The sequence below is a fragment of the Somniosus microcephalus genome, chromosome 4 (genome assembly GCF_052327205.1).
Source record: "Somniosus microcephalus isolate GS21.2 chromosome 4, FLI_Smic_1.0, whole genome shotgun sequence".
NCBI classification, from domain to species: domain Eukaryota; kingdom Metazoa; phylum Chordata; class Chondrichthyes; order Squaliformes; family Somniosidae; genus Somniosus; species Somniosus microcephalus.
In genome coordinates this window covers 34,645,767-34,789,945 of record NC_140990.1, presented here as the reverse complement: position 1 = coordinate 34,789,945, position 144,179 = coordinate 34,645,767, and the positions used below count along the sequence as shown (strand labels likewise).

Here is a 144,179-nt window from a genome sequence, read left to right as displayed (position 1 = left end):
CCAGGTAAAGAGGGCAAGTGTCCTCATTGGAGGGGAACCAGGCAAAGAGGGCGAGTGTCCTCCTTGGAGGGGAACCAGGTAAAGAGGGCGAGTGTCCTCCTTGGAGAGGAACCAGGTAAAGAGGGTGTGTGTCCTCCTTGGAGGGGAACCAGGCAATGAGGGCGAGTGTCCTCCTTGGAGGGGAACCAGGCAAAGAGAGCGATTGTCTTCCTTGGAGGGGAACCAGGTAAAGAGGGCGAGTGTCCTCATTGGAGGGGAACCAGGCAAAGAGGGCGAGTGTCCTCCTTGGAGGGGAACCAGGTAAAGAGGGCAAGTGTCCTCATTGGAGGGGAACCAGGTAAAGAGGGCGAGTGTCCTCCTTGGAGGGGAACCAGGTAAAGCGGGCGAGTGTCCTCCTTGGAGGGGAACCAGGTAAAGAGGGCAAGTGTCCTCATTGGAGGGGAACCAGGTAAAGAGGTCGAGCGTCCTCCTTGGAGGGGAACCAGGTAAAGCGGGCGAGTGTCCTCCTTGGAGGGGAACCAGGTAAAGAGGGCGAGTGTCCTCCTTGGCGGGGAACCAGGTAAAGAGGGCAAGTGTCCTCCTTGGAGGGGAACCAGGTAAAGAGGGCGAGTGTCCTCCTTGGAGGGGAACCAGGCAAAGAGGGTGTGTGTCCTCCTTGGAGGGAAACCTACCCTCAAAAAAGTGAAATATCTTGGAGTAGGGAATTGGAGGAGGATGAGTGGTGTGGCACAGAGCTGGAGAATCTACTTAACAGAGTGGCTTGCTAAACAGAGTGGTAAGGGGAATTTGGTGAGAATGGGAATTGGATGCTGAGGGGGAAGGAGGTGCTCAGTAATTTAAACCATGGAGCAACAGTAAATAATAAATAATCACACCGGAGGACACTGAAAATGTGACGTTATAATCAACACACAGCAGAGCAAATTAACATAAGTATATCGGTAAGAATATCAATAGCCCTTTGTGTGTTTAGTCTCTTTAGTGGTTAGTGGTTAAGCTTGACTTGGTAAGGATTTATTAGTGCAAGTAAGTGTACTCTTTTTCATGCACACTTAAACAATAAACTGTAACTAATAAAACTTTAAAATGAAACTTAACAAATTAAATTAAAATGTGGTTGTCGGGGGTGATGATGCGCTCCAGTCCCCGCGGCGTCCACCGGTCTCGGAAGGCCTCGAGTGTGCCGGCGGACACCGCGTGCTCCATCTCCAGGGCCACCCGGGCGCGAACGTGGCCGCGGTGCAAGTGTAAGTGTAAGTCAAAGGAAACAGTGTAAGTGATTCAATTCTAACTACTTTTAAAGATGCTCATAACTGATAAATAGCGAAGTAATTGATCACAGTTCAAGAAATAAATGACAGATAACAAAAAATGAATGAATTCATTCATTAATAAAGACCAGGCAGTGTGTGGGGATTGTAGTATGTGGGAGTTTGTGAACAACGAGACTGTCCCAGACGGCCACATCTGCAACAAATGTCTCTGCCTCATGACATTCCAGCTCAGAGTCAGTGAGCTGGAGTCCGAGCTAGAGACACTCAGACATATAAGGGAGGAGCAGGAATTACTGGATAATTTACTCGAGTACAGTCACACACCAGAAGAAAGCACAGGTGCAGGAAGGGGAGAGTGTGACTGTCAGTCAGCCGGGTAAGGGGAATGTAGGAGAAGTAGTGAAGGAAGTCCAGCAGACACGGCTCCTGTCCAACAGGTACAAAGTACTCAATACCTGTGAGGATAAGGAGAAAGACTGGGAAGGACAGCTAGAATGCTGCCCAAGGCACCATGAAACAGGAGGCTGTCCAAGGGGTGAAGGAGCAGAGTGGAAACATTGTAGTATAGGGGATCCTATAATTAGAAGGACAGATAGTAGTCTTTACAGTCAGGATCGAGAGTCCCGAAGGGTGTGTTGCCTTTCTGGCGTCAGGGTAAGGGATATCTCAAAATGGCTGGAAAAGAATCTGGACACCAAATCCAGGGACCACTTACATTGTGACACCAAATCCAAGGACCACTTACATTGTGACACCAAATCCAGGGACCACTTACACTGAGACGATAAATGGAAATCAGAGAGCCTCAGTGTGGAGTATGGAGAATGGTCATGGTGGTGAAACCTGCTTTAATGAGGGCAAAATGCGGGTAATGGATGAAGATATGACGGTGGAATCAGATGGTGACAGGTTATTTTCAGAAGCCCTTTTCAGGCAGTCTGATGATTGGATGTAACCAGCCCAACACCTGGATCCGCCTGTTCTTGTCCCCAAATCCCAAAGTCTAATGTCCCTGATGTCTTTTTCTGTGAGAACTGACGAGATGTGAAAGAAGAGAAAAAATCAGGCTCCAGCCAGAAAGAATGTTCCTTGAATGAACAATTCATGAGGCTGTTCCGTGACTCGTCTGTGTGAGGTTAAAAGAAATGAAATGAAAAAAGATGCATCCAGTGACACTGGTGTTGTTAATAATGTTTTCTAACCCTAATCACTAAATCCTAAATCTAACCTCCAATTGACTACCCCCAACCACTAACCCCAATCATAACCAAAAACCACGAACCCCAACCACTAACCCCAATCCTAACCAATAACCACTAACCCCAACCACTAACCCCAATCCTAACTAATAACCACTAGGCCCAACCACTAACCCCAATCATAACCAATAACCACGAGCCCCAACCACTAACCCCAATCCTAACCAATAACCACTAGGCCCAACCACTAACCCCAATCCTAACCAATAACCACGAGCCCCAACCACTAACCCCAATCCTAACTAATAACCACTAGGCCCAACCACTAACCCCAATCCTAACTAATAACCACTAGGCCCAACCACTAACCCCATCCTAACCAATAACCACTAGCCCCAACCACTAACCCCAATCCTAACTAATAACCACTAGCCCCAACCACTAACCCCAATCCTAACTAATAACCACTAGGCCCAACCACTAACCCCAATCCTAACCAATAACCACTAGCCCCAACCACTAACCCCAATCCTAACTAATAACCACTAGCCCCAACCACTAACCCCAATCCTAACCAATAACCCCAACCACTAACCCCAATCCTAACCAATAACCAATAACCCCAACCACTAACCCCAATCCTAACTAATAACCACTGGCCCCAACCACTAACCCCTAAGCCTACACCCTAACCCCAGCCCTAACAAGGATCATTGACAGGGATCAATGGAGCAGAAAGACCTGATAATGCAAGTATTTGAAACAATTATCTCGATTAAAGAAATAGTACAAGGTATGTTAGTAACAAGAGATTAAATCAACAAGATCATCAAACTCAGAAATTAATATTCCAAAGTTTTCAAAGGTTATCACGTGCAGTACATGTGGAGGAGTTTTACTAAATCAAATCCACAAAGGGTAATACTGATACAGATGATAACACATTTCAAATCTTAAGCATGATAGTTCTATAAAGCTATGGTTCAAAGGAATTGCAGCTGAGTGTACTCTTTTGTGCTAACAAATAAACTGTAACTTAACTTAAAACATTAAAGGAAACTTAATAATTAAATTAACATTTCATTACCTGTGGTGATAATGCACTCCAGTCCCTGTGGTGTGCAGATGAGTGTACAGTGAGACACTACAGTTCAGTCTGTGACACCCACAAGTCATGTACTCTAACAGAACAAGCTTGGGGTTTGATGTGGTAGAAGGTGAATTAGATGAAACATAGAAACATAGAAGATAGGAGCAGGAGTAGGCCATTCGGCCCCTCGAGCCTGCTCAGCCATTCAATGAGATCATGGCTGATCATCCAAACTCAGTACCCTGTCCCTGCCTTCTCTCCATATCCCTTGATCCCTTTAGCCTTAAGAAATATATCCAACTCCTTCTTGAATATATTTAATGAATTGGCCTCTACTGCCTTCTTTGGTAGAGAATTCCACAGGTTCACCACTCTCTGGGTGAAGAAATTCCTCCTCATCTCTGTCCTAAATGGCTTACCCCTTATCCTTAGACTGTGACCCCTGGTTCATCCATTTTCAGCTGCTTCACCAACGACCTTCCCTCCAACATAATGTCAGAAGTGGGGATGTTCACTGATGACTGCACAGTGTTCAGTGCCATTCACAATTCCTCAGATAATGAACCAGTCCATGCCTACATGCAGAGACCTGAACGACATTCAGGCTTAGTCTGATAAGCGGCAAGTAACATTTGTGCCACACAAGTGCCAGGCAATGACCATCTCCAACAAGAGAAAGTCTAACCACTGGCCCTTGACATTCAATGGCATTACCATTGTTGAATCCCTTATCAACAACAAGCTGGGTGGTCACCATTGACCAGAAACTTAACTGGACCAGCCACATAGATGCTGTGGCTACAAGAGCAGGTCAGAGGCTAGGTATTCTGCAGCGAGTGTCTCACCTCCTGACTCCCAAAAGCCTTTCCACCATCTACAAGGCACAAGTAAGGAGTGTGATGGAATACTCTCCACTTGCCTGGGTGAGTGCAGCTCCAGCAACACTCAAGAAGCTCAACACCATTCAGGACAAAGCAGCCCGCTTGATTGGTACCCAATCCACCACCTTAAACATTCACTCCCTCCACCACCGGCGTACCGTGGCTGCAGTGTGTACCATCTACAAGGTGCACTGCAGCAACTCGCCAAGGCTTCTTCGACAACACAGGGCTCAGTGCTAGGTCCCTTGCTTTTTCTGGTATATATCGGTGATCTAGACTTGAATATAGGGGGTATGATACAGAAGTTTGCAGATGATACTAAAATCGACTGTGTGGTTGATACTGAAGAAGGAAGCTGTAGACTGCAGGAAGATATCAATAAATTGGTCAGGTGGGCAGAACAGTGGCAAATGGAATTCAATCCGGAGAAGTGTGAGGTAATGCATTTGGGGAGGGCTAACAAGGAAAGGGAATACACATTAAATGGTAGGACACTGAGTAGTGTAGAGGAACAAAGGGACCTTGGAGTGCCTGTCCACAGATCCCTGAAGGTAGCAGGCCAGGTAGATAAGGTGGTTAAGAAGGCATACGGAATGCATGCCTTTATTAGCCGTGGCATAGAATACAAGAGCAGGAGGTTATGCTTCAACTGTATAAAACACTAGTTAGGCCTGAGCTAGAGTATTGCATGCAGTTCTGGTCACCACATTACAGGAAAGATGTGATTGCACTGGAGAGGGTACAGAGGAGATTTACAAGGATGTTGCCAGGAGTAGAGAATCTTAGCTATGAGGAAAGACTGGATAGGCTGGGTCTGTTTTCCTTGGAACAGAGGAGGCTGAGGGGAGACCTTATTGAGGTGTATAAAATTATGAGGGGCATAGACAAAGTGGATAGAAAGGACCTATTTCCCTTAGCAGAGGGGTCAAAAACCAGGGGGCACAGATTTAAAGTAATTGGTGGAAGGTTTAGAGGGGATTTGAGGGGAAATGTCTTCACCCAGGTTGTGGGGGTGTGGAACTCACTGCCTGAAAGGGTGGTAGAGGCAGGAACCCTAACCACATTTAAAAAGTACTTGGATGTGCACTTGGGATGCTCTAACCTGCAGGGCTACGGACCAAGAGCTGGGAAGTGGGGTTAGGCTGGATAGCTCTTTGTTGGCCAGCGCGGACAGGATGGGCCGAAATGGCCTCCTTCCGTGCTGTAACTTTCTATGATTCTACACTGTCCCATCAAACACTCCCAGGGCAGGTACAGCACGGGTTACATACAGAGTAAAGCTCCCTCTACACTGTCACATCAAACACTCCCAGGGCAGGTACAGCACGGGTTACATACAGAGTAAAGCTCCCTCTACACTGTCCCATCAAACACTCCCAGGGCAGGTACAGCACGGGTTAGATACAGAGTAAAGCTCCCTCTACACTGTCCCATCAAACACTCCCAGGGCAGGTACAGCACGGGTTAGATACAGAGTAAACCCATCAGCCGCTCCCCGACACAGATACCGAGGGACAGGGAGTGTCCGGGACAATGACATTTCTCACTCAATAAGGTATAAATTGATCCTGTACCTCTCCCCATTAATCCTGGGCTCCACACGGGGCGAATCCTGCTCCTGTTTCCCTTCCTCTAACAGCACTGAGCTAAACCCAGCCCATAATGAGCAGGGCTCAGGGAGGCTGGTTGCTAGGTGCTGCAGTGATGTCATAAAGCAGGGCCATTCAGCCCAGCTGGTCGTCTCCTTGTCCCTTTAAAGGTGGAGAGCCGGGACACCCTGTCTCCAAACACATCCCACCTGTTCATACTGAGAATCCCCGGGGAAGGCCCAAGGCCCAGAGTGTGGAACACAACTAAGGGGAAAGAGGAGGAGAGATGGTGCAGTGTGGGAGGTGAGGGAGGTGTCTGCTCATTCCCGGGGCAGATCAGACAAAGTGCTTTGAGTGGTGGGTCCAGCAGTGAAACTGAAACCAAACCAAACCAAAGTTAGGCCTCAGCTGGAATACTGCGTGCAGTTCTGGTCACCACATTACAGGAAAGATGTGATTGCACTAGAGAGGGTACAGAGGAGATTTACAAGGATGTTGCCAGGAGTAGAGAATCTTAGCTATGAGGAAAGACTGGATAGGCTGGGTCTGTTTTCCTTGGAACAGAGAAGGCTGAGGGGAGACCTATTGTGGTGTATAAAATTATGAGGGGCATAGATAAAGTGGATAGAAAGGACCTATTTCCCTTAGCAGAGGGGTCAAAAACCAGGGGGCACAGATTTAAAATAATTGGGGGAAGGTTTAGAGGGGATTTGAGGGGAAATGTCTTCACCCAGAGGGTTGTGGGGGTCTGGAACTCACTGCCTGAAAGGGTGGTAGAGGCAGGAACCCTAACCACACTTAAAAAGTACTTGGATGTGCACTTGGGATGCTCTAACCTGCAGGGCTACGGACCAAGAGCTGGGAAGTGGGGTTAGGCTGGCTAGCTCGTTGTTGGCCGGCGCGGACACGATGGGCCGAAATGGCCTCCTTCCGTGCTGTAACTTTCTATGATTCTACGATTCTATGACCTCCAAAACCCGCGACCTCCACCACCTAGAGGGACGAGGGCAGCAGGCGCAGGGGAACACCACCACCTCCAAGCTCCCCTCCAAGTCACACAACATCCTGACTTGGAAATATAGCGCCGATCCTTCATCGTCGCTGGGTCATAATCCTGGAACTCCCTCCCTAACAGCACTGTGGGAGCACCTTCACCACACGGACTGCAGCGGTTCAAGAAGGCGGTTCACCACCCCCTTCTCAAGGGCAACTAGGGATGGGGAATAAATGTTGCCGATGCCCATGTCCCATAAAGAATAAATCAATTGAAAAAAAAAGCACATTAATCTGATGGGAGATCACTTACACACGAGCAGCCAGCGGTGTGGAGCATCCCGAGAGTCCGGCCCCTTTACAGCCAGTATTTACAGGAGCTGGGACACAGAAAGTGTCTCATTAAAATCACTGATATATTTGATCACACAAACCAACTCCCAAAAACACAGACAGATCATCAGCCCAGGCTGAGGCATTTCAGGCTGGAGTATGCCCGGAATACTGACTGTATCTCTACTGATGTTAATCCAGCTCCCTCACACTGTCACTCAGTAACCCCTCCCCCAGCACCCTGTGTTACTGACTGTATCTCGACTGATGTTAATCCAGCTCCCTCACACTGTCACTTGTTGTGTATGTACCTTTAAGGGAATAACTGGTCTTAGACTGCAGTACCGGCAGTGACCACCCCTGTATAAAAGGCCCTAGCAGGCTTCTGTAGTTTCAGTTTCAAGCTGCCTCTTGTTCAGTAAAGTACCTGTTAAACTGTTCTCCCGAAGTCCGTGTATTATTGAGGCGCGGACTTTGCAGTGGCGACGAGTAAGTTCGAACTCACCTGCAGTGTGGCATCATCTCACGGGGATCTCGCCTGAAAGGAAGGTCCTGGAAGGTCGTAGTCTGAGCAACGGGCGTCGACCGAGGGCAACCGCCCAAAGAATCCATCGGTGTTCGGAGAATTGCGGGAGAGACTGTGGTTCCAGCGAATCCTGCTGGTAGCAGGTAGCGCACTGACACTTCCGGACTGCGGCGGGCTCAAGCTCGATCGAGCGGCTCTACAAATCGGGCCGCACAGCGTCGCCGGGAAAAGAAAACGAGAGAGGGTGAAGCGCACAGGGCGCGGTCGGTGCTCGAGAACAGGACAGTGGAGAGAAACTAAACGGGGGGGGGGAAGGAAAGCGAGACGCGCCGAAGCTGCGGGTCGCCGCCATTACCCCGTAGAACGCTAGGAGCAGCGTGGCAGTAAGGGGAAGAAGCAAAAGCGCGGGAGGCGCCATTTTATCCCATTGGGGAAGAAGCAAAAGCGCGGGAGGCGCCATTTTATTCCATTGGGGAAGAAGCAAAAGCACGGGAGGCACCATTTTAAATCGCCCAAGATGCCGAAAAGCGGCAGTATCACTGCTTTCGACAACGAGGTAGAAGACTGGACCACGTATGTGGAAAGAATTGAAGTGTACTGCAAGGCAAATGAGGTGGCTGATGGAAAGAGGGCGTCGGTATTATTAAATCTGATGGGTGCGAGTACGTACGGCCTATTGCGGAATTTAATTACCCCAGCTAAACCAATGGAGAAAAGTTTTGAGGAGATTGTTCATATCTTACAGGAACACCTAAGCCCTACACCACTGCTGATAGCACAAAGATTCAAGTTCCATAAAAGAAACCAGCACAAAGATGAGAGCAATGCTGACTATCTTATGGAACTACGCAAGTTATCGAAGCACTGCCAGTTCGGAGCAGGACTGGCAGACACCTTACGGGATAAGTTTGTCTGCGGGCTCCAGAGTGAAGGAACCCAGAAACGACTACTTTCAAAAAAGGACCTGACGCTAGAACAGGTTTTCAGCGTGGCAGAAATTCACCCTACTGACTGATCATCAACCCCTGGTCTCAATTTTTAACCCAAAGAAGGGCGTTCCGGTGATGACGGCGCAACGGCTGCAAAGATGGTCACTTTTTCTAGGGGCACATCAGTATGACATACAGTACAAAGGTACGAAACAACATGGAAACGCTGATGGGCTGTCGCGCCTACCGTTGCCTACGGCGGAAGAAGCACCTGCAGTGGACCCTGTGGAGATATTCCATGCGACCATAGTCGAATGTTTGCCTGTTACAAACGCAAGTATTGAGAAGGAAACCCGAAATGACCCAACACTCTCTCGGGTCTATGATTTGACGGTGAAGGGATGGCCAGCATATGGCGACTCACTGTTGCCAGCATTCTCGCCAAGGAGGGAACAGCTGTCAGTGTGCCGGGGAACCTTGATGTGTGGATCCCGAGTGGTAATTCCACCCAAGTTGAGATATAGAGTACTCAATGAGCTTCATGAGGGTCATCTGGGAGGGGTAAAAATGAAGAGCCTAGCCAGGGCGTTTGTGTGGTGGCCGGGAATCGATAAAGAAATCGAGGATATGACCAAGAGATGCACAGGATGCCAGAAGGTCCAAAACGCTCCACCACAGGCCCCGCTACATCCCTGGGAGTGACCCTCATCTCCATGGCAACGGGTACACATTGATTTCGCTGGTCCATTTATGGACTCAATGTTTCTAATCGCTGTGGACGCCCATTCGAAATGGCCAGAGGTCATTAAAATGTCCTCCACCACCACGGAGAAAACTATTGCAGTCCTAAGGACCATCTTCGCCAGGAATGGGTTGCCAGAACAGATCTGTTCCGAGAATGGCCCACAGTTTGTGTTTGAGGATTTCCGGAGGTTCCTGAAGAATAATGGGGTGAAACATTACACATCTGCCCCATATCATCCAGCCACAAATGGATTGGCTGAGAGGTTTGTTCAGACCTTTAAAAAGGCCATAAAGGCAATGTATAATGACGACATACCACTGCAACACAAGGTGGATAACTTCCTGTTTGCTTACCGGAATGCGACACATGCAGTAACCAACCAAACTCCAGCCATACTGCTTTTCAACCAGAGACTAAGATGTCACTTGGATTTGCTCAAACCAAACATAAGACGAGATGTTGAGGATAAGCAGTTCCAGCACATAAATGAGAAGCCAACCAGGAGCTTCAGGATAGGGCAACCAGTCTTGGCCCGCGACTACCGAACAGAAAAATTGCAGCCAGGCACAATATGCACACAGCAGGGACCACTAATGCACACAGTGGACGTTGGAGAGAGCATCGTGAGACGCCATGCTGACCAGATTCCAGAGTCACAGGAACAAGCCAAACCTGTACCACAAGCATGTGCACCTGGTAATGAGCCCGAAGTACAGATTGCGTCTACCTCAGAAGCAGGCGTATTGGAAGCTGACGAACCAACCAATGACAATGAGCCAGAATTGACTCCACCGCCAGAACAGGACACTCGAGAAAGGCGCTATCCAGTCCGGATCAGGAAGCCTCCTCAAAGACTGAACTTATAAATGACTATTTCAGTTGATGTATATATTATGAGAAAATTGTAATTGTAATTAGTTATTATTTAGTTGTTAAATGATTGTAAAAGTTTTTATAGATATGTGAAGAGAAAAATATTGGTGAAGTCAAGCGTAGGTCCCTTACAGTCAGAATCAGGGGAATTTATAATGGGAAACAAGGAAATGGCAGACCAACTAAATACATACTTCGGTTCTGTCTTCACAAAGGAGGACACAAATAACCTCCCAGAGATGCCGGGGAACATAGGGTCTGATGAAAGAGAGGAACTGAAAGAAATCAGTATTTGTAGGAAAATGGTGTTAGGAAAATTGATGGGACTGAAGACCGATAAATCCCCAGGGCCTGATGGTCTACATCCCAGGGTACTTAAGGAAGTGGCCCTGGAAATAGTAGATGCATTACTGGTCATCTTCCAGAACTCGATAGACTCTGGAACAGTACCCATGGATTGGAGGGTAGCTAATGTTACCCCACTATTCAAAAAAGGTGGTAGAGAAAAAGCGGGGAATTATAGACCGGTAAGCCTGACATCGGTAGTGGGGAAAATGCTAGAGTCTATTATAAAAGATGTAATAGCAGAGCACTTGGAAAGCAGTGACAGGATCGGACAAAGTCAACATGGATTTACAAAAGGTAAATCATGCTTGACTAATCTACTGGAATTTTTTGAGGATGTAACTGGTAAAATAGATAAGGGAGAACCAGTGGATGTGGTGCATTTGGACTTTCAGAAGGCTTTCGATAAGGTCCCACATAAGAGATTAGCGTGCAAAATTAAGGCACATGGGATTGGGGGCAAGGTATTGACTTGGATAGAGAACTGGTTGGCGGACAGAAAGCAAAGAGTTGGAATAAACGGGTCGTTTTCCGAGTGGCAGGCAGTGACTAGTGGGGTACCGCAAGGATCGGTCCTAGGACCCCAGCTGTTCACAATATATATTAATGATCTGGACGAGGGAATTGGATGTAATATCTCCAAATTTGCAGACGACACAAAGCTGGGCAGGAGGGTAAGCTGCGAGGAGGATGTCGGGAAACTCCAGTACGATTTGGACAGGTTGGGTGATTGGGCAGAAACATGGCAAATGCACTATAATGTGCATAAATGTGAGGTTATCCACTTTGGTGGCAAAAACAGGAAGGCAGATTATTATTTGAATGGCAATAGATTGGGAGAAGGGGAAGTGCAACGAGACCTGGGTGTCCTTGTGCACCAGTCGCTGAAGGTAAGCATGCAGGTGCAGCAGGCGGTTAAGAAGGCAAATGGTATGTTGGCCTTCATAGCAAGAGGGTTCGAGTACAGGAACAAGGATGTCTTGCTACAGTTGTACAGGGCCTTGGTGAGACCCCACCTTGAGTATTGTGTGCAGTTTTGGTCACCTTACCTGAGGAAGGACGTTCTTGCCATGGAGGGAGTGCAGCGAAGATTCACCAGGCTGATACCTGGGATGGCAGGAATGACGTATGAGGATTGTGTCGATTGGGCTTATACTCACTGGAGTTTAGAAGATTGAGAGGGGATCTCATCGAAACCTATAAAATTCTGTCAGGTCTGGACAGACTAGATGCAGGAAGGATGTTTCTGATGGCCGGGGAGTCCAGAACCAGGGGTCATAGTCTAAGGATAAGGGGTAAGCCATTTAGGACTGAAATGAGGAGGAATTTCTTCACCCAGAGAGTGGTGAACCTGTGGAATTCTCTGCCACAGAGGGTGGTGGAGGCCAGTTCATTAAATATATTCAAGAAAGAGTTGGATATATTTCTTGAGGCTAAAGGGATCAAAGGATATGGGGAAAAGGCAGGGACAGGGTACTGAATTTGGATGATCAGCCATGATCACATTGAATGGCGGAGCAGGCTCGAAGGGCCGAATGGCCTACTCCTGCTCCTATCTTCTATGTTTCTATGAATGTTATGTACTGTTTATCTAAAAGGGGAGGAATTGTTGTGTGTGTACCTTTAAGGGAATAACTGGTCTTAGACTGCAGTACCGGCAGTGACCACCCCTGCATAAAAGGCCCTAGCAGGCTTCTGTAGTTTCAGTTTCAAGCTGCCTCTTGTTCAGTAAAGTACCTGTTAAACTGTTCTCCCGAAGTCCGTGTATTATTGAGGCGCGAACTTTACATCACTCAGTAACCCTCCCCCAGTGTCCTGTGTTACTGACTGTATCTCTACTGATGTTAATCCATCTCCCTCACACTGTCACTCAGTAACCCCTCCCCCAGCACCCTGTGTTACTGACTGTATCTCTACTGATGTTAATCCAGCTCCCTCACACTGTCCCTCAGTAACCCCTCCACCAGCACCCTGTGTTACTGACTGTATCTCTACTGATGTTAATCCAGCTCCCTCACACTGTCACTCAGTAACCTCTCCCCCAGCACCGTGTTACTGACTGTATCTCTACTGATGTTAATCCAGCTCTCTCACAGTCACTCAGTAACCCATCCCCCAGCACCCTGTGTTACTGACTGTATCTCTACTGATGTTAATCCATCTCCCTCACACTGTCACTCAGTAACCCCCCCTCCAGCACCCTGTGTTACTGACTGTATCTCTACTGATGTTAATCCAGCTCCCTCACACTGTCCCTCAGTAACCCCTCCACCAGCGCCCTGTGTTACTGACTGTATCTCTACTGATGTTAATCCAGCTCCCTCACACTGTCACTCAGTAACCCCTCCCCCAGCACCCTGTGTTACTGACTGTATCTCTACTGATCTTAATCCAGCTCCCTCACACTGTCACTCAGTAACCCCTCCCCCAGCACCCTGTGTAACTGACCGTATTTCTTCTGTTTACGTTTCACAACGAGGGATGGACAATAAATGACGACCTTGCCAGCGAGAATGAATAACAAAACAAAGTTTGGTTGTTCGACGAATGCGGCCTGGAATTCACCGCAGAATCAGAGGCTGAATTCCGGCTGTGAAACATAATCAGAAAATATTTTACTGATAGAATCATCGAGGACAGAAGGCGGCCATTCGGCCCATCGTGCCTGTGCTGCCTCTTTGGTCGAGCTCTCCAATTAGTCCCCCTCCCCCGCTCTCTCCCCACAGCCCGGTAAACCTCTCCTTTTCAAGTATTTCTCCAGTTCCCTTTTGAATGTTACTATTGAATCTGCTGCCACCACCTTCCAGATCAGAATCATTCTGTGCATTAAAACATTCTCCTCATCTCCCCCCTAGTTCTTTTATCCATTATCTGAAATCTGTGCACTTTTGTTACCAGCCCTCCTGGCAGTGTTACCATTCCCCTAAATCTCCTCTGCACCCTCTCCAAGGCCTGGATATCCTTTCTAAAGCCTGGTGCCCAGAATTGGACACAATACTCCAGCTGAGGCCTAACCAGTGATTCATTAATGTTTAGCCTAACTTCCTTGCTTTCTGTGCCTGTTTATAAAGCCCAGGATCCCGAGTGCTTTTTATAACAGCCTTATAATCTTGTCCTGCTGCCTTCAAAGACAAAGTGCTTTGAGTGGTGGGTCCAGCAGTGAAACTGAAACCAAACCAAAGGGAACAAATAAAGATCCAATCCAAGGGAACAAGCAACGGGACAATGGGAAGAAACCACAACCGGCCCAAAGGCGGGATAATCTCCCCCAAAGGTCGGTGCGGACAGTTAGAAACTCCTCCTGGTGACTGTGTGCCTGCAGGACTCGGCTTCACTCCAGTGTTTAAAGGCACAGAGTGCTGGCCTCACACCCAGGGGGCAATGTGTGGGAATTCCAGGGGCAGCGAGGACATGCCCGGAAATACCCCGGAGCAGTGAAAGCCCACTGGGCTCCAGGACAAGCTCATCGGAAAACCCGGGCAAGGGCAAACCCAGCGTGCCCACTCTGAACCCGGTGTGCTGCTCCCTCTGTGCCCAGCACTGCCTGCACCCCCAGCACACGGCAGTGGAATTTCAGCCTCAGTGTTACAGGTTTCATCGGTTACAGGCCGGAGAGAGGAATAATTCAAACTGACCCAGAGCTGTGTCATTGGTTCAGTCTGTAGAGGACTGACGGGCCCTTTTAAATTTGAGTGGTCAGATATTCAAATTCCCGTAAACTCTTAATCCCGGATATAAAAGAGGGGAGAGCTGTGTTTAAATCAAAGAGTCTCCTTGGAGTTTCTCTGAGTGAAGGACCTCGTCAGCTTGAAACACCTGAAAGAGAAAAATCAGTTAAAAATTTCCAATTTGTAGTTTTTGACCAATATCGACTCCCACAGGGATGGGGAATTCTAGAATAAGGAAGGAACTGGTCAGGATTTGAAAGGTATTTAGAATAGAGTAATGGAATTCTTACATTTGGGATCTTTCTTGATCTTGTCCACTTGAGGAGTTAGATAACAGTCTTTCTCTTGTGAATACAGAGCTGAATTATTGGGCCGTGATGTGTTTCCTTGTTCAGCTTCTGTTAAATACACTTCCTGAGTGGACAATTAAAGCTGATTTATTTGACATTTATCCAGAATATTAAACTCCAGCCCAGTTACAGGGTTATTAACATCAGCAGAAACAAACCCCAACTGTCAGAATGAACATGGTTCAGTCCTGGATGTCATTAACAGCAGCAATAACAGCAGAATCGAACCCCTGCAGTCACTTGTGAACTTGCTGGTGTGACAGTAGATGGAAGGACTGAGAGAATCCCTTCCCACACACAGAGCAGGTGAACGGCCTCTCCCCACTGTGAATTTGCTGGTGTTTCAACAAGTTGGATGATTCTTTGAAAGTCTTCAGGCAGTGAGAGCAAATGAACGGCCTCTCCCCAGTGTGACAGCGTCGATGAATTTTCAGCTAGAAAGGGTAACTGAATCCCTTCCCACAGTCCCCACATTTACACGGTTTCTCCATGCTGCAGGTGTCCTTGTGTCTCTCCAGGTTGGACGATCAGTGGAAGCCTCGTCCACACACACAACACGTGTACGGTTTCTCCCCGCTGTGAATGGTGCGATGATTTTTCAGGCTGTGTAACTGGTTAAAGGTCTTTCCACAGTCAGTGCACTGGAACACTCTCACTCAGGTGTGTCTGTCTCGCTGCTTTTCAAGTCACACTGATGACTGAAATCTTTTTCCACAGATAGAACAGACACTCATTCCTCCTTCCACATTCAAAGGCCGATGATATTCAGGTTCTGATGAATCGAGTGACTCTGTCAGATCTTGACATGATGTTTGGTTTGAGCTTCCTGTCTGTAAATCTTCCTCTTCTAACCTATAAAAGTAGTTTACAAAAGTCATCACTGTAAGTACAGGCTAGAAATTCAGAACAGACAATTCTAGTTTTTATGGAACATTCTTTCCTCTCTTGTTCCCCCAAAGCTGTAAATCCCCGTCCCACACACTCTCCCTCCTCCCTGTGCTGAAATCCAAACCCATCGCACCATCTTCAACATTTCTTTCCTCCACTCCCAGTTTTCCCCCTCTCTCTACTCTGGTTGGGTTCAGTTCTACACCCGCTGTGTGCAGAGTGAGAATAAAATCAATGAGCTGCTGATTTTCTCTGCTGGTCACTGGGCCTTTTTGGATGGACCAATAGGGTGAGACTGGGTTGCCCCAAGGTCACCAAACAAGAATCAGCCCAACAAAGGCTCCTTTTCAGGGGCCACTAATATGGGAGTAACATGTGGACCAATCAAACTGACAGAGACCCTGAAGCCCCGCCCACTCTTTGTTCCTGCCCAAAGTACTGCGCATGCGCCGTGAGACCCGCCCTGTCCAAAATGGCGGCCGGTGACCCGGATCACCCGGGCGGTCACTGACCGGGCCTGTAACCGGGGAAACACGGGGCCTGTGGGCTCTTATTCGGGGCCTCAGGACTACACCAGGTGTTTATAAAGTTTTTAAACCCACCCGCGGGTCCAATCCATCCCCTGCGTCCAGAATCTCTTCCCGGCGCTGACCCGCTTGTTCCGCTCAATCCATCACCGACTCTCAGACTGCGCATGCGCAATGTACATGTACACCCGCGCCGGCGCACTGGGCTCCTGCCGTCATTGATAGGGCGCGGTGGATTCTGGGTGAACTGCACTGCCATTGAAATCCCCAATTGGTGGACAGAACATTCATTTTTTTCTCATCCGATTGAGATGGGCCTTTTTTGACTACCGGTAGGGGCGACACTAAGTAGTCCCACTGTCATCAGACGGGAACAAAAACCGTTTAGGCAAGAGCCCTAGTGCACCACAAATATGAAACAAACAATAATAGCTATGTAGTGCACAGCGACACACACAAATACGATGGAAAGATGGCTGCAAACTTCCCTTAACTCCAACCCTCTGATTTCTATCTTGTAGCTATCTTTCAATCCATTCTGCTGCCCGGCCCTTCACTTCACACCTTACTCATCTTCTAGATCTTACATATTGTTATGGATGGATAGCAAGCTGGTTACAAAACAGGAAACAGAGAGTTGGGGTCAGGAGTAGCTGCTCAGACTGGCAAAAGGTGAAAAGTGGTGTTCCACATGGATTGGTGCTGGGACCATTGTTGTTCACATTTACATAAATGATTTGGACTCGGGAATCGGAAGTACAATTTCAAAATTTGTCGATGATACCAAATTGGGATGTGTAGATAATACTGAGGAAGACTGAGAAAATGCACGAAGACATGAATAAATTTGCAGAATGGATGTGTAATTAGCAAATGAATTTCAATGTAGATAAGTGTGAGGTAGTGTATTTTGGTAGGAAGAATAAGGAGGCCACACACTACTTGGAAATTATTTGGACTCAATGGGGTAGAGCAGGAAAGGGCTGTAGGGGTACAGATACACAAATCACTAAAAGTAGGGATGCAGATTAAGGCCATAAAAGAAGCAATCCAAGCACTGGGGTTCATTTCTAGAGGGATAGAATTGAAAAGCAGAAAAGTTATGTTAAACTTGTATAGAACCTTGCTTGGACTACACTTGGAGTCCTCTGAACAGTTCTGGTCTCCATATTATAAAAAGGATATAGAGGCACTGGAGAAAGTGCAAAAAGTATTTGCAAGGATGATCCAAGAACTGAGAGGATATATTTATCAGGAAAGGCTGAACAGGCTGGGGCTCTTTTCTCTAGAATAAAGAGGCCAATGGGTGACCTGATAGAGGTCTTTAAAGTTATGAAAAGGTTATATAGGGTGGACCTGGAGAAAATGTTTCCACTGCAGGAGTCCAAAACTAGAAGTCATAATTATAAGATAGTCACTAATAAATCCAATAAGGAATTCAGGGGAAACTTCTTTACCCAAAGAGAGGTAAGAATGTGGAACGTGCTACCACAAGGAGTAGTTGAGGCGAATAGCACAGATGCAAGGAATAGAAGGTTATGCTAATAGGTTTAGATGAAGAGGGTGAGAGGAGACTCGTGTGGAGCATACACCACCAGAGACCAGTTGGGCCGAATGGCCTGTTCCTGTGCTGTAGACTCTCTGTAACTCTGTGTAACTATGTCTTCAGACTCCTAACGTAGCTGGAAAAGCTTTTGCTATTCTTACCACAATTCTGCACCATTTTCTTTTCCAAAGACCTCTGAGCTTCTCTAATGGCTGCTTTTATCTCCCTCAATTGTGGGTGATATTTGTTCCTATTCTTCTGTAAACTGAATTCGTCTTGTTACAAACTGGGTTCAAATTTCGGCAAGTCAGGCATCATCCACCCCGAGACCTACGCAGGCAGGTAACAGCCCAGATGGTTCCTTAGTAAGGATTCCTCTGGTTCCTTGGCATATATTTGTCAGGATACCGAAACCCAGCTTTCTTAAAAGTCCACTCCAGGAGGCCCCACTCCCTGAGCCTACAACCGTCAGCAGGGTCAGTGGTGGAGTTCCACAGCGGGAGTGATCCCAGAGTAACTGTTGGGATCGCTCCCCCGTGGATGTTATGGGTACGTCAATAAAACAGGGAATTCCTGGAAACACACTGCAGGTCCTTCTTTATCTGGAGATCAAATGTCTGTTGTATAATTGTACCAGCAGTTAACAGGCTCCTGTGAACTCTTCCATCTGCTATTTTAATGCAGACGTCAACCAATTTATTTTAAATGTGTTTATTTTAAATGAGTTAATGCCTGCCTTAAAATGGTAGACTCAGGACTGTCCCACAAACACGTTAAATCTTCGTGGAATAATTACCAGTCATTTTTAGACTGGAAATTTAAACCTGTTTCACTTTCAGTCAGGAACAGATCGCAGTTTGACACCAATCTCTGATTTGACAGCACGTTTCCAGCATTCACTGTTGTTCTTCCTGACTCTAAACACAGCTGTAAAGGAGCCTTCTGTTCCATGCCTAGGAGCTCTGAACCATGGAAGAGAGCGGCTGGGACACATTTCTTACAGGCCTCAAGATTAACCCACACGGCGACTTTGCTGTTAGTGAAGAGAGACGAGAAAGACCAAAGTGCCGTTTGCCCCTCTCAGTGTGGCCCTGAAGGACTGTGTCCAGGCTGAAGTTCTGTTCCATCCATACCATCCTTCCCCCAGATTGTCCTTTCTGAGCTCCAGCCAGGTGATGCTAAACACTCAGGTGGGAAAGAAAAAATCTACAACAATGTGTTTAAAACAAAGCTGATTTATTTGACAGGTATCCGGAATATTGAACACCAGCCCAGTTATAGGGTTATTAACATCAGCAGAAACAAATCCCAACTGTCAGAATGAACATGGTTCAGTCCTGGATCTGATTAACAGCAGCAATAATAGCAGAATCCAACCTCTGCAGTCACTTGTGAACTCGCTGGTGTGTCAGAAGATGGGATGACTGAGTGAATCCCTTCCCACACATGGAGCAGATGAATGGCCTCTCCCCAGTGTGAACTCGCTGGTGTCTCAGCAGGTGAGATGAACAGGTGAATCCCTTCCCACACACGGAGCAGGTGAACGGCCTCTCCCCAGTGTGAGTATGTTGGTGTTTCAGCAGATTGGATGAATCAGTGAATCCCTTCCCACACACGGAGCAGGTGAACGGCCTCTCCCAAGAATGAACTCGCTGGTGTCTCAGCAGATCCTTTTCACTTTTAAATCTGTTCTCAGTCAGAACATGTAAAAGGTCTCTTAACTGTGTGAACAAGTTGGTGTGCCAGTAGGTGGGATGACCGAGTGAATCTCTTGTCACACACAGGGCAGGTGCATGGCCTCTCCCCAGTGTGAATTTGCTGGTGTGTCAGCAGGTAGGATAACTGAGTGAATCCCTTCCCACACTCAGAGCAGGTGAACGGTCTCTCCCCAGTGTGAACTCGCTGGTGTGTCAGCAGGTCATTTCTGCTTTTAAAGCTCTTCTCACAGTCAGAACATTGAAAAGGTCTGTTATTGGTGTGAACAAGTTGGTGAGTAGTGAGGTAAGATGAACAAGTGAATCCCTTCCCACACACGGAGCAGGTGAAAGATCTCTCCCCAGTGTGAGTTCAGATGATCGCCTGAACCCAGTCCCGCAGTGAGAGCACCTGAACGGTCTCTCCCCAGTGTGAACACGTTGATGGCATGTCAGTTCCCCAGAACTTTTATAGCACTTCCCACAGTCCGGGCATTTAAAAGGTCTCTTGTCAGTGTGAACTCGCCCATGCTTCAGCAGATTGGATGAATTAATAAATCCTTTCCCACACTCGGAGCAGGTGAACGGCCTCTCCCCAGTGTGAACTCGCTGGTGTCTCAGCAGATCCTTTTTGCTTTTAAATCTCTTCTCACAGTCAGAACATGTAAAAAGCCTCATATCAGTGTGAACTCGCTGGTGTGTCAGTAGGTGGGATGACTGAATGAATCCCTTCCCACACTCAGAGCAGGTAAACGGCCTCTCCCCGGTGTGAACTCACTGGTGTGTCAGCAGGTGGGACGACTGAGTGAATCCCTTCCCACACTCGGAGCAGGTAAACTGCCTCTCCCCGGTGTGAACTCGCTGGTGTGTCAGCAAGTGAGATGATCTCCTGAACCTCTTCCCGCAGAGAGAGCAGCTGAACGGTGTGTAACCGGTGTGAATGTGCTGGTGCTCCATCAGTGCCTCAGGGCATTTAAAACACTTTTCGCAGTCGGAGCATTTGAACTCTCTCTCATCAGTGTGAACTTGCTGGTGTCTCAGCAGGGCAGATGGCTGAGTGAATCTCTTCTCACACACAGGACAGGTGAACGGCCTCTCCCCGGTGTGACTGCGCCTATGAATTTCCAGAACAAACAGGTAATTGAATGGTGCTTTTTGCTTCCACATTCAGAGGCCGATGATATTCAGGTCCCAATTAATCAAGTCGCTCTGTCAGATCTTGGAAGTGATGTTTGGTTTGAGCTTCCCCTCTGCAAATCCTCCCCTTCTAACATCCTGTAAAATGAATTTAAAACAGGAAAAGAGCGTGAGATGAATCTGGTCATTTGCAGGGCCGGCACTAGAAAAACGTGACTATGAAAGCTGCCGAATTATCGTAAACATCCAACTGGCTCGCTAATATCCTTCACAAGACTCTGGCCTCTACAGCAGGAGAGGAGAGATAGAGGTGGGCGGGGGCCTTTGTACATCTGCAACTCGACAATAACTTTGACAAAACCTCCCAAACCCGCGACCTCCACCACCGAGAAGGACCAGGGCGACAGGTGCATGGGAAAACCATCAACCCCAGGTTCCCCTCCCGACTTGTTTCTTCATCGTCGCTGGGGCAACATCCTGGAACTCCTTACCTAACAGCACTGTGGAAGTGCCTTCACCACACGGACTGCAGCGGTTCAAGAGGTGGCGACTCACCACTCCTTCTCAGGGGCAATTAGGGATGGACAATATATGCTGGACTTCCCAGCGACAGCCACATCCCAAGAATGAAGTTAAAAAATCTGTATATGTAAAATAGATTAAACTCCTCTACAGAAATACTTGTTCCTAAAACAATAGTCTTTTACATTGTAGGGACAGTGTCTGTTTAACAACCTAATCTCCCCCAGAATCCACCTCCCTTGACAGTCTCACATTGGAAATTGTTGGGTTCTCCTGGGCTCAGAAGTACTGGGGGTTAAACCCAGCAGCTTCTCCTCCATCTCCACTCCGGCTCAAACTGAAGCAACAAAAAGACCTACACAGGCGGCCAGGGACTGACCTCCTCATCCAGCGCTCACCCTGATACAACCCGGCTCTGGATTGGTCGGTCTGAGTTTCCAGACTCGGTTCTGTGAGAAACGCGAGCAATAAAACAAAAACAAAATACTGCGGATGCTGGAAATCTGAAATAAAGAGAGAAAATGCTGGAAATCCTCAGCAGGTCAGGCGGCATCTGTGGAGAGAGAAAGAGGGTTAACGGTTCAGGGCGCTGACCTTCCATCAGCCTGCAATAAACTTCCCCACAGCCACTGACTAATACAAAAAGAAAATACTGCAGATGCTGGAAATCTGAAATAAAAACAGAAAATGATGGAGATACTCAGCAGGTCAGGCAGCATCTGTGAAGAGAGAAACAGAGTTAATGTTTCAGGTCGATGAACTGGAAAAAAGAGGAAATGGAACAGATTTTTAAGTAACTGTAGGGGCTGGGAAAGTGGGGAGGGGATGAAAGAACAAAAGGGAAGGTCTGTGATAGGATAGAAGGCAGGGAGTTTACGAGACAAAGGATGGCTGACTAATGGTGGCCACAGCACCCACAATCCCCCGCACCCCAGAAACCGCTCTATCCAAGGCGCTGATTTCCCCGCTGAGAGTGCTCATGCTCCCCGGGGCCATTCTGGGAGCCTGGCTCCTGTCCTTTGCCCCGAGTCGGACTCGGTGGAAACGGCAGAAGAAACCAGGAAGCGGCGGCTTGGATGGGGGAGGCGCTGCACCCTGGGTTTCCTGGTGCTGGGGCCCTGGCTGCAAGTCCTGTCCTTTGTCCCGAGTAGGACTCAGTGGAAAATGGTGAAGATTCCCCTCTCTCTCCTCCCCTAAAGGTGCTAACGCTGGCTTCACCCCACAATACTCTGTCCTTTCCTACAAGCTTTCCCTCTGTAATATCTCCCAATTCTGGTGAGGGGCTCTCCCTGACCAGTCCCCATTTCTCCTCCATTTATAGACGCTCCCTGACCAGTCACCATTCCTCCTTCATTTACAGACGCTCCCTGACCAGTCACCATTTCTCCTCCATTTACAGACGCTCCCCGACCAGTCACCATTTCTCCTCCATTTACAGATGCTCCCTGATCAGTCACCATTCCTCCTTCATTTACAGACGCTCCCTGACCAGTCACCATTTCTCCTCCATTTACAGACGCTCCCTGACCAGTCTCCACTCCTCCTTCATTTACAGACGCTCCCTGACCAGTCTCCATTCCTCCTTCATTTACAGACGCTCCCTGACCAGTCACCATTTCTCCTCCATTTACAGACGCTCCCTGACTCACTTCCTGTCTGTCCCGGAGTTTGGCGCTTTGTTGAGATTTGAGCCGGAGTGAAACGGGAACCCGCGGGTGGGGGTGGATAATGTTCACTGCTCTTATAATCGGGCCTGGGGCCGCACTCGGGGTGTGTGAAGCCCGCGTCCCCCCGGGGTTCATTAACCCGCCTCCCTCTGACCTGCTGCAGCCTCGCCACCCGCGCATGCTCAGCTCACACTGCCCAACAATCTGCCTCTGCCGCGCATGCTCAGTTCAAACTGCCCAACAAACAGCTTCTACTGCGCATGCTCAGCTCACACTGCCCAACAATCAGCCTCTCCCGCGCATGCGCAGCTCAAACTGCTGAATCATCCCTTTGTCATTTAATCTGGTATCATTCTGCTAAATCTTTTTTGCACTTTTGCCAGCGCCTCTACATCCATTAATAATAGAGAGTAGAACAGTTCACAGTAGTCCAAGTGTGGTCTAACAGGGGTTCTGTACAAGTTTTACATAACTGCTGTGCTTTTCAACTCTAATTGTTGCTTGCAATTCCTGCGCCATGTGGGAACTTCCGGACACTTCACGTGTCTTGGGGGACCATGTGTGTCGGAAGTGTTTCCAGCTGCTTGAGCTCGAGCTCAGGGTTTCCGAGCTTGAGGGGTAGCTGGAGTCACTGCGGAGCATCGGGGGGCTGAGAGTTTCCTGGACCGTACATTCCAGGAGGTGGCCACCCCACAGGCAGAGAGAGTTCAGGATAGTAAATGGGTGACCATCCAGAAGAGTAGGAAGAGGCAGGAAGTGCAGGAGTCTTCAGGGGGGTCACTCTCAAACCGGTACGCAGCATTGGGGGCTGCTGGGAGTGACGACACCTTGAAGGAGTGCAGTCCAGACCATGGCACCAATGGGCAAGGGATGGCACAGGGGGAACAGCAAAGAGTAGAAATAGTCATTATAGGAGTCATAGAGTCATAACGGCACAGAAGGAGGCCATTCAGCTCGAGTCCGTGCCGGCTCTCTGTAAAGCAATCCAGTCAGTCCCATTCCCCCGCTCTATCCCCGTAGCCCTGCAAGTTTATTTCCCTCAAGTGCCTATCCAGTCTCCCCTTGAAAACATTGAGTGTCTCCGCTTCCAACACTTCAGTCGGCAGCGAGTTCCAGATCATCACCACTCGCTGTGTAAAAATGTTTTTCCTCACACCCCCCTCTATCTCTTGCCCAAAAGCTTAAATCTGTGTTCCCTAGTCCTTGTGCCATCAACTAGTGGGAACAGCCTTTCCCCAGCTAGCCTATCCAAACCCATCATAATCTTGTACACCTCTATCAAATCACCCCTCAACCTCCTTTGCTGTAATGTAAACAAATCCAGCTTCTCCAACCTGTCCTTGTAGCTAAGATCCCCCATCCCCGGAACCATTCTGGTAAATCTCCTCTGCACCCTCTCAAGGGCCTTCACATCCTTCCTAAAGTGTGACCAGAACTGGAGGCAATACTCCAGTTGTGGCCTAACCAGCACTTTATAAAGGTTCATAACTTCTTCATAGCTAGCATAACTTCTCTACTTTTGTACTCAATACCTCTATTTATGAAGCCCAAGATCCCATATGCTTTGTTAACCACTCTCTCAATATGTCCTGCCACCTTCAGGGACCTATGCACATTAACTCCCAGGTCCCTCTGTCTCTACACACTCTTTAAAACTGTGCCATTAAGTGTTTACTGCCTCTCCCTGTTCCTTCTGCCAAAATGCATCACCTCACACTTATTAAATTCCATCTGCCACTTGTCTGCCCATTCTGCTAGCCTTTCTATGCCCTGTTGCAGTCGATTGATATCATCATCACTGTTTGCCACACCTCAAAGTTTGGTGTCATTGAGTATTCTAGCCTTGCCCTGCGCCTCTAAGCATATATCACCTTCTTTGTCTCTAATAGGCCCCACCCTGCCTCTTACTACCCGCTACTGTTTACATGCCGGTAGAAGATTTTTGGGTTCCCTTTTATGTTAACTGCCATTCTACTCTCATATTTTCTCTTTGCCAATCTTATTTTCATCTTCACATCCCCTCTCAACTTATTGTATTTGGTCTGGTTCTCCCTTGAAGAATTCACCTGACATGCATCATACACCCTCTTTTTTTGTTTCATCATCTTCTCTATCTCCCTCATTATCCAAGGAGCCCTTGCTTTGGTTCCCTAACCCTTCCCTCTTGTTGGAATGTACCTAGCCTGTACTTGGAACATCTCCTCCTTAAAGATCACCCATTGTTCCGTTACAGTTTTTCCTGTCAGTCTTTGGTTCCATTTTACCCTGGCTAGATCCTTTTGCATCCCATTGAAATGAGCCCTATTCCAGTTTAGAAGTTCCACTCTAGATTGTTCCTTGCTCCTCTCCATTGCTAATCTAAATCTTATGATACGATGATCACTTGTACCCAAGTGTTCTTCCACAGACACTTGGTCGACCTGGCCCACCTCATTCCCCAGCACCAGATCCAGCAATGCCTCCTTCCTAGTTGGGTCAAGAACATATTGGTCAAGGAAATTCTCCTGAACACATTCCAGAAATTCCTCCCCCTCCTTTCCCTTTACCCTAGCATTATTCCAATCAATATTTGGGTAATTAAAGTCTCCCAATATCACCACTCTATAGCTCTAGCATATCGCTGCGATTTCCCTGCAGATTAGCTCTGCTACCTCCCTCTCACTATTTGGAGGCCTATAGAATACCCCCAATAGCATGATCATACCCTTTTTGCTCCTCAACTCTAACCAAATGGATTCTGTCTTTGTTCCCTTTCCAACACTACAATGTCTTCCTTAATCAGCACTGCCACCCCACCTCCCTTTCTTCCTTCCCTATGTTTTCTGAACACCCTGTACCCTTGAATATGAAGTGCCCAGTCCTCACCGTTTTCAAGCCATGTTTTTGTTATTGCCAAAACATCATATTGCCACATGGCTAATGGTGCTTGTAACTCACCAACCTTATTCACCACACTTTGTGCATTTACGTACATGCATTCTAAACCCAGGTTGGAATTTTTCATAGCCTTTCTTAGTCTGCTCCTATCTAATATACTACTACTGCCTCTGGTACCATCTGTCAGTTGTGGGGAAATTACTGGAATCTATCAGAGACAAAATGATTGAGCACTTGATGTGTCATGGGTTGTTCCTGGGGGTCTGTACTGGAGCCTCAGCTTTTCACCATATTCACCATTGACTGGGAAGAACATAGAAACATAGAAGATAGGAGCAGGAGTAGGCCATTTGGCCCATCAAGCCTGCTCCAGCATTCTACATGGATTCTATTTCTGTCTTCCTACTGCCGGTTCACGGGGCCTTGCTGTGCCAGCAGCGGCGCAAGTTAAGGTGGAGGTGCGGGGTGGCCACCAGCACCTCTGTCCCCGGCCTCTTGACCCCCCCCCCCACGGCATTGCCGGCTGTTTCCTGAGAGCCCGGCACTTCTCCTTGGTGCCGGGCTCATTTGCCGGCACTCGCGAGCAGGGATCGCGCTGTTGCAGGCCCCTCCCACTTAACAATGGGAGGAAGGCCTGCAGTACCGCAGCGTGCCGTGCCACAGCGTGTGGCGCTGCGGCATGTTGCGCTGCGATAGTCAGTTTCAGTGCCCTAAGAGGGACGCGGAGCGCCTCGAGCCTCGCCGCATCTCCCTCTAGGGGCAATGGAACTGAATATCTGATGATCGCTAAAGCCTCAAACGCTGCGCTAAATCCTGTGCTCAGGTGACTTTGGCGCCCCAACCCAATTTCTAGGCCACTGTGTTTAAAAGAAAGCTGATATAATTGACATTTATCCAGAATATCAAACTGTCGCCCAGTTATGGATGTTATTAACATCAGCAGAAACAAACCCCAACTATCAGAATGAACATGGTTCAGTCCTGGTTGTGATTAACAGCAGCAAAAACTGCAGAATCCAACCCTTGCAGTCATTTGTGAACTCGCTGGTGTCTCAGCAGGTGGGATGAATAAGTGAATCTCATCCCACACACGGAGCATGTGAATGGCCTCTCCCCAGTGTGAACTCGCTGGTGAATCTGCAGGTTGGATGACCGAGTGAATCTCTTCCCACACACAGCGCAGGTGAACAGCCTTTCCCCAGTGTGAATGCGCTGGTGTGTCAGCAGTTCCCTTCTGCATTTAAAGCTCTTCTCACAGTTAGAACATTGAAAAGGTCTCTTATCAGAGTGAACCCGTTGGTGGTCAATCAGGGTGGATGAATTAAAGAATCCCTTCCCACACACAGAGCAGGTGAACAGTCTCTCCCCAGTGTGAGTGCATTCGTGTCTCAGCAGATCACTTCTGCTTTTAAAGCTCTTCTCACAGTCAGAACATTGAAAAGGTCTCTTATCAGAGTGACCACGTTGGTGTTCAATGAGGTGAGATGACTGAGTGAATCCCTTCCCACACACGGAGCAGGTGAACGGCATCTCCCCAGTGTGACTGCGTTGATGAGTTTCCAGCTCACATGGGTAATTGAATCTCTTCCCACAGTCCCCACATTTCCACGGTTTCTCCGTGGTGCGGGTGTCCTTGAGTCCCTCGGTTGAAGCCTCGGTCACACACAGAACACGTGTACAGTTTCTCCCCGCTGTGAACGGTGTGATGTTTTTTCAGGCTGTGTAACTGGTTAAAGCTCTTTCCACAGTCAGTGCACTGGAACACTCTCACTCGGGTGTGTGTGTCTCAGTGCTTTTCCAGTCACACTGATGTTTGAAATCTTTTCCCACAGACAGAACAGACAAACATTTCTCCTTCCACATTCAGAGGCCGATGATATTCGGGTCCTGATGAATGGAGTGACTGTCAGATCTCGATGTGATATTTGGTTTGAGTTTGCGGTGTGTAAATGCTGCCCTTCTCACAGCCTGTAAAAGGAGTTTACAAAAGCCATCACTGTGAGTCCAGGATAGAAATTGACAAGATTCTCTCCTCCTGGTTCCTGGCCAAGGGGGCCACGCATGCGCCCTGCTGCCCCCTGAGCCTCTCAAGATGGCGGCCGTTACCCCGGGCCTGTCACCGCGAGAAAGCCCCGCAGCTGCCGCCCCACTCGGGGCAAACGCCCGGCCCGGAGGCTCTTGTTCGGGCCTGAGGCCCACCCCGGGTGTGTGTGAAGCGGATAATGTTGAGTGTTTTAATAACGGAGCCTGGGGCCGCACTCGGGGTGTGTGCAGCCCTCGTCACCCCGGGGTTCATGAACCCGCTCCCTGAGCTCTCTCACCTGATGTGTCAGCGGCTGCTGCCAAGGCCCGCGCATGTTCAGCTCACACCGCCCGGGTGATTGACGGAGCTCCGGACCAATAGGAAGAGCGGGGTGGGGCGGGAGGAGCAAACGGGTGGCGGGTCCTCCAACCAATGGTGGCGCAGCAAGGGGGCGGGACCCGGTGAGTAGCTCAGGTGCGCTGGGGCCGATTGTGACGCGCTGTCCCCAGGTGAGAGCAGCTCATTCAGCACAGAGCTGGGGCTGGAATCTGGGAGAGGGACCCCAGTCAGCACAGAGCTGGGGCTGGAATCTGGGAGAGGGGCCGCAGTCAGCACAGAGCTGGGGCTGGAATCTGGGAGAGGGGCCGCAGTCAGCACAGAGCTGGGGCTGGAATCTGGGAGAGGGGCCACAGTCAGCACAGAGCTGGGGCTGGAATCTGGGAGAGGGGCCACAGTCGGCACAGAGCTGGGGCTGGAATCTGGGAGAGGAGCCGCAGTCAGCACAGAGCTGGGGCTGGAATCTGGGAGAGGAGCCGCAGTCAGCACAGAGCTGGGGCTGGAATCTGGGAGAGGAGCCGCAGTCAGCACAGAGCTGGGGCTGGAATCTGGGAGAGGAGCCACAGTCAGCACAGAGCTGGGGCTGGAATCTGGGAGAGGGGCCCCAGTCGGCACAGAGCTGGGGCTGGAATCTGGGAGAGGGGCCACAGTCGGCACAGAGCTGGGGCTGGAATCTGGGAGAGGAGCCGCAGTCAGCACAGAGCTGGGGCTGGAATCTGGGAGAGGGGCCACAGTCGGCACAGAGCTGGGGCTGGAATCTGGGAGAGGAGCCACAGTCAGCACAGAGCTGGGGCTGGAATCTGGGAGAGGGGTCGCAGTCAGCACAGAGCTGGGGCTGGAATCTGGGAGAGGGGCCCCAGTCGGCACAGAGCTGGGGCTGGAATCTGGGAGAGGGGCCACAGTCGGCACAGAGCTGGGGCTGGAATCTGGGAGAGGAGCCACAGTCAGCACAGAGCTGGGGCTGGAATCTGGGAGAGGGGCCACAGTCGGCACAGAGCTGGGGCTGGAATCTGGGAGAGGGGCCCCAGTCGGCACAGAGCTGGGGCTGGAATCTGGGAGAGGAGCCGCAGTCAGCACAGAGCTGGGGCTGGAATCTGGGAGAGGAGCCACAGTCGGCACAGAGCTGGGGCTGGAATCTGGGAGAGGGGCCACAGTCGGCACAGAGCTGGGGCTGGAATCTGGGAGAGGGGCCACAGTCAGCACAGAGCTGGGGCTGGAATCTGGGAGAGGGGTCACAGTCAGCACAGAGCTGGGGCTGGAATCTGGGAGAGGGGCCGCAGTCAGCACAGAGCTGGGGCTGGAATCTGGGAGAGGGGCCACAGTCAGCGGGCCTGGCAAATGGCCAGAGCCACAGCAGCTTCACTAAAGAAGGTTATTTAAAGACAAATTTCCTGCAGTTTCACAGACAGCCTTGGTCACTCTGCAAAAACTGACATGTTTAATAATGAAATAAGGGAGTGAAAACCATCAGGTGAGTCAGTTTAAAAAGACAGTCCCTGACCAGAGATTGCTGGATGCTGACACTCGGTGCTCACAAGGATAGAATGTCCCATTCCCCGGGCACTGACATCCAGCACCTCGATGACAGCAAATATTCACAAAACAATGCAATATAACTTGGAGCAGAGATGGTTAAGTGGAGATGTGATAAAGATGTTAAAATTACGAGGGTTTTTTAAGAGCAAAGAAGGAGAAACTGTTGTCACTGGCAGGAGGGTTGGAAACGAGGGGACATGGATTTCAGATAATTGGCAAAAGAATCCAGAGGGGGAATGAGGAGACATTTTTTTACGCAGCGAGTTGTTATGATCTGGATTGCACTGCCTGAATGGGTAGTTGTGATATCCGAGTGGTAAGGTCAGGAACTGAGATAAGCCAGACTTCAGGAACCAAAACTTTAACTTTTTAATTACACGGTTTAGGAGAGAAACATCTCTTACAGGCTGCAAAGCAAAGCACTTCCAATTCTTACTGCACGAGCAAGATGGAGGATCAACCTCTGAGTCATACCCAGAATGCAATGCCACTACCTTAATAAGTGGTGTGCCAGGACATTACCTTAAAACACTGGTAATTGTGATCCCTTACTATTTGTCTCCATCTGGTGGATAACTTAAGCATTACATCCCAGATTACTATATCAGTGGAAGCAGATTCAATAGTGACTTTCAAAAGGGAATTGGATAGATACTTGAAAGCAGAATTTTGCAGGGCTGTGGGGAAAGAGCAGGGCAGTGGGACTAATCGCATCGCTCTTTCAGAGAGCCGGCACCAGCACAATGGGCGAAAAGCATCCTACTGTGCTCTATGATTCTATAACATCAGCTTCTCTCTGCTCACTAGTACTGAGAGAACAGGGAATAATCTTTAAATCCAGCCCAGTTATTGGGGGCTCTTAACATTAACAAGCCCCAGTTGCCTGAATTAACATGGTTCAGTCCTGGATGTGATTAAAGGCATCGGAATCAGTCAAATCGAACCACCACAGTCACAATGTGGACACTCTGGTGTGTCAGCGGGTGGGATACACCAGGGAATCCCTTTCCACACAGAGGCTTACTCCAATGATCGGGAGTCACAGGGTTTCAGATACCAGATAATCAAGCTCACAAGAACACAAATTGTCTCTGCAGGCTTTATAAGGGTGCTGCATAACACAGCTCTGGTGATAATTTCCTCAATCTGGAGAACAGAAGTACAGTGGATTCACGCACAATTTTCTCCAGTCTGTTCCAACTGACAACATGGCCTGTTCTTATACACAAGCTTGGTTACCACTCCGGAAATGGGATTGTTTGGAGCTGTCCGTTGACCACCTCCTGAACTCCTACTAATTGGAGGAATTTAGTTCATCTGTGACCAGACTATAACCACAAACATGTCTGGTTATCACACCTATACAGTCCATGAGCTTATTATTAGATTAACACCCAGACATTGTGCCTTTACTTGTCTGGCACTTCATCCCATAACAGGGGTACAGGGGCTCAGCAATGTTTCATTCATCAGAAAAAGACAAAGTACAGCAGCGTACTGGTCAGCTTAACAGAATCTCATCATATTTATGGGGCCGTAAATATAAGATGGTCACTAATAAATCCAGTAGGGAATTCAGGATAAATTTCTTTACCCACACCTCCATCCCCCACCAGGACGGCCTTCGGGTGATCCGTTTCTTCCTTGAACAGAGGCCCAACCAGTCCCCATCCACCACCACCCTCCTCCGCCTGGCTGAACTTGTTCTCACATTGAACAACTTCTCCTTTGACTCCACTCACTTCCTCCAAATTAAAGGTGTTGCTATGGGAACCCGCATGGGCCCTAGCTATGCCTGCCTGTTCATGGGATATGTGGAACATTCTTTGTTCCAGTCCTACTCAGGTCCCCTCCCTCACCTCTTTTTCCGGTACATCGATGACTGTATTGGTGCTGTTTCCTGCTCTCGCCCTGAACTAGATAAGTTCATTCACTTTACTTCCAATTTCCACCCTTCCCTCACCTTCACATGGTCCATCTCCGACACTTCCCTTCCCTTCCTTGACTTCTCCGTCTCCATTTCTGGCGATCGGCTTTCGACAAACATCCACTACAAGCCCACCAACTCCCACAGCTAGCTGGACTACATTTCCTCCCACCCCGCTTCCTGTAAGGACTCTATTCCATTCTTCCAGTTTCTCCGTCTCCGCTGCATCTGCTCCGACGATGCCACCTTCCATACCAGTGCTTCCGACATGTCTTCCTTTTTCCTCAACCGAGGATTCCCCTCTACTGTGGTTGACACAGCCCTTGACTGTGTCCGTTCTATTTCCTGCACTTCTGCACTCACCTCTTCCCCTCCCTCCCAGAACCACGATAGGGTTCCCCTTGTCCTCACCTTTCACCCCACCAGCCTCCACATTCAACGGATCATCCTCCGCCATTTCCGCCACCTCCAACGTGATCCCACCACCAAACACATCTTCCCCTCACCTCCCCTTTCAGCATTCCGAAGGGACCGCTCCCTCCGCAACAACCTGGTCCACTCCTGTATCACCCCCAACAGCCCTTCTCCTTCACCTGGCACCTTCCCGTGCAAGCGCAGGAGATACATAGAAACATAGAAAACACAGAAGTTAGGAGCAGGAGTAGGCCATTCGGCCCCTCGAGCCTGCTCCGCCATTCAATGCGATCATGGCTGATCATCCAAATTTAGTACCCGGTCCCTGCTTTCTCCCCATATCCCTTGATCCCTTTAGCCTTGAGAAATATATCCAACTCCTTCTTGAATATATTTAATGTATTGGCCTTTACTGCCTTATGTGGTAGAGAATTCTACAGGTTCACCACTCTCTGGGTGAAGAATTTCCTCCTCATTTCTGTCCTAAATGGCCTACCCCTTATCCTTAGACTGTGACCCCTGGTTCTGGACTCCCCGACCATCGGGAACATCCTTCCTGCATCTAGTCTGTCCAGTCCTGTCAGAATTTTATAAGTTTCAATGAGATCCCCTCTCATTCTTCTAAACTCCAGCGAGTACAAGCCCAATCGATCTAATCTCTCCTCATACGTCATTCCTGCCATCCCAGGTATCAGCCTGGTGAATCTTTGCTGAACTCCTTCCATGGCAAGAACATCCTTCGCCATAAGGCGACCAAAACTGCACACAATACTCAAGATGTGGTCTCACCAAGGCACTGTACAACTGCAGCAAGACATCCTTGTTCCTGTACTCAAACCCTCTCGCTACGAAGGCCAACATACCATTTGACTTCTTAACCGCCTGCTGCACCTGCATGCTTACCTTCAGCGACTGGTGCACAAGGACACCCAGGTCTCGTTGCACTTCCCCTTCTCCCAATCTATTGCCATTCAGATAATAATCTGCCTTCCTGTTTTTGCTACCAAAGTGGATAACCTCACATTTATCCACGTTATATTGCATCTGCCATGCTTCTGCCCAATCACCCAACCTGTCCAAATCACCCTGGAGTTTCTCGGCATCCTCCTCACAGCACACACGCCCACCCAGCTTTGTGTCGTCTGCAAATTTGGAGATATTACATCTAGTTCCCTTGTCTAGATCATTAATATATATTGTGAATAGCTGGGGTCCAAGGACCAATTCCTGCGGTACCCCACTAGTCACTGCCTACCACTCGGAAAAAGACCCGTTTATTCCAACTCTTTGCTTTCTGTCTGCCAACCAGTTCTCTATCCAAGTCAGTACCTTGCCCCCAATCCCATGTGCCTTAACTTTACACGCTAATCTCTTATGCGGGACCTTATCGAAAGCCTTTTGAAAGTCCAAATACACCACATCCACTGGTTCTCCCTTATCTATTTTACCAGTTACATCCCCAAAAAATTCCAGTAGATTAGTCAAGCACGATTTACCCTTTGTAAATCCATGTTGACTTTGTCCGATCCTGTCACTGTTTTCCAAGTGCTCTGCTATTGCATCCTTTATAATAGACTCTAGCATTTTCCCCACTACCGATGTCAGGCTTACCGGTCTGTAATTCCGTTTTCTCTCTACCACCTTTTTTGAATAGTGGGGTAACATTAGCTACCCTCCAATCCATGGGTACTGTTCCAGATTCCATCGAATGTTGGAAGATGATCAGCAATGCATCTACTATTTCTAGGGCCACTTCCTTAAGTACCCCTGGACAGTGGGGAGGAGGTAAAAGGGCATGTGTTGCACCTTAAGTGTAAGATGCAACACATGCCCTTTTACCTCCTCCCTTCCCACTGTCCAGGGCCCCAAACTACCCTTCCAGGTGAAACAGCGATTTACTTGTACTTCTTGCAATTTAATATACTGTATTCGCTGCTCACGATGCGGTCTCCTCTACATTGGGGAGATCAAACGCAGATTGGGCGACCGCTTTGCGGAACACCTCCGTTCAGTCCGTAAGGGTGACCCTGAGCTTTCGGTCGCTTGTCACTTTAATTCACCGCTTCACTCCCACTCTGATCTCTCTGTCCTCGGGCTATTGCATTGTTCCAATGAAGCTCAACGTAAGCTCGAGGAACAGCATCTCATCTTTCGATTGGGCACTTTGCAGCCTGCCGGACTCAACATTGAGTTCAACAATTTCAGATAATTATCTCTGCCCCCATTTTCCATGCAGTATGATTTTTGCCACTCCCATTTGCAACATTTTATCTTTCCTGCCTCTTACAAAAGTACAGGATGTTCTTTCAAGTCCTTCCTCCCCTCCTAACCCCCGCCCCCCTCCCCCCCGTCTCTGCACCTGCTTAATATCTGTTACATCTCCAGCTTTTTCCAGTTCTGATGAAGGGTCCCAGACCTGAAACGTTAACTCTGTTCCTCTCTCCACGGATGCTGCCTGGCCTGCTGAGTATTTCCAGCATTTTCTGTTGTTATTTCAGATTTCCAGCATCCGCAGTATTTTTGCTATTATATTATTATAACAGAGATAATACAGTGGATTCAGAGCTCTCTTCTCCCCAGGTTTGTTCTAACAAGCTGCGACTACACTGGCGATATTTATACATAACTTGTTTACTACATTATTGACCTGGCCCTGTTCAAACCATAACCACAAGGATATCTATGCATTGTTCTGACTGTGACCACAAGGCTGTGTCACTATCACACACACACACCGTTTCCTTCTTTCACATCTCCATACACAGACCATCTCTTTACACATCCCCTTTCTACACAATTGCAGCCGACATGAGCAAGGACGTGAGGCTCATTAAAAGACACACTTATTCAATGACTGCAAAGGCTACACTGGGACAAATCTTCAGTTATTTTCCATTACAGGCACAATGCAGAGCGGTCCAGCAGCACATGGCACCTTAACAGAGTCTCATCGGCCTACAATACAGAGCTGGAGGATTGGGCCATGATCTGTTTACTTGTTCATCTCTTGTTCAATACATTTACTGAGTGCATTTAAATTTAAAACCAGGTTTGCAGTAATAGTCATGATCGCACCCGCGTGGATGTTCCGGGTTGTGTATTTTTAGTTATCCTGGTGTCTAACACACACACATCCATAAAACAGGGAATTCCTAGAAACACGCTGCAGGTCCTTCTTTATCTGGAGATCAAATGTCTGTTGTATAATTGTACCAGCAGTTAACAGGCTCCTGTGAACTCCTCCCTCTGCTATTTTAATGCCAACTTTAACCAACTTATTTTAAATGGGTTTATTTTAAATGAATTAATGCCTGCCTTAAAATGTTGGTCTCGGGACTGTCCCACAAACTCGTTAAATGTTCATGGAATAATTACCACAGTCATTTTTAGACTGGAAACTTAAACCTGCCGTTCCACGTTCAGTCAGGAACAGATCGCAGTTTGACACCAATCTCTGATTTGACAGCACGTTTCCAGCATTCACCGTTGTTCTTCCTGACTCTAAACACAGTTGTAAAGGAGCCTTCTGTTCCATGCCTAGGAGCACTGAATCATGGAAGAGAGCGGCTGGAACACATTTCTCACACACCTTGAGATTAACCCGCACGGTGACTTTGCTTTCAGTGAAGAGAGACGAGAAAGACCAAAGTGCCGTTTGCCCCTCTCAGTGAGGCCCTGAAGGACTGTGTCCAGGCTGAAGTTCTGCTCCCGCCGTACGATCCTCCCCCAGATTGTCCTTTCTGAGCTCCAGCCAGGTGATGCTAAACACTCAGGTGGGAAAGAAGAAAATCTACAAAAATGTGTTTAAAACAAAGCTGATTTATTTGACATCTATCCAGAATATTAAACTCCAGCCCAGTTATAGGGGTTATTAACATCAGCAGAAACAAACCCCAACTGTCAGAATGAAAATGGTTCGGTCCTGGATGTGATTAACAGCAGCAATAACAACAGAATCCAACCCCTGCAGTCACTTGTGAACTCGTTGGTGTCTCAACATGCTGGATAAATGAGTGAATCCCTTCCCACACACGGAGCAGGTGAATGCCCTCTTCCTAGAGTGAATTCGCTGGTGTATCAGCAGGCTGGATGACACAGTAAATCCTTTCCTACACACGGAGCAGGTGAACGGCCTCTCCCCAGTGTGAAGTCGATGGTGTATCACCAAATCCTTTTTGTATTTAAAGCTCTTCTCACAATCAGAGCATTGAAAAGCTCGATCACCAGTGTGAACAAGTTGGTGTTCAGTGAGGTGGGATGGCCGAGCGAATCCCTTCCCACACACGGAGCAGGTGAATGGCCTCTCTCCAGTGTGAACTCGCTGGTGTGCTAGCAAATCCCTTTTGCTTTTAAAGCTCTTCTCACAGTCAGAGCATTGAAAAGGTCTGTCATCAGAGTGAACAAGTCGGTGTTCAGTGAGGTGGGATGACCGAGTGAATCCCTTCCCACACTCAGAGCAGGTGAACGGCCTCTCCCCAGTGTGAGTGCTTTGATGTGCCTGCAGATCCTTTTTGCATTTAAATCTCTTATCACAGTAAGAACATTTCAAAGGTCTCTTATTGGTGTGAACAAGTTTGTGTTTAGTGAGGTTAGATGACTCAGAGAATCCCTTCCCACACTCAGGGCAGGTGAACGGCCTCTCCCCAGTGTGAACTCGCTGGTGTGCCACCAGGTGGAATGAACGAGTGAATCTCTTCCCACAGACGGAGCAGGTGAACGGCCTCTTCCTGGAGTGAGTGCGTTGGTGTACAGTGAGTTCAGATGATCGCCTGAACCCAGTCCCGCACTGAGAGCACCTGAACGGTCTCTTGTCAGTGTGAACTCGCTGATGAGATGTCAGGTCCTGGGATCTTTTATAACACTTCCCGCAGTCCGAGCATTTAAAAGATCTCTCGTCAGTGTGAACTCGCTGATGACACGTCAGGTCCTCAGAACTTTTATAACACTTCCCACAGTCCGAGCATTTAAAAGATCTCTTGTTAGTGTGAACTCGCTGATGGCACGTCAGATCCTTGGATCTTTTATAACACTTCCCACAGTCCGAGCATTTAAAAGAGCTCTTGTTAGTGTGAACACACTGATGACACGTCAGACCCTTGGATCTTTTATAACACTTCCCACAGTCCGAGCATTTAAAAGGTCTCTCGTCAGTGTGAACTCGCTGATGGCACATCAGGTCCTTGGATCTTTTATAACACTTCCCACAGTCCGAGCATTTAAAAGAGCTCTTGTTAGTGTGAACTCGCTGATGACATGTCAGATCCTTGGATCTTTTATAACACTTCCCGCAGTCCGAGCATTTAAAAGAGCTCTTGTTAGTGTGAACTCGCTGATGACACGTCAGATCATTGGATCTTTTATAACACTTCCCACAGTCCGAGCATTTAAAAGAGCTCTTGTTAGTGTGAACTCGCTGATGACACGTCAGATCATTGGATCTTTTATAACACTTCCCGCAGTCCGAGCATTTAAAAGATCTCTTGTTAGTGTGAACTCGCTGATGACACATCAGATCCTTGGATCTTTTATAACATTTCCCACAGTCTGAGCATTTAAAAGAGCTCTTGTTAGTGTGAAGTCGCTGATGGCACGTCAGATCCTTGGATCTTTTATAACACTTCCCGCAGTCCGAGCATTTAAAAGATCTCTTGTTAGTGTGCACTCGCTGATGACACGTCAGATCCTTGGATCTTTTATAACATTTCCCACAGTCCGAGCATTTAAAAGATCTCTTGTTAGTGTGAACTCGCTGATGGCACGTCAGATCATTGGATCTTTTATAACACTTCCCGCAGTCCGAGCATTTAAAAGATTTCTCATCAGTGTGAACACACTGATGACATGTCAGGTCCTCGGAACTTTTATAACACTTCCCACAATCCGAGCATTTAAAAGATCTCTCGTCAGTGTAAACACATTGATGACATGTCAGGTCCTCGGAACTTTTATAACACTTCCCACAGTCCGAGCATTTAAAAGATCTCTCGTCAGTGTGAACACACTGATGGCATGTCAGGTCCTCAGAACTTTTATAACACTTCCCACAGTCCGAGCATTTAAAAGATCTCTTGTCAGTGTGAACACACTGATGACACGTCAGGTCCTCAGAACTTTTATAACACTTCCCACAGTCCGAGCATTTAAAAGATCTCTCGTCAGTGTAAACACACCGATGAGACGTCAGGTCCTCGTTATTTTTATAACACGTCCCACAGTCCGAGCATTGAAAAGGTCTCTCATCAGTGTGAACACACTGATGGCACGTCAGGTCCTCAGAACTTTTATAACACTTCCCACAGTCCGAGCATTTAAAAGATCTCTCGTCAGTGTGAAACTGATGACATGTCAGGTCCCCAGAACTTTTATAACACTTCCCACAATCCGAGCATTTAAAAGATCTCTCGTCAGTGTGAAAATATTGATGACACGTCAGGTCCTCAGAACTTTTATAACACTTCCCACAGTCCGAGCATTTAAAAGATCTCTCATCATTGTGAACACCCTGATGGCACGTCAGGTCCTCAGAACTTTTATAACACTTCCCACAGTCCGAGCATTTAAAAGATCTCTCGTCAGTGTGAACACACTGATGGCATGTCAGGTCCTCAGAACTTTTATAACACTTCCCACAGTCCGAGCATTTAAAAGATCTCTTGTCAGTGTGAACACACTGATGACACGTCAGGTCCTCAGAACTTTTATAACACTTCCCACAGTCCGAGCATTTAAAAGATCTCTCGTCAGTGTAAACACACCGATGAGACGTCAGGTCCTCGTTATTTTTATAACACGTCCCACAGTCCGAGCATTGAAAAGGTCTCTCATCAGTGTGAACACACTGATGGCACGTCAGGTCCTCAGAACTTTTATAACACTTCCCACAGTCCGAGCATTTAAAAGATCTCTCGTCAGTGTGAAACTGATGACATGTCAGGTCCCCAGAACTTTTATAACACTTCCCACAATCCGAGCATTTAAAAGATCTCTCGTCAGTGTGAAAATATTGATGACACGTCAGGTCCTCAGAACTTTTATAACACTTCCCACAGTCCGAGCATTTAAAAGATCTCTCATCATTGTGAACACCCTGATGGCACGTCAGGTCCTCAGAACTTTTATAACACTTCCCACAGTCCGAGCATTTAAAAGATCTCTCGTCAGTGTGAACACATTGATGACACGTCAGGTCCTCGGAACTTTTATAACACTTCCCACAGTCCGAGCATTTAAAAGGTCTCTCGTCAGTGTGAACACATTGATGACACGTCAGGTCCTCGGAACTTTTATAACACTTCCCACAGTCCGAGCATTGAAAAGGTCTCTCGTCAGTGTGAACACATTGATGGCACGTCAGGTCCTCGGAAGTTTTATGACACGTCCCACAGTCCGAGCATTTAAAAGGTCTCTCGTCAGTGTGAACACATTGATGGCACGTCAGGTCCTCGGAACTTTTATAACACATCCCACAGTCCGAGCATTTAAAAGATCTCTCATCAGTGTGAACTTGCTGATGGCACATCAGGTCCTCAGAACTTTTATAGCACTTCCCACAGTCCGAGCATTTAAAAGATCTCTCGTCAGTGTGAACACGTTGATGGCACGTCAGGTCCTCGGAACTTTTATAACACATCCCACAGTCCGAGCATTTAAAAGATCTCTCATCAGTGTGAACACGCTGATGGCACGTCAGGCCCTCGGAACTTTTATAACACGTCCCACAGTCCGAGCATTTAAAAGATCTCTCGTCAGTGTGAACACATTGATGACACCTCAGGTCCTCAGAACTTTTATAACAATTCCCACAGTCCGAGCATTTAAAAGATCTCTCGTCAGTGTGAACACACTGATGGGATGTCAGGTCCTCGGAACTTTTATAACACTTCTCACAGTCCGAGCATTTAAAAGATCTCTCGTCAGTGTAAACACACCGATGAGACGTCAGGTCCTCGTTATTTTTATAACACGTCCCACAGTCCGAGCATTGAAAAGGTCTCTCGTCAGTGTGAACACACTGATGGCACGTCAGGTCCTCAGAACTTTTATAACACATCCCACAGTCCGAGCATTTAAAAGATCTCTCGTCAGTGTGAAACTGATGACATGTCAGGTCCTCAGAACTTTTATAACACTTCCCACAGTCCGAGCATTTAAAAGATCTCTCGTCAGTGTAAACACACCGATGAGACGTCAGGTCCTCGTTATTTTTATAACACGTCCCACAGTCCGAGCATTTAAAAGATCTCCCGTCAGTGTGAACACACTGATGGGATGTCAGGTCCTCAGAACTTTTATAACACTTCCCACAGTCCGAGCATTTAAAAGATCTCTCATCAGTGTGAACACATTGATGGCACATCAGGTCCTCGGAACTTTTATAACACCTCCCACAGTCTGAGCATTTAAAAGACCTCTCGTCAGTGTAAACACATTGATGGCACGTCAGGTCCTCAGAACTTTTATAACACCTCCCACAGTCCGAGCATTTAAAAGATCTCTCGTCAGTGTGAACACATTGATGGCACGTCAGGTCCTCAGAACTTTTATAACACCTCCCACAGTCCGAGCATTTAAAAGATCTCTCGTCAGTGTGAACACACTGATGACACGTCAGGTCCTCGGGACTTTTATAACACTTCCCACAGTCCGAGCATTTAAAAGATCTCTCGTCAGTGTGAACACATTGATGACACGTCAGGTCCTCAGAACCTTTATAACACTTCCCACAGTCCGAGCATTTAAAAGATCTCTCGTCAGTGTGAACACATTCATGACACGTCAGGTCCTCAGAACTTTTATAACACTTTCCACAGTCCAAGCATTTAAAAGATCTCTCGTCAGTGTGAACACACTGATGGCACGACAGGTCCTCAGAACTTTTATAACACTTCCCGCAGTCCGAGCATTTAAAAGATCTCTCGTCAGTGTGAACACGCTGATGGCACATCAGGTCCTCAGAACTTTTATAACACTTCCCACAGTCCGAGCATTGAAAAGATCTCTCGTCAGTGTGAACACGTTGATGGCACGACAGGTCCTCAGAACTTTTATAACACTTCCCGCAGTCCGAGCATTTAAAAGATCTCTCGTCAGTGTGAACACACTGATGGCACATCAGGTCCTCGGAACATTTATAACACGTCCCACAGTCCGAGCATTTAAAAGATCTCTCATCTGTGTGAACACACTGATGGCACATCAGGTCCTCGGAACTTTTATAACACGTCCCACAGTCCGAGCATTTAAAAGATCTCTCGTCAGTGTGAACACACTGATGACACGTCAGGTCCTTGGAACTTTTATAACAATTCCCACAGTCCGAGCATTTAAAAGATCTCTCATCTGTGTGAACACACTGATGGCACATCAGGTCCTCGTTACTTTTATAGCACTTCCCACAGTCTGGGCATTTCAAAGGTCTCTTGTCAGTATGAAGTCGCTGGTGTCTCAACAGGTGAGATGATGTCCTGAACCACTTCCTGCAGTGAGAACAGCTGAACGGTGTGTAACCAGTGTGAATATACTGGTGCTCTGTCAGTGCCTCAGGGCGTTTAAAGCTTTTCTTGCAGTCGGAGCATTTAAAATTTCTCTTTTCAGTGTGAACTCGGTGGTGTCTCAGCAGGGCAGATGACTGAGTGAATCCCTTCCCACACACGGAGCAGGTGAACGGTCTCTCCCCGGTGTGACTGCGCCGATGAATTTCCAGCTCAAACGAGTAATTGAATCTCCTCCCACAGTCCCCACATTTCCATGGTTTCTCTCCGGTGTGACTGCGCTTGTGTCTCAACAGCTCAGATTCTTGGCTGAATCCTCGTCCACACACAGAACATATGTACGTTTCCTCCCCACCGTGAACGGTGCTTTTTGCTTCCATGTTCAAAGGCCGATGATATTCAGGTGCCAATGTAAGAGTGACTCTGTCAGATCTTGATGTGGTGTTTGGTTTAAGTTTCCCGTCTACAAATCCTCCCCTTCTTGGTACCCTGTAACATGGATTTAATACAGCAAAAAGGGAGCGTGAGAGCGAGACCCCACAAAAAAGCAGGTTGTGAAATTGAGCTTAATGATTCTGGTCATTAGTGGGGCCGGTATCAGAACAAAGTGACCGTGAAAGCTGCTGGATTGTTGTAAAAACACAAGTGGTTCACTAATGTCCTTCAGGCAAGGGAACCGACCACCCCATCTGTCCCACGACTGTCTAGAAGGAAAAAGGCAGAAGGCGCATGGGAACACCATCACCTCCAAGTTCTGCTCCAAGTCACACACCATCCTGACTTGGACATATATCACCATTCCTTCATCGGCGCTGGGTCAAAATCCTGGAACTCTAACGGCACGGTGGGAGCCCTTCACCACACGGACTGCAGCGGTTCAAGTAGGCGGCTCACCACCACCTTCTCAACGGGCAACTAGGGATGGGCAATAAATGCTGGCCTTGCCAGTGGCGCCCACATCGCAAAAATTAATTTAAAAAACTTGTATACGTAAACTGGATTAAAAGCCTCTACACAAATACTTGCTCCTAAAACAATACTTTTTTACATTGTATGGACAGTGTCTATTTAACAACCTAATCTCCCGCAGAATCCACCTCCCTTGACAGTCTCACATTGGAAATTGTTGGGCCCTCCTGGGCTCAAAGTACTGGGGGTTAAACCCAGCAGCTTCTCCTCCATCTCCACTCCAGCTCAAACTGAAGCAACAAAAAAACCTACACAGGCGGCCAGGGACCTACCTTCCGTAACCCTGCAATAAAACTCTTCCCGACAGCCACTGACTAATGGCGGCCGCAGCACCCACAATTCCCCGCGCCCCAGAAACCGCTCTATCCAAGGTGCTGATTTCCCCGCTGTGAGTGCGCATGCTCCCCGGGGCCGCGGGCCATTCTGGGAGCCTGGCTCCTGTCCTTTGTCCTGAGTCGGACTCGGTGGAACCAGCTGAAGAAACTGGGAAGTGGCGGCTCGGATGGGGGAGGCGCTGCACCCTGGGATTCCTGGTGCCAGGGCCCTGGCCGCACGTCTGCTGGGCCCAGCCACTCTGATTCTGATTGAGTTTTTTGATGAGGTAACAGAGAGGGTTGATGAGGGCATTGCGGTTAACGTGGTGTACCTGGATTTCCAAAAGGTGTTCGACAAAGTGCCACATAATAGGCTTGCCAGCAAAGTTGAAGCCCATGGAATAAAAGGGACAATGGCAGCATGGATAGGAAATTGGCTAAGTGACAGAAAACAGAGAGTAGTGGTGAACGGTTGTTTCTCAGACTGGAGGAAGGTACACAGTGGTGTTCCCCAGGGGTCGGTACTAGGACCACTGCTTTACTCGATATATATTAATGACTTAGACTTGGGTGTACAGGGCACAGTTTCAAAATTTGTAGATGACACAAAACTTGGAAATATAGTGAACAGTGGGGAGAATAGTGATAGACTTCAAGAGGACAGAGACAGGCTGGTGGAATGGGCGGACACGTGGCAGATGAAATTTAACGGAGAAAAGTGCGAAGTGATACATTTTGGTAGGAAGAACGAGGAGAGGTAATATAAACTTAAGGGTACAATTCTAAAGTGGGTGCATGAACAGAGAGACCTGGGGGTATGTGTGCACAAATCATTGAAGGTGGCAGGGCAGGTTGAGAAAGCGGTTAAAAAAGCATACGGGATCCTGGGCGTTATAAATCGAGGCATAGAGTCCAAAAGCAAGGAAGTTATGATGAACCTTTATAAAACACTGGTTCGGCCTCAACTGGAGTATTGTGTCCAATTCTGGGCACCATACTTGATGAAGGATGTGAAGGCCTTAGAGAGGGTGCAGAAAAGATTTACAAGAATGGTTCCAGGGATAAGGGATGAGGGACTTCAGATACGTGGATAGACTGGAGAAGCTGGGGTTGTTCTCCTTAGAGCAGAGAAGGTTGGGAGGAGATTTGATGGAGGTTTTCAAAATCACGAGGGGTCTGGACAGAGTAGATAGAGAGAAACTGTTCCCATTGGCGGAAGGGTCGAGAACCAGAGGACACAGGTTTAAGGGGATTGGTAGAAGAACCAAAGGCGACATGAGGAAAAACTTTTTTATGCAGCGAGTGGTTAGGATCTGGAATGCACTGCCTGAAAGGGTGGTGGAGGCAGATTCAATCATCGCTTTCAAAAGGGAATTGGATAAGTACCTGAAGTAAAGAAATTTGCAGGGTTACGGGGAAAGGGCGGGGAGTGGGACTCGCTGAAGTGGTCTTGCAGAGAGCCGGCACGGGGCTCGACGGGCTGAATGGCCTCCTTCTGTGCTGTAACCATTCTATGATTCTATAAAATATTAGAAAGTTTGTTCCACAGAAGCACGGGGTTTATCTGCTTTTATTGATGAATTTAAAAAGTCTCTATTAAAACCTGAGCCAGTGTGTTGTGAGACAAAGAGCCTTGTGTCCAATAAGGGGAATAAAGGCCCACAGCCTCCCCTGGCCCCGGGCCCTGAACAAGGGACTGGAGAAACTCGCTGCCCTGCGGATCAGACAATCAGCCGGCGCTAGTCCCGCCCCTCGGGCTCCCCGATTGCTTGGAGGACCCGCCGGCTCGCTCCTCCAGCCCCGCCCCGCTCGCTCCCTATTGGTCGGAAGCTCCCGTCAATCAGGCAGTGGGCCCGGATCACGTGTCCCCGAGGAGATCAGGTCTTCCGTCCAACTGACGCCGCCCGGTCCGGGGCCTCGCGGACTCTCAGGTTTTTCTATTTCTCTTTATTCTCTCCCGATCCACCCCTCCCCCCAACCCCGCGCAATTCTCCACCCAATCGGAGCGGAGAAAACTCACTTTGCGTCACCGATCGCGACTCTAACCGACACCAAAGCCTTTCCCCGGAATTCCCCTCGCCGACTCCGTCCGACAGGATCCGAGTGCGCAGGCGCAGCTCTGAGTGGGGGGAGGGGGTTGGTGTCCTCTGGGCATGCGCTGTTATTACCCTTGGTGACCGGGAGGCGTCGCTGTGCCGGACTCGGCCCAAACCGCCGTCCCGCGTACGCATGCGCGGACTCTCGGCTGTCAATCAACCAACAGCCAGAAGAGGTCGCTGGTGAGGCCAGTGAAGAAAGAAAGATTTGCATTTATATAGCGCCTTTCACCACCACCGGACGTCCCAAAGCCTTTACAGTCAATGAAGTACTTTTGAAATGTAGTCACTGTTGTAATGTAGGAAACGCGGAAGTCAATAATCGGACAGCAAGCTCCCACAAACAGCAATGTGATAATGACCAGATAATCTATGTTTTTGTTATGTTAATTGAGGGACAACCATTGGCTAGGACACTGGGGATAATTCCCCTGCTCTTTCCCACATTATAACAGTGACTACACTCCAAAAGTACCTCGTTGGTTACTTTAATCTACATATAGATTGGGCCAACCAAATTAGTAACTACTGTGGAGGAGGAATTCCTGGAGTGTTTACGGGATGGTTTCCTGGACCAATATGTCGAGGAACCAACCAGAGATCAGGCCATCTTAGACTGTGTATTATGTAACGAGAAAGGATTAGTTAGCAATCTTGTTGTATGAGGCCCCTTGGGTCGGAGCGATGATAATATGATCGAATTCTTCATTAAGATGGAGAATGAAGTAGTTGACTCAGAAACTAGGGTCCTCAATTTAAATAAAGGAAACTACGATGGTCTGAGGAGCGAGTTGGGTAGGATTGATTGGGGAATGGCACTCAAAGGGTTGACGGTGGATAGGCAATGGCAAACATTCAAAGACCGAATGGATGAACCACAGAAGTTGTTCATCCCAGTTTGGCATAAAAACAAAACAAAAAAGGTGACTCAACCGTGGCTAACAAGGGAAATTAGGGATAGCATAAGATCCAAGCAGAGGACATACAAATTGGCCAGAAAAAGCAATAATCCTGAGGATTGGGAGCAGTTTAGGATTCAACAAAGGAGGACAAAGGGATTAATTAAGAAAGGGAAAATAGAATATGAGAGTAAGCTTGCAGGGAACATAAAAACTGACTGTAAAAGCTTTTATAGATATGTAAAGAGGAAAAGATTGGTGAAGTTAAGCGTAGGTCCCTTGCAGTCAGAATCGGGGGAATTTATAATGGGGAGCAAAGAAATACATATTTTGGTTCTGTCTTCACAAAGGAGGACATAAATAACCTCCCAGAAATACCGTGGAACATAGGGTCTGATGAAAGGGTGGAACTGAAAGAAATCAGTATTTGTAGGGAAATGGTGTTAGGAAAATTGATGGGACTGAAGGCCGATAAATCCCCAGGGCCTGATAATCTACATCCTAGGGTACTTAAGGAAGTGGCCCTAGAAATAGTAGATGCATTGCTGGTCATCTTCCAGAACTCGATAGACTCTGGAACAGTACCCATGGATTGGAGGGTAGCTAATGTTACCCCACTATTCAAAAAAGGTGGCAGAGAAAAAGCGGGGAATTATAGACTGGTAAGCCTGACATCGGTAGTGGGGAAAATGCTAGAGTCCATTATAAAAGACGTAATAGCAGAGCACTTGGAAAGCAGTGACAGGATCGGACAAAGTCAACATGGATTTACAAAAGGTAGATCATGCTTGACTAATCTACTGGAATTTTTTGAGGATGTAACTGGTAAAATAGATAAGGGAGAACCAGTGCATGTGGTGTATTTGGACTTTCAGAAGGCTTTCGATAAGGTCCCGCATAAGAGGTTAACGTGCAAAATTAAGGCACATGTGATTGGGGGCAAGGTATTGACTTGGATAGAGAACTGGTTGGCGGACAGAAAGCAAAGAGTTGGAATAAACGGGTCGTTTTCCGAGTGGCAGGCAGTGACTAATGGGGTACCGCAAGGATCGGTCCTAGGACCCCAGCTGTTCACAATATATATTAATGATCTGGACGAGGGAATTGGATGTAATATCTCCAAATTTGCAGATGACACAAAGCTGGGTGGGAGGGTATGCTGTGAGGAGGATATCATGAAACTCCAGTACGATTTGGACAGGTTGGGTGATTGGGCAGAAACATGGCAAATGCACTATAATGTGGATAAATGTGAGGTTATCCACTTTGGTGGCAAAAACAGGAAGGCAGATTATTATTTGAATGGCAATAGATTGGGAGAAGGGGAAGTGCAAAGAGACCTGGGTGTTCTTGTGCACCAGTCGCTGAAGGTAAGCATGCAGGTGCAGCAGGCGGTTAAGAAGGCAAATGGTATGTTGGCCTTCGTAGCAAGAGGGTTCAAGTACAAGAACAAGGATGTCTTGCTGCAGTTGTACAGGGCCTGGGTGAGACCGCACCTTGAGTATTGTGTGCAGTTTTGGTCACCTTACCTGAGGAAGGACGTTCTTGCCATGGAGGGAGTGCAGCGAAGATTCACCAGGCTGATACCTGGGATGGCAGGAATGACGTACGAGGAGAGATTGTGTCAATTGGGCATATACTCACTGGAGTTTAGAAGATTGAGAGGGGATCTCATCGAAACCTATAAAATTCTGTCAGGTCTGGACAGACTAGATGCAGAAAGGATGTTTCTGATGGCCGGGGAGTCCAGAACCAGGGGTCATAGTCTAAGGATAAGGGGTAAGCCATTTAGGACTGAAATGAGGAGGAATTTCTTCACCCAGAGAGTGGTGAACCTGTGGAATTCTCTGCCACAGAGGGCGGTGGAGGCCAGTTCATTAAATATATTCAAGAAAGAGTTGGATATATTTCTTGAGGCTAAAGGGATCAAGGGACATAGGGAGAAGGCAGGGACAGGGTACTGAATTTGGATGATCAGCCATGAGCTCACTGAATGGCGGAGCAGGCTCGAAGGGCCGAATGGCCTACTCCTGCTCCTATCTTCTATGTTTCTATGTTTCTAAAGCACATCAAGACGTCTGCTGGTCATGAAAGCACTGTATAAATGCAAGCCTATCTTTCTTGAAATAGTGCCATGGGATCTTTTACATCCACCTGAGAGAGCAGACAGGGCCTCAGTTTAATGTCTCATCCGAAAGACAGCACCTCTGACAATGCAGCATTCCCTCAGCACTGCACTGGTGTGTCAGCCTAGATTTCTATGTTCAAGTTTCTGGAGTGGAACTTGAACCCACAACTTTCTGCCTCAGAGGCGAGAGTGCTATCCACTGAGTCACTGGCTGACACTAAAGAACAAGCAGTTCTGACGAAAGGTCATTGACCTGAAACGTTAACTCTGTTTCTCTCCCCACAGATGCTGCCTGACCTGCTGAGTATTTCCAGCATTTTCTGTTTTTGTTAAAGAAACGAGTGAGTGATTGCTGACAGGAAGAATGTTGGGTCGCCCTGCACATGTGCACCTCCCCGGCGGCTGAGGCGAAACACCGACTTGCCCCCACCTGAGCCGCGCACGCGTACCAGATGTTGCGGCTCCGCATGTGCGCCCGATGTTCTAACCGTGGGGTTTTGTGCGCTGAGCATGTGCGTTGCGGACTGATTGGGACGGGCGATTGTGGAGCAGGAGGGAGAGCGTGGGGGCCATGAGCACATGCGCGGGACTCAGAGTCAACAGAGCGCTTTCTGGAGCGCCGGGGCTTGTGGGTATTACAGCCGCCATTACTGCTGATCCTTTCAACCAACCTGTGCAGCAGCTGGAGCCTGAAAATCAGCTTCACTGCCCCTGGGTTCAGAAAGGGGAAAATTGAACAACAGTTTGCCTCTGATCCTTTTCTGATCTCAATTTACAGGGTTATAGAAGTGGAGCAGTTACAGGCGGGAAGCTCAGACCAAACATCACGTCAAGATCTGGCAGAGTTGCTGGATTCATCAGGACCTGAATATCATCAGCCTTTGCACATGGAAGGAGAAAGCAGCGATCGTAGCGATGACAAACCGCACACGTGTTCGGTGTGTGGACGTGGTTTCAGCCGATTGCCTGACTTGTTGAGACACGTGCACCGTCACACCAGGGAGAAACCGGGTAAAGGTGGGGACGGCGGGAAGGGATTCAGTTCCCCGTCTGCATTGGAAGTTCAACGGCGCAGTCGCACCAGGGACAGTCCGCTCACCTGCTCCCTGTGTGGAAAGGGATTTGTTTGTTCATCCCATCTGCAAACACACCAGCGAGTTCACACTGGGGAGAGACCATTTCAGTGTTCTGACTGTGGGAAGAGCTTTAAAATCCCCGGGGATCTGAAGAAACACCAGCGAGTTCACACTGATGAGAGACCATTTCAATGTTCTGACTGTGGGAAGGGATTCACTCAGTCATCCAACCTGCAAACACACCAGCTTGTTCACACTGATGAGAGACCATTTCAATGTTCTGACTGTGGGAAGAGCTTTAAAAGCCCCAGGGAACTGAAGGAACACCAGCTTGTTCACACTGATGAGAGACCATTTAAATGTTCTGACTGTGGGAAGAGATTTAAAAGCCCCAGGGAACTGAAGGAACACCAGCTTGTTCACACTGACGAGAGACCATTTCAGTGTTCTGACTGTGGGAAGAGCTTTAAAAGCCCCGGGCATCTGAAGGGACACCAGCGAGCTCACACTGATGAGAGACCATTTCAGTGTCCTGACTGTGGGAAGAGCTTTAAAAGCCCCGGGGAACTGAAGAAACACCAGCGAGCTCACACTGATGAGAGGCCGTTTAACTGTCCTGACTGTGGGAAGAGCTTTAAAATCCCTGGGGAACTCAAGCAACACCAGCAAGTTCACACTGGGGAGAGACTGTTCACCTGCTCTGTGTGTGGGAAGGGATTCGCTCGATCCTCCACCCTCCTGACACACCAGCTTGTTCACACTGACGAGAGACCCTTTAAATGTTCTGACTGTGGGAAGAGCTTTAAAAGTTTGAAGAGCCTTAAGAGTCACCAGCGTGTTCACACTGATCATCGAATCTAACAGCACAGAAGGAGGTGATTCGGCCCATCGTGTCTGTGCCGGCTCTTTGAAAGATCTGTCCAATTTAGTCCCAAACCCCAGCTTTATCCCCAGAACTCTGCAAATTAGTCCTCTTTAAGTACGTGTCCAGTTACCGTTTGAAAGTTCCTGTGGAACCTGATTCCAGCATCCTTTAAGATGGTGCGTTCCAGATCTTAACAACCCTCTGTGTGAAAACAATTCTCCTCATTCCCCTCTAGTTCTTTTAGCAACTATTTTAAATCTGTGACCTTTGGTTACTGACCCACTTGCCAGGGTGAACAGTTTCTCCCTACTTGCTCGATCAAAACCTCTCATCATTTTGAACACCTCTATTAGGTCTCCTCTTAACCTTCTCTGCTCTAAGGGGAACAATCCCAGCTTCTCCAATCTCTCCACATAACTGAAGTCCCTCATCCCTGGTACCATCCTGGTCAACCTCCTCTGTACCCTCTCCAAGGCCTTGACATCTTTCCTAAAGTGTGGTGCCCAGAACTGTACACAAGACTCCAGCTGAGGCCAAAACCCTGCAGCTGTACAAAACCCTGGTTAGACCACACCTGGAGTACTGAGAGCAGTTCTGGGCACCACACCTTAGGAAGGATATATTGGCCTTGGAGGGAGTGCAGCGTAGGTTTACCAGAATGATACCCGGACTTCAAGGGTTAAGTTACGAGGAGAGATTACACAAATTAGGGTTGTATTCCCTGGAATTTAGAAGGTTAAGGTGTGATCTGATCGAAGTTTTCAGGATATTAAGGGGAACAGATAGGGTAGATAGAGAGAAACTATTTCCGTTGGTTGGGGATTCTAGGACTGAGGGCATAGTCTAAAAATTAGAGCCAGACCTTTCAGGAGTGAAATTAGGAAACACTTCTACACACAAAGGGTGGTAGAAGTTTGGAACTCTCTTCCGCAAATGGTCATTGATGCGAGATCAATTGTTAATTTTAAATCTGAGATTGATAGGTTTTTGTTACCCAAAGGTATTAAGGAATATGGGCCAAAGGCGGGTGTATGGAGTTAGGTCACAGATCAGCCACGATCTCACTGAATGGCGGAACAGGCTCGAGGGGCTGAATGGCCTCCTCCTGTCCTATGTTCCTAACTAGTGATTTGTAAAGGTTTAGTGTAACTTCCTTGTTTTTGTATTCAATGGCCCTATTTACAAAGCCAAGTATCCCATACGCTTTCTGAACCGCCTCACCAACTTGCCGTGGCACTTTCAAAGATTTGCGAATATGGACCCCCAGGTCCCTCTGTTCTTGCACCCCCTCAAAATAGTCCCATTTAGATTATACGGCCTCTCCCTGTTGTTTCTCCCAAAGTGCATCACTTCACACTTATCCTCATTTAATTTCATCTGCCTTGTGTCTGCTCATTTCACAGTCTGTCTGTCCTCCTGAAGTCTGCTACTACTATGCTCACTATTTACTACGTTGCCAAGTTTTGTATCATCCGTAAACTTTGAAATTGTACACCTATACCCAAGTCCAGGTCAGTTATCAATAACAAGAAAAGCAATGGTCCTAATCCCGACCCCTGGGGGAACCCACTGTATACTTCCCTCCAGTCAGAAAAACATCCCTCAGCACTGCTCACTGTCTCCTCTCCCTTAGCCAATTATATACCCAAATTACCATCAGCCCTTTAATTCCCTGTGCTTCTATTTTCCGAGTAAGTCTCTTATGTGGTACTTTATCAAATGCCTTTTGAAAGTCCATATAAACAACATCTACTGCACTACCATCATCAACTCTCTGTTACTTCATCAAAGAACTCAATCAGGTTAGTCAGACACGATTTACCTTTAACAAATCCATACTGGCTGCCCCTTATTAACCCATGCTTCTCCAAGTGAGAATTAATTTTGTCCTTGACAATTGTCTCTAGTCGTTCACCCATCACTGACATTAGACTGATTGGCCTGTAGTTACCAGGTTTATCCCTCTCCCCTTTTTTAAACAGGGTGTAACATTTGCAATCCTCCAGTCCTCTGGCACCACTCCCATATATCTGAGGGAGATTGAAAGATTGTGGTCAGAGCTTCTGCTATCTCCACCCTAGCTTCCCTCAGCAATCTAGGATGCATCCCATCTGGACCGGGTGACTTGTTAACTTTGAGTGATGACAACCTATTTAGCACCTCCTTTCTATCTATTTTTATCCAATTTCTCTACTCCCCCTCCTCTACTGCAACATTAACTTCATCCTCTTTTGTGAAGACAGATGCTAAGTACTCATTCAGTACCTCAGCCACGCCCTCTGCCTCCGTATGATGAGCTCCTATTTGGTCCCTAATCGGCCCCACCATTCCTTTAACGATCCTTTTACTTTTCATATGTTTATGGAAGATTTTTGGGTTCTCTTTTTTGTTACCTGCTAATCTTTTCTCATATTCTCTCTTTGCCCTTCTTATATCCTGTTTCAATTTCCCCCGCACTCTCTGTATTCTCCTGGCTTTTGACTGTTTTCTGTACCTGACATTTGTCGTAAACCTCCTTTTTCTGTTTTATTCTAACTTCGATATCCTTTGTCATCGGGAGCTCGAGCTTTGGATGCCCCATCTTTCCTCCTTATGGGAATATGTTTGGTTTGTACCCGAACTATCTCAGCCTTGAAGGCCTGCCATTGGTCAATCACTGTTTTTCTGGACAATCTTTGTTTCCAGTCCACCTGTGCTCGATCCCTTCTCAAATCACTGAAATTGGCTCTCTTCCAGCTGGGTATTTTCACCGTTGATTTTTCTTTGTCTCTTTCCATAACTACTTTAAACCTAATGATATTGTGATCACTGTTAACCAGATCCCTCCTGCCCCAGAACCGATGAGAGACCCTTTAAATGTTCTGACTGTGTAAAGAGGTTTCAGAGTTCATCCAACCTGCTGACTCACCAGCGAGTTCACACAGATCCTCAAAGAAAGGAAGATGTTTTAGAAAGGCTGGCGGCACTAAAAGTTCACAGCCATCTCAGAGCAGTGACCCTTTAATTACAATCTCGCAAAACAGGAAGAATTCACCAGACTGATACCTAGGATGGCAGGAATGACGTATGAGGAGAGATTGGGTCGACTGGGCTTATACTCGCTGGAGTTTAGAAGAATGAGAGTGGATCTCATTGAAACTTATTAAAATTCTAACAGGACTAGACAGACTAGATGCAGGAAGGATGTTCCTGATGGTCGGGGAATCCAGAACCAGGGGTCACAGTCTAAGGATAAGGGGTAAGCCATTTAGGACAGAGATGAGGAGGAATTTCTTCACCCAGAGATTGGTGAACCTGTGGAATTCTCTACCACAGAAGGCAGTTGAGGCCAATTCATTAAATATAGTCAAGAAGGAGTTAGATATATTTCTTAAGGCTAAAGGGATCAAGGGGTATGGGGAGAAGGCAGGGGCAGGGTACTAAGTTTGGATGATCAGCCATGATTTCATTGAATGGCGGAGCAGGCTCGAGGGGCCGAATGGCCTACTCCTGCTCCTATCTTCTATGTTTCTATGTAATCACTGTCCCTTTAACTACCACAAATCCCTGTGTGGAGGAGAGGGGGAGATACAGTCTGTCCCAGTAACTGTCACAGAACAGAATGAGCGACCCTGTCCCATAAGGGCTTGACCCTCCCCCACTCCCTGCTTTTCCTCAAGTGTCTCATCCTTAAAATTCTCATTCTTGTTTTCAAATCCCTCCGTGGCCTCGCCCCTCTCTATCTCTGTAATCTCTTTCAGCCCCTACAACCCCCCGAGATATCTGCGCTCCTCTAATTCTGGCCTCTTGAGCATCCCCGATTTTAATCGCTCCACCACTGGTGGCCGTGCCTTCAGCTGCCTGGGCCCTAAGCTCTGGAATTCCTTCCCTAAACCTCTCCATCTCTCTACCTCTTTCTCCTTCTTTAAGATGCTCCTTAAAACCTACTTCTTTAAACAAGCTTTTGGTCATCTGCCCGAGTATCTCCTTACGTGGCTCGGTGTCAAATTTTGTTTTATAACGATCCTGTGAAGAGCCTTGGGGTGTTTCACTACATTAAAGGTGCTTTATAAATACAAGTGGTTGTTGTTGTTTCCTGAAACTAATAATAAATTCCCCAGACGAAAAAAACTTGTACTTTTACTCCCAAATATTAAAAAGTTTGTTTTACAGAAGCACGAGGTCTTTCTGCATTTATTAATCAATTTAAAAAGTCTCTATTAAAATCTGAGCCAGTGTGTTGTGAGACAAAGAGCCTTGTGTCCAATAAGGGGAATAAAGGCCCACAGCCTCCCCTGGCCCCGGGCCCTGAACAAGGGACTGGAGAAACTCGCTGCCCTGCGGATCAGACAATCAGCCGGCGCTAGTCCCGCCCCTCGGGCTCCCCGATTGGTTGGAGGACCCGCCGCCAGCTCGCTCCTCCAGTCCCGCCCCGCTCGCTCCCTATTGGTCGGAAGCTCCCGTCAATCAGGCCGTGGGGCCGGGTCACGTGTCCCTCACCGACTTTACAAAGAAACGTCGACTCTAATTTCTCTCCACGGATGTTGCCTGGCCTGCTGAGTTTTTCCAGCATTTTCTGTTGTTATTACAAAGAAAGCCTCGCGTGGTCGCCGGGCGGAGCTGCAGGTCGGCGGGAGCGGGGTCGGGAGATTAATAAACTGCGGGTAGGCCGCGCCGCAGGGTTTATAAAGTTGGAGAACGGCCTCAGGCCCGAATGAGATCCAGCGGCCCGGTCTGTGATCCACCGGACAGCAGCGGTGAGGCTTTTTCTCGGTGACTGGCCCGGGTTAGGCGCCGCCATCTTCATGGAGGAAAGACAGACCGGTTCCACCTGCAGCACAGCGCATGCGTGGCCATCTTGGTACAGGAACAGTGAGTGGGTGGGGTTTCAGGGTCCCAGTGACCAGGAGAGAGAATCATTGACTCATTGATTTTATTCTCACACTGAACACAGCGGGTGTAGAACTGAACCCAACCAGAGTAGAGGGAGGTGGAAAACTAGGAGTGGAGGAAAGAAATGTTGGAGATGGTGCGATGGGTTTGGATTTCAGCACAGGGAGGAGGGAGAGTGTGTGGGACGGGCATTTACAGCTTTGGGGGAACAAGAGAGACAAGAATGTTCCACAGAAACTAGAATTGTCTGTTCTGAATTTCTATCCTGTACTTACAGTGATGGCCTTTGTAAACTCCTTTTACAGGGTATTAGAAGGGGAGGATTTACAGACGGGAAACTCAAACCAAACATCACATCAAGATCTGACAGAGACACTCGATTCATCAGGGCCTGAATATCATCAGCCTTTGCATGTGGAAGGAGGAATGTTTGTTCTGTCTGTGGGGAAAGATTTCAAACATCAGTGTGACTGGAAAAGCGCTTTAACCAGTTACGCAGCCTGAAAAAACATCGCACCGTTCACAGGGGAAGAGAAAGGGAGCGAGAGAGAAAGGGAGCGAGAGAGAGAGAGGGAGAGAAAGGGAGCGAGAAAGAGTGATAGAGAGAAAGGGATAGAGAGAGAGAGAGAGAAAGGGAGCCAGAGAGAGAGAGAGAGTGTTCCATGTGTGGACGAAGCTTCAACTGATCATCCAACCTGGAGAGAAACAAGGACACCCGCACCACGTAGAAACCCTGGAAATGTGGGGACTGTGGGAAGGGATTCAATTATCCATCCAAGCTGGAAACTCATCGGCGCACTCACACCGGGGAGAAGCCGTTCACCTGCTCCATGTGTGGGAAGGGATTTGCAGAGTTATCCAAGCTCCAGATACACCAGCGAGTTCACACTGGGGAGAGGCCATTCACGTGTATTGAATGTGGGAAGGGATTCACTCAGTCATCCAGCCTCCATAGACACAGCCTCCATAGACACCAGCAAGTTCACACTGGGGAGAAACCGTTCCCCTACTCCGTGTGTGGGAAGGGATTTGCAGAGTTATCCAAGCACCTGATACACCAGAGAGTTCACTCTGGCGAGAGGCCGTTCACATGTATTGAATGTGGAAAGGGATTCACTCAGTTATACCATCTCCAGATACATCAGCGAGTTCACACTGGGGAAAGGCCATTCATCTGCTCTATGTGTAGGAAGGGATTCACTCATCCCATCTTCTGACACACCAACTTGTTCACACTGTTAAAAGACCATTTATATGTTCTGACTGTGAGAAGAGCTTTAAAAGCACAAGCGACCTGCTGACCCACCAATGCACTCACACTGGGGAGAGGCCGTTCACCTGCTCCGTGTGTGGGAAGGGATTCACTCAGTCATGCACTCTGCTGAGACACCAGCGAGTTCACACTGAGGAGAGATCTTTCACCTGCTCTTATTGTGGGAAGATTTTCACTTGGAAGTCTAACCTGCTTAATCACCAGCGAGTTCACACTGGGGAGAGGCCGTTCACCTGCTCCATGTGTGGGAAGGGATTCACCCGTTCATCCCATCTGCTGAGACACCAGCTAGTTCACCAGTGACTGCAGGGGTTTGATTCTGCTGTTATTGCTGCTGTTAATCAAATCCAGGACTGAACCATGTTCACTCTGACAATTGGGCTTTGTTTCTGCTGATGTTAATAACCAGATTAACTGGGGTTGAAATTAATATTCTGGACAAATCAAATGTTATGGCCCTGAAAGACTCATTTTAATTTTGTGGACTGTTAAATTTCTCCATTATGATAACAATTACAATTTTTTAGAAACTTAAAAAAATGTTTTAAAATATTTTTTAAAAGTTTGTTCATCTTTATTTCACGTTTACCTTTTCCCCATGTGAGAGCCCCAACCTTTGTTCTGCTCTCTGTAACATTTTTAAAAAGTCAGAATAAAAGCAGTTTCTCTGTCTGTGAGAATTCTGCAATGTGACTGGCTGCTTAGACAGCTTGTCTATATCTATAAAGCAGCTCTTCTGTCTGTCCCGATGTCTGTCCGTTCTCTATATGTTTGAAAGTTACAGAGCGTACCGACGCGCACGTCACCTCAAAAGAAAGCTTGCGATTCCGGACCGGTCATAGGCATATTTACGTTTCGGCCGGACAAAACTCCTGCCCGCGGTATCCCAAAAACGTTCAGCGTTCTGCTCATTAGCATCTCATTAGCGACCGTGTGAGGTCGAGGCCCACCAATCGGACGGCGGGTTCCTTCCTACAGTTGAGTGTCGAGTGACCAGACGATTGACCAATCCTACGCTTCAGTGACCTGACCGGTTGACCAATCGGTGCGTGTGTGGGCGGGCCTTATCCTTCTGAATCGAGGTGTGTGGCCGCCATCTTGATTTTTCACAATTTTTTCCCCCACACTTTCTGTGTGTTAGGGAACTAAGGTAAATATTTTAATGATGTGTTAGGGAATTAAATAACAATTTAATAGGGGGGGGGGAGAGCCTCGGGAAATCGCGGGGGGGGGAGAGCCTCGGGAAATCGCGGGGGGGGGAGAGCCTTGGGAAATCGCGGGGGGAGGGGGAGAGCCTCTGGAAATCGCGGGGGGGAGAGCCTCGGGAAATCGCGGGGGGGGGAGAGCCTCGGGAAATCGCGGGGGGGAGAGCCTCGGGAAATCGCGGTGGGGGGGGCGAGCCTCGGGAAATCGCGGGGGGCTCGCGCCGCCCGCACTGACCGCGCATGCGCCGACCGCGAGAGCCCGCTCCCGGCACCAGCCGCCGCTCAGCATTCCCGCTATCGGAACGGCACCGGACCTCAGGCGCTAGGCAGGGGGAGGGGCCGGAGAGAGGGACAGAGGGGAGTGGGGGAGGGAGACAGGGGAGGGGAGGGAGGGAGAGGAGGGGAGGGGAGGTAGAGGAGGGGAGGGAGGGATAGGACAGGGAGAGGACATGACAGGGAGAGGGGGGACACACAGGGGCAGGGAGACCAAGCGCCCCAAAATTGCCCTCGCAACGCGGGGCTCCCCAGCTTATTAAATAAATCAGCTTTGTTTCAAACACACAGTGTGTCTAACATTTGATTTCTCCATGATAAGAGGAGACTAATTGGTGTTCTGTTACTGACTGTTTCTTACTCTGGATTATTTCAGTTCTCATCTAACTCGCCTTCTACCACATCAAATCCCAAGCTTGTTCCAATTTGTGTACACGGTCTGTGGGTGTCATAGACTGAATTGTAGTGTCTCGCTTTACTCTCATCTGAAATTCCTTTGGACCACCCCTTTACAGAACTAACTTGTATAAGATTTGAAATCTGTTATTTTCTGTATCATTTAACCTCTTTAGGATCCGATTAAAAAAAAACTCCACACACACTGCATGTGACAGCCTTAGAAATGTTCTGATCTTTGTAATTGTCATTGCTGATTTTGATGGTCCCGTCAATTAATCTCGTTACTTACATATCTTGCACTATTTCTTTAATCAAGATAATTGTTTCAAATACTTCTTTATCAGGACTTTAGCTCCTCCATTGATCCCTGTCAATAATCCTTGGTCAGGATTGGGGTTAGTGGTTGGGGTTAGTGTTAAATCCGTGATTCTGAGGGTATGCTGTTATTCAATAACCACACGGATGCTGTAACTTAACAATAAACAGGTCTTTACTGGAGGAGGGTAGTCTCAAGACTGGGGGTACAGAGGCATGCGCAAAGCTTATATACAGGTGTGGTCACTGCCGGTACTACGGTATACAGGAGCTGTAAAAGTAGTTCTGTCTTAAAGGCACATACACTACAATTCCTCCCCTGTTAGATTAGTAGTACCCCTAATATTCAAATAACAATTAACACTTTAACATGTACATTAAACAACAATAGTCCATTTATAGATTCAGTCTTTGGGGCGGCTTCCTGACCCTTTCGGGATAGCGCCTTTCCAGAGGTTCTTGTTCTTGGTGCAGAGGCGATTCTGACCCCTTTTCATCGGGTAGTTCATCGGGTTCCACTGCTACTGGTTCTGAGGTAGATGCTACCGGTATGTCGGGTTCATCCCCAGGTACTCGAGACATGGGGTTGACGCGTTCCTGTGACACTAAGATCTGATCGATGTGGCGTCTCACAATGTTCTCCCCAACATCCACTGTGTACATTAATGGCCCCTGCCTTGTGCATATCGTTCCGGGTTGCCATTTCTCTGTTCGATAGTCACGGGCCAAGACCGGTTGCCCTCCATTGAAGCTCCTTGTCGGCTTCTCATTGATGTGCTGGAATTGTTTGTCCTCAACATTTCTTCACACATTTGGTCTGAGCAAGTCCAGACGAGATCTCAACCTTCGGTTAAAGAACATCATGGCCGGGGTCTGGTTGGTAACTGCATGTGTTGCGTTTCGGTAGGCTAATAAGAAATTGTCCATCTTATGCTGTAGTGGAATTTCATTGTCGCACATGATCTTTATCGCCTTCTTAAAGGTTTGTACAAAACTCTCAGCCAATCCATTTGTGGCTGGATGATACGGGGCGGATGTGTAATGCCTTACCCCATTCCTTCTCATAAATTTTTGAAACTCGTCGGACACAAACTGTGGTCCATTATCAGAGCAAATCTGCTCTGGCAAACCGTTTCTGGCAAATATGGTCCATAGGACTGCAATCGTTTTCTCTGTAGTGGTTGAAGACATTTTTATCACCTCAGGCCACTTTGAATGGGCATCCACTGATATTAAGAACATTGAGTCCATGAATGGACCAGCGAAATCAATATGCACCCATTGCCATGGAGAGGAGGGCCACTCCCATGGGTGTAGAGGGGCATGTGGTGGTGCATTTTGGACCTTCTGGCATCCTAAGCAGCTCTTAGTTAGGTCTTCAATTTGTTGATCGATTCCCGGCCACCACACATAAGCCCTAGCAAGGCTTTTCATTTTCACTCCCCCCAGATGACCTTCATGTAGCTCATTTAGCACTCTCTCCCTTAACTTGGGTGGAATCACCACTCTGGATCCACACATCACTGTCCCCTGGCATACTGACAGCTGTTCTCTTCTGGATGAGAATGCTGGCAACAGTGAGTCGCCATGTGTTGGCCATCCCCTCACTGTCAAATCATATACCCGAGACAGCGTTGGATCATTGCGGGTCTCCTTCTCTATATCCGCGTTCGTTACTGGCAATCGTTCAATTATTGACGAATAAAATATCTCGATAGGGTCCACTGCTAGTGCTTCCTCCACAGTAGAAAGTGGCAGGCACGATAGCCCATCAGCGTTCCCATGCTGTTTCGTGCCTTTATATTCTATTTCATATTGATTCGCCCCTAGAAACAGGGACCATCTTTGTAACCGCTGTGCAGTCATCACTGGAACGCCCTTCTTAGGATTAAAGATGGAGACAAGTGGTTGGTGGTCAGTCAGCAAGGTGAACTTCTGCCCATGCAGATAGTGGTTGAATTTTTTTACTCCCCATACTAGGCTGAGGGCCTCCCTGTCAATCTGGGCGTAGTTGCGCTCGGCTGAGGTTAGTGACCGAGATGCAAAGGCTACTGGCCTCTCCAACCCATCTGGGAATTTGTGCGACAGCACCGCTCCAATACCATAGGGTGATGCATCACATGCCAAATGAATTGGTAGTGCTGGGTTGAAATGGGCCAACACCTCTTTTGATGTGATCAATTCTTTACACTTCTGGAAAGCTCGTCTATGTTCATCATCCCACTTCCATGGTACCCCTGTTTGCAGTAGGGTGTTCAGTGGGTGTAATACCGTGGACAAATTTGGTAAGAACTTGTGGTAGTAGTTTACCAGCCCGAGGAACGACCTCAGTTGTGACACATTTTCCGGTGCTGGAGCCTTGACTACTGCCTCAATCTTGTCAGGGGACTTATGTAACCCCTCTTCATCGATGACGTGCCCACAATATGAGATCTGTTTCTGGAAAAACTCGCACTTGTGGCGATTAGCTCGTAGCCCATACTCCTTTAATCTGGTGAGCACCTTCTCCAAGTTGGCGAGGTGATCACTGTCATTTTCGCCCATGACCAAGATGTTGTCCAAATAACACTGGGTCCCTGGAATCCCTTGCAGGACCTGATCCATCGCCCTTTGCCAGATAGCCGGAGCCGAGGCTACTCCAAACACCAGCCGGTTGTATTGATAGAGACCTTTGTGAGTGTTAATCATAAGGTATTTCGAAGCTTCTTCTACCTCCATTTGCAAGTACGCCTGGGCTAGATCAATTTTGGTGAAGTGTTTACCTCCAGATAGCGAGGCGAAAATATCCTCAATTCGTGGAAGCGGATATTGTACCGTGTGAAGGACTGGGTTCACTGTCACCTTAAAATCCCCACAGATGCGGACCTTCTTTGGTTCCCCAGGCGTATTACTCAATGACCTCTTCATTACAGGAACGATGGGTGTAGCCCACTCGCTCCAGTCCACTTTGGACAGTACTCCTGAACATTCCAACCCTTCCAGCTCTGCTTCAACAGCTGGTCTGATCGCATAAGGCACTGGTCTGGCCTTAAGAAACTTTGGGCTTGCATTTTCCTCTATTTTAATCATTGCTGTTATGCCTTTTAGTGTTCCTAGTCCCTCCTGGAACACTTCTTTTGCGTCAGTTAGCATTTTTGACAGTCATCCAGGTGTGACGTCGTCATCCTTTTTGGCCTCAACCTTCAGTGCCTGTATGGAATGCCAATCTAATTGTATCTTCCGGATCCATTCACGACCTAGCAGTGGTGGTCCTCCATCTGGCAATACATATATATCCATTTTAGGTATTTCCTGGCCTTTATATATCACTTTCACCCTTATTTTTCCTTTGGGGTAGACTTTTTTGCCCCGTATACGTCTTCAAGACAATCTCTGTAGCTTTCAAGGGTATATGTGAAAATAGCCGCTTGTAGTCCCTTTGATTTATGACTGTTAGGGCTGATCCTGTGTCCAATTCCATTTTCACTTGGACTCCGTCTATCTTGAGTGTAACCCAGATAGTTTGGTGATCCTCCATTTCGGTTACCTTATGTAGTTTCAGACAACCCAGCTCCTTGCTTCCGGAGTCTGTGTCACTTTTCTGTTCATCTGAACCACTGTCCATCACCTGGTATACCTTTTTGTACTTCTCCTGTGGAGATTTCTTACTGTTGGTTTTCTTCCCAGACCTGCAGACTCTTGCTATGTGTCCTGCTTTCCCACACTGTCTGCACACTTGGTCCTTGAACCAACAATCCTTCTGGTCATGTGTTGTTCTGCCGCAGCGATAGCACTTCCCTGTTCCATCAGACATTTCATTGGTGCCATATTCTTGTGGTCTCCGTTGTATCTCTGCAGCGCCCCTTGTGGCTGCTTCGTGTAATACTGCCATACTGAAAGCTTTGTCCAGCGTAAGATCCTTTTCTGATAGAAGCCATTTCTGGGTTCCTTCACTTTGTAGCCCACACACAAACTTGTCCCATAATGTATCTGCTAGTCCCGCTCCAAACTGGCAGTGTTTCGATAGCTTGCGCAGTTCCGTTAGGTACTCAGCATTGCTTTCGTCTTCGTGTTGGTTCCTTTTATGGAACTTAAATCGTTCTGCTATCAGCAGCGGTGTGGGGTTTAAGTGGCCCTGTAGGATTTCTACTATGCTTTCGAAATTCTTGTTCACCGGCTTCTCTGGGGTTATTAGATTTCACAGTAACCCATAAGTTTTTGCACCCATGGAATTTAACAAAACCAGTGCTTTATTAGCATCTGGCACTTCATTCGCCCTGCAGTACACCTCAATACGTTCCACATATGTCGCCCAATCTTCGACTTCATTGTCGAACGTAGAGATACTGCCACTCTTCGGCATCCCTGGGTGTGAGTTAACTGTCAAAAATGGCATCTCCCGTGCTTCCCCTTCTTCTCCACTGGCACAAAATGGCGTCTCCCACACTTTCCTTCCTTCCCGCGCTCGCCCTTGTTCTCCGCTGCGGCTTCTAAAAATGGCGTCTCCCGTGCTCTCCCTTCTTCTCCCCACGGACCCTGTTCAGTCCGTGAGCCCTGGCTGTGCTCTGCGCGTTCTTTTTATTTTTTATTTATTTATTTATTTTTATTCGACGCCGCTCGGTCTTGAACCCGGCTGTTTCTTTACCCTCTCTTTCTCTGGTTTGGTTTCTTTTTCTCAATGCCGCTCGGTGTTCAACCCCCGGCTGCGCCCTGCATGCTTCACCCTCTGTCTTACCCCGTCGACGCTGCTCGGCTTTCTCTCCGCCGTCGGTCGGCTCCAGCCGCCGCTGCTCGGGAAGGGTCTGCGCTGGACCTGTCGTCAGTCTCTTGCTGATCGTCGTGGCTGGGGAACCAAGCCCGGCTCTCCACAGCCTCCCCTGCGATGTTCACTCTCTGCCTGATGACTGGGCGGTTGCTCGTGGTCGACGCCCGTGTTCCTGGCCTCGACTTTTTTTTTGTTGCAGGTAGATTCGAATCGACACTCGTCGCCACTGTTAGATCCGTGATTCTGAGGGTATGCTGTTATTCAATAACCACACGGATGCTGTAACTTAACAATAATCAGGTCTTCACTGGAGGAGGGTAGTCTCAAGACTGGGGGTACAGAGGCATGCGCAAAGCTTATATACAGGTGTGGTCACTGCCGGTACTACAGTATACAGGAGCTGTAAAAGTAGTTCTGTCTTAAAGGCACATACATTACAATTAGTGGTTATTGGTTAGGATTGGGGTCAGTGCTTGCGGGTAGCCGATAGGATATTAGGCTTAGGAGATTGTGATTAAGGTTAGAAACCACTATTGACAACGCCAGTGTCACTGGACGCGTCCGTTTCCATTTCATGTTTTTTAACCTCACGCAGACGAGTCACAAAACAGCCTCATGAATTGTTCATTCAAGGAACATTCTTTCTGGCTGGAGCTGGATACTTTCCCTTCTTTCACATCTCTACAATTCTCACAGAAAAAGACATCAGGGACATTAGACTTTGGGATTTGGGGACAAGAACAGGTGGATCCAGGTATTGTACAGATTACATCCAGTCATCAGCCTGCCTGAAAAGTGTTTCTGACAATAACCTGTCACCAGGCCCCACCAGTCCCCATCTGATTCCACCATCATATCTTCATCCATTACCCGCCTTTCACCCTCACTAGAGCTGGTTTCACCACCATGACCATTCTCCACACTGAGGCTCTCTGATTCCCATTTATAATCACCTGGATTTGGTGTCTCAGTGTAAGTGGTCCCTGGATTTGGTACCACAGTGTAAGTCGTCCCTGGATTTGGTGTCTCTGTGTAAGTGGTCCCTGGATTTGGTACCACAGTGTAAGTGGTCCCTGGATTTGGTGTCTCAGTGTAAGTGGTCCCTGGATTTGGTGTCTCTGTGTAAGTGGTCCCTGGATTTGGTGTCTCTGTGTAAGTGGTCCCTGGATTTGGTGTCTCTGTGTAAGTGGTCCCTGGATTTGGTGCCACAGTGTAAGTGGTCCCTGGATTTGGTGTCTCAGTGTAAGTGGTCCCTGGATTTGGTGTCTCAGTGTAAGTGGTCCCTGGATTTGGTGTCACAGTGTAAGTGGTCCCTGGATTTGGTGTCTCAGTGTAAGTGGTCCCTGGATTTGGTGCCACAGTGTAAATGGTACCTCGATTTGGTCTCAAAGTGTAAATGGTCACAGGATTTGGTGTCACAGGCAACAACAATAACTTGCATTTATATAGTGCCTCTAACTAATAAAACATCCCATGTTGCTTCACAGGAACGTTTTCAAACAAAATTTGACAGTGAGTCATATAAGGAGATACAGGAAACTCTCGTTTAAACGGCACCTAAATATCCGGAATTTGCTATTAACCGGCAAAATTCACACTCCGAAAACAACGCCTCAATAACCGGAAATGTTGCCGAGTCCGAGTCTCCCGCGGTGGCCGAGTTAGTCAGTGGGGGTAGTTCTCCAAACTGCCACTACTCAGCCTCTTGACGCTATCGGAAGTCGGAACACCTCAATAACAGGAGTCTGACTCTCCCACGCTGCCGGTAGTCTCTTCCGATCTGCCATTTTTCTGTTTACTGTATAAGTTTTGTTTTAATGTTAAGTAATTAAAGAGTTATGGATTACCCTCAACTGGCAGTACTGTACTAAATCAAGCATCTTCTACCATCCATTTAACACAACATTCTGTAGGTGAGTACCCAATTACTGTATACTGCACATTTCTTGATTTTTTAAAATTTTTGTTTGTTAAAAGTAGCCTTGGTAGATAACTCTCTCCGTCATCCGGAATTTTTAATCAACCGGCACCATCCCGGTCCCGTCGGTGCCGGATACCAAAGAGTTTCCTGTATTAGGGCAGGTAACCAAAATCCTGGTCAAAGAGGTAGATTTTAAGGGGCATCTTAAAGTAGGAAAGAGAGATGGAGAGGTTTAGGGAGGGAATTCCAGAGCTTGGCAATATAGGAACAGGATGTTAATAACACCATTCAGCCCCTCGAGCCTGCCCACCATTCAATGAGATCTTACTCCATATACCCGCCTTTACCCCATAGTCCTTAATACCTTTGGTTAACACAAATCTATCAATCCCAGATTTAAAATTAACAATTGACCGAGCATCAACTGCTGTTTGTGGGAGAGAGTTCCAAACTTCTAACACCTTTTGTGTGTAGAAGTATTTCCTAACTTCACTCCTGAAAGGTCTGGCTCTAATTTTTACATTCTGCCCCCTAGTCCTAGAATCCCCAACCAGCAGAAATAGTTTCTCTCTATCAGTTCCCCTTAGTATCTTGAAAACTTCAATCAAATCAACCATAATAACAACAGAAAATGCTGGAAAAACTCAGCAGGTCAGGCAATATCCGTGGAGAGAAATTTGAGTTGACGTTTCGGGTTGGACCCTTCCCGGTCGCCTGTCATTTTAATTCACCGCTCCATTCCCACTCGGACCTCACCGTCCTTGGCCTCTTGTATTGTTCCACGGAAGCTCAACGTAAACTCGAGGAACAGCACCTCATCTTCCGATTAGGCAGTCTGCAGCCTTCCGGACTCAATATCGAGTTCAACAATTTCAGATCATAAGCTCGGCCCCCATTTCATTTTCTCTTGTAATTGTTCCATTCCTTTCCCCCCCCCCCCATTTCCTTTTGTTTCTCTCTCACACCTGGCAGCTATCTTTTGCCCTGCCAGTACACTTTACACCTAATCCCAGCCTATTACCATCTCGTCTAGCTTCTAATCTCTTTTACTTCTTTTGTTTCTTTTATTCTTTTGTCCGATCGCAGCCCTGCCTCCGATCTAGTTTCTTTTCTTTCCAGTTTTGAAGAAGGGTCCAACCCGAAACGTCAACTCAAATTTCTCTCCACGGATGTTGCCTGACCTGCTGAGTTTTTCCAGCATTTTCTGTTGTTATTTCGGATTTCCAACATCTGCAGTATTTTGCTACCAATCAAATCAACCCTTAACCTTCTAAATTCCAGGAAATACAACCCTAAATTGTTAATCTCTCCTTGTAATTTAACCCCTGAAGTCCGGGTATCATTCTGGTAAATCTATGCTGCACTCCTCCCAAGGCCAGCATATCCTTCCCAAGGTGTGGTGCCCAGAACTGCTCTCAGTACCCCAGGTGTGGTCTAACCAGGGCTTTGTATAGCTGTAGTGTAACTTCTACCCACTTGTATTCTAGTCCTCGAGATATAAAGGCCAGCATTCCATTAGCCTTTTTGATTATTTTTGTAGTGTATGTACCTTTAAGAGCCCCTGTGTACTGTAATACCGGTAGTGACCACTCGGGTATATAAGCCTGTATAGCGTCTTGTATCTTTTAGTTCACCTCCAGACTTTGTTCAGTAAACACCTGTTAAACCAACACCTGCATTCCGTGTCTCCATTAACACATGGATACAACAGTGGCGACGAATTGGAAACGGACTTACCTGCAATTCGGCAGCGCCTCAAGGAGATTGATTCCTCAGACGAAGGTCGAAGAAAAAAAAAACTGTGGTTTCACCAGCTAGCTGGGCTGGTGGCAGGTACTGCACTAATCCTTCCTGGGCGGCGGGCTGGGGCTCGATCGGGTGGCTCTGCAGCGGGGCCGAGCAGCGAGTCGGAAGGCGGAGGCAAACAGAGACGGAGGGTGGAGCACTCGGGAGACGGCCGGCGCTGCAAAGCAGGTCGGCGTTCGGACCAAGCAGAGGGAGGGAAAAGTCCCAGAGAGTCCGGCGGGACCGAGCCTCCAACTATTAAAAATATCTGTGTAAATAAAAACTGCGGAGAACAGCGTCGTCAACAGCGGCAGTGGCGGGACAGCGCGGGAGGCACCATTTTTTCTCGGCAGGGAAGAAAGGAAAGCGCGGGAGGCGCCATTTTTGATTTTCAGGATGCCTAAGACTGGCAATATTACTGCTTTCGATAGTAATATAGAGGATTGGACCACATATGTGGAAAGAGTGGAGGTATATTGCACAGCGAATGAAGTAGAGGATGATAAAAAGGCATTGGTACTTCTAAATCTGATGGGCGCAAGGACATACAGGCTGTTACGAAACTTATTCACTCCAGCCAAACCGATGGACAAGAATTTTAAGGAGATTGTTGATACCCTACAGGAGCACTTAAACCCAACACCGCTGCTGATAGCGGAACGATTCAAATTCTTCAGGAGGAATCAGCACAAGAATGAAAGTAATGCTAATTACCTCACTGAATTAAGAAAGCTGTCAAAGCACTGCCAATTCGGGGCAGGACTGGCAGATTCTCTACGAGAAAAATTCGTCTGCGGTCTCCTAAGTGAAGGAACACAGAAAAGGCTACTTTCTGAGAAAGATTTGACACTGGACAAGGCTTTCAGTGTGGCTGTATCATACGAAGCAGCAGCAAGAGGAGCTGCAGAGATACAGCAAAAGCCACAGGACTTCGGCACCCATGAAATGACACAGGGTTTCAAGAGATGTTATTGCTGCGGCAGATCCACCCATGACCAGAGGGACTGCTGGTTCAAGGACAAAGCATGCAGGCAATGCGGAAAGATGGGACACATTGCACGTGTATGCCGATCTGGAAACAAAAAATCCACTGACAGAAAAAAAATCAATAAGGAAAAGTACAGAAAGGTACAAATGATGACGGATAGTAGCTCCGAAGGCCAGAAGAGCGATAGCGACTCCGGAAACAAGAGACTAAGCTGTCTCAAATTACATAATGTCATTGCCAAAGAAGATTACCAGACCATTTGGGTTACCCTCACGATAGCGGGGTCCCCAGTTAAAATGGAGCTAGATACAGGATCAGCTCTGAACGTCATAAGTCGACGGGATTACGAGCGGCTATTTCCGCATATACCTTTGAACGACACATCCATTATCTTGAAGACATATACGGGGCAGAAAGTATACCCCAGAGGGAAAATAAGGGTGCCTGTTGTATACAACGGCAAGGAAATACGGAAGTTGTATTTATACGTTCTGCAAGATGGTGGTCCACCGCTGTTGGGACGTGAATGGATCAGGAAGATACGTTTAGACTGGCACTCCATTCAGGCACTGATGGTGACCAGTAAGAAAAAAAATGATGATGACGTCATACCTGAACGATTAAAAGACATCTTGGCCAACGCCAAAGAAGTGTTTCAACAGGAACTAGGAACCTTGAAAGGCGTCACCGCCTCAATAAAAGTGGAAGATGCGGCAATTCCCAAGTTTTTTAAGGCAAGGCCGGTGCCATACGCAATTCGTCCAGCAGTCGAGGCAGAGCTGGAGAATTTGGAAAAGGCAGGCGTGTTATCCAAGGTAGATTGGAGCGAGTGGGCAACACCCATCATCCCGGTCATGAAGAAAACGTTGAATAATAATAAATCTGAAGAACAGAGAAAAATTCGCATCTGTGGGGACTTCAAGGTGACTGTAAACCCGGTCCTTCACATGGTACAGTATCCTCTTCCGAGGATAGAAGATATTTTCGCCTCACTATCCGGAGGGAAACGTTTCACCAAAATTGACTTGGCACAGGCATATCTACAGATGGAGGTTGAGGAGGCCTCTAAAAAGTATCTCACGATAAACACACACAAAGGCCTGTACCAGTACAATCGACTGGTTTTCGGAGTAGCATCAGCTCCAGCTATCTGGCAAAGAGCTATGGAGCAAGTCCTGCAAGGGATTCCGGGGACTCAATGCTACCTAGATGACATCCTTGTAACAGGAGAAAACGACAACGAGCACCTTGCCAATTTGGAGCAGGTGCTCACTAGGCTGAGAGAACGGGGCCTACGAGCAAATTGCCCCAAGTGCGAATTTTTCCAGAAACAAATATCATATTGTGGCCATATAATTAACGAAGAAGCGTTGCATAAGTCACCTGAAAAAATTGAAGCGGTCATAAAAGCCCCAGCACCTGAAAATGTCTCACAATTAAGGTCGTTCCTGGGATTGATAAATTACTATCATAAATTTTTACCGAACTTGTCAACTGTTCTGCACCCTCTTAATGCACTGCTACAAAGGGGAGTAATTTGGAAATGGAGCGAAGACTGTAAACGTGCCTTCCATAAATGCAAAGGCTTGATCACGTCCAAGGAAGTGTTGGCTCATTACAACCCATCACTGCCAATCAGACTGGCGTGCGATGCATCCCCTTATGGCGTAGGAGTGGTATTATCGCATAGATTCCCTGATGGCTCGGAGCGGTCGATAGCTTTTGCGTCACGCTCATTGAACTCAGCTGAGCGTAACTATGCCCAGATCGACAGGGAAGTACTCAGCCTGGTGTGGGGAGTGAAGAAATTCAACCATTACCTACACGGACAAAAATTTACCTTGTTGACTGACCATCAACCCCTCGTCTCCACATTCAACCCTAAAAAGGGCGTTCCCATTATGACAGCGCAAAGGCTACAGAGGTGGTCCCTTTTCCTAGGGGCACACCAATATGACATAGAATACAAAGGATCAAAACAGCATGGGAATGCTGACGGTTTATTGCGCCTACCGTTGCCAACGGTAGAAGAGGCACCTACAGTGGACCCAGTGGAGATGTTCCACTTAACCATAGTGGAATGTCTACCAGTAACAAATTCTACCATTGAAAGGGAAACGAGAAATGACCCGACTCTCTCATGAGTCTACGATTTAACGGTGAAGGGATGGCCAGCACATGGCGAACCACTGTTGCCAGCATTCTCGCAAAGAAGAGAACAGCTGTCAGTGTGCCGAGGAACCTTGATGTGTGGATCCAGAGTGGCGATTCCACCCAAACTCCAGGATAAAGTGCTAAAGGAGCTTCATGAGGGGCATCTGGGTGGAGTGAAAATGAAGAACCTAGCCAGAGCGTTTGTGTGGTGGCCAGGTATCGATGGAGACACCGAAGAAATGACCAAGAGCTGTCTAGGATGCCAGAAGGTCCAAAACGCCCCACCACAAGCCCCTCTACATCCATGGGAGTGGCCCTCATCTCCATGGCAAAGGGTACATATCGACTTTGCTGGTCCATTTATGGACTCAATGTTCTTAATCGCAGTGGATGCACACTCCAAGTGGCCGGAGGTAATAAAGATGTCCTCCACCACCACGGAAAAAACCATCACAGTATTAAGGACCATATTTGCCAGGAATGGGCTGCCTGAACAGATCTGTTCTGATAATGGACTGCAATTTGTGTCCGAAGAATTCAGGAAGTTCTTAAAAAACAATGGGGTTAAGCATTACACGTCCGCCCCATACCATCCCGCCACCAATGGATTAGCTGAAAGGTTTGTCCAGACCTTCAAGAAGGCCATAAAGGCCATGGGTAATGAAGACATAAATCTACAACATAAGGTAGATAACTTCTTGTTTGCGTACAGGAATGCAACACATGTGGTTACAAACCAAACTCCCGCCATGATGTTTTTCAATAGAAGACTAAGGTGCCGGCTGGATTTGATCAAGCCAAACATCAGAAGGGACGTAGAGAACCGGCAATTTCAAGGCATGAATGAAAGGCCAACTAGAACCTTCCAGATAGGTCAACAAGTTTTGGCCCGGGACTACCGTACCGAGAAATGGCAGCCTGGAACTATTTGCACATGACTAGGACCGCTGATGTATACCGTGGACATTGGAGAAAGCATAATAAGGCGCCATGCTGACCAGATCATAGAGTCATCCGAAAAGGGACAACCTACACCACAACTCTATACGCCTAATGATGAAGCAGAGATACCCATAGTATCTACCTCCGATCCGGTGATACTGGAGCCAGATGAACCCGACACTGGCATTCAAGCCGAATCGACCTTGCCAAAAGAACCTACTACACCACCGAAAACTACTACACCACCGAGGCATTATCCGGACCGAGTCAGGAAGCCTCCAGAGAGACTGACTTATAATTGATTAACTGCAGCAAATGTGTAGATTATTGTTCTTGTAAACATGTTAATTAATGATTACTTAAAATGTTATGTACTAATTATCTAAAAGGGGAGGAATTGTAGTGTATGTACCTTTAAGAGCCCCTGTGTACTGTAATACCGGTAGTGACCACTTGGGTATATAAGCCTGTATAGCGTCTTGTATCTTTTAGTTCACCTCCAGACTTTGTTCAGTAAACACCTGTTAAACCAACTCCTGCATTCCGTGTCTCCATTAATACACGGATACAAAATTTTCTGTACCTGTTCATGACATTTAAATGATCTATGCACCTGGATCCCCAAGTCTCTTTGGACCTCCACTGTTTCTAGCTTTTCACCATTTAGAAAGTACTCTGTTCTATCCTTTTTAGGTCCAAAGTGGATGACCTCACATTTGCCTACATTGAAATCCATTTGCCACAGTTTTGCCCATTCGCTTAATCAATTAATATCTCTTTGTAATTTTATGCTTCCATCTACACTGCTTACAATGCCACCTATCTTTGTGTCATCAGCAACTTGGATATGTGGCTTTCTATCCCATCATCTAAGTCATTAATAAATAGGGTGATTAGTTGAGGCCCCAACACAGCTCCTTGCTGGACATGCCCTCATATGCTTCGGTGAAGGTGTTAACGATGGTTTGGAGTTCGACCTCCGAGTGAGCGCAGACGCAAGCATTGTCTGCATACTGTAATTCGATGAGAGAGGAAGGGACGACCTTGGATCTGGACTGGAGGCGACGGAGGTTGAACAGTTTCCCATTGTTTTGTAAATTAGCTCCACTCCAGCGAGGAGCTTACTGAGGGTGAGATGGAGCATTGCCACAAGGAAGATTGAGAAGAGCATTGGTGCAATGACACAGCCTTGCTTGACCCCGGTCCGTACATGAATTGGGTCTGTGGCTGAACCATTGGTCAGGATCATGGCTTGCATGTCATCATGAAGCAGGCGGAGGATGGTGACAAACTTTTGAGGGCAGCCGAATTGGAGGACACTCCATAATCCCTCATGGTTGACAGTGTCGAAGGCCTTTGTGAGATCAAAGAAGGCCATGTACAGCGGTTGGTGCTGTTCCCTGTATTTCTCTTGTAATTGGCGCGCGGTGAAGATCATGTCCATTGTGCCCCTTAGTGGATGGAATCCGCATGGTGACTCTGGGAGGAGCTCTTCAGCCACTGGGAGAAGGCGATTGAGGAGGATTCTTGCGATGACTTTCCCTGTGGAAGACAGCAGAGAAACTCCTCTGTAATTACCGCAATCGGACTTGTCACCTTTCTTGAAGATGGTCACAGTTACGACATCTCTGAGATCCCCTGTCATGCTCTCCTCCTTCCAGATAAGAGAAATGAGTTCATGACTTCGCACCAGTAGTGCTTCTCCACCATGCTTTAGTGCCTCGGCAGGGATTCCATCTGCTCCTGAGGTCTTGTTGTTCTTCAGTTGTCAGATGGTCTTTTCAACCTCATGCCGGGCTGGGTTGTGCTGAGATGGTGGCGGGTAGCATGCTGCGGGATGGAGTTGAAGACACTCTCGTCGAAGACAGAGTCTCGGTTATGGAGATCTTCGAAGTGCTCCTTCCAGCGGGCACTGACTGCGCACCCTGTCCTTGATGTGTACCTCTCCATTCTTGGCCCGCAGTGGGGTAGGACCTTGGGTGCTTGGGCCATAGGCAGCCTTGACTGTGCTAAAGAATCCACACACACCGTGGTTGTCGGCTGGCTGCTGGATCTCCTGCGCTTTCTCCACCCACCACCTGTTCTTTAGGTCGCGAGTTTTTTGTTGGACCTCGGCCTTCAGGCATCTGTAGAGCTGCTTTCTTACTCTTGAGTTGTGTTGCTGTTTCCAGATCAGGAATGCCTTGTGCTTGCGGCTTATTAGCTCCTGGATCTCCTGGTCATTCTTGTCAAACCAGTCTTGGTGTTTCCTGGTTGAGTGACCGAGCGTCTCTTCACAGGTGCTGATTATGGAGGCCTTGAGTGCAGACCAGGTGCTGTGGACACTGTGTCTCTGCATCACTGGGAGTCGTCAGGTTGGGTGTGAGGCTCAGACTGAATAGGGCTTTCTTAGCAGGGTCTTTGAGTGCTCCAGCATTGATTTTCCTGCGGCACTGTTTCTGTTGCCGCTGCTGTTTTGGGGCTACATTGATGGAGATGACAGAGCGGATTAGGTGGTGGTCTGTCCAGCAGTCGTCAGCTCCTGTCATGGCGCGGGTGATGCGGATGTCCTTGCGGTCCCGCGCTCGGACGATGACGTAGTCCAGCAGATGCCACTGCTTGGAGTGAGGGTGCTGCCATGAAGCCTTGTACTTGTCTCTCTGACAGAACAAGGTGTTGGTTATGACAAGGCCATGTTCTGAGCATTTCGTCAGGAGGAGGGTACCGTTGGAGTTGGCTTTTCCTACCCCCTCTCTGCCGGTCACACCTCCCAGAGGTCTGTGTACTTTCCAACTCTGATGTTAAAGTCACCAAGGAGGATCAGCTTGTCGCCTGTTGGGACTCGGGACAGGGATTGTTCGAGGCTGGAGTAGAATTCCTCTTTGGTCTCGTCTGTGGCTTCCAGTGTTGGGGCGTATGCACTGATGACCGTAGTGCACTGGTTCCGGGCTAGGGTGTCAGTGTTGGGGTGTACGCACTGATGACCATAGCACAGTGGTTCCGGGCTAGGGTGTCAGTGTTGAGGCGTACGCACTGATGACCGTAGCACACTGGTTCCGGGCTAGGGTGTCAGTGTTGGGGTGTACGCACTGATGACCGGAGCACATTGGTTCTGGGCTAGGGTGTCAGTGTTGGGGCGTACGCACGGATGGCCGTAGCACACTGGTTCCGGGCTAGGGTGTCAGTGTTGGGGTGTATGCACTGATGACCGTAGCACACTGGTTCCGGGCTAGGGTGTCAGTGTTGGGGTGTACGCACGGATGACCGTAGCACACTGGTTCCGGGCTAGGGTGTCAGTGTTGGGGTGTACGCACTGATGACCGTAGCACACTGGTTCCGGGCTAGGGTGTCAGTGTTGGGGTGTACGCACTGATGACCGTAGCACACTGGTTCTGGGCTAGGGTGTCAGTGTTGGGGTGTACGCACTGATGACCGTAGCACACTGGTTCTGGGCTAGGGTGTCAGTGTTGGGGCGTACGCACTGATGACCGTAGCACACTGGTTCTGGGCTAGGGTGTCAGTGTTGGGGTGTACGCACTGATGACCGAAGCACACTGGTTCTGGGCTAGGGTGTCAGTGTTGGGGTGTACGCACTGATGACCGTAGCACACTGGTTCCGGGCTAGGGTGTCAGTCTTGGGGCGTACGCACTGATGACTGTAGCACACTGGTTCTGGGCTAGGGTGTCAGTGTTGGGGTGTACGCACTGATGACCGTAGCACACTGGTTCTGGGCTAGGGTGTAAGTGTTGGGGTGTACGCACTGATGACCGTAGCACACTGGTTCCGGGCTAGGGTGTCAGTGTTGGGGTGTACGCACTGATGACCATAGCACACTGGTTCTGGGCTAGGGTGTCAGTGTTGGGGCGTACGCACTGATGACCAAAGCACACTGGTTCTGGGCTAGGGTGTCAGTGTTGGGGTATACGCACTGATGACCATAGCACACTGGTTCTGGGCTAGGGTGTCAGTGTTGGGGTGTACGCACTGATGACCAAAGCACACTGGTTCTGGGCTAGGGTGTCAGTGTTGGGGTATACGCACTGATGACCATAGCACACTGGTTCTGGGCTAGGGTGTCAGTGTTGGGGTGTACGCACTGATGACCGTAGCACACTGGTTCTGGGCTAGGGTGTCAGTGTTGGGGTGTACGCACTGATGACCGTAGCACACTGGTTCTGGGCTAGGGTGTCAGTGTTGGGGTATACGCACTGATGACCATAGCACACTGGTTCTGGGCTAGGGTGTCAGTGTTGGGGTGTACGCACTGATGACCGTAGCACACTGGTTCTGGGCTAGGGTGTCAGTGTTGGGGTGTACGCACTGATGACCGTAGCACAGTGGTTCTGGGCTAGGGTGTCAGTGTTGGGGTGTACGCACTGATGACCGTAGCACACTGGTTCTGGGCTAGGGTGTCAGTGTTGGGGTGTACGCACTGATGACCGTAACACACTGGTTCCGGGCTAGGGTGTCAGTGTTGGGGTGTACGCACTGATGACCGAAGCACACTGGTTCCGGGCTAGGGTGTCAGTGTTGGGGCGTACGCACTGATGACCGTAGCACACTGGTTCCGGGCTAGGGTGTCAGTGTTGGGGCGTACGCACTGATGACCGAAGCACACTGGTTCTGGGCTAGGGTGTCAGTGTTGGGGCGTACGCACTGATGACCGTAGCACACTGGTTCTGGGCTAGGGTGTCAGTGTTGGGGTGTACGCACTGATGACCGTAGCACACTGGTTCCGGGCTAGGGTGTCAGTGTTGGGGCGTACGCACTGATGACCGAAGCACACTGGTTCCGGGCTAGGGTGTCAGTGTTGGGGTGTACGCACTGATGACCGTAGCACACTGGTTCCGGGCTAGGGTGTCAGTGTTGGGGCGTACGCACTGATGACCGTAGCACACTGGTTCTGGGCTAGGGTGTCAGTGTTGGGGTGTACACACTGATGACCGTAGCACACTGGTTCCGGGCTAGGGTGTCAGTGTTGGGGTGTACGCACTGATGACCGTAGTACACTGGTTCTGGGCTAGGGTGTCGGTGTTGGGGTGTACACACTGATGACCGTAGCACACTGGTTCCGGGCTAGGGTGTCAGTGTTGGGGTGTACACACTGATGACCGTAGCACAGTGGTTCTGGGCTAGGGTGTCGGTGTTGGGGTGTACGCACTGATGACCGAAGCACACTGGTTCCGGGCTAGGGTGTCAGTGTTGGGGTGTACACACTGATGACCGTAGCACACTGGTTCTGGGCTAGGGTGTCAGTGTTGGGGTGTACACACTGATGACCGTAGTACACTGGTTCTGGGCTAGGGTGTCAGTGTTGGGGTGTACGCACTGATGACCGTAGCACACTGGTTCTGGGCTAGGGTATTAGTGTTGGGGCGTACGCACTGATGACCGTAGTACACTGGTTCCGGGCTAGGGTGTCAGTGTTGGGGTGTACGCACTGATGACCGTAGCACAGTGGTTCTGGGCTAGGGTGTCAGTGTTGGGGCGTACGCACTGATGACCGAAGCACACTGGTTCCGGGCTAGGGTGTCAGTGTTGGGGTGTACGCACTGATGACCGTAGCACACTGGTTCCGGGCTAGGGTGTCAGTGTTGGGGCGTACGCACTGATGACCGTAGCACACTGGTTCCGGGCTAGGGTGTCAGTGTTGGGGCGTACGCACTGATGACCGTAGCACACTGGTTCCGGGCTAGGGTGTCAGTGTTGGGGTGTATGCACTGATGACCGTAGCACACTGGTTCTGGGCTAGGGTATTAGTGTTGGGGTGTACGCACTGATGACCGTAGTACACTGGTTCTGGGCTAGGGTGTCAGTGTTGGGGTGTACGCACTGATGAACGTAGCACACTGGTTCTGGGCTAGGGTGCCAGTGTTGGGGCGTACGCACTGATGACCGAAGCACACTGGTTCTGGGCTAGTGTGTCAGTGTTGGGGTGTACGCACTGATGACCGAAGCACACTGGTTCCGGGCTAGGGTGTCAGTGTTGGGGTGTACGCACTGATGACCGAAGCACACTGGTTCTGGGCTAGTGTGTCAGTGTTGGGGTGTACGCACTGATGACCGAAGCACACTGGTTCTGGGCTAGGGTGCCAGTGTTGGGGCGTACGCACTGATGACCGAAGCACACTGGTTCTGGGCTAGGGTGTCAGTGATGGGGTGTACGCACTGATGACCGAAGCACACTGGTTCTGGGCTAGTGTGTCAGTGTTGGGGTGTACGCACTGATGACCGAAGCACACTGGTTCTGGGCTAGGGTGCCAGTGTTGGGGCGTACGCACTGATGACCGAAGCACACTGGTTCTGGGCTAGGGTGTCAGTGTTGGGGCGTACGCACTGATGACCGTAGCACACTGGTTCCGGGCTAGGGTGTCAGTGTTGGGGTGTATGCACTGATGACCGTAGCACACTGGTTCTGGGCTAGGGTATTAGTGTTGGGGTGTACGCACTGATGACCGTAGTACACTGGTTCTGGGCTAGGGTGTCAGTGTTGGGGTGTACGCACTGATGAACGTAGCACACTGGTTCTGGGCTAGGGTGCCAGTGTTGGGGCGTACGCACTGATGACCGAAGCACACTGGTTCTGGGCTAGGGTGTCAGTGTTGGGGTGTACGCACTGATGACCGAAGCACACTGGTTCCGGGCTAGGGTGTCAGTGTTGGGGTGTATGCACTGATGACCGAAGCACACTGGTTCTGGGCTAGGGTGTCAGTGTTGGGGCGTACGCACTGATGACCGAAGCACACTGGTTCTGGGCTAGGGTGTCAGTGTTGGGGCGTACGCACTGATGACCGTAACACAGTGGTTCTGGGCTAGGGTGTCAGTGTTGGGGTGTACGCACTGATGACCGTAACACAGTGGTTCTGGGCTAGGGTGTCAGTGTTGGGGTGTACGCACTGATGACCGAAGCACAGTGGTTCCGGGCTAGGGTGTCAGTGTTGAGGCGTACGCACTGATGACCGAAGCACACTGGTTCTGGGCTAGGGTGTCAGTGTTGGGGTGTACGCACTGATGACCGAAGCACACTGGTTCTGGGCTAGGGTGTCAGTGTTGGGGTGTACGCACTGATGACCGAAGCACAGTGGTTCCGGGCTAGGGTGTCAGTGTTGAGGCGTACGCACTGATGACCGTAGCACACTGGTTCCGGGCTAGAGTGTCAGTGTTGGGGTGTACGCACTGATGACCGAAGCACACTGGTTCTGGGCTAGGGTGTCAGTGTTGGGGTGTACGCACTGATCACCGTAGCACACTGGTTCCGGGCTAGGGTGTCAGTGTTGGGGCGTACGCACTGATGACCGTAGCACACTGGTTCCGGGCTAGGGTGTCAGTGTTGGGGTGTACGCACTGATGACCGAAGCACACTGGTTCTGGGCTTGGGTTTCAGTGTTGGGGTGTACGCACTGATGACCGTAGTACACTGGTTCCGGGCTAGGGTGTCAGTGTTGGGGTGTACGCACTGATGACCGTAGCACACTGGTTCCGGGCTAGGGTGTCAGTGTTGGGGTGTACGCACTGATGACCGTAGCACACTGGTTCCGGGCTAGGGTGTCAGTGTTGGGGTGTACGCACTGATGACCGAAGCACACTGGTTCTGGGCTGGGGTGTCAGTGTTGGGGTGTACGCACTGATGACCGAAGCACACTGGTTCCGGGCTAGGGTGTCAGTGTTGGGGCGTACGCACTGATGACCGTAGCACACTGGTTCTGGGCTAGGGTGTCAGTGTTGGGGCGTACGCACTGATGACTGTAGCACACTGGTTCTGGGCTAGGGTGTCAGTGTTGGGGCGTACACACTGATGACCGAAGCACACTGGTTCTGGGCTAGGGTGTCAGTGTTGGGGTGTACGCACTGATGACCGTAGCACACTGGTTCCGGGCTAGGGTGTCAGTGTTGGGGCGTACGCACTGATGACTGTAGCACACTGGTTCTGGGCTAGGGTGTCAGTGTTGGGGCGTACACACTGATGACCGAAGCACACTGGTTCTGGGCTAGGGTGTCAGTGTTGGGGTGTACGCACTGATGACCGTAGCACACTGGTTCCGGGCTAGGGTGTCAGTGTTGGGGTGTACGCACTGATGACCGTAGCACACTGGTTCCGGGCTAGGGTGTCAGTGTTGGGGTGTACGCACTGATGACCGAAGCACACTGGTTCTGGGCTAGGGTGTCAGTGTTGGGGTGTACACACTGATGACCGTAGCACACTGGTTCCGGGCTAGGGTGTCAGTGTTGGGGTGTACGCACTGATGACCGTAGCACACTGGTTCTGGGCTAGGGTGTCAGTGTTGGGGTGTACGCACTGATGACCGTAGCACACTGGTTCTGGGCTAGGGTGTCAGTGTTGGGGTGTACGCACTGATGACCGTAGTACACTGGTTCCGGGCTAGGGTGTCAGTGTTGGGGTGTACGCACTGATGACCGTAGCACACTGGTTCCGGGCTAGGGTGTCAGTGTTGGGGTGTACGCACTGATGACCGTAGCACATTGGTTCTGGGCTAGGGTGTCAGTGTTGGGGTGTACGCACTGATGACCGTAGTACACTGGTTCCGGGCTAGGGTGTCAGTGTTGGGGTGTACGCACTGATGACCGTAGCACACTGGTTCCGGGCTAGGGTGTCAGTGTTGGGGTGTACGCACTGATGACCATAGCACACTGGTTCCAGGCTAGGGTGTCAGTGTTGGGGTGTACGCACTGATGACCGTAGCACACTGGTTCCGGGCTAGGGTGTCAGTGTTGGGGTGTACGCACTGATGACCGAAGCACACTGGTTCCGGGCTAGGGTGTCAGTGTTGGGGTGTACGCACTGATGACCGTAGCACACTGGTTCCGGGCTAGGGTGTCAGTGTTGGGGTGTACGCACTGATGACCGAAGCACACTGGTTCCGGGCTAGGGTGTCAGTGTTGGGGTGTACGCACTGATGACCGTAGCACACTGGTTCCGGGCTAGGGTGTCAGTGTTGGGGTGTACGCACTGATGACCGAAGAACACTGGTTCCGGGCTAGGGTGTCAGTGTTGGGGTGTACGCACTGATGACCGTAGCACACCGGTTCCGGGCTAGGGTGTCAGTGTTGGGGCGTACGCACTGATGACCGTAGCACACTGGTTCCGGGCTAGGGTGTCAGTGTTGGGGTGTACGCACTGCTGACCGAAGCACACTGGTTCCGGGCTAGGGTGTCAGTGTTGGGGTGTACGCACTGATGACCGTAGCACACTGGTTCTGGGCTAGGGTGTCAGTGTTGGGGTGTACGCACTGATGACCGAAGCACACTGGTTCCGGGCTAGGGTGTCAGTGTTGGGGTGTACGCACTGATGACCGTAGCACAGTGGTTCTGGGATAGGGTGTCAGTGTTGGGGCGTACGCACTGATGACCGTAGCACACTGGTTCCGGGCTAGGGTGTCAGTGTTGGGGTGTACACACTGATGACCGTAGCACACTGGTTCCGGGCTAGGGTGTCAGTGTTGGGGTGTATGCACTGATGACCGTAGCACACTGGTTCTGGGCTAGGGTGTTAGTGTTGGGGTGTACGCACTGATGACCGTAGTACACTGGTTCTGGGCTAGGGTGTCAGTGTTGGGGTGTACGCACTGATGAACGTAGCACACTGGTTCTGGGCTAGGGTGCCAGTGTTGGGGCGTACGCACTGATGACCGAAGCACACTGGTTCTGGGCTAGGGTGTCAGTGTTGGGGTGTACGCACTGATGACCGAAGCACACTGGTTCCGGGCTAGGGTGTCAGTGTTGGGGTGTATGCACTGATGACCGAAGCACACTGGTTCTGGGCTAGGGTGTCAGTGTTGGGGCGTACGCACTGATGACCGAAGCACACTGGTTCTGGGCTAGGGTGTCAGTGTTGGGGCGTACGCACTGATGACCGTAACACAGTGGTTCTGGGCTAGGGTGTCAGTGTTGGGGTGTACGCACTGATGACCGTAACACAGTGGTTCTGGGCTAGGGTGTCAGTGTTGGGGTGTACGCACTGATGACCGAAGCACAGTGTTTCCGGGCTAGGGTGTCAGTGTTGAGGCGTACGCACTGATGACCGAAGCACACTGGTTCTGGGCTAGGGTGTCAGTGTTGGGGTGTACGCACTGATGACCGAAGCACACTGGTTCTGGGCTAGGGTGTCAGTGTTGGGGTGTACGCACTGATGACCGAAGCACAGTGGTTCCGGGCTAGGGTGTCAGTGTTGAGGCGTACGCACTGATGACCGTAGCACACTGGTTCCGGGCTAGAGTGTCAGTGTTGGGGTGTACGCACTGATGACCGAAGCACACTGGTTCTGGGCTAGGGTGTCAGTGTTGGGGTGTACGCACTGATCACCGTAGCACACTGGTTCCGGGCTAGGGTGTCAGTGTTGGGGCGTACGCACTGATGACCGTAGCACACTGGTTCCGGGCTAGGGTGTCAGTGTTGGGGTGTACGCACTGATGACCGAAGCACACTGGTTCTGGGCTTGGGTTTCAGTGTTGGGGTGTACGCACTGATGACCGTAGTACACTGGTTCCGGGCTAGGGTGTCAGTGTTGGGGTGTACGCACTGATGACCGTAGCACACTGGTTCCGGGCTAGGGTGTCAGTGTTGGGGTGTACGCACTGATGACCGTAGCACACTGGTTCCGGGCTAGGGTGTCAGTGTTGGGGTGTACGCACTGATGACCGAAGCACACTGGTTCTGGGCTGGGGTGTCAGTGTTGGGGTGTACGCACTGATGACCGAAGCACACTGGTTCCGGGCTAGGGTGTCAGTGTTGGGGCGTACGCACTGATGACCGTAGCACACTGGTTCTGGGCTAGGGTGTCAGTGTTGGGGCGTACGCACTGATGACTGTAGCACACTGGTTCTGGGCTAGGGTGTCAGTGTTGGGGCGTACACACTGATGACCGAAGCACACTGGTTCTGGGCTAGGGTGTCAGTGTTGGGGTGTACGCACTGATGACCGTAGCACACTGGTTCCGGGCTAGGGTGTCAGTGTTGGGGCGTACGCACTGATGACTGTAGCACACTGGTTCTGGGCTAGGGTGTCAGTGTTGGGGCGTACACACTGATGACCGAAGCACACTGGTTCTGGGCTAGGGTGTCAGTGTTGGGGTGTACGCACTGATGACCGTAGCACACTGGTTCCGGGCTAGGGTGTCAGTGTTGGGGTGTACGCACTGATGACCGTAGCACACTGGTTCCGGGCTAGGGTGTCAGTGTTGGGGTGTACGCACTGATGACCGTAGCACACTGGTTCTGGGCTAGGGTGTCAGTGTTGGGGTGTACGCACTGATGACCGTAGCACACTGGTTCTGGGCTAGGGTGTCAGTGTTGGGGTGTACGCACTGATGACCGTAGTACACTGGTTCCGGGCTAGGGTGTCAGTGTTGGGGTGTACGCACTGATGACCGTAGCACACTGGTTCCGGGCTAGGGTGTCAGTGTTGGGGTGTACGCACTGATGACCGTAGCACATTGGTTCTGGGCTAGGGTGTCAGTGTTGGGGTGTACGCACTGATGACCGTAGTACACTGGTTCCGGGCTAGGGTGTCAGTGTTGGGGTGTACGCACTGATGACCGTAGCACACTGGTTCCGGGCTAGGGTGTCAGTGTTGGGGTGTACGCACTGATGACCATAGCACACTGGTTCCAGGCTAGGGTGTCAGTGTTGGGGTGTACGCACTGATGACCGTAGCACACTGGTTCTGGGCTAGGGTGTCAGTGTTGGGGTGTACGCACTGATGACCGAAGCACACTGGTTCCGGGCTAGGGTGTCAGTGTTGGGGTGTACGCACTGATGACCGTAGCACACTGGTTCCGGGCTAGGGTGTCAGTGTTGGGGTGTACGCACTGATGACCGAAGCACACTGGTTCCGGGCTAGGGTGTCAGTGTTGGGGTGTACGCACTGATGACCGTAGCACACTGGTTCCGGGCTAGGGTGTCAGTGTTGGGGTGTACGCACTGATGACCGAAGCACACTGGTTCCGGGCTAGGGTGTCAGTGTTGGGGTGTACGCACTGATGACCGTAGCACACTGGTTCTGGGCTAGGGTGTCAGTGTTGGTGCGTACGCACTGATGACCGTAGCACACTAGTTCCGGGCTAGGGTGTCAGTGTTGGGGTGTACGCACTGATGACCGTAGCACACTGGTTCCGGGCTAGGGTGTCAGTGTTGGGGTGTACGCACTGATGACCGTAGCACACTGGTTCCGGGCTAGGGTGTCAGTGTTGGGGTGTACGCACTGATGACCGAAGCATACTGGTTCCGGGCTAGGGTGTCAGTGTTGGGGTGTACGCACTGATGACCGAAGCACACTGGTTCTGGGCTAGGGTGTCAGTGTTGGGGTGTACGCACTGATGACCGAAGCACACTGGTTCCGGGCTAGGGTGTCAGTGTTGGGGTGTACGCACTGATGACCGAAGCACACTGGTTCTGGGCTAGGGTGTCAGTGTTGGGGTGTACGCACTGATAACCGAAGCACATTGGTTCTGGGCTAGGGTGTCAGTCTTGGGGCGTACGCATTGATGACCGTAGCACATTGGTTCTGGGCTAGGGTGTCAGTCTTGGGGCGTACGCACTGATGACCGTAGCACACTGGTTCCGGGCTAGGGTGTCAGTGTTGGGGCGTACGCACTGATGACCGAAGCACATTGGTTCCGGGCTAGGGTGTCAGTGTTGGGGTGTACGCATTGATGACCGTAGCACATTGGTTCTGGGCTAGGGTGCCAGTCTTGGGGCGTACGCACTGATGACCGTAGCACACTGGTTCCGGGCTAGGGTGTCAGTGTTGGGGTGTACGCACTGATGACCGAAGCACACTGGTTCCGGGCTAGGGTGTCAGTGTTGGGGCGTACGCATTGATGACCGTAGCACACTGGTTCCGGGCTAGGGTGTCAGTGTTGGGGCGTACGCACTGATGACCGAAGCACACTGGTTCTGGGCTAGGGTGTCAGTGTTGGGGTGTACGCACTGATGACCGTAGCACACTGGTTCTGGGCTAGGGTGTCAGTGTTGGGGTGTACGCACTGATGACCGTAGCACACTGGTTCCGGGCTAGGGTGTCAGTGTTGGGGCGTACGCACTGATGACCGAAGCACACTGGTTCTGGGCTAGGGTGTCAGCGTTGGGGTGTACGCACTGATGACCGTAGCACACTGGTTCCGGGCTAGGGTGTCAGTGTTGGGGCATACGCACTGATGACCGTAGCACACTGGTTCTGGGCTAGGCTGTCAGTGTTGGGGTGTACACACTGATGACCGTAGCACACTGGTTCCGGGCTAGGGTGTCAGTGTTGGGGTGTACGCACTGATGACCGAAGCACACTGGTTCTGGGCTAGGGTGTCAGTGTTGGGGTGTACACACTGATGACCGTAGCACACTGGTTCCGGGCTAGGGTGTCAGTGTTGGGGTGTACGCACTGATGACCGAAGAACACTGGTTCCGGGCTAGGGTGTCAGTGTTGGGGTGTACGCACTGATGACCGAAGCACACTGGTTCTGGGCTAGGGTGTCAGTGTTGGGGTGTACGCACTGATGACCGAAGCACACTGGTTCCGGGCTAGGGTGTCAGTGTTGGGGTGTACGCACTGATGACCGTAGCACACCGGTTCCGGGCTAGGGTGTCAGTGTTGGGGCGTACGCACTGATGACCGTAGCACACTGGTTCCGGGCTAGGGTGTCAGTGTTGGGGTGTACGCACTGATGACCGAAGCACACTGGTTCCGGGCTAGGGTGTCAGTGTTGGGGTGTACGCACTGATGACCGTAGCACACTGGTTCTGGGCTAGGGTGTCAGTGTTGGGGTGTACGCACTGATGACCGAAGCACACTGGTTCCGGGCTAGGGTGTCAGTGTTGGGGTGTACGCACTGATGACCGTAGCACAGTGGTTCTGGGATAGGGTGTCAGTGTTGGGGCGTACGCACTGATGACCGTAGCACACTGGTTCCGGGCTAGGGTGTCAGTGTTGGGGTGTACACACTGATGACCGTAGCACACTGGTTCCGGGCTAGGGTGTCAGTGTTGGGGTGTATGCACTGATGACCGTAGCACACTGGTTCTGGGCTAGGGTATTAGTGTTGGGGTGTACGCACTGATGACCGTAGTACACTGGTTCTGGGCTAGGGTGTCAGTGTTGGGGTGTACGCACTGATGAACGTAGCACACTGGTTCTGGGCTAGGGTGCCAGTGTTGGGGCGTACGCACTGATGACCGAAGCACACTGGTTCTGGGCTAGGGTGTCAGTGTTGGGGTGTACGCACTGATGACCGAAGCACACTGGTTCCGGGCTAGGGTGTCAGTGTTGGGGTGTATGCACTGATGACCGAAGCACACTGGTTCTGGGCTAGGGTGTCAGTGTTGGGGCGTACGCACTGATGACCGAAGCACACTGGTTCTGGGCTAGGGTGTCAGTGTTGGGGCGTACGCACTGATGACCGTAACACAGTGGTTCTGGGCTAGGGTGTCAGTGTTGGGGTGTACGCACTGATGACCGTAACACAGTGGTTCTGGGCTAGGGTGTCAGTGTTGGGGTGTACGCACTGATGACCGAAGCACAGTGTTTCCGGGCTAGGGTGTCAGTGTTGAGGCGTACGCACTGATGACCGAAGCACACTGGTTCTGGGCTAGGGTGTCAGTGTTGGGGTGTACGCACTGATGACCGAAGCACACTGGTTCTGGGCTAGGGTGTCAGTGTTGGGGTGTACGCACTGATGACCGAAGCACAGTGGTTCCGGGCTAGGGTGTCAGTGTTGAGGCGTACGCACTGATGACCGTAGCACACTGGTTCCGGGCTAGAGTGTCAGTGTTGGGGTGTACGCACTGATGACCGAAGCACACTGGTTCTGGGCTAGGGTGTCAGTGTTGGGGTGTACGCACTGATCACCGTAGCACACTGGTTCCGGGCTAGGGTGTCAGTGTTGGGGCGTACGCACTGATGACCGTAGCACACTGGTTCCGGGCTAGGGTGTCAGTGTTGGGGTGTACGCACTGATGACCGAAGCACACTGGTTCTGGGCTTGGGTTTCAGTGTTGGGGTGTACGCACTGATGACCGTAGTACACTGGTTCCGGGCTAGGGTGTCAGTGTTGGGGTGTACGCACTGATGACCGTAGCACACTGGTTCCGGGCTAGGGTGTCAGTGTTGGGGTGTACGCACTGATGACCGTAGCACACTGGTTCCGGGCTAGGGTGTCAGTGTTGGGGTGTACGCACTGATGACCGAAGCACACTGGTTCTGGGCTGGGGTGTCAGTGTTGGGGTGTACGCACTGATGACCGAAGCACACTGGTTCCGGGCTAGGGTGTCAGTGTTGGGGCGTACGCACTGATGACCGTAGCACACTGGTTCTGGGCTAGGGTGTCAGTGTTGGGGCGTACGCACTGATGACTGTAGCACACTGGTTCTGGGCTAGGGTGTCAGTGTTGGGGCGTACACACTGATGACCGAAGCACACTGGTTCTGGGCTAGGGTGTCAGTGTTGGGGTGTACGCACTGATGACCGTAGCACACTGGTTCCGGGCTAGGGTGTCAGTGTTGGGGCGTACGCACTGATGACTGTAGCACACTGGTTCTGGGCTAGGGTGTCAGTGTTGGGGCGTACACACTGATGACCGAAGCACACTGGTTCTGGGCTAGGGTGTCAGTGTTGGGGTGTACGCACTGATGACCGTAGCACACTGGTTCCGGGCTAGGGTGTCAGTGTTGGGGTGTACGCACTGATGACCGTAGCACACTGGTTCCGGGCTAGGGTGTCAGTGTTGGGGTGTACGCACTGATGACCGAAGCACACTGGTTCTGGGCTAGGGTGTCAGTGTTGGGGTGTACACACTGATGACCGTAGCACACTGGTTCCGGGCTAGGGTGTCAGTGTTGGGGTGTACGCACTGATGACCGTAGCACACTGGTTCTGGGCTAGGGTGTCAGTGTTGGGGTGTACGCACTGATGACCGTAGCACACTGGTTCTGGGCTAGGGTGTCAGTGTTGGGGTGTACGCACTGATGACCGTAGTACACTGGTTCCGGGCTAGGGTGTCAGTGTTGGGGTGTACGCACTGATGACCGTAGCACACTGGTTCCGGGCTAGGGTGTCAGTGTTGGGGTGTACGCACTGATGACCGTAGCACATTGGTTCTGGGCTAGGGTGTCAGTGTTGGGGTGTACGCACTGATGACCGTAGTACACTGGTTCCGGGCTAGGGTGTCAGTGTTGGGGTGTACGCACTGATGACCGTAGCACACTGGTTCCGGGCTAGGGTGTCAGTGTTGGGGTGTACGCACTGATGACCATAGCACACTGGTTCCAGGCTAGGGTGTCAGTGTTGGGGTGTACGCACTGATGACCGTAGCACACTGGTTCTGGGCTAGGGTGTCAGTGTTGGGGTGTACGCACTGATGACCGAAGCACACTGGTTCCGGGCTAGGGTGTCAGTGTTGGGGTGTACGCACTGATGACCGTAGCACACTGGTTCCGGGCTAGGGTGTCAGTGTTGGGGTGTACGCACTGATGACCGAAGCACACTGGTTCCGGGCTAGGGTGTCAGTGTTGGGGTGTACGCACTGATGACCGTAGCACACTGGTTCCGGGCTAGGGTGTCAGTGTTGGGGTGTACGCACTGATGACCGAAGCACACTGGTTCCGGGCTAGGGTGTCAGTGTTGGGGTGTACGCACTGATGACCGTAGCACACTGGTTCTGGGCTAGGGTGTCAGTGTTGGTGCGTACGCACTGATGACCGTAGCACACTAGTTCCGGGCTAGGGTGTCAGTGTTGGGGTGTACGCACTGATGACCGTAGCACACTGGTTCCGGGCTAGGGTGTCAGTGTTGGGGTGTACGCACTGATGACCGTAGCACACTGGTTCCGGGCTAGGGTGTCAGTGTTGGGGTGTACGCACTGATGACCGAAGCATACTGGTTCCGGGCTAGGGTGTCAGTGTTGGGGTGTACGCACTGATGACCGAAGCACACTGGTTCTGGGCTAGGGTGTCAGTGTTGGGGTGTACGCACTGATGACCGAAGCACACTGGTTCCGGGCTAGGGTGTCAGTGTTGGGGTGTACGCACTGATGACCGAAGCACACTGGTTCTGGGCTAGGGTGTCAGTGTTGGGGTGTACGCACTGATAACCGAAGCACATTGGTTCTGGGCTAGGGTGTCAGTCTTGGGGCGTACGCATTGATGACCGTAGCACATTGGTTCTGGGCTAGGGTGTCAGTCTTGGGGCGTACGCACTGATGACCGTAGCACACTGGTTCCGGGCTAGGGTGTCAGTGTTGGGGTGTACGCACTGATGACCGAAGCACATTGGTTCCGGGCTAGGGTGTCAGTGTTGGGGTGTACGCATTGATGACCGTAGCACATTGGTTCTGGGCTAGGGTGCCAGTCTTGGGGCGTACGCACTGATGACCGTAGCACACTGGTTCCGGGCTAGGGTGTCAGTGTTGGGGTGTACGCACTGATGACCGAAGCACACTGGTTCCGGGCTAGGGTGTCAGTGTTGGGGCGTACGCATTGATGACCGTAGCACACTGGTTCCGGGCTAGGGTGTCAGTGTTGGGGCGTACGCACTGATGACCGAAGCACACTGGTTCTGGGCTAGGGTGTCAGTGTTGGGGTGTACGCACTGATGACCGTAGCACACTGGTTCTGGGCTAGGGTGTCAGTGTTGGGGTGTACGCACTGATGACCGTAGCACACTGGTTCCGGGCTAGGGTGTCAGTGTTGGGGCGTACGCACTGATGACCGAAGCACACTGGTTCTGGGCTAGGGTGTCAGCGTTGGGGTGTACGCACTGATGACCGTAGCACACTGGTTCCGGGCTAGGGTGTCAGTGTTGGGGCATACGCACTGATGACCGTAGCACACTGGTTCTGGGCTAGGCTGTCAGTGTTGGGGTGTACACACTGATGACCGTAGCACACTGGTTCCGGGCTAGGGTGTCAGTGTTGGGGTGTACGCACTGATGACCGAAGCACACTGGTTCTGGGCTAGGGTGTCAGTGTTGGGGTGTACACACTGATGACCGTAGCACACTGGTTCCGGGCTAGGGTGTCAGTGTTGGGGTGTACGCACTGATGACCGAAGAACACTGGTTCCGGGCTAGGGTGTCAGTGTTGGGGTGTACGCACTGATGACCGAAGCACACTGGTTCTGGGCTAGGGTGTCAGTGTTGGGGTGTACGCACTGATGACCGAAGCACACTGGTTCTGGGCTAGGGTGTCAGTGTTGGGGTGTACGCACTGATCACCGTAGCACACTGGTTCCGGGCTAGGGTGTCAGTGTTGGGGCGTACGCACTGATGACCGTAGCACACTGGTTCCGGGCTAGGGTGTCAGTGTTGGGGTGTACGCACTGATGACCGAAGCACACTGGTTCTGGGCTTGGGTTTCAGTGTTGGGGTGTACGCACTGATGACCGTAGTACACTGGTTCCGGGCTAGGGTGTCAGTGTTGGGGTGTACGCACTGATGACCGTAGCACACTGGTTCCGGGCTAGGGTGTCAGTGTTGGGGTGTACGCACTGATGACCGTAGCACACTGGTTCCGGGCTAGGGTGTCAGTGTTGGGGTGTACGCACTGATGACCGAAGCACACTGGTTCTGGGCTGGGGTGTCAGTGTTGGGGTGTACGCACTGATGACCGAAGCACACTGGTTCCGGGCTAGGGTGTCAGTGTTGGGGCGTACGCACTGATGACCGTAGCACACTGGTTCTGGGCTAGGGTGTCAGTGTTGGGGCGTACGCACTGATGACTGTAGCACACTGGTTCTGGGCTAGGGTGTCAGTGTTGGGGCGTACACACTGATGACCGAAGCACACTGGTTCTGGGCTAGGGTGTCAGTGTTGGGGTGTACGCACTGATGACCGTAGCACACTGGTTCCGGGCTAGGGTGTCAGTGTTGGGGCGTACGCACTGATGACTGTAGCACACTGGTTCTGGGCTAGGGTGTCAGTGTTGGGGCGTACACACTGATGACCGAAGCACACTGGTTCTGGGCTAGGGTGTCAGTGTTGGGGTGTACGCACTGATGACCGTAGCACACTGGTTCCGGGCTAGGGTGTCAGTGTTGGGGTGTACGCACTGATGACCGTAGCACACTGGTTCCGGGCTAGGGTGTCAGTGTTGGGGTGTACGCACTGATGACCGAAGCACACTGGTTCTGGGCTAGGGTGTCAGTGTTGGGGTGTACACACTGATGACCGTAGCACACTGGTTCCGGGCTAGGGTGTCAGTGTTGGGGTGTACGCACTGATGACCGTAGCACACTGGTTCTGGGCTAGGGTGTCAGTGTTGGGGTGTACGCACTGATGACCGTAGCACACTGGTTCTGGGCTAGGGTGTCAGTGTTGGGGTGTACGCACTGATGACCGTAGTACACTGGTTCCGGGCTAGGGTGTCAGTGTTGGGGTGTACGCACTGATGACCGTAGCACACTGGTTCCGGGCTAGGGTGTCAGTGTTGGGGTGTACGCACTGATGACCGTAGCACATTGGTTCTGGGCTAGGGTGTCAGTGTTGGGGTGTACGCACTGATGACCGTAGTACACTGGTTCCGGGCTAGGGTGTCAGTGTTGGGGTGTACGCACTGATGACCGTAGCACACTGGTTCCGGGCTAGGGTGTCAGTGTTGGGGTGTACGCACTGATGACCATAGCACACTGGTTCCAGGCTAGGGTGTCAGTGTTGGGGTGTACGCACTGATGACCGTAGCACACTGGTTCTGGGCTAGGGTGTCAGTGTTGGGGTGTACGCACTGATGACCGAAGCACACTGGTTCCGGGCTAGGGTGTCAGTGTTGGGGTGTACGCACTGATGACCGTAGCACACTGGTTCCGGGCTAGGGTGTCAGTGTTGGGGTGTACGCACTGATGACCGAAGCACACTGGTTCCGGGCTAGGGTGTCAGTGTTGGGGTGTACGCACTGATGACCGTAGCACACTGGTTCCGGGCTAGGGTGTCAGTGTTGGGGTGTACGCACTGATGACCGAAGCACACTGGTTCCGGGCTAGGGTGTCAGTGTTGGGGTGTACGCACTGATGACCGTAGCACACTGGTTCTGGGCTAGGGTGTCAGTGTTGGTGCGTACGCACTGATGACCGTAGCACACTAGTTCCGGGCTAGGGTGTCAGTGTTGGGGTGTACGCACTGATGACCGTAGCACACTGGTTCCGGGCTAGGGTGTCAGTGTTGGGGTGTACGCACTGATGACCGTAGCACACTGGTTCCGGGCTAGGGTGTCAGTGTTGGGGTGTACGCACTGATGACCGAAGCATACTGGTTCCGGGCTAGGGTGTCAGTGTTGGGGTGTACGCACTGATGACCGAAGCACACTGGTTCTGGGCTAGGGTGTCAGTGTTGGGGTGTACGCACTGATGACCGAAGCACACTGGTTCCGGGCTAGGGTGTCAGTGTTGGGGTGTACGCACTGATGACCGAAGCACACTGGTTCTGGGCTAGGGTGTCAGTGTTGGGGTGTACGCACTGATAACCGAAGCACATTGGTTCTGGGCTAGGGTGTCAGTCTTGGGGCGTACGCATTGATGACCGTAGCACATTGGTTCTGGGCTAGGGTGTCAGTCTTGGGGCGTACGCACTGATGACCGTAGCACACTGGTTCCGGGCTAGGGTGTCAGTGTTGGGGCGTACGCACTGATGACCGAAGCACATTGGTTCCGGGCTAGGGTGTCAGTGTTGGGGTGTACGCATTGATGACCGTAGCACATTGGTTCTGGGCTAGGGTGCCAGTCTTGGGGCGTACGCACTGATGACCGTAGCACACTGGTTCCGGGCTAGGGTGTCAGTGTTGGGGTGTACGCACTGATGACCGAAGCACACTGGTTCCGGGCTAGGGTGTCAGTGTTGGGGCGTACGCATTGATGACCGTAGCACACTGGTTCCGGGCTAGGGTGTCAGTGTTGGGGCGTACGCACTGATGACCGAAGCACACTGGTTCTGGGCTAGGGTGTCAGTGTTGGGGTGTACGCACTGATGACCGTAGCACACTGGTTCTGGGCTAGGGTGTCAGTGTTGGGGTGTACGCACTGATGACCGTAGCACACTGGTTCCGGGCTAGGGTGTCAGTGTTGGGGCGTACGCACTGATGACCGAAGCACACTGGTTCTGGGCTAGGGTGTCAGCGTTGGGGTGTACGCACTGATGACCGTAGCACACTGGTTCCGGGCTAGGGTGTCAGTGTTGGGGCATACGCACTGATGACCGTAGCACACTGGTTCTGGGCTAGGCTGTCAGTGTTGGGGTGTACACACTGATGACCGTAGCACACTGGTTCCGGGCTAGGGTGTCAGTGTTGGGGTGTACGCACTGATGACCGAAGCACACTGGTTCTGGGCTAGGGTGTCAGTGTTGGGGTGTACACACTGATGACCGTAGCACACTGGTTCCGGGCTAGGGTGTCAGTGTTGGGGTGTACGCACTGATGACCGAAGAACACTGGTTCCGGGCTAGGGTGTCAGTGTTGGGGTGTACGCACTGATGACCGAAGCACACTGGTTCTGGGCTAGGGTGTCAGTGTTGGGGTATACGCACTGATGACCGAAGCACACTGGTTCCGGGCTAGGGTGTCAGTGTTGGGGTGTACGCACTGATGACCGTAGCACACCGGTTCCGGGCTAGGGTGTCAGTGTTGGGGCGTACGCACTGATGACCGTAGCACACTGGTTCCGGGCTAGGGCGTCAGTGTTGGGGTGTACGCACTGATGACCGAAGCACACTGGTTCCGGGCTAGGGTGTCAGTGTTGGGGTGTACGCACTGATGACCGTAGCACACTGGTTCTGGGCTAGGGTGTCAGTGTTGGGGTGTACGCACTGATGACCGAAGCACACTGGTTCCGGGCTAGGGTGTCAGTGTTGGGGTGTACGCACTGATGACCGTAGCACAGTGGTTCTGGGATAGGGTGTCAGTGTTGGGGCGTACGCACTGATGACCGTAGCACACTGGTTCCGGGCTAGGGTGTCAGTGTTGGGGTGTACACACTGATGACCGTAGCACACTGGTTCCGGGCTAGGGTGTCAGTGTTGGGGTGTACGCACTGATGACCGTAGCACACTGGTTCCGGGCTAGGGTGTCAGTGTTGGGGTGTACGCACTGATGACCGTAGCATAGTGGTTCTGGGCTAGGGTGTCAGTGTTGGGGTGTACGCACTGATGACCGTAGCACAGTGGTTCTGGGATAGGGTGGCAGTGTTGGGGCGTACGCACTGATGACCGTAGCACACTGGTTCCGGGCTAGGGTGTCAGTGTTGGGGTGTACGCACTGATGACCGTAGCACACTGGTTCCGGGCTAGGGTGTCAGTGTTGGGGTGTACGCACTGATGACCGTAGCACACTGGTTCCGGGCTAGGGTGTCAGTGTTGGGGTGTACGCACTGATGACCGTAGCACACTGGTTCCGGGCTAGGGTGTCAGTGTTGGGGTGTACACACTGATGACCGTAGCACACTGGTTCCGGGCTAGGGTGTCAGTGTTGGGGCGTACGCACTGATGACCGAAGCACACTGGTTCCGGGCTAGGGTGTCAGTGTTGGGGTGTACGCACTGATGACCGTAGCACAGTGGTTCTGGGCTAGGGTGTCAGTGTTGGGGTGTACGCACTGATGACCGTAGCACAGTGGTTCTGGGCTAGGGTGTCAGTGTTGGGGCGTACGCACTGATGACCGTAGCACACTGGTTCCGGGCTAGGGTGTCAGTGTTGGGGTGTGCGCACTGATGACCGTCGCACACTGGTTCTGGGCTAGGGTGTCAGTGTTGGGGTGTACGCACTGATGACCGTAGCACACTGGTTCCGGGCTAGGGTGTCAGTGTTGGGGCGTACGCACTGATGACCGAAGCACACTGGTTCCGGGCTAGGGTGTCAATGTTGGGGTGTACGCACTGATGACCGTAGCACACTGGTTCTGGGCTAGGGTGTCAGTGTTGGGGTGTACGCACTGATGACCGTAGCACACTGGTTCTGGGCTAGGGTGTCAGTGTTGGGGTGTACGCACTGATGACCGTAGCACACTGGTTCCGGGCTAGGGTGTCAGTGTTGGGGCGTACGCACTGATGACCGTAGCACACTGGTTCTGGGCTAGGGTGTCAGTGTTGAGGTGTACGCACTGATGACCGTAGCACAGTGGTTCTGGGCTAGGTTGTCAGTGTTGGGGTGTACGCACTGATGACCGTAGCACAGTGGTTCTGGGCTAGGGTGTCAGTGTTGGGGTGTACGCACTGATGACCGTAGCACACTGGTTCTGGGCTAGGGTGCCAGTGTTGGGGTGTATGCACTGATGACCGAAGCACAGTGGTTCTGGGCTAGGGTGTCAGTGTTGGGGTGTACGCACTGATGACCGTAGCACAGTGGTTCTGGGCTAGGGTGCCAGTGTTGGGGTGTACGCACTGATGACCGTAGCACACTGCTTCTGGGCTAGGGTGTCAGTGTTGGGGTGTATGCACTGATGACCGAAGCACAGTGGTTCTGGGCTAGGGTGTCAGTGTTGGGGTGTACGCACTGATGACCGAAGCACACTGGTTCTGGGCTAGGGTGTCAGTATTGGGGTGTACGCACTGATGACCGAAGCACACTGGTTCTGGGCTAGGGTGTCAGTGTTGGGGCGTACGCACTGATGACCGAAGCACACTGGTTCCGGGCTAGGGTGTCAGTGTTGGGGCGTACGCACTGATGACCGTAGCACACTGGTTCCGGGCTAGGGTGTCAGTGTTGGGGCGTACGCACTGCTGACCGAAGCACAGTGGTTCTGGGCTAGGGTGTCAGTGTTGGGGTGTATGCACTGATGACCGTAGCACAGTGGTTCTGGGCTAGGGTGCCAGTGTTGGGGTGTACGCACTGATGACCGAAGCACACTGGTTCTGGGCTAGGGTGTCAGTGTTGGGGTGTACGCACTGATGACCGAAGCACACTGGTTCCGGGCTAGGGTGCCAGTGTTGGGGTGTACGCACTGATGACCGAAGCACACTGGTTCCGGGCTAGGGTGTCAGTGTTGGGGTGTACGCACTGATGACCGTAGCACACTGGTTCCGGGCTAGGGTGTCAGTGTTGGGGCGTACGCACTGATGACCGTAGCACACTGGTTCCGGGCTAGGGTGTCAGTGTTGGGGTGTACGCACTGATGACCGAAGCACACTGGTTCCGGGCTAGGGTGTCAGTGTTGGGGTGTACGCACTGATGACCGTAGCACACTGGTTCTGGGCTAGGGTGTCAGTGTTGGGGTGTACGCACTGATGACCGTAGCACACTGGTTCCGGGCTAGGGTGTCAGTGTTGGGGCGTACGCACTGATGACCGTAGCACACTGGTTCTGGGCTAGGGTGTCAGTGTTGGGGTGTACACACTGATGACCATAGCACACTGGTTCTGGGCTAGGGTGTCAGTGTTGGGGTGTACGCACTGATGACCGAAGCACACTGGTTCCGGGCTAGGGTGTCAGTGTTGGGGTGTACGCACTGATGACCGTAGCACACTGGTTCTGGGCTAGGGTGTCAGTGTTGGGGTGTACGCACTGATGACCGTAGCACACTGGTTCCGGGCTAGGGTGTCAGTGTTGGGGCGTACGCACTGATGACCGTAGCACACTGGTTCTGGGCTAGGGTGTCAGTGTTGGGGTGTACACACTGATGACCATAGCACACTGGTTCTGGGCTAGGGTGTCAGTGTTGGGGCGTACGCACTGATGACCGTAGCACACTGGTTCTGGGCTAGGGTGTCAGTGTTGGGGTGTACACACTGATGACCATAGCACACTGGTTCCGGGCTAGGGTGTCAGTGTTGGGGTGTACACACTGATGACCGTAGTACACTGGTTCTGGGCTAGGGTGTCGGTGTTGGGGTGTACGCACTGATGACCATAGCACACTGGTTCCGGGCTAGGGTGTCAGTGTTGGGGTGTACACACTGATGACCGTAGCACAGTGGTTCTGGGCTAGGGTGTCGGTGTTGGGGTGTACGCACTGATGACCGAAGCACACTGGTTCCGGGCTAGGGTGTCAGTGTTGGGGTGTACACACTGATGACCGTAGCACACTGGTTCTGGGCTAGGGTGTCAGTGTTGGGGTGTACACACTGATAACCGTAGTACACTGGTTCTGGGCTAGGGTGTCAGTGTTGGGGTGTACGCACTGATGACCGTAGCACACTGGTTCTGGGCTAGGGTATTAGTGTTGGGGCGTACGCACTGATGACCGTAGTACACTGGTTCCGGGCTAGGGTGTCAGTGTTGGGGTGTACGCACTGATGACCGTAGCACAGTGGTTCTGGGCTAGGGTGTCAGTGTTGGGGCGTACGCACTGATGACCGAAGCACACTGGTTCCGGGCTAGGGTGTCAGTGTTGGGGTGTACGCACTGATGACCGTAGCACACTGGTTCCGGGCTAGGGTGTCAGTGTTGGGGCGTACGCACTGATGACCGTAGCACACTGGTTCCGGGCTAGGGTGTCAGTGTTGGGGCGTACGCACTGATGACCGTAGCACACTGGTTCCGGGCTAGGGTGTCAGTGTTGGGGTGTATGCACTGATGACCGTAGCACACTGGTTCTGGGCTAGGGTATTAGTTTTGGGGTGTACGCACTGATGACCGTAGTACACTGGTTCTGGGCTAGGGTGTCAGTGTTGGGGTGTACGCACTGATGAACGTAGCACACTGGTTCTGGGCTAGGGTGCCAGTGTTGGGGTGTACGCACTGATGACCGAAGCACACTGGTTCTGGGCTAGTGTGTCAGTGTTGGGGTGTACGCACTGATGACCGAAGCACATTGGTTCCGGGCTAGGGTGTCAGTGTTGGGGTGTATGCACTGATGACCGAAGCACACTGGTTCTGGGCTAGGGTGTCAGTGTTGGGGCGTACGCACTGATGACCGAAGCACACTGGTTCTGGGCTAGGGTGTCAGTGTTGGGGCGTACGCACTGATGACCGAAGCACACTGGTTCTGGGCTAGGGTGTCAGTGTTGGGGCGTACGCACTGATGACCGTAACACAGTGGTTCTGGGCTAGGGTGTCAGTGTTGGGGTGTATGCACTGATGACCGAAGCACACTGGTTCTGGGCTAGGGTGTCAGTGTTGGGGCGTACGCACTGATGACCGAAGCACACTGGTTCTGGGCTAGGGTGTCAGTGTTGGGGCGTACGCACTGATGACCGTAACACAGTGGTTCTGGGCTGGGGTGTCAGTGTTGGGGTGTACGCACTGATGACCGTAACACAGTGGTTCTGGGCTAGGGTGTCAGTGTTGGGGTGTACGCACTGATGACCGAAGCACAGTGGTTCCGGGCTAGGGTTTCAGTGTTGGGGTGTACGCACTGATGACCGAAGCACACTGGTTCTGGGCTAGGGTGTCAGTGTTGGGGTGTACGCACTGATGACCGAAGCACAGTGGTTCCGGGCTAGGGTGTCAGTGTTGAGGCGTACGCACTGATGACCGAAGCACACTGGTTCTGGGCTAGGGTGTCAGTGTTGGGGTGTACGCACTGATGACCGTAGCACACTGGTTCCGGGCTAGGGTGTCAGTGTTGGGGCGTACGCACTGATGACCGTAGCACACTGGTTCCGGGCTAGGGTGTCAGTGTTGGGGTGTACACACTGATGACCGAAGCACACTGGTTCTGGGCTAGGGTTTCAGTGTTGGGGTGTACGCACTGATGACCGTAGCACACTGGTTCCGGGCTAGGGTGTCAGTGTTGGGGCGTACGCACTGATGACCGTAGCACACTGGTTCCGGGCTAGGGTGTCAGTGTTGGGGTGTACGCACTGATGACCGTAGCACACTGGTTCTGGGCTAGGGTGTCAGTGTTGGGGTGTACGCACTGATGACCGAAGCACACTGGTTCCGGGCTAGGGTGTCAGTGTTGGGGTGTGCGCACTGATGACCGTAGCACACTGGTTCCGGGCTAGGGTGTCAGTGTTGGGGTGTACGCACTGATGACCGAAGCACACTGGTTCTGGGCTAGGGTGTCAGTGTTGGGGTGTACGCACTGATGACCGAAGCACACTGGTTCTGGGCTGGGGTGTCAGTGTTGGGGTGTACGCACTGATGACCGAAGCACACTGGTTCTGGGCTAGGGTGTCAGTGTTGGGGCGTACGCACTGATGACCGTAGCACACTGGTTCCGGGCTAGGGTGTCAGTGTTGGGGCGTACGCACTGATGACCGTAGCACACTGGTTCTGGGCTAGGGTGTCAGTGTTGGGGCGTACGCACTGATGACTGTAGCACACTGGTTCTGGGCTAGGGTGTCAGTGTTGGGGCGTACACACTGATGACCGAAGCACACTGGTTCTGTGCTAGGGTGTCAGTGTTGGGGTGTACGCACTGATGACCGTAGCACACTGGTTCCGGGCTAGGGTGTCAGTGTTGGGGCGTACGCACTGATGACTGTAGCACACTGGTTCTGGGCTAGGGTGTCAGTGTTGGGGCGTACACACTGATGACCGAAGCACACTGGTTCTGGGCTAGGGTGTCAGTGTTGGGGTGTACGCACTGATGACCGTAGCACACTGGTTCCGGGCTAGGGTGTCAGTGTTGGGGTGTACGCACTGATGACCGTAGCACACTGGTTCCGGGCTAGGGTGTCAGTGTTGGGGTGTACGCACTGATGACCGAAGCACTCTGGTTCTGGGCTAGGGTGTCAGTGTTGGGGTGTACACACTGATGACCGTAGCACACTGGTTCCGGGCTAGGGTGTCAGTGTTGGGGTGTACGCACTGATGACCGTAGCACACTGGTTCCGGGCTAGGGTGTCAGTGTTGGGGTGTACGCACTGATGACCGAAGCACACTGGTTCTGGGCTAGGGTGTCAGTGTTGGGGTGTACGCACTGATGACCGTAGCACACTGGTTCCGGGCTAGGGTGTCAGTGTTGGGGTGTACGCACTGATGACCGAAGCACACTGGTTCCGGGCTAGGGTGTCAGTGTTGGGGTGTACGCACTGATGACCGTAGCACACTGGTTCCGGGCTAGGGTGTCAGTGTTGGGGTGTACGCACTGATGACCGAAGCACACTGGTTCCGGGCTAGGGTGTCAGTGTTGGGGTGTACGCACTGATGACCGTAGCACACTGGTTCTGGGCTAGGGTGTCAGTGTTGGGGTGTACGCACTGATGACCGTAGCACACTGGTTCTGGGCTAGGGTGTCAGTGTTGGGGTGTACGCACTGATGACCGAAGCACACTGGTTCCGGGCTAGGGTGTCAGTGTTGGGGTGTACGCACTGATGACCGAAGCACACTGGTTCCGGGCTAGGGTGTCAGTGTTGGGGTGTACGCACTGATGACCGTAGCACACTGGTTCTGGGCTAGGGTGTCAGTGTTGGGGCGTACGCACTGATGACCGTAGCACACTAGTTCCGGGCTAGGGTGTCAGTGTTGGGGTGTACGCACTGATGACCGTAGCACACTGGTTCCGGGCTAGGGTGTCAGTGTTGGGGTGTATGCACTGATGACCGAAGCACACTGGTTCCGGGCTAGGGTGTCAGTATTGGGGTGTACGCACTGATGACCGTAGCACTGTGGTTCCGGGCTAGGGTGTCAGTGTTGGGGTGTACGCACTGATGACCGTAGCACACTGGTTCCGGGCTAGGGTGTCAGTGTTGGGGTGTACGCACTGATGACCGAAGCACACTGGTTCCGGGCTAGGGTGTCAGTGTTGGGGTGTACGCACTGATGACCGAAGCACACTGGTTCTGGGCTAGGGTGTCAGTGTTGGGGTGTACGCACTGATGACCGTAGCACACTGGTTCCGGGCTAGGGTGTCAGTGTTGGGGTGTACGCACTGATGACCGTAGCACACTGGTTCCGGGCTAGGGTGTCAGTGTTGGGGTGTACGCACTGATGACCGAAGCACACTGGTTCTGGGCTAGGGTGTCAGTGTTGGGGTGTACGCACTGATAACCGAAGCACATTGGTTCTAGATACATAGATACATAGAAGATAGGAGCAGGAGTAGGCCATTCGGCCCTTCGTGCCTGCTCCGCCATTTAATGAGATCATGGCTGATCCTTTAATTCAGTATCCCGTCCCCGCCTTCTCTCCGTAACCCTTAACCCCTTTTGCCCGTAGAAATATATCTAATTCCCTCTTAAATATATTTAATGAGCTGGCGTACACTGCCCTCTGTGGCAATGAGTTCCACAGGTTCACCACTCTCTGAGTGAAGAAATTCCCCCTCATCTCTGTCCTAAATGGTTTAGCCCTTATCCTTAAATTATGTCCTCTAGTTCTGTTCTCACCCGCCAAGGGAAACATTCCTTCTGCATCCAGTCTGTCTAGACCTGTCAGAATTTTATACACTTCTATGAGGTCCCCTCTCAATCTTCTAAACTCCAGTGTGTACATCCCTAAACTACATAGTCTCTCCTCATAGGTCATTCCCGCCATTCCTGGTATCAGCCTGGTGAATCGCCGCTGCACCCCCTCCATGGCAAGAACATCCTTCCTCAGATGAGGCGACCAAAACTGTACACAGTACTCGAGGTGTGGTCTCACCAGTGCCCTGTACAGCTGCAGCAAGGTATCCCTGTTCCTGTATTCTAACCCTTTTGCTATGAAGGCCAGCATACCGTTTGCCTTCTTGACCGCCTGTTGCACCTGCATGCTCGCCTTCAGTGACTGGTGTACAAGAACACCCAGGTCTCTCTGTACTTCCCCCTCTCCCAATCTATTGCCATTTAAATAATAATTTGCCCTCCCGTTCCTGCACCCAAGGTGGATAACTTCGCACTTGTCCACATTATAGTGCATCTGCCATTTATCCGCCCAATCGCCCAGTCTGTCCAAATCGCTCTGGAGCTTCCTGGTCTCTTCCTCTGAGCCCACCCCACCTCCTAGTTTAGTGTCGTCTGCAAATTTGGAAATGCTGCATCCGACTCCCTGATCCAGGTCATTAATGTAAATTGTGAACAGCTGGGGGCCCAGGACAGATCCCTGTGGTACCCCACTTGTTACTGCCTGCCATTCAGAAAATGAGCCGTTTATTCCAACTCTCTGTTTTCTATCTGACAGCCAGTTCCCTATCCACGCCAAAACTTTCCCCTTTATCCCATGAGCCTCAATTTTCCATGCTAATCTTTTATGTGGGACCTTATCGAAGGCCTTTTGGAAGTCCAGGTACACCACATCTACTGGCTCTCCCCCATCTATTCTACCAGTTACTCCCTCAAAAAATTCCAATAGATTAGTCAAGCACGATTTACCCTTTGTTCTGGGCTAGGGTGTCAGTCTTGGGGCGTACGCATTGATGACCGTAGCACATTGGTTCTGGGCTAGGGTGTCAGTCTTGGGGCGTACGCACTGATGACCGTAGCACACTGGTTCCGGGCTAGGGTGTCAGTGTTGGGGTGTACGCACTGATGACCGAAGCACATTGGTTCCGGGCTAGGGTGTCAGTGTTGGGGTGTACGCATTGATGACCGTAGCACATTGGTTCTGGGCTAGGGTGCCAGTCTTGGGGCGTACGCACTGATGACCGTAGCACACTGGTTCCGGGCTAGGGTGTCAGTGTTGGGGTGTACGCACTGATGACCGAAGCACACTGGTTCCGGGCTAGGGTGTCAGTGTTGGGGCGTACGCACTGATGACCGTAGCACACTGGTTCCGGGCTAGGGTGTCAGTGTTGGGGCGTACGCACTGATGACCGAAGCACACTGGTTCTGGGCTAGGGTGTCAGTGTTGGGGTGTACGCACTGATGACCGTAGCACACTGGTTCTGGGCTAGGGTGTCAGTGTTGGGGTGTACGCACTGATGACCGTAGCACACTGGTTCCGGGCTAGGGTGTCAGTGTTGGGGCGTACGCACTGATGACCGAAGCACACTGGTTCTGGGCTAGGGTGTCAGTGTTGGGGTGTACGCACTGATGACCGTAGCACACTGGTTCCAGGCTAGGGTGTCAGTGTTGGGGTGTACGCACTGATGACCGTAGCACACTGGTTCTGGGCTAGGCTGTCAGTGTTGGGGTGTACACACTGATGACCGTAGCACACTGGTTCCGGGCTAGGGTGTCAGTGTTGGGGTGTACGCACTGATGACCGAAGCACACTGGTTCTGGGCTAGGGTGTCAGTGTTGGGGTGTACACACTGATGACCGTAGCACACTGGTTCCGGGCTAGGGTGTCAGTGTTGGGGTGTACGCACTGATGACCGTAGCACACTGGTTCTGGGCTAGGGTGTCAGTGTTGGGGTGTACGCACTGATGACCGAAGCACACTGGTTCTGGGCTAGGGTGTCAGTGTTGGGGCGTACGCACTGATGACCGAAGCACACTGGTTCCGGGCTAGGGTGTCAGTGTTGGGGTGTACGCACTGATGACCGTAGCACACTGGTTCCGGGCTAGGGTGTCAGTGTTGGGGTGTACACACTGATGACCGTAGCACACTGGTTCCGGGCTAGGGTGTCAGTGTTGGGGTGTACGCACTGATGACCGTACCACACTGGTTCCGGGCTAGGGTGTCAGTGTTGGGGTGTACACACTGATGACCGTAGCACACTGGTTCCGGGCTAGGGTGTCAGTGTTGGGGTGTACACACTGATGACCGTAGCACACTGGTTCCGGGCTAGGGTGTCAGTGTTGGGGCGTACGCACTGATGACCGAAGCACACTGGTTCCGGGCTAGGGTGTCAGTGTTGGGGTGTACGCACTGATGACCATAGCACACTGGTTCTGGGCTAGGGTGTCAGTGTTGGGGTGTACGCACTGATGACCGTAGCACAGTGGTTCTGGGCTAGGGTGTCAGTGTTGGGGTGTACGCACTGATGACCGTAGCACAGTGGTTCTGGGCTAGGGTGTCAGTGTTGGGGCGTACGCACTGATGACCGTAGCACACTGGTTCCGGGCTAGGGTGTCAGTGTTGGGGTGTGCGCACTGATGACCGTCGCACACTGGTTCTGGGCTAGGGTGTCAGTGTTGGGGTGTACGCACTGATGACCGTAGCACACTGGTTCCGGGCTAGGGTGTCAGTGTTGGGGCGTACGCACTGATGACCGAAGCACACTGGTTCCGGGCTAGGGTGTCAGTGTTGGGGTGTACGCACTGATGACCGTAGCACACTGGTTCTGGGCTAGGGTGTCAGTGTTGGGGTGTACGCACTGATGACCGTAGCACACTGGTTCTGGGCTAGGGTGTCAGTGTTGGGGTGTACGCACTGATGACCGTAGCACAGTGGTTCTGGGCTAGGGTGTCAGTGTTGGGGTGTACGCACTGATGACCGTAGCACACTGGTTCTGGGCTAGGGTGTCAGTGTTGGGGTGTACGCACTGATGACCGTAGCACAGTGGTTCTGGGCTAGGGTGTCAGTGTTGGGGCGTACGCACTGATGACCGTAGCACACTGGTTCTGGGCTAGGGTGTCAGTGTTGGGGTGTACTCACTGATGACCGTAGCACAGTGGTTCTGGGCTAGGGTGTCAGTGTTGGGGTGTACGCACTGATGACCGTAGCACAGTGGTTCTGGGCTAGGGTGTCAGTGTTGGGGTGTACGCACTGATGACCGTAGCACACTGGTTCTGGGCTAGGGTGCCAGTGTTGGGGTGTATGCACTGATGACCGAAGCACAGTGGTTCTGGGCTAGGGTGTCAGTGTTGGGGTGTACGCACTGATGACCGTAGCACAGTGGTTCTGGGCTAGGGTGCCAGTGTTGGGGTGTACGCACTGATGACCGTAGCACACTGCTTCTGGGCTAGGGTGTCAGTGTTGGGGTGTATGCACTGATGACCGAAGCACAGTGGTTCTGGGCTAGGGTGTCAGTGTTGGGGTGTACGCACTGATGACCGTAGCACACTGGTTCCGGGCTAGGGTGTCAGTGTTGGGGTGTATGCACTGATGACCGAAGCACAGTGGTTCTGGGCTAGGGTGTCAGTGTTGGGGTGTACGCACTGATGACCGAAGCACACTGGTTCTGGGCTAGGGTGTCAGTATTGGGGTGTACGCACTGATGACCGAAGCACACTGGTTCTGGGCTAGGGTGTCAGTGTTGGGGCGTACGCACTGATGACCGAAGCACACTGGTTCCGGGCTAGGGTGTCAGTGTTGGGGTGTACGCACTGATGACCGTAGCACACTGGTTCCGGGCTAGGGTGTCAGTGTTGGGGCATACGCACTGATGACCAAAGCACACTGGTTCCGGGCTAGGGTGTCAGTGTTGGGGTGTACGCACTGCTGACCGAAGCACAGTGGTTCTGGGCTAGGGTGTCAGTGTTGGGGTGTATGCACTGATGACCGTAGCACAGTGGTTCTGGGCTAGGGTGCCAGTGTTGGGGTGTACGCACTGATGACCGTAGCACAGTGGTTCCGGGCTAGGGTATCAGTGTTGGGGCGTACGCACTGATGACCGTAGCACAGTGGTTCCGGGCTAGGGTGTCAGTGTTGGGGCGTACGCACTGATGACCGTAGCACACTGGTTCCGGGCTAGGGTGTCAGTGTTGGGGTGTACGCACTGATGACCGTAGCACACTGGTTCCGGGCTAGTGTGTCAGTGTTGGGGTGTACGCACTGATGACCGTAGTACACTGGTTCTGGGATAGGGTGTCAGTGTTGGGGTGTACGCACTGATGACCGTAGCACAGTGGTTCTGGGCTAGGGTGAGCCAAAGAGTCGTGAGGCGCTCATACGTTTCACTTTCAGTCAGGAACTGATCGCAGTTTGACCCCAATCTCTGATTTGACAGCACAGTTCCAGCATTTGCCGTTCTTCCTGACTCTAAACACAGTTGCAAAGGAGCCTTCTGCTCCATGTCTAGGAGCTCTGAACCATGGAAGAGAGCGGCTGGGTCACAATTCTTACACGCCTCAAGATTAACCCACATGGAGCCTTTGCTGTCAGTGAAGAGAGACGAGAAAGGCCAAAGTGCCGTTTGCTCCTCTCAGTGTTGCCCTGAAGGACTGTGTCCAGGCTGAAGTTCTGCTCCCGCCGTACGATCCTCCCCCAGATTGTCCTTTCTGAGCTCCAGCCAGGTGATGCTGAACACACAGGTGGGAAAGAGAAAAATCTACGAAAATGCATTGAAAACAAAGCTGATTTATTTGACACATATCCAGAATATTAAACTCCAGCCCAGTTATAGGGGTCGTTAACCTCATCAGAAATAAACCCCAACTGTCAGAATGAACATGGTTCAGTCCTAGATGTGATTAACAGCAGCAATAACAGCAGAATCCAACCCCTGCAGTGACTTGTGAACTCGTTGGTGTCTCAGCGGGGTGGATGACTGAGCGAATCCCTCCCTGCACACAGAGCAGGTGAACGGCCTCTCCCCAGTGTGAAGTCGCTGGTGTCTCAGCAGGGTGGATGACTGAGCAAATCCCTTCCCATACACGGAGCAGGTGAACGGCCAATCACCAGTGTGAGTGCGTTCATGTTGTATCAGTTTCCTTTTGCTTTTAAAGCTCTTCTCACAGTCAGAACATTTAAAAGGTCTCTCATCAGTGTGAACAAGTTGATGATCAGTGAGGTGGGATGAGTGAGTGAATCCCTTCCCACACACGGAGCAGGTGAACACCTCTCTCCAGTGTGAGTGCGCTGGTGTACAATGAGTTCAGATGACTGCCTGAACCCAGTCCCGCAGTGAGAGCGCCTGAACGGACTCTCATCAGTGTGAACACGTTGATGGCATATCAGTTCCCCAGAACTTTTATAGCACTTCCCGCAGTCCGAGCATTTAAAAGGTCTCTCGTCAGAGTGAACTCGCTGGTGTGTCAGCAGGTTGGATGAATTAGTGAATCCCTTCCCACACTCAGAGCAGGTGGACGGCCTCTCCCCAATGTCAGTGCGTTGGTGTCTCAGCAGACCACTTGCACTTTTAAAGCTCAGCCCACACTTAGAACATTTAAAAGGTCTCTTATCAGAGTAAAGATAGAATGACAAAATTGCAAAAATTGTTTATACCAATCTGGCATAAAAGGAAATCTAAAAAGGTGACTCAACCGTGGATAACAGGGGAAATTAGAGACAGCATAAAATCCAAAGATAGGGCGTATAAAATAGCCAAAAAAAGCGCCAGAGCGGAAGATTGGGAACAGTTTAAGATAGAGCAAAGGAGGGCAAAGGGCATGATCAAGAGGGGCAAAATAGCTTACGAAAACAAGCTGGCGGAAAATATAAAAACTAACTCCAAAAGCTTTTATAAATATATCAAAAGGAAAAGACTGGTGAAAACCAAAGTTGGTCCATTGCAGTCAGATACGGGGGAATATATAATGGGAAATAAGGAAATGGCAGATCAACTAAATGCATACTTTGGGTCAGTCTTTACGAAGGAAGACACAAAAAACCTCCCTGGGATATCGGGAAAAATAGGGACATTGGCAAAGGAGGAACTGACGCAAATCAATATCTCTAAGGATATGGTGTTAAGGAAGCTAAAGGGATTGAAGGTGGACAAATCCCCAGGGCCTGATAACATGCATCCTAGGGTACTGAAGGAGGTGGCCCTAGAGATAGCGGATGCACTAAGGATGATTTTTCAGAATTCATTAGACTCGGGAACAGTGCCGATGGATTGGAGGGTAGCTAACGTTACCCCACTATTCAAAAAGGGGGGTAGGGAAAAAGCAGGTAATTACAGACCTGTAAGCCTTACATCAGTTGTGGGCAAAATGCTGGAGTCCATCATTAAGGATGAAATAGCGGAGCACTTAGCAAATGGGGACAGGATAGGACAGAGTCAACATGGATTTACAAAGGGTAAATCGTGCTTGACTAATCTATTGGAATTTTTTGAGGGAGTAACTGGTAGAATAGATGGGGGAGAGCCAGTAGATGTGGTGTACCTGGACTTCCAAAAGGCCTTCGATAAGGTCCCACATAAAAGATTAGCATGGAAAATTGAGGCTCATGGGATAAAGGGGAAAGTTTTGGCGTGGATAGGGAACTGGCTGTCAGATAGAAAACAGAGAGTTGGAATAAACGGCTCATTTTCTGAATGGCAGGCAGTAACAAGTGGGGTACCACAGGGATCTGTCCTGGGCCCCCAGCTGTTCACAATTTACATTAATGACCTGGATCAGGGAGTCGGATGCAGCATTTCCAAATTTGCAGACGACACTAAACTAGGAGGGGGGGTGGGCTCAGAGGAAGAGACCAGGAAGCTCCAGAGCGATTTGGACAGACTGGGCGATTGGGCGGATAAATGGCAGATGCACTATAATGTGGACAAGTGCGAAGTTATCCACCTTGGGTGCAGGAACGGGAGGGCAAATTATTATTTAAATGGCAATAGATTGGGAGAGGGGGAAGTACAGAGAGACCTGGGTGTTCTTGTACACCAGTCACTGAAGGCGAGCATGCAGGTGCAACAGGCGGTCAAGAAGGCAAACGGTATGCTGGCCTTCATAGCAAAAGGGTTAGAATACAGGAACAGGGATACCTTGCTGCAGCTGTACAGGGCACTGGTGAGACCACACCTCGAGTACTGTGTACAGTTTTGGTCGCCTCATCTGAGGAAGGATGTTCTTGCCATGGAGGGGGTGCAGCGGCGATTCACCAGGCTGATACCAGGAATGGCGGGAATGACCTATGAGGAGAGACTATGTAGTTTAGGGATGTACACACTGGAGTTTAGAAGATTGAGAGGGGACCTCATAGAAGTGTATAAAATTCTGACAGGTCTAGACAGACTGGATGCAGAAGGAATGTTTCCCTTGGCGGGTGAGAACAGAACTAGAGGACATAATTTAAGGATAAGGGCTAAACCATTTAGGACAGAGATGAGGGGGAATTTCTTCACTCAGAGAGTGGTGAACCTGTGGAACTCATTGCCACAGAGGGCAGTGTACGCCAGCTCATTAAATATATTTAAGAGGGAATTAGATATATTTCTACGGGCAAAAGAGGTTAAGGGTTACGGAGAGAAGGCGGGGACGGGATACTGAATTAAAGGATCAGCCATGATCTCATCGAATGGCGGAGCAGGCACGAAGGGCCGAATGGCCTACTCCTGCTCCTATCTTCTATGTATCTATGTATCTATGTTTCAGCACGTTGGATGACTGAGTGAATCTCTTCCCACACATGGAGCAGGTGAACCGTCTCTCCCCAGTGTGAACTCGCTGGTGTTGCAGCAGGGTGGTTGAATGAGTGAATCCATTTCCACACACAGAGCAGGAGAACGGCGTGTCTCCAGTGTGAACTCACTGGTGTCTGATCAGGTAGGATGAGTGAGTGAATCCCTTCCCACACATGGAGCAGGTGAATGGCCTCTCCCCGGTGTGACTGCGTCGATGAGTTTCCAGGTGGGATGGGCAACTGAGTCCCTTTCCACAGTCCCCACATTTCCACGGTTTCTTTGTGGTGCGGGTGTCCTTGTGTCTCTCCAGGTTGGACAATCGGTTGAAGCCTCATCCACACACAGAACACGTGTACAGTTTTGCCCTGCTGTGAATGTTGCGATGATTTTTCAGGCTGTGTAACTGGTTAAAGCTCTTTCCAGTCAGTGCACTGGAACACTCGCACTCGGGTGTGTGTGTCTTGGTGCTTTTCCAGTCACACTGATGTTTGAAATCTTTTCCCACAGAAAAGAACAGAGAAAAAGGCCAATGATATTCAGGTCCTGATGAATTGAGTGACTCTGTCAGATCTTGTTGTGATGTTTGGTTTGAGTTTCCCATCTGTAAATCCTCCCTTTCTAATACCCTGTAAAAGGAGTTTACAAAAGTCATCACTGGAAGTACAGGATAGAAATTCAAAACAGACAATTCTAGTTTCTATGGAACATTCTTTCCTCTCTTGTTCCCCCAAAGCTGTAAATGCCCGTCCCTCACAATCTCCCTCCTCCCTGTGCTGAAATCTAAACCCATCGCACCATCTCCAACATTTCTTTCCTCCACTCCCAGTTTTCTCCCTCCCTCTACTCTGGTTGGGTTCAGTTCTACACCCGCTGTGTGCAGAGTGAGAATAAAATCAATGAGTCAATGATTGTCTCTCCTGGTCACTGGGACCCTGAAGCCCTGCCCACTCCCTGTTCCTGTACCATGATGGCTGCGCATGTGCCCTGATGCAGGTGGAACCGGCCTGTCTTTCCACCACCAAGATGGCGGCCCGTAACCCGGGCCTATCACTGAGAAAAAGCCTCACCGCTGCTGTCCGGTGGAACAGAGACCAGGCCGCTGGATCTCATTCGGGACTGAGGCCATTCTCCAACTTTATAAACCCTGCGGCGCAGCCTACCCGCAGTTTATTAATCTCCCGACCCCGCTCCCGCCAACCTGCAGCTCCGCCCGGCAACCGCGCGTGGCTTTCTTTGTAAAGTCGAATGTAAGAAGTCACACAACACCAGGTTATAGTCCAACAGCTTTATTTGACATCACAAGCTTTCGGAGCGCTGCTCCTTCATCAGGTGAAGTGGAGAGATGCATATAGGCACAGCATATATAGTCAGAGAAAACCGCCAGATGATTACAGGTAATCTTTCTAACTGCCCTTTATCACACCTCGGCAGAGAAATAATGCAGCAATCAAAGGTGTGAATGGTGTCCAAACAGGTCAGTCAGGAAAACATTATATCAAAGAACAATGAGGTGGGGTCACAAGGGGTCAAATGTTGCAGATGCAGGGGTCTGCATGCAAAACAAAAAACAAACAAAAAATTATTTTGTTGCTGGAAATCACAGCAGGTCCGGCCGCATCTGTGTAGAGAGAACAAACCAATGACGACTCGAGTCTGGATGACTCTACGTCAGGTGGGGTTACATGTAGCGTGACATGAACCCAAGATCCCGGTTGAGGCCATCCTCATGAGTGCAGAACTTGGCTATCAGTTCCTGCTCGATGATTTTGCGTTGTCGTGTGTCTCGAAGGCCACCTTGGAGAATGCTTAACCGAAGATCGGAGGCTGAATGTCCTTGACTACTGAAGTGTTCCCCAACTGGGAGGGAACACTCCTGCCTGACGATTGTTGTGCGGTGTCCGTTCATCCGTTGTCGCAGTGTCTGCATGGTCTCGCCGATGTACCATGCTCCGGGGCATCCTTTCCTGCAACGTATGAGGTAGACAACGTTGGCCGAGTCACATGAGTATGTACCATGTACCTGGTGGATGGTGTCCTCACGTGTGATGATGGTATCTGTGTTGATGATCTGGCATGTCTTGCAGAGGTTGCCGTGGCAGGGTTGTGTGGTGTCGTGGTCGCTGTTCTCCTGAAAGCTGGGTAATTTGCTGCAAATGATGGTCTGTTTGAGGTTAGGTGGCTGTTTGAAGGCGAGTAGTGGAGGCGTGGGGATAGCCTTAGTGAGATGTGCGTCATCGTCAATGACATGTTGAAGGCTGTGAAGAACATGGCGTAGATTCTCCGCTCCGGGGAAGTACTGGACGACGAAGGGTACTCTGTTGGTTGTGTCTCGTGTTTGTCTTCTGAGGAGGTCTATGCGGTTTTTCGCTGTGGCCTGTCGGAACTGTCGATCGACGAGTCGAGCGTCATATCCCGTTCTTACAAGGGCGTCTTTCAGCGTCTGTAGGTGTCCATCGCGTTCCTCCTCATCTGAGCAGATCCTGTGTATTCGCAGGGCTTGTCCATAGGGGATGGCTTCTTTAACGTGGTTATGGTGGAAGCTGGAGAAGTGGAGCATCGTGAGGTTGTCCGTGGGCTTGCGGTAGAGTGAAGTGCTGAGGTGTCCGTCTTTGATGGAGATTCGTGTGTCCAAGAATGAAACCGATTCTGAGGAGTAGTCCATGGTGAGTTTGATGGTGGGATGGAACTTGTTGATGTTATCGTGTAGTCTTTTCAGTGATTCTTTGCCGTGGGTCCATAGGAAGAAAATGTCATCGATGTATCTGGTGTATAGCATTGGTTGGAGGTCCTCTGCAGTGAAGAAGTCTTGCTCGAACTTGTGCATGAAGATGTTGGTGTATTGGTGTGCAAATTTGGTCCTCATGGCTGTTCCGTGTGTTTGGGTAAGGAACTGGTTGTCGAAGGTGAAGACATTGTGGTCAAGGATGAAGTGGATGAGTTGTAGGATGGCGTCTGGAGATTGGCTGTTGTTGGTGTTGAGTACTGAGGCTGTCGCAGCGATGCCGTCATCGTGGGGGATACTGGTGTAGAGTGCCGAGACGTCCATCGTGGCAAGGAGTGTTCCTGGTTCAACTGGTCCGTGGTTGCTGAGTTTCTGTAAGAAGTCTGTAGTGTCGCGACGGAAGCTGGGGGTTCCCTGTATGATGGGTTTCAGGATGCCCTCGACATATGCAGAGATGTTCTCACACAGGGTTCCGTTGCCTGATACGATAGGACGTCCGGGTGTGTTGGCTTTGTGTATCTTTGGGAGGCAGTAGAGATCTCCCACGCGGGGAGTACACCAGCTCTACAGCAGACGCCGCAACCTCGAAACCAAGATAGAGTCCATGTTCTCAGCCTGTGCTCAGGACACAGCAGACCAGCTATGAGACACCGCCAAACAGACGAGGCAACGGAGCTACGCTGCCTACATGCACACCAAGAACAGGAAGCTTGAGAAACTCGGCATCACCACCAGCAGTAACCAAGCCTCCCCTGGTACCATGGTTGAAACCACAGGGAAGTCCATCGTCAACTTGTCTGACCACACCCTTCAACCAGACGAAATCGAAGTTCTCAGCCGAGGGCTCAATTTCTGCCCCACCACCAAAATGGACCCAATCGGTCTCGCGGCAGACACAGAGGAATTCAATAGGAGAATGAGGCTCCGGGAATTCTTCCACAAATCCCAAGATGTCAGCAGCAAACCCAATGAGACAATCAATGATCCGGAACAGCAGACAGAGGGATCCGCAATGCAGCAACTGAAGAAGAAAGAGTCAAATTGGACCCCTCCGGAGGGTCGCTGCCCTAAGCTTGACATGTATGCTCAAGTTGTCAGGAGATGCGTCAACACCAGATTCATCAGCCACACTCACAAGACAGTCCAGAATGTCACCCGAGCAACACGCAACGCCATCCACACTCTCAAAACCAACCGCAACATCGTCATCAAACCAGTAGACAAAGGAGGAGCCATCGTCATACAGAACAGAATGGACTATTGCAAAGAAGCATACTGACAACTGGACAACCAGGAACACTACAGACAGTTACCTGCAGATCCGACCAAAGAACACACCCGCCAACTCAACAGACTGATCAAGACCTTCGATCCAGACCTTCAAAGCTCCCTACGCGCTCTCATCCCACGTACTCCCCGCGTGGGAGACTGCTACTGCCTCCCAAAGATATACAAAGCCAACACACCCAGATGTCCTATCGTATCAGGCAACGGAACCCTGTGTGAGGACATCTCTGGATACGTCGAGGGCATCCTGAAACCCATCGTACAGGGAACCCCCAGCTTCTGTCGTGACACTACAGACTTCCTACAGAAACTCAGCACCCACGGACCAGTTGAACCAGGAACACTCCTTGCCACGATGGACGTCTCGGCACTCTACACCAGTATCCCCCACGATGATGGCATTGCTGCGACAGCCTCAGTACTCAACACCAACAACAGCCAATCTCCAGACGCCATACTACAACTCATCCGTTTCATCCTTGACCACAATGTCTTCACCTTCGACAACCAGTTCTTTACCCAAACACACGGAACAGCCATGGGGACCAAATTCGCACCCCAATACGCCAACATCTTCATGCACAAGTTCAAGCAAGACTTCTTCGCTGCACAGGACCTCCAACCAACACTATACACCAGATACATCGACGACATTTTCCTCCTATGGACCCACGGCGAAGAATCACTGAAAAGGCTACACGATAACATCAACAAGTTCCATCCCACCATCAAACTCACCATGGACTACTCCTCAGAATCGGTTTCATTCTTGGACACACGAATCTCCATCAAAGACGGACACCTCAGCACTTCACTCTACCGCAAGCCCACAGACAACCTCAGGATGCTCCACTTCTCCAGCTTCCACCCTAACCACATGAAAGAAGCCATCCCCTATGGACAAGCCCTACGAATACACAGGATCTGCTCAGACGAGGAGGAACGCGATGGACACCTACAGACGCTGAAAGACGCCCTCACAAGAACGGGATATGATGCTCGACTCATCGATCGACAGTTCCGACGGGCCACAGCGAAAAATCGCATAGACCTCCTCAGAAGACAAACATGGGACACAACCAATAGAGTACCCTTCGTCGTCGAGTACTTCCCCGGAGCGGAGAAACTATGCCATGTTCTTCACAGCCTTCAACATGTCATCGATGATGACGCACACCTCGCTAAGGCCATCCCCACGCCTCCACTACTCGCCTTCAAACAGCCACCTAACCTCAAACAGACCATCGTTCGCAGCAAATTACCCAGCTTTCAGGAGAACAGCGACCACGACACCACACAACCCTGCCACGGCAACCTCTGCAAGACATGCCAGATCATCAACACAGATACCATCATCACACGTGAGGACACCACCCACCAGGTACATGGTACATACTCATGTGACTCAGCCAGCGTTGTCTACCTCATACATTGCAGGAAAGGATGCCCCGGAGCATGGTACATTGGCGAAACCATGCAGACACTGCGACAACGGATGAACGGACACCGCGCAACAATCACCAGGCAGGAGTGTTCCCTCCCAGTCGGGGAACACTTCAGCAATGAAGGACATTCAGCCTCCGATCTTCGGGTAAGCATTCTCCAAGGCGGCCTTCGAGACACACGACAACGCAAAATCATCGAGCAGAAACTGATAGCCAAGTTCCGCACACATGAGGACAGCCTCAACCAGGATCTTGGGTTCATGTCACGCTACATGTAACCCCCACCTGACGTAGAGTCATCCAGACTCGAGTCGTCACTGCTTTGTTCTCTCTACACAGATGCGGCCGGACCTGCTGTGATTTCCAGCAAAAAAATAGTTTTTTGTTTGTTTTTGTTTTTCATACAGACCCCAGCATCTGCAACATTTGACCCCTTGTGACCCCACCTCATTGTTCTTTGATGTAATGTTTTCCTGACTGACCTGTTTGGACACAATTCACACCATTGATTGCTGTGATTATTTCTCTGCCGAGGTGTGAAAAAGGGCAGTTAGAAAGATTACCTGTAATCATCTGGCAGTATTCTCTGACTATATATGCTGTGCCTATATGCATCTCTCCACTTCACCTGATGAAGGAGCAGCACTCCGAAAGCTTGTGATTTCAAATAAAGCTGGTGTAGTGTGACTTCTTACATTTGTCCACCCCAGTCCAACACAGGCATCTCCACATCATTTGTAAAGTCGGTGAGGGACACGTGACCCGGGCCCACGGCATGATTGACGGGAGCTTCCGACCAATAGGGAGCGAGCAGGGCGGCGCTGGAGGAGCGTGCCGATGGTGGGTCCTCCAACCAATCGGGGAGCCCGAGGGGCAGGACTAGCGCCAGCTGATTGTCTGATCCGCAGGGCAGCGAGTTTCTCCAGTCCCTTGTTCAGGGCCCGGGGCCAGGGGAGGCTGTGGGCCTTTATTCCCCTTATTGGACACAAGGCTCTTTGTCTCACAACACACTGGCTCAGGTTTTAATAGAGACTTTTTAAATTCATCAATAAAAGCAGATAAACCCCGTGCTTCTGTGGAACAAACTTTTTAATATTTGGGAGTAAAAGTACAAGTTTTTTTCCCTCTGGGGAATTCATTATTAGATTCAGGAAACAGCAACCACTTGTATTTATAAAGCGCCTTTAACGTAGTGAAACATCCCAAGTCTCTTCACAGGAGCGTTATAAAACAAAATTTGACACCGAGCCACATAAGGAGATATTCGGGCAGATGACCAAAAGCTTGGTCAAAGAGGTAGGTTTTAAGGAGCATCTTAAAGAAGGAGAGAGAGGTAGAGAGATGGAGAGGTTTAGGGAAGGAATTCCAGAGCTCAGGGCCCAGGCAACTGAAGGCACGGCCACAAATGGTGGAGCGATTAAAATCAGGGATGCTCAAGAGGCCAGAATTAGAGGAGCGCAGATATCTCAGCAGGGGGGTTGTGGAGCTGGAAGAGATTACAGAGATAGGGAGGGGCGAGGCCACGGAGGGATTTGAAAACAAGGATGAGAATTTTAAGAATGAGACACTTGAGGAAAAGCAGGGAGTGGGGGAGGGTCAAGCCCTTATGGGACAGGGTCGCTGATTCTGTTCTGCGACAGTTACTGGGACAGACTGTATCTCCCCCTCTCCTCCACACAGGGATTTGTGGTAGTTAAAGGGACAGCAATTCTCCTTGTTCTGTGAGATTGTAGTTAAAGGGACACTACTCTGAGATGGCTGCGAACCTTTAGTGCCGCCAGCCTTTCTGAAACATCTTCCTTTCTTTGAAGATCTGTGTGAACTCGCTGGTGACTCAGCAGGTTGGATGAACTCTGAAACCTCTTTGCACAGTCAGAACATTTAAAGGGTCTCTCATCGGTTCTGGGGCAGGAGGGATCTGGTTAACAGTGATCGCAATGTCATTAGGTTTAAAGTAGTTATGGAAAGGGACAAAGAAAAATCAACGGTGAAAATACCCAGCTGGAAGAGAGCCAATTTCAGTGATGTGAGAAGGGATCGAGCACAGGTGGACTGGAAACAAAGATTGTCCAGGAAAACAGTGAATGACCAATGGCAGGCCTTCAGGGCTGAGATAGTTCGGGTACAAACCAAACATATCCCCATAAGGAGGAAAGATGGGGCATCCAAAGCTAGAGCTCCCGATGACAAAGGATATCGAGGTTAGAATAAAACAGAAAAAGGAGGTTTACGACAAATGTTAGGTACAGAATACAGTCAAAAACCAGGCAGAATACAGAGAGTGTGGGGGAAATTGAAACAGGATATAAGAAGGGCAAAGAGACATTATGAAAAAAGATTAGTGGGTAACATAAAAGAGAACCCAAAGATCTTCTATAAATATATGAAAAGTAAAAGGACAGTTAAAAGAATGGTGGGGCCGATTAGTGACCAAACAGGAGCCCATCATACGGAGGCAGAGGGCGTGGCTGAGGTACTGAATGAGTACTTAGCATCTGTCTTCACAAAAGAAGAGGATGAAGTTAATGTCGCAGTACAGGAGGGGGGAGTAGAGAAATTGGATAAAAATGGATAGAAAGGAGGTGCTCAATAGGTTGTCATCACTCAAAGTTAACAAGTCATCCGGTCCAGATGCGATGCATCCTAGGTTGTTGAGGGAAGTTAGGGTGGAGATAACAGAAGCTCCGACCACAATCTTTCAATCTCCCTCAGATATATGGGAGGGGTGCCAGAGGACTGGAGGATTGCAAATGTTACACCCCTGTTCAAAAAAGGGGAGAGAGATAAACCTGGTAACTACAGGCCAATCAGTCTAATGTCAGTGGTGGGTGAACGACTAGAGACCATTGTCAAGGACAAAATTAATTCTCACTTGGAGAAGCATGGGTTAATAAGGGGCAGCCAGTATGGATTTGTTAAAGGTAAATTGTGTCTGATTAACCTGATTGAGTTCTTTGATGAAGTAACAGAGGGTTGATGAAGGTAGTGCAGTAGATGTTGTATATATGGACTTTCTAAAGGCATTTGATAAAGTACCACATAAAAGACTTACTCGGAAAATAGAAGCACAGGGAATTAAAGGGCTGATGGTAATTTGGGTATAATTGGCTAAGGGAGAGGAGGCAGTGAGCAGTGCTGAGGGATGTTTTTCTGACTGGAGGGAAGTATGCAGTGGGTTCCCCCAGGGGTAGGGATTAGGACCATTGCTTTTCTTGTTATAGATAACTGACCTGGACTTGGGTATAGGTGTACAAGTTTGAAGTTTACGGATGATACAAAACTTGGCAACGTAGTAAATAGTGAGCATAGTAGTAGCAGACTTCAGGAGGACAGAGACAGACTGTGAAATGAGCAGACACAAGGCAGATGAAATTAAATGCTAAGTGTGAAGTGATGCACTTTGGGAGCAACAACAGGGAGAGGCCGTATAATCTAAATGGGACTATTTTGAGGAGGTGCAAGAGCAGAGGGACCTGGGGGTGCATATTCACAAATCTTTGAAAGTGCCACGGCAAGTTGGTGAGGCGGTTCAGAAAGCGTATGGGATACTTGGCTTTGTAAATAGGGCCATTGAATACAAAAACAAGGAAGTTACACTAAACCTTTGCAAATCACTAGTTAGGAACATAGGACAGGAGGAGGCCATTCAGCCCCTCGAGCCTGTTCCGCCATTCAATGAGATCATGGCTGATCTGCGACCTAACTCCATACACCCGCCTTTGGCCCATATCCCTTAATACCTTTGGGTAACAAAAACCTATCAATCTCAGATTTAAAATGAACAATTGCTCTAACATCCATTGCCGTTTGCGGAAGAGAGTTCCAAACTTCTACCACCCTTCGTGTGTAGAAGTGTTTCCTAATTTCACTCCTGAAAGGTCTGGCTCTAATTTTTAGACTGTGCCCCCAGTCCTAGAATCCCCAACCAGCGGAAATAGTTTCTCTCTATCTACCCTATCTGTTCCCCTTAATATCCTGAAAACTTCCATCAGATCACACCTTAACCTTCTAAATTCCAAGGAATACAACCCTAATTTGTGTAATCTCTCCCCGTAACTTAACCCTTGAAGTCTGGGTATCATTCTGGTAAACCTACGCTGCACTCCCTCCAAGGCCAATATATCCTTCCTAAGGTGTGGTGCCCAGAACTGCTCACAGTACTCCAGGTGTGGTCTAACCAGGGTTTTGTACAGCTGCAGGGTTTTGACCTCAGCTGGAGTCTTGTGTACAGTTCTGGGCACCACACTTTAGGAAGGATGTCAAGGCCTTGGAGAGGGTACAGAGGAGGTTGACCAGGATGGTACCAGGGATGAGGGACTTCAGTTATGTGGAGAGATTGGAGAAGCTGGGATTGTTCCCATTAGAGCAGAGAAGGTTAAGAGGAATTCAAAATGATGAGGGGGTTTGATCGTGCAAGTAGGGAGAAACTGTTCACTCTGGCAAGTGGGTCGGTAACCAAAGGTCACAGATTTAAAATAGTTGCTAAAAGAACTAGAGGGGAATGAGGAGAATTGTTTTCACACAGAGGGTTGTTAAGATCTGGAACGCACCATCTGAAAGGATGCTGGAATCAGGTTCCACAGGAACTTTCAAATGCTAATTGGACATGTACTTGAAGAGGACTAGTTTACAGAGTTATGGGGATAAAGCTGGGGTTTGGGACTAAATTGGACAGCTCTTTCAAAGAGCCAGCACAGACACGATGGGCTGAATCACCTCCTTCTGTGCTGTTAGATTCTATGATCAGTGTGAACTCGCTGGTGTTCTTTAAGGCTCTTAGAGCTTTGAAAGTTCTTCCCACAGTCAGAACATTTAAAGGGTCTCTCGTCAGTGTGAACAAGCTGGTGTGACAGGAGGGTGCATGACTGAGTGAATCCCTTCCCACACGGAGCAGGTGAACGGCCTCTCCCCAGTGTGGAGGAGCCGATGTCTCTTCAGCTCCCCGGAGCTTTTAAATCTCTTCCCACAGTCAAAACATTTAAAGGGGTTCTCTCCAGTGTGAACTCGCTGATGTACCAGCAGGTTGGAGGACTGACCGAATCCCTTCCCACACACGGAGCAGGTGAATGGCCTCTCCCCAGTGTGAACTTGCTGGTGTTGCTTGAGCTCCCGGGGGATTTTAAGGCTCTTCCCACACTCAGAACATTTAAAGGGTCTCTCATTAGTGTGAACTCGCTGGTGTCCCTTCAGCTCCCCAGAGCTTTTAAAGCTCTTCCCACAGTCAGAACATTTAAAGGGTCTCTCGTCATTGTGAACAAGCTGGTGTCTCTGCAGATTGGATGACTGAGTGAATCCCTCCCCGCATTCGGAGCAGGTGAACGCTCTCTCCCCAGTGTGAACTCGCTGGTGTTGCTTGAGCTCCATGGGGATTTTAAAACTCTTCCCACACTCAGAACATTTAAAGGGTCTCTCGTTAGTGTGAACTCGCTGGTGTGTTTGCAGGTGGGATGAACAAACAAATCCCTTTCCACACACGGAGCAGGTGAATGGACTGTCCCTGGTGTGACTGCGCCATTGAAGTTCTATTGCAGACGGGGAACTGAAGCCCTTCCCGCCGTCCCCACCTTTACCCGGTTTCTCCCCGGTGTGACAGTGCATGTGTCTCACCAGGTCAGGCAATCGGCTGAATCCGCGTCCAGACACTGAACACGTGTGCGGTTTGTCATCGCTGCGATCACTGCTTTCTCCTTCCATGTGCAAAGGCCGATGATATTCAGGTCCGGATGAATCGAGTGACTCTGTCAGATTTTTACATGATGTTTGGTCTGAGCTTCCCGCCTGTAACTGTTCACTTCTATAACCCTGTAAATTGAGATCAGAAAAGGATCAGAGGCAAAATGTTGTTTAACTTTCCCCTTTCCGACCCTAGGGGCAGGGAAGCTGATTTTCAGGCCCCAGCTGCTTCACAGGTTGGTTGAAAGGATGAACAGTAATGGCGGCTGCAATGCCCACAAGCCCCCACGCTCCAGAAAGCGCACTGTTGACTCTGAGTCCCGCGCATGTGCTCATGGACCCGCGCTCTCCCTCCTGCTCCACAATCGCCCGTCCCGATCGGTCCGCAACGCGCATGCTCAGCACACAAAACCCCGCGGTTGGAACATCGGCCGCGCATGCAGAGCCGCAACATCTGGTACACGTGCGCGGCTCAGGTGGGGGTGAGTCGGTGTTTCGCCTCAGCCGCCAGGGAGGTGCGCATGAGCAGGACGACCCAACATTCTTCCCGTCAGCAATCACTCCCTCGTTTCTGTAATAAAAACAGAAAATGCTGGAAATACTCAGCAGGTCAGTGGAGCGAGAAACAGAGTTAATGTTTCAGGTCGATGACCTTTCGTCAGAACTGCTTGTTCTTTCGTGCCAGCCAGTGGCTCAGTTGGTAGCCCTCTCGCCTCTGAGTCAGAAAGTTGTGGGTTCAAGTCCCACTCCAGAGACTTGAGCACCAAAATCTAGGCTGAAATTCCAGTGCAGTGCTGAGGGACTGCGGCACTGTCGAAGGTGCTGATTTTTGGAGTAGTCGTTAAACCGAGGCCCCGTCTGCTCTCTCAGGTGGATGTCAAAGATCCTGTGGCACTATTTCGAAGAAGAAAAGCAAAGAGAGGGCATGAAAAAATACTGGCAAGGAAAACAAGTGGAGCCTATTAGGGACTATAAAGGTAACCTGTGTGTGGAAGTGGAAGACATGAATATGGTTCTTAATGAATACTTTGCACCTGTTTTCACAAAAGAGAGGGACGATGCAGACATTGCAATCAGGGAGGAGGAGTGTTGCAGTGGGGAAAGAGTTAAACTGACATCGCTGGCAGTTTCACTGAATGGTGTAATAAAGACCATACTTTGCAGTAATAAGCTTTTTCTAAGTTGCTGAATTGGCCGTGGAGATAACACAGCCGGACATGGAACCATAAGAGGCCGAGAGGATGTAAGTTCTGTTATGGCAGGAAAGTAAAACAATGAGTTGGAAGTAAAGAGGCCGAGAGAGGCAGGAAAGGAGGACAATGAGTCAGAAGTACAATGTTAATGAGACCCATCTGGCATAAACAGAGATCAGAGGTGCAACAACAGCTTGTGGGATAACGGCCGATAATAAAGGCGGTACTTTAATGTAACGCAGCATAGGCAACCAATCAGTGAAGATGCATGTGGGCCGGGATCCAATCGGGTGGCAGGAATGAATTGTGCATGAGATGGCCATGTGTATTGTAATGTATAAAAATGTAGTGTTTGCTGTAACAATTTGGAAAGGTCTGGCTAAGACAGAGCAGACTGTTTCCCCACCGGTGCAATAAAGACAACTTGACTATTGATCTAAAACCTTGTGTCGAGTGTTGGTTTAAAATACTCCACAACAATTGGCGTCACGAGCAGGATTCGAGCCTGTGTGGGGATAGACAGTACACATGGACCAGGGTCCCGCAGGGGTTCCACAATAGTCCAAATATATTCCACCGTGTACTGAGTCAAGCCTTAGACAAGTTAGACTTATCAAAGTACCAGAGCGCCCTACTCCAATATGTCGATGACATAATGATTGCATCAGAGGATGCCAAAGGACACATGGGAGCATTACTAGTCACCCTCCAGATACTTAAGAAAGCTGGCTTTAAATTGAACCCCCAAAAAAAGGCACAGGTTGGATTGTCCAAAGTAAAGTATCTAGGGCATGAAATTAGCCAGGGGTATAAGGCACTCCCGCAGGAACGAAAGGCAGCCATAAAAGACATGCCAAGGCCAGTGACTGTCCGGGGAGTGAGGAAAGTGTTGGGACTGTTTAACTACTGCAGGAATTTTATATCAGACTTTGCAGGGAAAGCAGAGCCGATTCAACGGTTAGTTAAAGGGGGAGACCCGCCACTGATAAGATAGAATGGGAATCGGAGCAGGACGAGGCTTATGTAAAATTAAAAGCAGCCCTGACGTCTGCACCCTGTGGTAAACCACTGTTTGTATTCCTGTTTGTCCTGTTTGTATTCCACTGTGTACATGCCTGGACATGCCTCGGCTGACTCCTCCCACAGGTCCTAGTATAAAGGTGACTGCTCCCCAGCCCTTGTATCCTGGACCGGTCGACCACTCGAGGCAGACCTCCATTCTGTTGTTAATAAAAGCCTTTGGTTACTCTTCTAACTCTCAGTCTTTTATGAGTAATTGATAGCGCATCACACCCACACTAGGATTGCCAAATATAGTCAAACCATTCCATATATACTATAGTATAGACGGGAACTTCTATAATGCTGTAGTCACCCAAGAGTATGGGGGAGATATGAGGCCAATTGCCTATTACTCCACCCAACACACCCCCGTGGCTAAAGGAATGGTGAGATGTGTGGCGGCCCTCGACTGCGCTGCATGGGCGGTGTGGATATGCGAGCCCGTCACTATGTCAGGACAGCTGATATTACACACACAACACACAGTGTGGACCTGCTAAACACAGGCAAAATGAAGGCTGCATCAGACAGAAGGAGGGCGGCTTGGGAAGCAGTATTGATACCCAAGGACAGATCAGTCCAGATTATAAGGGAACATAGAGTCAACCCCGCAGAGGGAATGCTAACAGAGGGTGAGGCACACGAGTGTCAGTTAGTAATCGAAGAAGAGGTGAGAGGAACCGTATCAGAATCGCCCCTTGAAAATCCCGAAAACACCTTTTATGTGGACGGATCTTGCCGAGATATAAATGGGGAGCCACACACGGTTGGGCAGTAGTATCAGAGAATGGAGAAACAGTCGCAAATGGAGGGCTTGAAGGAGGAACCTCAGCTCAAGTAGCAGAACCAGTGGCTCTCACAGAAGCATTGAAATTGGCAAAGGGAAAACGAGTAAATATATACACAGATAGTGGGTATGCGTTTGGGGTAGTACATGATATGATAGCGTGGAATAGGAGAGGATATGTAACCTCCGGAGGAGGACAAATACAGCATGAGGAGGTAGTGAGAGACCTAGTAGAAGCGGTAAAAGGAGTAGAAGAGGTAGCAGTGATTAAAATAAAGGCACACCGCAAGATAGTGAGCGAGCAACAAACAGGAAATATGCTAGCTGATCAGGCAGCAAGAGCAGCAGGTAGAATAACAGCAGAGGAAGTGAACATTAAAAGAATCCAAGAGGAGACCGAAATGGAGGAGCAGGAGCAGTGGACAAAGAGAGGCGCAGCCAAAGGTAGAGATGGAATATGGAAAAAGGATCACAGGGTGACCGGACTGACACCATATGAACTCAGGACTGGACGAGCAGTGTGTCTGCCGGAAGGAGTAGCATCTGGTAGCGAGGGACTGGGACCCTTAAAAGATAAAATTAGGAAATACGTACAAACATTGGATAATCAATTGAAGGAGCTCAAACAAGAAGTTAAAGAACAACAAGACATCAGAGATAAAAAATACACAAAAGCAGGGGGCCTCGGAGCCCCTACCCAAGGTGGGCGAGCAGGTATTTGTTAAAATATTGCCAGAGAGATCGGGATTCTCACCTAGATGGACCGGACCATTTGAGGTTATCATGACCAGCGATACGTGCGCATGTATAGATATGGGGGAAAAGGGTAGATGGAAACATTGGACCCAATTAAAACGGTACAACAATAACCCATCTGATCTTAAATCCCACAGGAACAATGGAATAAACACCGGAGATAAACTAACCTCTGGTGACGACCAGGCATCTGCTTAATTTACAGGGAAACTTCACCATGAAGGTGGGATTACTGCTGGGACATGAAATAAGCAAAGGGACATCCCACATTACACGACAAGTACATGATGAAGCCCCATGTTTTAATGGAACAATCACATTCGGAGTCTCATCCACGGCTCCCAATACACAGAAAGAAGAGACAAGCGAACCGAGGATGCCACAATGTCCAGATATGAAACCTGGACCCATGAATGGACTAGTATTATTTACCGAGGGAGAACAATTGTATGGTAACGGGAGACACAAAATTGTACCGGTGCTAATGAACTTAACCATGTTACAATGGCCAGGATATTGTGAAAGGTTTACTAAAACTAGAGAATTGTATGGATATATGATAAAGAATGTAATTACCAAGCTGCTGATGCGACAGGGGCGACTAATTTTAGGGGACATGCTGCATTCCACCAAAGGATTAAGAGGAGCTTAGGAACCGATGTACTCACAGGAATAAACACGGGGACTTCATTCATTAATGCCCTAGATATACAAGGAGTCCAGAGTCATGTGGAACAACTACAAAGGGTAATACAGCAGATTTTAGAAAAGGAAACTGGTTTGGTTCAACAAGGATCAGAGTTGGGAGGACACACGATGAGGAAATTACTCGAGGGAATCAAGGTTCTAGAGGACCGTGCCAGCATTATCAACAAACTAAACCATAGAGATGAGGAACAGGTAAAAGACGGGGTAGAGAGAGGCTTATGTCATGCCTATGGCCAATGGATCACCGGACAGTTAAAACATAATCTGGCACAGACACAGCGAGGTGAGGTACTAGACTGGATTAACAGCACACAGCTCTATGGCCTGAGCCAGAATCCAGGCCCTCTGAGTACTTGTACCCTCAAAGGGATGACCAGAGAATATCCAGTGATACAAAAATGTAAAGCAGAAGTGACAGCAATGATAGGCATGGTGCTCCTGATACCAGTGGTGGGACTAGACACGACTCCATACCCACAGTACCAGGTAACAAACATAGGCATAGTGAGGGGTGAGACATACCTCCAATACTATCCAATTGATACCTATGCCATCAGGAAGAATGGTACTATGAGAGGAGTCTCCCTAAACGGATGCCACGGGAAAGGCACGCTTACGATATGCCCACATCCGGTAGGAGAAGGCCCTAAGGATGAGTGCGGCTATAATAAGACAGAGGGGTGTGTGTTGTAATTATCACATGTTGATCACCATCACATCCGCTCGGGATATAGAGGCGAAGGGGAGTATTGTATAGCCACCACAGAGACTGAGTACCAATATAGTAACCTTGTATGTGCAATCACAATGCCTAACTTCTGCTTTACGCCAAAGATCCCTGTGACAATTGGACACACCAGATTGGTGTATGTACATTCAAGGGAGGAGATAAAACTAAATGTGCCAGATAGTCTAAAGGATGAGTTGGTTAATTATGAAGATCCGGTAGGGGCCCCAATACCCCGCCTGCAAGAGAATCTGCAAGAAATGAAAGAGGATTTAAATAAGATGGTGAAATAATACAGTGTTGCAAAGGAATCTTGGGGAATTAGGAAGGGACATCGAGGTAGAGCTACAGGACGTCCCGTGGTATGAGAAGCTGTGGGATTGGGGAATGAATGTCAACATACACCCATGGATCCGCATCATTTCTCATATATTAGCGATAGTACAGTTAGTCATGGCGATAGGATGGGGAATAGCAGCATGCACCACTTGTAAAAAGAAACGGACCAAACAAAGAGCTAAAGCGATTCGGAAAACACAAGATTGCTCTAAACATGATGGGTATGCAGGGCCTCCCGAACCAGTGCCTGATCACCGCATGGGGCAGGAGGCACAGCGATGCTTATACATGTGGTTTAACTTAGGCAAGGGCCAAGTACCAATTGCAGTGGGGAAAGAGTTAAACTGACATCGCTGGCAGTTTCACTGAATGGTGTAATAAAGACCATACTTTGAAGCTTTTTCTAAGTTGCTGAATTGGCAGTGGAGATAATCTAGCCGGACATGGAACCATAAAAGGCCTAAGAGGATGTAAGTTCTGTTCTAGCAGGAAAGTAAAACAATGAAAGAAGCCTAGAGCGGCAGGAAAAGAGAACAATCAACCAGAAGTACAATGTTGATGAGACCCATTTGGCATAAAAAGAGGTCATAGGTGCAACAACAGCTTGAGGGATAACGGACATATACTTTTCAGATAATAAAGGCGGTACTTTAATGTAACGCGGCATAGGCAACCAATCAGTGAAGATGCATGCGGGCCAAGGTCCAATCGGGTGGCAGGAATGAAGTTTGACGTGTATTGTAATGTATAAAAATGTAGTGTTTGCTGTACCAATTTGGAAAGGTCTGGCTAAGACAGAGCAGACTGTTTCCCCACCGGTGCAATAAAGACAACTTGACTATCGATCTAAAACCTTGTGTCGAGTGTTGGTTTAAAATACTCCACAACAATGATGGAGTTGTACAAAACTCTAGTTAGGCCACAGCTGGAATACTGTGTGCAGTTCTGGTCGCCACAGTATAGGAGGGATGTGATTGCATTGGAGAGGCTGCAGAGGAGATTCACCAGGACGTTACCTGGGCTGGAGCGCTTCAGCTATGAAGAGAGACTGGACCGGCTGGGGTTGTTTTCCTTAGAGGAGAGAAGGCTGAGGTGGGACCTGATTGAGGTGTACAAAATTATGAGGGGCATAGATAGGGTAGATGGAAAGGAACTTTTCCCCTTAGTCAATAACCAGGGGGCATAGTTTCAAGATAAGGGGCAGGAGGTTTAGAGGGGATTGGAGGAAAAACATTTTCACCCAGAGGGTGGCTGGAATCTGGAACTCACTGCCTGAAAGGGTGGTAGAGGCAGGAACCCTCACAACATTCAAGAAGCATTTAGATGAGCACTTGGAACACTAAAGCAAACAAGGCTACGGACCAAGTGCTGGAAAATGGGATTAGAATAGACAGGGCTTGATGGCCGGTGCAGACACGATGGGCCAAAGGGCCTCTTTCTGTGCTGTATAAATCTATGACTCTAATCTGTTTTTGTTATGTAGGTTGAGGGATAAATATTAGCCAGGACACCGGGGATAACTCCCCTACTCTTCTTCAAAATAGTGCCATGGGGTCTTTTACATCCACCTGAGAGAGCAGACAGGGCCTCGGTTTAACGTCTCCGCTGAAAGACGGCACCTCCAACAGTGCAGCACTCCCTCAGCACTGCATTGGAGTGACAGCCTAGCTTTATGTGCTCAAGTCCCTGGAGTGGGACTTGAACCCACAGTCTTCTGACTCAGAGGGGACTTATTCCCCTTATTGGACACAAGGCTCTTTGTCTCACAACGCAATGTCTCAGATTTTAAAGATGTTTCATTCACCAGAAAATGACGAAGTACAACATTAAATAAATCTGGAATGAAAAGTTTGTATCAGTGATGGTGACCATGAAACTATCGGATTGTGTAAAAACCCATCTGGTTCACTAATGTCCTTTAGGGAAGGAAATCTGCCGTCCTTACCCGGTCTGGCCTATTGGTGACTCCAGACCCACAGCAATGTGGTTGACTCTTAACTGCCCTCTGAAATGGCCCAGTGAGTCACTCAGTTGTATTCAGAAGGCGGCTCACCACCACCTTCGAGGGCAATTAGAGATGGGCAATAAATACTGGCCTTGCTGGCGATGCCCACATCCTGTGAATGAATAAAAACACACAGTGGTCAGCTTCAGAACATAACAATTAGGAGCAGGAGTCGGCCATTCGGCCCCTCGAGCCTGCTCCACCATTCAATGAGATCATGGCTGATCTTCGACCTCAACTCCACTTTCCCACCTGATCCACATATCCCTTGATTCCCCTGGAGTCCAAAAATCTCTCTCAGCCGTGAATATACTCAACGACTGAGCATCCACAGCCCTTTGGGGCAGAGAATTCCAAAGATTCACAACCCTCTGAGTGAAGAGATTCCTCCTCATCTCAGTCTTAAATGGACAAGCCCTTTTCCTGAGACTATGCCCCCTAGTCCTGGAATCTCCAGCCAGGGGAAACAACCTCTCAGCATCTACCCTGTCAATCCCCTTCAGAATCTTGTATGTTTCAATGAGATCACCTCTCATTCTTCCAAGTCCCATCAAACAGTCCCAGGGCAGGTACAGCAGGGGTTAGATACAGAGTAAAGCTCCCTCTACACTGTCCCATCAAACACTCCCAGGGCAGGTACAGCACGGGTTAGATACAGAGTAAAGCTCTCTCTACACTGTCCCATCAAACACTCCCAGGGCAGGTACAGCACGGGTTAGATACAGAGTAAAGCTCCCTCTACACTGTCCCATCAAATACTCCCAGGGCAGGTACAGCACGGGTTAGATAGAGAGTAAAGCTCCCTCTACACTGTCCCATCAAACACTCCCAGGGCAGATACAGCACAGCTTAGATACAGAGTAAATCGCCCTCTACACTGTCCCATCAAACACTCCCAGGGCAGGTACAGCATGGGTTTGATACAGAGTAAAGCTCCCTCTACACTGTCCCATCAAACACTCCCAGGGCAGGTACAGCATGGGTTAGATACAGAGTAAAGCTCCCTCTACACTGTCCCATCAAACACGCACAGGGCAGATACAGCACAGGTTAGATACAGAGTAAATCTCCCTCTACACTGTCCCATCAAACACTCCCAGGGCAGGTACAGCACGGGTTAGATACAGTCACTGACACAAATCTCTTCCTGTCTGATATAAACCAACCTCACAGTCACTGACACCAATCTCCTCCTGTCTGATATAAACCAACCCCACAGTCACAGACACCAATCTCCTCCTGTCTGATATAAACCAACCCCACAGTCACAGACACCAATCTCCTCCTGTCTGATATAAACCAACCCCACAGTCACAGACACCAAACTCCTCCTGTCTGATATAAACCAACCCCACAGTCACAGACACCAATCTCCTCCTTTCTGATATAAACCAACCCCACAGTCACTGACACCAATCTCCTCCTGTCTGATATAAACCAACCCCACAGTCACAGACACCAATCTCCTCCTGTCTGATATAAACCAACCCCACAGTCACAGACACCAAACTCCTCCTGTCTGATATAAACCAACCCCACAGTCACAGACACCAATCTCCTCCTGTCTGATATAAACCAACCCCAAAGTCACTGACACCAAGCTCCTCCTGTCTGATATAAACCAACCCCACAGTCACTGACACCAATCTCCTCCTGTCTGATATAAACCAACCCCACAGTCACTGACACCAATCTCCTCCTGTCTGATATAAAACAACCCCAGTCACTGACACCAATCTCCTCCTGTCTGATATAAACCAACCCCACAGTGACTGACACCAATCTCCTCCTGTCTGACATAAACCAACCCCACAGTCACTGACACCAATCTCCTCCTTTCTGATATAAACCAACCCCACAGTCACTGACACCAATCTCCTCCTGTCTGATATAAACCAACCCCACAGTGACTGACACCAATCTCCTCCTGTCTGACATAAACCAACCCCACAGTCACTGACACCAATCTCCTCCTTTCTGATATAAACCAACCCCAAAGTCACTGACACCAAGCTCCTCCTGTCTGATATAAACCAACCCCACAGTGACTGACACCAATCTCCTCCTGTCTGACATAAACCAACCCCACAGTGACTGACACCAATCTCCTCCTGTCTGACATAAACCAACCCCACAGTCACTGACACCAATCTCCTCCTGTCTGATATAAACCAACCCCACAGTGACTGACACCAATCTCCTCCTTTCTGATATAAACCAACCCCAGTCACTGACACCAATCTCCTCCTGTCTGATATAAACCAACCCCACAGTGACTGACACCAATCTCCTCCTGTCTGATATAAACCAACCCCACAGTCACTGACACCAATCTCCTCCTTTCTGATATAAACCAACCCCACAGTCACTGACACCAATCTCCTCCTGTCTGATATAAATCAACCCCAGTCACTGACACCAATCTCCTCCTGTCTGATATAAATCAACCCCAGTCACTGACACCAATCTCCTCCTGTCTGATATAAATCAACCACACAGTCACTGACACCAATCTCCTCCTAATAAGAACATAAGAAATAGGTGCAGGAATAGGCCACTTGGCCCCTCGAGCCTGCTCCGCCATTCAATAAGATCATGGCTGATCTTGGGCTCAAATCCACTTCCCCGCCCACTCCCCATATCCCTTCACTCCCTGATGTTGCAAAAATCTGTCTATCGCGACCTTAAATGTATTTATTGACTCCGCCTCCACAGCTCTCTGGGGCAGAGAATTCCACAGATTTACGACCCTCTGAGAGAAGAAATTCTTCCTCATCTCAGTTCTAAAAGGGTGACCCATTATTCTGAAACTATGCCCCCGAGTTCTAGATTTCCCCACGAGGGGAAACATCCTCTCTGCATCTACCTTGTCGAGCCCCCTCAGTATAGATCCCCTCTTATTGTTCTAACTTCCAATGAGTATAGGCCCAGCCTGCTCAACCTTTCCTCATAAGTCAAACCCCTCATCTCTGGAATTAACCTAGCGAATCGTCTCTGAACTGCCTCCATTGCAAGTATATCCTTCCTTAAATAAGGAGACCAAAACTGTACGCAGTACTCCAGGTGTGGTCTCACCAATACCCTGTACAGTTGTAGCAGGCCTTCCCTGCTTTTATACTCCAGCCCCCTTGAAATAAAGGCCAACATTCCATTTGCCTTTTTGATTACTTGCTGTACCTACATGCTAACTTTTTGTGTTTCATGCACAAGGACCCCCAGATCCCTCTGAACTGTAGCATTTTGTAATCTCTCTCCATTTAAATAATAATTTGTTTTTTTATGTTTCCTGCCAAGGTGGATAACCTCGCACTTTTCCACATTATACTCCATCTGCCAAATGTTTGCCCACTCACTTAGCCTGTCTATATCCCTTTGCAGATTCTTTGAATCCTCTGCACTACTTGCTTTCCCACCCATCTTTGTATCATCCACAAACTTGGCAACATTACACTCGGTCCCTTCATCCATGTCATTAATGCAGATTGTAAATAGTTGAGGCCCCAGCACTGATCCCTGTGGCACCCCACTAGTTACCGTTTGCCAACCGGAAAATGACCCATTTATCCTGATTCTCTGCTTTCTGTTAGTTAGCCAATTCTCTATCCATGCTAATATATTACCCCCAATTCCGTGAGCTCTTATCTTGGCAGTAACCTTTTTATGTGGCACCTTATCGAATGCCTTTTGGAAATCCAGCTCCTGTCTGATATAAACCAATCCCACAGGCCCAGAAAGATTAAACTCAGCCTGTTACTTGGATTGGACTTGTCTCCATTCCCGTGCTGAGGGAATTGCTGTACCAGACGGGAGGGGCAACATTTGGGGACTCTCGATTCTCCACCAATTCCCATTCCCCTTCTTTCTGGTGGATAATGGAGGTGCCACTGTGTGTAATGTGCAAGTCAGTAAGAATTGTCAGCGAGGATTAATCAGCACTTTCTAATTGGAGATATTAATCCATGGAACTTTTCAGAAAATAAATTGTAGATTTTGTACCAAAGATCAATTTAGGGTTAAAGTAAAATTCATAATTTTGTCAAATAATTTCTTATGAAAGTCCTGAATTAAGGGGAAAGATCATAGACAATGGTTCTTAAAGGGACACTGCAGCCCCAACAAGTCAATCAGCCATATATCCATAATATTAACCCTGTAACTGGGCTGGAGTTTATTAACATCAGCAGAAACAAACCCCAACTGTCAGAATGATTTCAGTCCTGGATGTGATTAACAGCAGCAATAACATCAGAATCCAACTCCTGCAGTCACATGTGAACTTGCTGGTGTCTCAGCAGGCTGGATGATCGAAAGAAACCCTTCCCACACACGGAGCAGGTGAACGGCCTCTCCCCAGTGTGAATTTGTTGGTGTGTCAGCAGGCTGGACGATCGAGTGAAACCCTTCCCACACACGGAGCAGGTGAACGACCTCCCCTGAGTGTGAATTCGTTGGTGTGTCAGCAGGGTGGATGAACAAGTGAATCCCTTCCCACACACGGAGCAGGTGAATGGCCTCTCTCCAGTGTGAATTCGCTGGTGTGTCAACAGGGTGGATGAACAAGTGAATCCCTTCCCACACACGGAGCAGGTGAACGGTCCATCCCCGGTGTGAACTCTCTGGTGTGTCACCAAATGGAATGACTGAGTGAATCCCTTCCCACACACGGAGCAGGTGAACGGCCTCTCCCCAGTGTGAGTGCGTTGGTGTACAATGAGATTGAATGACTGCATGAACCTTTTCCCACAGTGAGAGCAACTGAATGGTCTCTCGTCAGTGTGAACTCGCTGATGTTGAATCCGTTCCTCAGAGCTTTTAAAGCAGTTCGCAGTCGGAGCATTTAAAAGGTCTCTCCTCAGTGTGAACTCACTGGTGTCTCAGAAGGGGGGCTGAATTGGTGAATCCCTTGCCACACTCGGAGCAGGTGAACGGCCTCTCCCCAGTGTGAACTCGCCGGTGTCTCAGCAGGTTGGACGACTGAGCGAATCCCTTCCCACACATGGAGCAGGTGAACGGTCTCTCCCCAGTGTGACTGCATCGATGAGTTTCCAGGTGGGACGGGGAGCTGAATCCCTTCCCACAGTCCTCACATTTCCATGGTTTCTCCGTGGTGCGGGTGTCCTTGTGTCTCTCCAGGTTGGACGATCGGTTGAAGCCTCGTCCACACACAGAACACGTGTACAGTTTCTCCCCGCTGTGAATGGTGCGATGCTTTTCAAGCTGTGTAACTGGTTAAAGCACTTTCCACAGTCAGTGCACTGGAACACTGTCACTCGGGTGTGTGTGTGTGTCGGTGCTTTTCCAGTCACACTGATGTTTGAAATCTTTTCCCACAGACAGAACAGACAAACTTTTCTCCTTCCACATTCAAAGGCCGATGATATTCAGGTCCAGATGAATTGAGTGACTCTCAGATCTTGACGTGATGTTTGGTTTGAGTTTCCCATCTGCAAATCCTTTCCTTCTAATACCCTGTAAAAGGATTTTATAAAAGTCATCACTGTAAGTACAGGATAGGAATTCAGAACAGACAATTCTAGTTTCTATACAACGTTCTTTGACACATAGGGATTCCAGCCCTGGGACCGTACGTGGGGATTCCAACCCTGGGAATGTACATGGGGATTCTGACCCTGGGTCTGTAAATGGGGTTTCCAACCCTGGGACTGTACATGGGGTTTCCAGCCCTGGGAATGTACATGGTGATTCCAGCCCTGGGAACGTACGTGGGGATTCCGACCCTGGGACCGTACGTGGGGATTCCAGCCCTGGGACCGTACATGGGGTTTCTGACCCTGGGACTGTACATGGGGATTCTGACCCTGGGACTGTACATGGGGACTCCAACCCTGGGACAGCACATGGGGATTCTAACCCTGGGACTGTACATGGGGATTCTAACCCTGGGACTGTACATGGGGATTCTAACCCTGGGACTGTACCTGGGGATTCCGACCCTGGGACTGTACATGGGGATTCTAACCCTGAGACTGTACATGGGGATTCTAACCCTGGGGCTGTACATGGGGATTCTAACCCTGGGACTGTACACGGCGATTCTAACCCTGGGACTGTACATGGGGATTCTAACCCTGGGATTGTACATGGGGATTCTGACCCTGGGACTGTACATGGGGATTCTAACCCTGGGGCTGTACATGGGGATTCTAACCCTGGGACTGTACATGGGAGCGCAGCTCTGAAAGAACAAAAGATATGCATTTCTATAGCGCCTTGGACGTCTCAAAGCGATTTACAGCCAATGAAGTAGTTTTTGAAGTGTAGTCACTGTTCAGTGTAGGACAGGCGGCAGCCAGTTTGTGCACAGCAAGCTCCCGCAAACAGCAATGTGATAATGACCAGATAAGCTGGTTTTTTTTAATGATGTTGATTGCGGGATAAATATTGGCCAGGACACCGAGGATAACTCAGCTGCTCTTCTTCAAATAATGTCCTGGGAACTTTTACGCCCACCTGAGAGAACAAACGGGGCCTCGGTTTAACGTTGCATCTGATAAAACGGCACTTCTGACAGTGCAGCACTCCCTCAGCACTGCACTGGAACGTCAGCCTAGATTTCTGCGCTCAAGTCTCTGGAGTGGGACTTGAACCCACAAACTCCTGGGGCTCTTTTACAATTCTATGGCATGTAAACTCTGAGCTTGGCACTTCCCAGCGCCTTCAGGAGAGATGGGGAGAAATGCCCTGTGTGCAGAATGAGAATACAATAACTGAGACATTGATTGTCTCTCCCGGGCACTGGGACCCGGATGGAAGCAGACACTGAAGCCCCGCCCACACTTTTTAAGATGGCTGCGCATGCGCTCTGTTCCACACTGAATCAAACTGGCGTCGCACCGGAACTTTCCGCCCCTGCAGCTGCAAACACGGGATCTTCAGATTATTATTCGGGACTTGCGGCCTGCCCCAGTTGTTTATGAAGCCTCCCCACCTACCTACCGGTCCATTGCTCCCCTGCACCCTCCGATTCTTACCCGCTGCCGAAGCGCGCTTCCAGCTGCTGATCCTCCGTCTGTCCGTCTCCTGTACACCGTACTGCGCATGCTCAATACACCCAACCGTACCGCGCCTGCGCGCTGGGCTCCTGCAGTCTGGGCACATTCTCCACCGCGGGGAATGCTGGGTAAAAGACCCCCATTGAAAGACCAGATTAGTGAATAAGAAATAGGAGCTGGAATCGGCCACTTGGCCCCTCGAGTCTGCTCCGCCATTCAATAAGATCATGGCTGATCTTGGGCTCAAAGCCACTTCCCCGCCCGCTCCCCATAACCCTTCACTCCCTTATCTTGCAAAAATGTGTCTATCTCCACCTTAAATGTATTTAATGACTCCGCCTCCACAGCTCTCTTGGGGCAGAGAATTCCACAGATTTACGACCCTCTGAGAGAAGAAATTCCTCCTCATCTCAGTTCTAAAAGGGCGACCCTTTATTCTGAAACTATGCCCCCGAGTTCTAGATTTCCCCACGAGGAGAAACATCCTCTCTGCATCTACCTTGTCGAGCCCCCTCAGTATCTTATATGTTTCAATAAGATCACCTCTCATTCTCCTAAATTCTAATGAGTATAGGCCCAGCCTGCTTAACCTTTCCTCATAAGTCCACCCCTCATCTCTGGAATTAACCTAGTGAATCGTCTCTGAACTGCCTCCAATGCCGTTCAGAGACCAAATAAGGAGACCAAAACTGTACGCAGTCCTCAAGGTGTGGTCTCACCAATACCCTGTACAGTTATAGCAGGACTTCCCTGCTTTTATACTCCAACCCCCTTTGAAATAAAGGCCAACATTCCATTTGCCTTTTTGATTACTTGCTGTACCTACATGGTAACTTTTTGTGTTTCATGCACAAGGAACCCCAGGTCCCTCTGAACTGTAGCATTTTGTAATCTCCATTTAAATAATAATTTGCTTTTTTAGTTTTCCTGCCAAAGTGTATAACCTCGCACTTTCCCACATTATACTCCATCTGCCAAATGTTTGCCCACTCACTTAGCCTGTCTATATCCCTTTGCAGATTCTTTGAGTCCTCTGCACAACTTGCTTTCCCACCCATCCTTGTATCATCTGCAAACTTGGCAACATTACACTCGGTCCCTTCATCCAAGTAATTAATGTAGATTGTAAATAGTTGAGGACCCAGCACCGATCCCTGTGGCACCCCACTAATTTCCGTTTGCCAACCGGAAAATGACCCATTTATCCCGACTCTCTGCTTTCTGTTAGTTAGCCAATTCTCTATCCATGCTAATATATTACCCCCAATTCCATGAGCTCTTATCTTATGCAGTAACCTTTTATGTGGCACATTATCGAATGCCTTCTGGAAATCCAAATACACCACATCCACTGGCTCACCTTCGTCCACCCTGCTTGTTACATCCTCGAAGAACTCCAGCAAATTTGTTAAACGTGATTTCCCTTTCATAAAACCATGCTGACTCTGCTTCACTGCATTGTGATTTTCCAAATGCCCTGCTACTGCTTCCTTAATGAAGGATTCCAGCATTTTCCCAACAACAGATGAAAGGCTAACTGCTCTATAATTTCCTGCTTTCTGTCTCCCTCTTTTCTTGAATAGGGGTGTTACATTTGTGGTTGGGGCCAGTGGTTATTGGTTAGGATTGGGGTTAGTGGTTGGGGGTAGTGGTTATTGGTTAGGATTGGGGTTAGTGGTTGGGGTTAATAGTTATTGGTTAGGATTGGGGTTAGTGGTTGGGGCAGTGGTTATTGGTTAGGATTGGGGTTAGTGGTTGGGGCTAGTGGTTATTGGTTAGGATTGGGGTGAGTGGTTGGGGGTAGTGGTTATTGGTTAGGATTGGGGTGAGTGGTTGGGGGTAGTGGTTATTGGTTAGGATTGGGGTTAGTGGTTGGGGCTTGTTATTGGTTAGGATTGGGACTAGTGGTTGGGGGTAGTCAATTGGAGGTTAGGCTTAGGAGTTAGTGATTAGGGTCAGAAACCACTATTAACAACACCAGTGTCACTGGACGCAGCTTTTTTAATTTCATGCTTTTTAACCTCACAGAACGAGATGGAAAAATGCCTCATGAATTGTTCATTTGAGGAACCTTCTTTCTGGCTGGAGCCTGATTCTTTCCCTTCTTTCACATAGAAACATAGAAGATAGGAGCAGGAGTAGGCCGTTCGGCCCCTCGAGCCTGCTCCGCCATTCAATGAGATCATGGCTGATCATCCAAACTCAATACCCTGTCCCTGCCTTCGCCCCATCTCCCTTGATCCCTTTAGCCTTAAGAAATATACCCAACTCCTTCTTGAATATATTTAATGAATTGGCCTCTACTGCCTTCTGTGGTAGAGAATTCCACAGGTTCACCACTCGCTGGGTGAAGAAATTCCTCCTCATCTCTGTCCTAAATGGCTTACCCCTTATCCTTAGACTGTGACCGCTGGTTCTGGACTCCCCGAACATCTCTTCATTTCTCACAGAAAAAGACATCAGGGACATTAGACTTTGGGTTTTGGGGACAAGAACAGGCGGATCCAGGTGTTGGGCTGGTTACATCCAATCATCAGCCTGCCTGAAAAGGGCTTCTGAAAATAACCTGTCACCATCTGATTCCACCGTCATATCTTCATCCATTACCCGCCTTTCGCCCTCATTAAAGCAGGTTTCACCACCATGACTATTCTCCAAACTGAGGCTCTCTGATTTCCATTTATCGTCACAGTGTAAGTTGTCCCTGGATTTGGTGTCACAATGTAAGTGATCCCTGAATTTGATGTCCAGATTCTTTTCCAGCCATTTTGAGATATCCCTTACCCTGACACCAGAAAGGCAACACACCCTTCGGGACTCTCGATCCTGACTGTAAAGACTACTATCTATCCTTCTAATTATAGAATCCCCTACACTACAATGTTTCCACTCTGCTCCTCCACCCCTTGGACAGCCTCCTGTTTCATGGTGCCTTGGGCAGCATTCTAGCTGTCCTTCACGGTCTTTCTCCTGATCCTCACAGGTATCGAGTACTTTGTACCTGTTGGACAGGAGCAGTGTCTGCTGGACTTCCTTCACTACTTCTCCGATATTCCTCTTACCCGGCTGACTGACAGTCACACTCTCCCCTTCCTGCACCTGTGCTTTCTTCTGGTGTGTGACTGTACTCGAGTAAATTATCCAGTAATTCCTGCTCCTCCCTTATATGTCGGAGTGTCTCTAGCTCGGACTCCAGCTCACCGACTCTGAGCTGGAATGTCATGAGGCAGAGACATTTGCTGCAAATGTGGCCGTCTGGGACAGTCTCGTTGTTCACAAACTCCCACATACTACAATCCCCACACACTGGCTGGTCTTTATTAATGAATGAATGAATTCATTTTTTCTTCTCTGTAGTTTAGAACTGCGATTAATTACTTCGCTATTTATCAGTTGTGAGCATCTTTAAAAGCAGTTTGAATTTAATCACTTACATAGAAACATAGAAGATAGGAGCAGGAGTAGGCCATTCGGCCCCTCGAGCCTGCTCCGCCATTCAATGAGATCATGGCTGATCATCCAAAATCAGTACCCTGTCCCTGCTTTCTCCCCATATCCCTTGATCCCTTTAGTTTTAAGAAATATATCTAACTCCTTCTTGAATATATTTAATGAATTGGCCTCTACTGCCTTCTGTGGTAGAGAATTCCACAGGTTCACCACTCTCTGGGTGAAGAAATTCCTTCTCATTTCTGTCCTAAATGGCTTACCCCTTATCCTTAGACTGTGACCCCTGGTTCTGGACTCCCCGACCATCGGGAACATCCTTCCTGTATCTAGTCTGTCCAGTTCTGTCAGAGTTTTATAAGTTTCAATGAGATCCCCTCTCATTCTTCTAAACTCCAACGAGTATAAGCCCAATCGACCCAATCTCTCCTCATACGTCATTCCTGCCATCCCAGGTATCAGTCTGGTGAATCTTTGCTGCACTCCCTCCATGGCAAGAACATCCTTCCTCAGATAAGGCAACCAAAACTGCACACAATACTCAAGATGTGGTCTCACCAAGGCCCTGTACAACTGCAGCAAGACATCCTTGTTCCTGTACTCAAACCCTCTCGCTACGAAGGTCAACATACCATTTGCCTTCTTAACCGCCTGCTGCACCTGCATGCTTACCTTCAGCGACTGGTGCACAAGGACACCCAGGTCTCGTTGCACTTCCCTTTCTCCCAATCTATTGCCATTCAGATAATAATCTGCCTTCCTGTTTTTGCCACCAAAGTGGATAACCTCGCATTTATCCATGTTATATAGAATTTTGGAAGATTACAACCAATGCATCCACTATCCCAATGACCACCTCTTTCAAAACCCTAGGATGTAGGTCATCCGGTCCTTGGGATTTATCGACTTTTAGTCCCATTAATTTTGCTGGTGCTGTTTTTTAACTAATAATAGTCTCTTTAAGTTCCTCATTCTCGCCACACCCTTGGTTTTCTCGTATTTCTGTGAGGTTTTCTGTGTCTTCCTCCGTGAAGACAGAAACAAAGTATTTACTGAAATTTCTCTTCCATTTCCTCATTCCCCATTATAAATTCCCCCGTCTCTGACTATAAAGGACCTACATTTACCTTCGCCAGTCTTTTCCTTTTTACATACCTATAGAAGATTTTACAATCTGTTTTTATATTTTTTGCTAGTTTGTGCTCATATTCCATTTTCCCTTTCTTTATCAATTTCTTGGTCCCCCTTTGCTGATTTCTAAAATGATCCTGTTGTGTATGTAACCTGTTCCACCTTAAGAGAGCTTAAGCCTGTTCCACCTTAAGAGATGTACTACTTTCTCAGGCTGCTGTAGACGTAATACCGGGGGTGAACACACCGGTATATAAGCACTGTGCAGTAATCTTGTATTCAGTGTAGTCCCTACCTCCAACCAGTAAAGACCTGTTTTATTGTTACTGATTAAGTCTGAGTATTAATTACTTGAACAACTCACAGACTTAACACTGGCGACGAGTCAGGTTCTTACCCTGCGGCAGTTATTCCACGGCGGTTGAAGAGAGGTTTCAAACCTCACCACTCACCACCCCACTGGAAGCGACAGGCATTAGGACCCTGAAGCCTCCATCAGCTTGTGAACCGGAGTAGAAGACAGGACTGGGGAAGAGAGAGGTACAGGGCGATAGCGATCGGCAGATAAGGGCCGGGCCGCTTTGAAGTGAGCGGCGCAGCCGGGCCATCGATCGCATCCGCTGATAAGGGCCGCACTCGGGCGATCGCGGCGAAGATAAGGGCCGTACTCGGGGGCTGAAGGGAGACGGCGTCGGGGGACGGGTGAAGACCGCCAAGCGCGGGAAAACCGCCATTTTGTGGGCGGAGGACGACGGCAAGAGCGGGAAGCCGCCATCTTTGATAACAAGTAAAGAAAATAAAATCTGAGAAATTGCAAATCTACAATGCCTAAACACGGGAATATTAGCACCTTTGATAGTGACCTCGAAGATTGGGCCATATATGTTGAAAGAGTAAAAAATTATTGTAAGGCCAATAAAATTCGTGACCAAGATAAAGCTCTAACATTATTAAATTTAATGGGTGCGAAGACATACGGGCAATTGAAACACCTGTTATCACCAGATGAACCGGCGGATAAGACGTTCGATGAGATTGTTACTGTCCTGAAAGATCATCTAAACCCCACGCCGCTGATGCTAGCGGAACGATTTAAATTTTACGATGGAAGGCAGCTACAGCATGAAAGCAATGCTGAATATTTGCTGGAATTGCGTAAATTAGCGAAATATTGCCAGTTTGGAACGGGACTGACAGATGCACTACGAGACAAATTTGTGTGTGGTTTATTTAAACAGGATACACAAAAGCGACTGCTCGAGGAGAATGAGCTGACGCTTGAGAAGGCGGTCACTATGGCAGCAGCACACGAAGCCGCAGCGAGAGGCACGGCAGTAATGCAGCTACGGTCACCGGAGCTCAGTGCACACAAATTGGGTGTGAGTTCTGTTAAATGTTATCATTGTGGAAAGACAACGCATGATCAGAACCAGTGTTGGTTTAAAAACCAAGAATGCAGAACATGTGGTAAGCTTGGACATATAGCTAGAGTATGCAGGTCAGGGAAGAAGACCAGCAACAAGAAGTCACCGCAAGGGAAATACGCAAAGGTACACAAGGTGGCTGAACAGGAGTCCGATTCAGACGCTAGCAGTAATGAACTGGCTGGCTTAAGCAGTATTGAACTGGCTAGCTTAAGGGTACTCAACGTTGGTAAGGGTGCAGACCTCCAGACAATTTGGGTTACTCTTCAGATAGAAGGAGTCCAAGTAAAAATGGAATTGGACACTGGATCGGCATTGTCGGTCATGAATAAGAAAGATTACAGAAGGTTATTCCAACATATTCCCCTACAGGATACGGAGATTATATTGACAACCTACACGGGGCAGAGAGTGTACCCCATCGGGACAATAAAGGTTGCAGTGGCCAACAAGGGCGAAGGAAGTCAAATAATGGACTTATATGTGCTACCGGAGGGAGGTCCACCACTACTAGGCCGGGAGTGGTTTAGAAACATAAATATGGACTGGCATTCGCTAAAAGCCATAAAGAGTGAGAACTCGGTGCAGATAATCAGCCCAGACTCTAGAACTGATGATGGTAAGACCAACCCATGTGCAAAAGACAAAGTTTCAGCACAGAATTCCACTGAGCAACAACAACATAGTTTAACAGAGAATTCTGAGTCTGTCAAGTCTACTGATATGCACATTTTTGAGGGACACTGGGCTCGAACTCAACTCCATTTCAAACTACAACAGCAATTAGAACAAATGATTCGCCGTTTTGAGCAAGAGATGAATGAAATAAAAAAGTTCTTTGTTACAGAGTGGGAGAATCTGGAAAGGCAACAGAAGCAACTGATGGAGAAAATGGAGCAGGAGCACACCAACCATCTGCGCGAGGAGGCCGAACGAATCAAAGCTGATTCAGGTTCTGAAGGTGCGTGCCATAATCTGGTGTCAGAAGAGTTAACGGTCAGCCAACTCCTTCATATGCTGAGGGACAAGACTCTGAAATGGGAAAAACTTGAACAGGAGCTGCGATCTTCAAAGGAAAAGGGTTCGGAGCTCTCAAAAGTCATTGAGATGGCTGATGTGACGACACAGACTGAAACGACTGCAACAGAGCAGCCATTGGATGCCAAAAGTACGCTGACTCATGTCAATGTAGAACAACAGACCGCTGAAACAGCTGCTCCGGTAGAGGGATTGCATAGTCCGATCAATCAATCTCCAAAGGAAGTTGAAGTATTAAAATCACAAATGAGGTCACTAGTAAACGACTTGCTGAAAGCCCAGAAAAAGCTGGATGCAGAGGTACACATGAAGAAGTCTCTTCAGGAAAGATGTCTGGATTTGGAACAAGAGCTGGCTAACGTCCAGCTGGGTATGGAGGAAATAGACGACCCTCTCACTGGTCTAGCTCAGGACGACACCGAATATTACCATGACCTGGTGGACGACACCGAATATTACAATGTCCTGTCCTGCCCAGCTTGTAACTTCGATTCCCAAAGTGCAGAAATCATGGAGGAGCACCAAAAGTCTACGGAACATCGGGAGAAGCTGGCTCTACGACGGAAACAGGAGGAAGAGAAGGAGGAACTGCGCATGCAGCTGGCAGCTGTGGCAGCTGACAATGGAGCCCAGTCTCCAAGAAGCAGAAAAGGAAAAGTAAAAACAGAAGATGACCCATCTGAACCATTATCACCTCTACCAGATCACACACGTGGTCCCTCCAAACGGAGCCAAATCAGTTCGGAAGTTCAAGCTGTTAAATCCATGAAAGGACTATTGAATGAGTAACGTGAACCGACTACACCACAGAGATTGAATCTGTGAACTGTTTTCCGCAGAGACTGAATCTGTGATATGTTACGTTAAACATGAAGTTATATATGTATATATGTTATTACGTTATGTTAAATGGGGGGATGACTATAAAGCTAAGAAGGGAGGAGTGTTGTGTATGTAACCTGTTCCACCTTAAGAGAGCTTAAGCCTGTTCCACCTTAAGAGATGTACTACTTTCTCAGGCTGCTGTAGACGTAATACCGGGGGTGAACACACCGGTATATAAGCACTGTGCAGTAATCTTGTATTCAGTGTAGTCCCTACCTCCAACCAGTAAAGACCTGTTTTATTGTTACTGATTAAGTCTGAGTATTAATTACTTGAACAACTCACAGACTTAACAGATCCCAATCCTCAGGCTGACTGCTTTTTCTGGCAACTTTATAAGCTTCCTCCTTTGACTTAATACTAGCTTTAATTTCTTTTGTTAGCCATGGTTGGATCACTTTTCCTTTTGGGTTTTTATGCCTGAGAGGAATATATGTGTGTTGCAAATTATGCATTATTATCTTGAATGTTAGCCATTGTATGTCCACCTTCATACCTTTTAGTGTAGTCTCCCAATCTACCAAGGGCAACTTGTCCCTCATACCCTTGTAGTTTCCTCCATTTAGATTGAAGACCTTAGTTTCAGATTGGACTACATCACGCTCAAACTTAATGTAAACTTCAATCATATTATGGTCACTTGTCCCTAAAGGCCCCTTTACCACAAGATTATTGATTAACCCTTTCTCATTACACAGTACCAGATCCAGAATAGCCTGTTCCCTGGTTGTTTCCTCCACATTCTGATCCAGGAAACCATCTCGCATGCATTCCAAGAATTCGTCCTCCATTAATGGTAATTTGATTTGCCCAGTCAATATGTAGATTAAAGTCCCCCATGATTACCGTATTGCCCTTGTTACATGCACTTCTAATCTCTTGATTGATACTGTGCCCTACATTACCATTACTGTTTGGTGGCCTATACACAACTCCCACCAATGTTTTCCACCCTTTGCTGTTTCTTAGCTCCACCCAAACTGATTCCGGTTCTACATCACGATCTGCCAAGCCAAGATCTTTTATCTCTACCGTACCGATCTCATCCCTTATGAACAGCGCTACGCCACCTCCTTTTCCTTTTTGTCTGTCCTTCCTAAATGTTGAGTACCCTGAAACATTCTGTTCCCAGTTTACCCTGCAACCATGTCTCTGTAATGGCAATTACACCATGCCCATTTACTGTACTTCTATTAGTGCCATTAATTCATCCACCTTGTTGCAAATGCTACGTGCATTTAGATAAAGTGCCTTCACCTTTGCCTGTTTAATATTTTTCTGCACATTGACGCTCTTTACTGTTGGCCTTTGTTTCTGCTCCCTACTAGTTTTACAGCCAGTATTTACAGAGGCTGGGACACAGAAAAGCGTCTCATTAAAATCACGGATATATTTGTTCACACAAACCAACAGCCACAAAATACTGAGTAATTTCTCCTTCATTTACGGACTTTCCCTGACCAGTCTCCATTTCTCCTTCATTTACAGACGCTCCCTGACCAGTCACCATTTCTCCTTCATTTAGAGACGCTCCCTGATCAGTCACCACTCCTCCTTCATTTACAGACGCTCCCTGGCTCACTTCCTGTCTGTCCCGGAGTTTGGCGCTTTGTTGAGATTCGGGCCGAAGTGAAACGGGAACCCGCGGGTGGGGGCGGATAATGTTCACTGCTCTTATAATTGGGCCTGAGGCGTCACTCGGGGTGTGTGAAGCCTGCGTCCCCCCGGGGTTCATTAACCCGCCTCCCTCTGACCTGCTGCAGCCTCGCCACCCGCGCATGCTCAGCTCACCCTGCCCAAAAACCTCTCCCGCGCATGCTCAGCTCACCTCCTGTTGTTCAGATTTAAAGGAAAAGCCCCGCCCCGCCCGCTCAGGCCTCCAGCCCCGCCCCACTCTTCCTATTGGTCCGGAGCTCCCGTCAATCACCCGGGCAGTTTGAGCTGAGCATGCGCCGACCTCGGTAACAGCCGCTGACACATCAGGTGAGCTAGCTCAGGGAGCGGGTTCCTGAACCCCGGGGGGACGCGGGCCGCTCACACCCCGAGCTCAGGGAGCGGGTTCCTGAACCCCGGGGGGACGCGGGCCGCTCACCCCGAGAGCAGGTTCATGAACCCCGGGGGGACGTGGGCTGCTCACACCCCGAGTGCGGCCCCAGGCCCCATTATTAAAACACTCAACATTATCCACTTCTCACACACCCGGGGTGGGTCTCAGGCCCCGAACAAGAGCCTCCGGGCCGGGCGTTTACCCTGAGCGGGGCGGCAGCTGCGGGGCTTTCTCCCGGTGACAGGCCCGGGGTAACGGCCGCCATCTTGAGAGGCTCAGGGGGCAGCAGGGCGCATGTGCGGCCCCCTTGGCCAGGAACCAGGAGGAGAGAATCTTGTCAATTTCTATCCTGGACTCACAGTGATGGCTTTTGTAAACTCCTTTTACAGGCTGTGAGAAGGGCAGCATTTACACATCGCAAACTCAAACCTAACAACAATTTACCTTTATATAGCACCTTTAAAGCGTCACAGTAGCGCAGTCAGACAATAATCGACACACATACTTTGTTTGTGGTCCAGTGCACTGACACAAAGTTCCTTCACAACTGTAACAATTTTATTGCGGTTGCTGTGAAGGCAGCGCTCACTCTGCTCGTACACCTGGTCTCCAAAGGAGGCAAAACAGGACTAATGCTGCCGAGCTCAGCTCTTTTTGATCAGAAAATATCAACTGTTTAGCCTCGCCAGGAAATGCACAGAAGAAGCAGCAGTGCTCATTGGCTGCCCAGGAAAGTCCCATTTGGATTAAACTCCTTCACCCAGAGAGTGCTGAGAATGTGGAACTTGCTGCCACAGGGAGTGGTTGAGGCGAAGAGCATGGATGTATTTAAGGGGAAGCTGGATAAACATATGGGAGAAAGGAATAGAAGGAGATGCTGATAGGGTGAGATGAAGAGAGATGGGAGGAGGCTCGTGTGGAGCATAAACACCACATGGACCAGTTGGGCCAAATGG

The 144,179-nt window shown here is 49.8% G+C and overlaps 3 protein-coding genes, 1 long non-coding RNA gene and 2 pseudogenes across 4 annotated transcripts in view; 2 read left to right on the top strand and 4 right to left on the bottom strand.

The window, feature by feature from the left end:
• Positions 1 to 6,199: 6,199 nt before the first annotated feature.
• On the bottom strand, positions 6,200 to 16,371 carry LOC147118604 (uncharacterized). The gene is made up of 4 exons (XR_015077933.1): positions 16,286 to 16,371; positions 14,736 to 15,647; positions 13,226 to 13,367; positions 6,200 to 7,406 (listed from the first exon to the last, which is right to left on the bottom strand). It is a non-coding gene; the product is annotated as an uncharacterized LOC147118604 (long non-coding RNA).
• Positions 16,372 to 18,772: 2,401 nt separating this feature from the next.
• LOC147118603 (uncharacterized) lies at positions 18,773 to 30,977 on the bottom strand (annotated as a pseudogene).
• Positions 30,978 to 35,731: 4,754 nt separating this feature from the next.
• On the bottom strand, positions 35,732 to 41,829 carry LOC147118602 (uncharacterized). The gene is made up of 2 exons (XM_085983942.1): positions 40,487 to 41,829; positions 35,732 to 37,786 (listed from the first exon to the last, which is right to left on the bottom strand). Exons 1-2 carry the CDS (start codon positions 41,758 to 41,760, stop codon positions 35,860 to 35,862), a joined length of 3,201 nt encoding a protein of 1,066 aa, XP_085840068.1. The 5' UTR covers positions 41,761 to 41,829; the 3' UTR covers positions 35,732 to 35,859.
• Positions 41,830 to 42,036: 207 nt separating this feature from the next.
• Positions 42,037 to 50,203, top strand: LOC147118601 (uncharacterized). The gene is made up of 2 exons (XM_085983941.1): positions 42,037 to 42,047; positions 48,787 to 50,203. Exons 1-2 carry the CDS (start codon positions 42,037 to 42,039, stop codon positions 49,721 to 49,723), a joined length of 948 nt encoding a protein of 315 aa, XP_085840067.1. The 3' UTR covers positions 49,724 to 50,203.
• Positions 50,204 to 63,395: 13,192 nt separating this feature from the next.
• Positions 63,396 to 133,299, bottom strand: LOC147118600 (uncharacterized; annotated as a pseudogene).
• Positions 133,300 to 143,526: 10,227 nt separating this feature from the next.
• Positions 143,527 to 144,179, top strand: part of LOC147118599 (uncharacterized) — a 2,675-nt gene continuing 2,022 nt past the window's right edge. The window contains exon 1 of the mRNA XM_085984490.1: positions 143,527 to 144,179. This exon is cut by the window's right edge and continues 2,022 nt beyond it. The gene's annotated coding sequence lies outside the window, so the exon portion shown is untranslated.

Bases quoted from the DNA above. Each gene is read 5' to 3' on its own strand.
- LOC147118602 (XM_085983942.1), bottom strand. From the start codon at position 41,760: ATGGAAGCAAAAAGCACCGTTCACGGTGGGGAGGAAACGTACATATGT. The intron at 37,787-40,486 runs GTGTGTTCACAC...CACTGACGAGAG, and splicing joins GAGGACCTGACGTGTCATCA to ATCTTTTAAATGCTCGGATT.